Source organism: Clavelina lepadiformis, chromosome 8 (genome assembly GCF_947623445.1).
Source record: "Clavelina lepadiformis chromosome 8, kaClaLepa1.1, whole genome shotgun sequence".
Classification (NCBI taxonomy): Eukaryota; Metazoa; Chordata; class Ascidiacea; order Aplousobranchia; family Clavelinidae; genus Clavelina; species Clavelina lepadiformis.
Genome location: NC_135247.1, coordinates 17,020,764 through 17,142,659, shown reverse-complemented (window position 1 = coordinate 17,142,659; position 121,896 = coordinate 17,020,764). Strand labels below are relative to the sequence as shown.

General features: G+C 35.4%; 13 protein-coding genes and 1 pseudogene across 31 annotated transcripts in view; 10 read left to right on the top strand and 4 right to left on the bottom strand.

Moving 5' to 3' along the window:
• Nucleotides 1-1,714: 1,714 nt before the first annotated feature.
• On the top strand, nt 1,715-11,740 carry LOC143469123 (G-protein-signaling modulator 2-like). Of its 2 annotated transcripts, none has more exons than XM_076966694.1 (16): nt 1,715-4,499; nt 4,607-4,718; nt 4,900-5,035; nt 5,207-5,346; nt 5,421-5,544; nt 5,968-6,083; nt 6,248-6,403; nt 6,793-6,901; nt 7,427-7,576; nt 7,739-7,801; nt 8,747-8,863; nt 8,971-9,154; nt 9,357-9,503; nt 9,756-9,871; nt 10,484-10,617; nt 10,854-11,740. In XM_076966694.1, the coding sequence occupies exons 1-16, from the start codon at nt 4,379-4,381 to the stop codon at nt 10,873-10,875; spliced, it is 1,947 nt and encodes a 648-aa protein (XP_076822809.1). In that variant the 5' UTR covers nt 1,715-4,378; the 3' UTR covers nt 10,876-11,740. The 2 variants fall into 2 exon arrangements, with proteins under 2 accessions (XP_076822809.1, XP_076822808.1); XM_076966693.1 differs by having other exon boundaries at nt 1,719-4,499; nt 9,354-9,503.
• A 4,728-nt stretch (nt 11,741-16,468) lies between these two features.
• LOC143468156 (dynamin-1-like) lies at nt 16,469-34,904 on the top strand. 7 transcript variants are annotated; one of them, XM_076965169.1, is made up of 26 exons: nt 16,469-16,655; nt 16,858-16,948; nt 17,524-17,600; nt 17,734-17,883; nt 18,013-18,216; nt 18,315-18,413; nt 18,680-18,840; nt 19,248-19,390; nt 19,638-19,773; nt 20,512-20,646; nt 20,828-20,899; nt 21,342-21,428; nt 22,169-22,239; nt 23,304-23,358; nt 25,500-25,613; nt 26,141-26,271; nt 26,755-26,854; nt 27,433-27,444; nt 28,085-28,243; nt 28,492-28,548; nt 28,684-28,794; nt 28,907-29,022; nt 29,479-29,622; nt 30,601-30,636; nt 32,227-32,415; nt 33,506-34,904. In XM_076965169.1, exons 1-26 carry the CDS (start codon nt 16,583-16,585, stop codon nt 33,552-33,554), a joined length of 2,772 nt encoding a protein of 923 aa, XP_076821284.1. In that variant the 5' UTR covers nt 16,469-16,582; the 3' UTR covers nt 33,555-34,904. The 7 variants fall into 7 exon arrangements, with proteins under 7 accessions (XP_076821284.1, XP_076821286.1, XP_076821287.1 ...); XM_076965171.1 differs by lacking the exon at nt 22,169-22,239 and adding an exon at nt 21,679-21,749; XM_076965172.1 differs by lacking the exon at nt 27,433-27,444.
• A 1,213-nt stretch (nt 34,905-36,117) lies between these two features.
• LOC143469029 (uncharacterized) lies at nt 36,118-42,844 on the top strand. Its single transcript, XM_076966562.1, has 13 exons — nt 36,118-36,260; nt 36,431-36,510; nt 37,019-37,123; nt 37,347-37,512; nt 38,030-38,233; nt 38,357-38,557; nt 39,830-40,030; nt 40,942-41,124; nt 41,183-41,294; nt 41,519-41,667; nt 41,888-42,057; nt 42,215-42,313; nt 42,547-42,844. Exons 1-13 carry the CDS (start codon nt 36,200-36,202, stop codon nt 42,652-42,654), a joined length of 1,839 nt encoding a protein of 612 aa, XP_076822677.1. The 5' UTR covers nt 36,118-36,199; the 3' UTR covers nt 42,655-42,844.
• A 2,666-nt stretch (nt 42,845-45,510) lies between these two features.
• Nucleotides 45,511-46,218, top strand: LOC143468817 (cytochrome c oxidase assembly factor 3 homolog, mitochondrial-like). The gene has a single exon (XM_076966231.1). The coding sequence runs from the start codon at nt 45,587-45,589 to the stop codon at nt 45,881-45,883; it is 297 nt and encodes a 98-aa protein (XP_076822346.1). The 5' UTR covers nt 45,511-45,586; the 3' UTR covers nt 45,884-46,218.
• A 21-nt stretch (nt 46,219-46,239) lies between these two features.
• LOC143468816 (sulfhydryl oxidase 2-like) lies at nt 46,240-54,126 on the top strand. 3 transcript variants are annotated; one of them, XM_076966227.1, is made up of 15 exons: nt 46,240-46,396; nt 46,548-46,642; nt 47,265-47,386; nt 48,221-48,269; nt 48,484-48,595; nt 48,760-48,862; nt 49,114-49,271; nt 49,491-49,640; nt 49,793-49,922; nt 50,198-50,320; nt 50,541-50,676; nt 50,760-50,931; nt 51,230-51,461; nt 51,935-52,699; nt 52,972-54,126. In XM_076966227.1, the coding sequence occupies exons 1-15, from the start codon at nt 46,248-46,250 to the stop codon at nt 53,290-53,292; spliced, it is 2,817 nt and encodes a 938-aa protein (XP_076822342.1). In that variant the 5' UTR covers nt 46,240-46,247; the 3' UTR covers nt 53,293-54,126. The 3 variants fall into 3 exon arrangements, with proteins under 3 accessions (XP_076822342.1, XP_076822343.1, XP_076822344.1); XM_076966228.1 differs by lacking the exon at nt 47,265-47,386 and adding an exon at nt 46,848-46,948; XM_076966229.1 differs by having other exon boundaries at nt 51,935-52,749; nt 52,972-53,111.
• A 3,778-nt stretch (nt 54,127-57,904) lies between these two features.
• Nucleotides 57,905-61,134, bottom strand: LOC143469439 (telomerase-binding protein EST1A-like; annotated as a pseudogene). The gene is made up of 4 exons (XR_013119113.1): nt 61,023-61,134; nt 59,606-59,740; nt 59,404-59,537; nt 57,905-59,322 (listed from the first exon to the last, which is right to left on the bottom strand). The product of XR_013119113.1 is annotated as a telomerase-binding protein EST1A-like (transcript).
• Nucleotides 61,135-62,633: 1,499 nt separating this feature from the next.
• Nucleotides 62,634-69,446, bottom strand: LOC143469513 (uncharacterized). 2 transcript variants are annotated; one of them, XM_076967240.1, is made up of 17 exons: nt 69,257-69,442; nt 68,784-68,930; nt 68,021-68,236; nt 67,616-67,759; nt 67,296-67,493; nt 66,880-67,013; nt 66,595-66,736; nt 66,270-66,404; nt 66,082-66,152; nt 65,756-65,912; nt 65,534-65,679; nt 64,922-65,054; nt 64,686-64,810; nt 64,231-64,429; nt 63,915-64,071; nt 63,507-63,654; nt 62,634-63,352 (listed from the first exon to the last, which is right to left on the bottom strand). In XM_076967240.1, the coding sequence occupies exons 1-17, from the start codon at nt 69,318-69,320 to the stop codon at nt 63,185-63,187; spliced, it is 2,484 nt and encodes an 827-aa protein (XP_076823355.1). In that variant the 5' UTR covers nt 69,321-69,442; the 3' UTR covers nt 62,634-63,184. The 2 variants fall into 2 exon arrangements, 1 of the variants encoding a protein (XP_076823355.1); XR_013119134.1 differs by having other exon boundaries at nt 63,213-63,352; nt 63,989-64,071; nt 69,257-69,446.
• A 1,057-nt stretch (nt 69,447-70,503) lies between these two features.
• On the bottom strand, nt 70,504-71,798 carry LOC143469390 (uncharacterized). The gene is made up of 3 exons (XM_076967066.1): nt 71,364-71,798; nt 70,988-71,085; nt 70,504-70,677 (listed from the first exon to the last, which is right to left on the bottom strand). Exons 1-2 carry the CDS (start codon nt 71,730-71,732, stop codon nt 70,993-70,995), a joined length of 462 nt encoding a protein of 153 aa, XP_076823181.1. The 5' UTR covers nt 71,733-71,798; the 3' UTR covers nt 70,504-70,677; nt 70,988-70,992.
• Nucleotides 71,799-75,179: 3,381 nt separating this feature from the next.
• LOC143468843 (uncharacterized protein C7orf57-like) lies at nt 75,180-78,648 on the top strand. The gene is made up of 8 exons (XM_076966277.1): nt 75,180-75,429; nt 75,721-75,814; nt 75,886-75,965; nt 76,193-76,367; nt 76,522-76,571; nt 76,711-76,850; nt 77,089-77,230; nt 78,139-78,648. Exons 1-8 carry the CDS (start codon nt 75,281-75,283, stop codon nt 78,188-78,190), a joined length of 882 nt encoding a protein of 293 aa, XP_076822392.1. The 5' UTR covers nt 75,180-75,280; the 3' UTR covers nt 78,191-78,648.
• Nucleotides 78,649-78,844: 196 nt separating this feature from the next.
• On the bottom strand, nt 78,845-85,613 carry LOC143468842 (guanylate kinase-like). 3 transcript variants are annotated; one of them, XM_076966274.1, is made up of 6 exons: nt 85,468-85,613; nt 85,088-85,226; nt 84,857-84,989; nt 84,023-84,113; nt 83,789-83,874; nt 78,845-81,130 (listed from the first exon to the last, which is right to left on the bottom strand). In XM_076966274.1, the coding sequence occupies exons 1-6, from the start codon at nt 85,574-85,576 to the stop codon at nt 80,744-80,746; spliced, it is 945 nt and encodes a 314-aa protein (XP_076822389.1). In that variant the 5' UTR covers nt 85,577-85,613; the 3' UTR covers nt 78,845-80,743. The 3 variants fall into 3 exon arrangements, with proteins under 3 accessions (XP_076822389.1, XP_076822390.1, XP_076822391.1); XM_076966275.1 differs by having other exon boundaries at nt 80,903-81,114; XM_076966276.1 differs by lacking the exon at nt 78,845-81,130 and adding an exon at nt 81,608-82,555.
• A 7,200-nt stretch (nt 85,614-92,813) lies between these two features.
• LOC143468240 (protein lev-9-like) lies at nt 92,814-96,111 on the top strand. The gene is made up of 7 exons (XM_076965316.1): nt 92,814-92,912; nt 93,074-93,217; nt 94,296-94,511; nt 94,648-94,788; nt 95,020-95,196; nt 95,600-95,797; nt 95,935-96,111. Exons 1-7 carry the CDS (start codon nt 92,858-92,860, stop codon nt 96,099-96,101), a joined length of 1,098 nt encoding a protein of 365 aa, XP_076821431.1. The 5' UTR covers nt 92,814-92,857; the 3' UTR covers nt 96,102-96,111.
• A 246-nt stretch (nt 96,112-96,357) lies between these two features.
• On the top strand, nt 96,358-99,103 carry LOC143468241 (uncharacterized). The gene is made up of 8 exons (XM_076965317.1): nt 96,358-96,616; nt 96,739-96,868; nt 97,156-97,284; nt 97,359-97,435; nt 97,654-97,777; nt 98,071-98,231; nt 98,486-98,633; nt 98,960-99,103. Exons 1-8 carry the CDS (start codon nt 96,368-96,370, stop codon nt 98,980-98,982), a joined length of 1,041 nt encoding a protein of 346 aa, XP_076821432.1. The 5' UTR covers nt 96,358-96,367; the 3' UTR covers nt 98,983-99,103.
• A 1,051-nt stretch (nt 99,104-100,154) lies between these two features.
• On the top strand, nt 100,155-111,427 carry LOC143468238 (complement factor B-like). Of its 5 annotated transcripts, none has more exons than XR_013118977.1 (25): nt 100,155-100,298; nt 100,397-100,565; nt 100,649-100,789; nt 102,098-102,271; nt 102,371-102,550; nt 103,447-103,638; nt 103,752-103,885; nt 104,112-104,256; nt 104,377-104,511; nt 104,635-104,705; nt 104,827-104,992; nt 105,139-105,284; nt 105,534-105,666; nt 105,878-105,996; nt 106,576-106,774; nt 106,887-107,046; nt 107,200-107,347; nt 108,232-108,333; nt 108,500-108,679; nt 108,857-109,024; nt 109,109-109,212; nt 109,541-110,077; nt 110,210-110,377; nt 110,565-110,795; nt 111,026-111,427. XR_013118977.1 is itself a non-coding variant. In XM_076965315.1 (18 exons), the coding sequence occupies exons 1-18, from the start codon at nt 100,173-100,175 to the stop codon at nt 107,622-107,624; spliced, it is 2,721 nt and encodes a 906-aa protein (XP_076821430.1). In that variant the 5' UTR covers nt 100,155-100,172; the 3' UTR covers nt 107,625-107,935. The 5 variants fall into 5 exon arrangements, 1 of the variants encoding a protein (XP_076821430.1); XR_013118979.1 differs by having other exon boundaries at nt 110,546-110,795; XR_013118978.1 differs by having other exon boundaries at nt 108,844-109,024.
• A 2,888-nt stretch (nt 111,428-114,315) lies between these two features.
• Nucleotides 114,316-121,896, top strand: part of LOC143468237 (uncharacterized) — a 13,879-nt gene continuing 6,298 nt past the window's right edge. Inside the window, exons 1-18 of one of the 2 annotated variants that reach the window (XM_076965313.1) lie at nt 114,316-114,491; nt 114,692-114,835; nt 115,035-115,247; nt 115,384-115,524; nt 115,615-115,791; nt 116,601-116,798; nt 116,972-117,157; nt 117,479-117,699; nt 117,977-118,115; nt 118,803-118,931; nt 119,136-119,212; nt 119,934-120,072; nt 120,424-120,581; nt 120,685-120,832; nt 120,935-121,065; nt 121,197-121,392; nt 121,496-121,631; nt 121,838-121,896. The exon at nt 121,838-121,896 is cut by the window's right edge and continues 89 nt beyond it. In XM_076965313.1, the coding sequence (XP_076821428.1) occupies nt 114,425-114,491; nt 114,692-114,835; nt 115,035-115,247; nt 115,384-115,524; nt 115,615-115,791; nt 116,601-116,798; nt 116,972-117,157; nt 117,479-117,699; nt 117,977-118,115; nt 118,803-118,931; nt 119,136-119,212; nt 119,934-120,072; nt 120,424-120,581; nt 120,685-120,832; nt 120,935-121,065; nt 121,197-121,392; nt 121,496-121,631; nt 121,838-121,896 (2,659 nt within the window). In that variant the 5' untranslated portion in view covers nt 114,316-114,424. The remainder of the gene's footprint in view (nt 114,492-114,691; nt 114,836-115,034; nt 115,248-115,383; nt 115,525-115,614; nt 115,792-116,600; nt 116,799-116,971; nt 117,158-117,478; nt 117,700-117,976; nt 118,116-118,802; nt 118,932-119,135; nt 119,213-119,933; nt 120,073-120,423; nt 120,582-120,684; nt 120,833-120,934; nt 121,066-121,196; nt 121,393-121,495; nt 121,632-121,837) is intronic. The other variant, XM_076965314.1, reaches the window with a different exon arrangement.

Sequence of the window (121,896 nt, the reverse complement as noted above, 5' to 3'; positions counted from 1 at the left end):
ACATCTCTACGTCACGATGCCCGGAACAAATCTTGCAACCAGAACAAATTTGCCATGACACCGTCATAGCCAAAGAAATCGTTCAAAAGTGACATGTTTATCTTGAAACGAGCAAAAGTTCAATCGATTCTGCTGAAAAATCTAACTCGATGTTTTTACTTTTTTATTGGCCAAACCTGAGAAAAATTTACTCGGCTTTACGATGTTATCCTACTCCAGTTGAAAAAAAAACGTAGAAATTTTAAGTTAACCAAGGTAACAGGTAAGTTACACCAATGAATCGATTCAAGTAGGCTACGAGGCGAAATAAATGCAATGGTTGCACCAAAACTTCCAGTTCTATTTTGCAGAGAAATTTAAGCAGATGTTTTCACTTTTTTCAGCAAATTTGTTAATACTGTATTGACGGTCCGGGAACGGCTGCTCAAAACAGAACGAAATCGAAAACAGATTCGCTTAGAACAGTGGTTCCCAACCTTTTTTGCTGCTCGTACCCCTTTGTCAGGTCAAAGCATTCTTCGTACCCCCAAAAAAATTCTGATGGAATTTTTCATATATAGGCCTATATTGCTAAATTAAATTGCTTTTATAGCTCAATTAAACGTTAAGCCGGTATTTCACACAAAAATGCAAAAATCACAAAAAGAAATTAAATGTCAGTTATTTTGTTTGTCACTTCTCAGTTAGATATTTGTTGCTGCTTCATTGATAAAATTCGCTCTAACGATGGTTCGATTTTATTCCCGCCTTCCCCTACTTTCAGTAGTTGTTTTTTGTTTTACTGTTTTTTTTTTTAAAGCAAAGACCGTAATGGCATAATATCATTTACAATTCCAAAATAAAACTGTACTGCGAAATCTGTTTGAAAAGCTGCTCTGTGGCCCAAGGATCTTCGTACTCCTTAATGTTCAATCTCGTACCCCCAGTAGGGAACCCCTGGCTTAGAGTGTACCACTGCTAGCATCGAGCTTGGGCGGCTTAGATCGCTTTGGATTGTAGTCTATGATTGTAGGTGATGTCGATGATGATGATGGTGATGATGATGATGTCGTGAAACTGCTGTTTCAGTTTAAACTTTCAATTGTTTAATCTTAATGGGGCTAAAAAGCGGCATTTTTAGAGAAAGTTTGCATTCTTACAAGCATTAAGAATAAATCTTAGAATAGACTGCACAAGCGCAGATTGATTGTTTTATTTGAAGTGAGGAATTACAAAACTTCTTACTTCAACCTTCATGTCGCGTTAAGTTTTTCACTTAAAAGTCAACATATCATAAACTAGTGACTTACAAGCACAAAATAATTTTTACAAAAATGCTTTTCTTTCTTTCTATGAAAGAAGCTCTTTCATACCTTTTCATTGTTTTTTTTTTTACAAACTTCAATAAAACTAATAGAAAAAAACGTATTTGTAACGCAATCCATTTTTTATTTCAGTTTTAAACTTGCAAAAATAGGATGCCAATTTTTGATTGTATGCTAAGTTTTGCTGTTTAAATGCAAAATTAAGCTTTAAATAAATTAAATTATAAATAAAACTAAATACTACGAAGACTGAAGTCACGAATTAACTTGTCTTTAAGATATTCTGTAATTCGTTCCGTTCCGACACTCCGTAAATTATGCCGCTTTTGGCGTGCTCCGAAAATAAAAAGGAATTTCCAGGATAAAACCATTTTTGCATTTTGTTGGTTCAGTCTTCAGGCATAGCCTATAGGCCATACAACTGGCTAAATCACTCTCCTAAGTTAGCCGCCTATCTTCTGATTTTTAGCAAAGCCTGGAAAGCCAGTCTGCAGAGTTTGGCTCAAGCGCACTCAATTATGATTTTCATGAACTTCAGTGCCGCGCTTAAGGTGCGCTGTTGTATTGTTTATTTTTCGCCATTAACTGTGCGGAGCGAAAGTTACGACGTTAATCGTTATTTTTTAAACTTGTGTGCACTCAATGCTCAATTGATTTACAGAATGAATTAGTCAAACTGTGTAATTGTGAACATAAGTGTACAATGCGTTTCAGCATTTTTGCATACTGCACTTGTCATTTTTGGCTGTTTGGCGCACTCAAGATCTTCTTGAAAACGGCCATACTCTGCAGTCCGATAACAAAGGGCTGTGACGCTGCGTGACTGAGTTAGTTAGGTTTGAACGGCATAATAGGCACTTTTATTTGGGAGCATTTAGCGAAGTAACAAAGCAAAGTCAGATCTTTCTGACGTCTCAGGTCCCTTTTATTTTTAGACTCCCATGTCAGGGTGGAGGCCGGAGGGTTACCAGTGACATCGGTACGCTTTTTCAGTAGTTGTCTTGGTAAAAGACTATTTTGGGTCGAGTGCACAACCACAGTGCATTTGTATACTCGACCCCAGCTACTCAAATGTGACGTTGTTTAGTTGAGCACTTCTCCGCTATTTCCCATTTTTTTCTCATTTCTTTAAATTTTGTTTCTTTTTATGTATTTATTTTATTATTTATGTAATACACGGTATTAAAGAAAAACAACAGAAAATTAAAATAATTGGCAAAAATGTTTCTAAATTAACAAATGCTTCTAGCTTATTTTTAGTATCTCAGATATCAGTTCAGTAGCCCTATTTTATTTATTACTGATATAATTTATTGCCGGCTCATTTTTAACCATCATCTACAAATTATTAGCCTATGCAGGGTATGCTAAATGATTATATATTTGCAATAAGCTAATAGAACAAATTTTTGCATGCAAACAACATTAAATTAATTACTAGACCTATATTGGATATTTTGAAATTTAAAGTGTATTTGTTTATCCATCTCATTCTAGCTGGGAAAATTATAAAAATTGCCAGTAATTTTTTTCATCTCAAAGTATCGTTTTGACTTTGGTCACATGTAGGCCTATGCATGAGATTCTTCAACAAGCTTGCCAATTTTTTTCTCGCTTAAAAATTGTTCTCACTTGATACTTCTTCTCGCTGTTGCTGTGCCTTAAGTGCTTGCGGTCTGTATCTTGCTTAGAAGTATTTTAGCAAATTAATTTCCTTACAAAAACTGCTGTTTTGAAATGCTGTTTTCTTATTTTTATGTATTTTAGCAAAAAATTTCGTACTGGATGTGAATGAACGGAAACTACACAAATCTTACATTACATTCTTATAATTATATTCCATGCTGGTTTCACCCAGCTGGTTTGCAGTTACATTTTAGAGCTAGCCTATATGGCAAATTACAGACTGTTAAAAAGTTAGTGCACAACCATTGGCACAAGTGATAGCCTAACTACTACTCACACATTGCTTGGTGGAGCAGTTGATCCTTAATTGACTTCACAGACGTTCCAATGTGGTTCAGACTTCAAATTTTGTCGCATTTGAAAGATATTTCAGCTGCAAAAATATGTTGTTTTTGTTATGTATAAGCTACCTTATCTATAATGTTTAACTTTACACACAATGCAATCTGGACTTTAGACACGGGCACAGCATTTTCAAACAAAATTAACTTGTTTGCAGAACGTATGTGGGTGCGTGAAAGTATGTCAATTTTTGTACGCAAGCAAGCAAAGGCAAAATATTTGCGCTGCTGCTTGAATTTTTTGATTATTTATTGTAATTGATGTTCAATAAGCTAAGCACACCTTGTTTACTTATTGCAAATGGCTGCTTATATGTGTCAAAAATTCAAAGTGCGTATACACAAGCCTCATGCACGTGTGAGATGTTGACACCGCTATTGCCTCCTGTAACTTGGTCTATTAGTCTACTCTATGTATTAAAGCTGCCACTGTTTCACATTCATTTGTGAAATGCTGATTTTCACTGCAGATGGGAATCATACATTTTGACAACTTTTGTTTTGTTGTATATCCAAGGTGATTACAAAATGTGGAAGTTTATTAGGGCAAAATTAAAAATTACATTGATCACATAGAAAAATTCAAGTGCTCTTTAAGTTACATGTTTGATGCATCTAGTGATCCACAGTAGAAGCAAAACAGCCAAGATAGCAGGATAAAGCATGAATGTGGACATGTTGTTTAAGTCTGTAAACAATATTAATCAATATATTCATGCATATCTACTTGAATTTAATATCAGCCATTATAATCATGAAGAATGCATTTGACATCATAATCACCGCCTTTGGTTTTTGGATGTATTGTAAGGTTAACTTGCATTAGCACTGGCCTTTCACTTTGATTTAAGATATTTTTCAAACCATATTCTGCTGATATTTAATACATGCTTAGCCATTGCCAATGACCTTTAACCTAATGTGTGTTCTTTAATGAATTTATTTTTATATTTTACTTTTATGTCACCTTCATTTTCAGGCAAAATTAGAAACCAAAGTAATTACATTGCAATGATAATGAATGAAGTTGTATAGGGATTAAAGTGAATGGCTTCCAGGGAGAAATCTGGTTGTATTGGGCTTGCATTTGAAGGTGAGCGACTTTGTAGAAACGGCGATCATGCAGCTGGCGTGCAGTGCTTTGAGGAAGCTGTCAATTTGGGCACAGGTATTTATAACTTTCGTTCCCCGAGTTGTAGATTATAAATAAAACAGCAGAAGAAATGTATTTAGAAATGAAGGATAGACAGTATTATTGCACAACATTATTAATAGATGATTGCAACGTGTTGAGTGCAATCTATTGCCAGCTTGGCAATGCTTACATCTCTCTCGGTGATTTCGTAAAAGCAGTGCAGTATCATCGTCATGATCGCACGTTGGCCAGGTAAAGCGTTAAATGCATTTGATTTTTTGAAAAATGTGGTTCTTTGCCAATGTGGTAGTTGGTAAAATTGCTAAAGATATACGTATTACTTTGATATGTGCAATGCTAGTGTGCTACATATGATTATGAATATGTAACATATAATGGGAATATAAACCAGTATGTATATTTACCATTATAGAACCATCAACGATTTAGCTGGTGAAGCAAAAGCCAGTGGTAATTTATCAAGCACACTAAAGATGATGGAAAGATATGATGAAGCAATCGTTTGTTGTCAACGTCATCTCGACATATCACGAGAACTGTCAATTAAGGTAAAAAGCTATATAAAAGGAAGTTTATATTTCCTTGTTTTGACAGACCCCTCACACAAGTGTTTGTCGATTAATCGTTTGTAGTTTCTGACATACAGTACCCATTGCGTTGTGGCACAATTGAATGTTTCTGATATGAAATTACAGTATTGGCAAATTACATTTTTACAGTCTGAAGAAGCTCGTGCGCTTTATAACATGGCAAATATCTATCACTTGAAAGGAAAACAAAACTGTAAGAGAACTGACAGTCTCGGGAAACAGGATCCAAATGCCGTCTCTGATCTTACAATCGCTGTTAAATTTTACAAGTACATTTATTTCTTTTCAGTTTTATGTCAAATTAAGAAATAGACTGCGTTTTACGGCGTCTTTTTCTGTGCAGTGCAAATTTGGTTGTTGTTAAACAACTTGGGGACCGAGCAGCGGAAGGAAAAGTCAGTGGTAGTCTGGGTAACACCCATTACCTGCTTGGTAACTGCACAGAAGCAGTGAACTACCACACAGAGGTTTGCTAAATGAATATACTGTTCTTGTAGCGCTTCTGTTAAAATATTTATAATCAAACTAATGTTCTGACTATGCACTGAACTGTCAAAATTAGGCCTGCGTGCTTTGATTATTTTGTTTTTCTTGGTTAATGCTTCCCTAAAATTTGGACTGCTTTATAATTTGTAACATTACTAAGAGTAAATGACTTTTTCACAGTTTAACAATTAACATACAAGATGTACCTTACCCATATAGCTTCAGGCCACTACTATACTTTTGCTGTATATATATATACATTTAAATGAATGGAATGTAAAATACTTGTATCTTGTAATTTTATAAATTTACAAGTCACTGTTTGGCAGTTTATTCCGGGGGTTGAATTTTTCCTTGTAAGTGCTTCACTTTAGTTTTGTTTCAACTAAACTTTGAATAAACAGCGACTGGCAATTGCAAAAGAGTTCGGTGACAAAGCCGCGCAGCGCCGAGCATACACCAACCTTGGAAACACACACGTTCTACTTCACAATTTTCAACTTGCTATTGAATTATACTTGTAAGTTTGTATTAGATATTTTTACATCCATAATTGTTACATCTGGAATTGTTAGTAAAGCACCGGAATACTCTTGAAGGTTTTGAAAATCTTTCCATAATAATTTCATTATGCATTCATGTCTGAAGCAATTGTTGTTAAGTATTAAATTGTTCGACTTGCAGACAAACTCTTTCAATATCCCGACAACTGGGCGACCCAGCTTTTGAAGCGCAGGCTTGCTACAGTTTGGGATCAACTTACACTTTGCTTGGCGACTTCAAAAATGCCATAGAGTATCACATGAGGCATAAGCAGATAGCTGAAGAGTTGAATGACAGGTGAGTCACATGTGTATTTTCACCAAAATGAAACTTTTCTTGGTCAATGGTAACAGAATAAGCTTTTAACTAAAAAACAGGCAAACTATGGTTTATGCATACTTAATGTACTGCAATAATAGGCACTCCATATTTCAACAGCTCATTTCAACAAGATTGGGGATTGTTGTTCTGTGATTCTTAAACTTTTGGTGTGCCAAAAATTGTAATTTTTCATAGCTATTAACTCCCAGCATGTATATTCCTGATCACCAGAAAGGGCGTAATGTCATTTTACTGAATGCCTAAATTTAGTGTAATCCACACTCTACAGTATATTAATTCCTGCCATTGTCATCAGCTTAGAGAAAGCTTGACATATTTTAACCTTGCTTAAATGTGGTATTTAGAGTGGGTGTGGCAAGAGCTTGTTGGTTGCTCAGTAATTCTCATACGTCATTGGGAAACTACCACAAAGCAATGGATTTCACAAAACAGCAGCTTCAAATTTCAACCGAAGTAAGTCGTAAATACAACTGCTGTTGACCTCATGGAGCAAAATGTACTATATTCAGCCGAGCTTAATTTTCTGCCCAATGTTGCTTGTAGCTCTAATTAACGTTTGTTTTTGTTTTACTGGGTCTTTGGCTTGGTTTATTGCTTCATAAATAAGGCATTCACTTTTCTGCTGTGTGTTGCTTGGTGATCTCAGTTTCATATATGCTGTTGACATTTTGTATATAAATTAATTATCTAACATAAACACTCTTGACAGTTAAAATTGTCTGTATTTGTCCGTTTTTTTGACATTTTTCAGTCTTGTACACAAAGAAATGTTCATAGTTACTCGGTTTGTAAAACAAATTTAAACTGTATGATTTTACTCATTTTATCGTCTAATTAGACTGGTTAAAATTTTTCTCAGGTTGCGTTTAACCGACAAATACAATTGAGCAGATGGCGAAAATAAAATCACAATTTCAATTAACTTCTGGGTAGAAACTTAAACGCGTCACTTCAATATTAACTTAATGTTATTTGTAGATCGGAGATGAAGCAGGCAAAGCAACTGCCGAGAAACTTCTCAGTGATCTGATCAGTCGTGTTGGGGAAAGTACCCAAGATGTGCCGAGGGTTCGAAGAGCAAGCATGGAGAACATGCAGCTTCTTTCTTTCACACCAGAGCAAGACAAGGTACTGTAGGTTAATGCTCACTCTTAGTCACTTGCATTTAGTAACTCCCAGCTAAATGCATGACTGGTAAATTTATGCGTTTTCGTACTTGTTGTTCAGTTAACAGAGTTTTAATTACATGTCTGAGTGGTACTTCTGTTCAATGCAACGCTGTTAATTTAGAATACTAGAAAGACCAGTGTGGGATCTGACAAAGGGCGTAACATTTTCCCCACAAAAATTCAGGTTTGTTTTTTTTTGCTTCTTGTATATTTCTGTGTATTGTGCAAACTCCTGCAAAAATGTTTCTATAAAGCGCTGTATTTTTAAAAAAAAGTATTTTTGTTTTTACATTTGAAGCTCGAGAGCTCAGTTTATTATAAACTGAAATTTCCCATAACTTAACCGATCCCAGGAAAATACCTCTGTGCATTAGTTTTTTCAATTTTTTTAACTTCGTTTAAGTAGTTAAATGGGGCCCTTTAACTTCATGTTAAAAGGCTTCTGATGTATTTAATCATCCTATGAACCCATTAACTAGGGACCAAAATGCAGTATGTTTGGACGTGTGACTGTGTACTGCGTAAGCATAAAGCCCGCTGCACACATAACCGTTTGCGGCGGCTGTGCAACGTTATGCGGCTTGATCTGCGGTCAAGCGTCGGCCCTTAACATACACCGCTTGTGCGACACTTCCGTGGCGATGGTCATGTGACCAAGTGCGGCACATTTTCTCGTGAGTGCGCCTAAGTAGAAATTTTTATGTTTTGCCCCACAGCTATGCTCCACGTGGAAAGTCAGAAAGCATTCAGCACTTCGCAAGTGCAAGCAATTTTCTTGTATTTACTGTTTATCAGTCAACTTTAGAAGAAAAGAAGTCAAAGAGAACTTACGTTAGATGCCAAAAACAAACAAATTCACGTGTCAACTATTAATTAGCCCAGATAAAAAGCTGGTAAAAATGTGAGGTTTTGCAATTGATTGACATGGCTTCACCCAGTTTTCAATAAAATATCAAAGTATGAAAATCTTTGTTAATTTTTAAAGAAAAACAATTCCTTGCAGTGGACCTATAAAACACAAAAGCATAAAACTACAAGCATAGAAGCCAAGCATAAAACTAAACGTTACCATTTCGTTTTAAACTAAACGTTACCATTTCGCTTTAAACTAAGTAGGTTGCATTTCTAGGTGGGTCTAACAAATGGAAACAGGGCTGCTCATGTAAACGACTTGCAGCCAACAAGAAATGGTCGCGATAGAAAGCTCGATGTTGCTGATTCCAACGCCATACACAATCACAACGTTGTAAGTAAACAATCTAGCATTTGGGTCAAAGATAATGGACGTAGTTTTACGAGCCAGGCACGCGTCTTTTCACGTCGAATGGTTGCAACTAGCCGTGTTTGTTCCAGCCCGCAAACGGTATTCCTGACAACGATAAATTCTTCGATTTCCTGACGCGTCTGCAAGGACGGAGGATGGATGACCAGAGAGCGGAGATGCGAGGTGACGAGGAGCTGGACCTTCCAGAGTTTCTTCGTCAGGAGCAGGAGAATGGTAGAAGACCTGAAGAAGCCGCCAACGAACAAGAGCAAGGTGTATTTTATGATGTTAATGACAGTGATTGTTTTACTTCGCAAAACTCCAGTGTCATTTACTATATGTGACTATGTGACTCTGAACATATATGACCGTATTTTTGATCATGTTAGTGATAATATTAAGTCCGGCTCTATATGCGCTATTCTAAGCAATATTTGTACCCGAAGTCATATTTTCCTTATACTCTGAACAGAAGAACATCATGAAAAAATGAGCAATATGATCAATATGTTGGCTCGTTCCCAGTCGAAACGACTCAACGAACAACGAGTCAGCTTATCGTCGTTGCCGGGTTTTCGTATCACACAGGCGAGCCTGAACAGCCTTCCATCTGTTCCGCCTGGTAGGGGAAATATATTATTAGTGTGAAAGGTTGTTGCATTAGTAAGTCTTCTAAACACCCACTTCTGTTAACGACATTTCATTTTTATTATCGCGTTGACCTTTTTGTGAAGTTAACGGATTTAGCTGTTCAATTCCTTTTACGATTTTAGTAACTTTTCAAGTAAATTGTTGTTGTGTATAAACTGGTGGCACCACGACAACAAATGTTTTCACAAAGAATTAACAACTTTTAAAATTCCTTATGCATCAGATGAAGTTGTAGTCGACCGTGAAGAGCCTGATCGCAATAACAATGACGCTCACGGAGCCGAGAACGCCCACCGGTCTCTGAACGATAATTTCTTCGATAATCTTATAAGATGTCAGGTAATATTTTTTCAATGTTTTATTAAATTTATTGAATATGGCAACGCGTGCATTATTGCTTTTATTTACATTGCTTGAAAGTGCGAGTGGAAAGCTTGAACAATTTCTTTTTGAAATAAAACATTTGATATGAAAGCAGTGAGATATCCAATCATCCACGTTTGTCTCAATCTAAAACTAGGTGCTAGAATGAAATTATTAAACTGTGAAATTTCGCGTTATAATTGTTTTAAAAATTCGCCCACCCCTGTCCCAACGTAAATGCCCAAGTGGAAAATATCGGGATATAGCTAATATCAATATGTAGCTATATAGCTAACACTCTACCGACGCATTCAAATTTGCATACGTTGAACGTACATGACCGGATTTCCTTTGTTACTGCGAACTTCGAAACGGTAGTGTGTGAAAATTTCGAATCTAAACAATTTATTGACTGGGAATTTCCTGTTTTAGGGTGGGGCTACGCATTAAATTCTTTAGTTTAAAACAAGTTGCGCATCGAACGTTTTTAAACACTAACGTAGTAATATCCATACATTGACAAGTTATCGCAGTATTGTAAAATGGCATCGTCGAATACAAAGATTTAACACTTCTTCCATCTTCCAGGGAACCAGGTTAAATGATCAGAGAAGCGCCGCACCTTCGTCCAACTCCTTCCCGACACCAACCATTCCCGACGAGGATTTTTTCTCCTTAATTCTCAGGATGCAGTCGTCTCGATTCGAAGACCAACGTTGCGGGTTGGTGACCGGTTTCTATAAGATTTGCTGCTCTTCAATTATAACCACAGTTTGCTGTTGTGTAAATATGGTATCTTCCAGAAATAGATTTCTTCTAGCACTTTCCTTTCAAAGAATTGCCGGTTCTAATGATAAATTAAGTGATAAATGAATATTTCGTCCCTTTCACCCATGGCTTTGTTTCTATTATTCATCTAGTTGTTAACGTTATTAACTTCTTTGACATTTTATTCCAGATTTCAGCCTGACAATGCTTGATAATGATGTGCTGAGAACTGCAAACGCGTCTATTAAACGTTACTGTTATTGCGCTTTCAACTAATTTCCCGTCGATTTTTCGATTCCATCATGACTGCCGTACATTCAGTGCAAGCAACCTAAAGTAGTTGCTTGTACTCACCACACAAACTGTGCTCTCTTATCACTTTGCACGAAAAGGTTACAGCAGCAGGAAACATGGTCGATGAGATTCAGTATGTTTTTTTTTTTATCTTTGTGTCTTGTGCTACCAATCGTCAAGTACTGCCCGGTTTTACGAGGAGGGATTCTATTAAGGTGCGAGGGTAAATTTGAATTACAAGAAAACACTCACTTTTTCTTCTTCAGTCTAAATTTTTGCTCCTACCATTGTATGCATTGCTGAAAATCAATGTATTCTCTCTTTTCCAATTAATTATTTTTCAGTGTTAACAAATTTATGCGCGTGTAACCTACAAACAGATTAACGCTTTCGCGTCACCATGACATTGACGGTAGGAAACGTATCCTATTGATTTTTATTGACGCGTATTTGTGAAGTTACACCACAACCTTCATCTGGCGTAGTTGTAGATTTAGTGGATTCAATTTTTATCTGTCTTAGGGTTTGAGTAATTAGAGTCTACTTTTGTAATGTTTGAATCGTGTTTGCTAGTAGTACATGTCATAGGCTGCGTTATCGCCAAATAATCATTTTGCATAACATTGATTCTTCGCCATACGTAACCTTTCAAGTTGAGGAAAACTGGTGGATTCTTGAGCCCCATGGAGATCGCGTCTTTTATTTAACTGGATTTTATGTATTTGTTATCTCTGCTTTTATAATGCGCAAATTCTTAACAAATAAACGAGGTTTATTGTATAATTTTTCCAGTCGTCTGGAGACCTTAAGTTAGTTACGTTCGTAGCTATAGAGACAGTACCTGCACTTCAAAACTTTCAGAGATTCCAAGCTGCAATTTGAGATTTTCGGAATTTGCCCAGGTTATAACACAATACGATTATTTGAAAGGTACAAAATAAAAGAGAAAATGTATTCTACGCAAAAAAGTTGATTGATTGCAATAGCCAATACGTAATGTTTTACAACACTGTTGTGCGAGCACAACAAACAGGTAAATGCTCCAAGTATTGTCGTCAATATATTCGCAAAAGTTTTCAAAGAATTTAATGATTTTTGCAAATAAATTTTATCAATGCATCAACTCGATGAAATACTGTATATTCATATTGTTTACTTCTAATCCTTAACGAATTACAGTATTAAGATGTCTATCCACGTCAAAGTTCTGTAAGCAAGGCGTCGTCTTCTGACAGCAAAATTTTTTCTGTTATTCGATGTGAGTTTCAGTTTCATATTGCAACATTATGGCGCAAAGTTACTACCACTTCCCTTTCGTTTGTTGTTTTTTTTTGTGGTTCTTCCATGCACATCGCACTTCTTGTAATATGAGTAGCCTATTCAACTGCAATACTGTCCGCATATAGGCTATAACCAGGGTTGCCATCGATGTCGATTTAAAAAGAACGACAACCACAAAACAAGATAAGATGAAAAAGGATTAGAAGTCGTTTAAGTGAATGCATTCATGCGACACGTTTTATTGTGATATAACTACATTGGTTAGTATCCTAACTTTCGTTCCGCACTGTTGATGGTGTAAAATAAACAGTACAATAGTCAGAGGTGGACCAGTCGGTACTTTGAAAGTACCGTCGGTAACGGTACCGGTACTGGCCAAAAATGTTCCTACGGTTCCGATATTCTGTACTACTTCAAAAAACTAGTTCGGTACCGGTACATTTTTTGTAAAAGATGCTGCTGCAAATGCATTATTTGCGCTATTATGCCCCCGGTAAAGCTTACTCCAGGTCAAAACATATGTGATCTTAATCGCTTGCAACTTTACTTGACATTTCTAGATTAAAAAACAGCAACATACGCTAAAATTGGTATTAAGGATTAATTCACATGTACTTTTGAAAACATACTTGTTAAAATTTTGAAATAATCACGTGAAAGTACCGAATACCAGGACCGACTGAAATTTCTAGAAAAAAGTAACTCGGTACAAAGATTCGATACTTCAAAAGTACCGACGATACCGGTATCGGTACTGAAAAAGTACCGCGGTACAGTAATTCGGTACTATGGTACAGCTAGGCTTACCATACGTCCCGTTTTAGCCGGGACAGTCCCGGTTTTTACGGGTTTGTCCCGGTTTTCATTCACAAAAATATGGTATGCCTAGGTAGGCCTATAGCGGCACTGCCCACGGCTTTGACAATAGTCATAGACTCATAGCCTTTACATTTTTAATTTAGCAACCGACGACGGCAATGAAAATATAAACGACGATGAGTTTCAGTTCCTGACAGCTTTGTTTAGTGACCAGAGTTTTTTCCACTCGATCGTCTGAGATCACTATACCACCGTGCCAATTAATACTTGATAAAATTCACGTAACATAAACATCTGAAAAGACTATAGGCCTACAACTAGGCTGCCATAATTTCAATGCTGGAAACGTTGGAACAACAACTTACTTATTAATACCTAGCCGTAGTCCGTAAAGCCGTAAAGAATTCCGTAAAAAACTAGAACTTTTTGGCAATTTTTAGTTTTGGTTTTGGGTTAGTTTGGGAGATAGCCTACTAGGCTAGTTCCCTAACTAACCCAAATTCACCCGATTCGTCTGCATTCCGCCTATTGAAATGGGTGAAAGTGCGGTAATTTTTTCCCATTGGAATGGCAGGAAGTAGCCTATGCCTTTCTTACCCTAGAGTAAGATACATGCATTTGGAATGGGGAGATGTGTACTTCGGCAGAAATATGGTTTGTGGGAGACCCAATTGCTGAAAGCAGGTCCATTTTAATGGGTGGAAAAAATAGACGGATGGGGTTCACAAACCATACTTGTGCCGAAGTAAAACTCTCCCCATTCCAAAGGCTTATATCTTACTCTAGGGTAAGAAAGGCATTCTTCCTGCCATTCCAATGGGAAAAAATTCCCGTACTCTGGACCATTTGAATGGGCGGAAAGTAGACGAATGGGGTGCCAAATTACAAAAGTTGTCAAAAAAATTTCTGTTTTTAAGCCGTTGTCTTTTGTGCGGCACTCTGGAGAATTTATCCGGTGTATGTAAGCGCTTGTATTTATGTGCTCTCCTCGAAAAACTCTTGCTGAAATATTTGGCTCTTGACAAAATTTATAAGTGCCAGAACAAAGGATGCTAGTTCTCACAATTTTTTCTTACTAAACCGACTTTTTTGTTTTGGCGCAAGACGTAGGCTTGTAGTTTTCTTAAACAAATGGCATTGGGTTTTCGTGAACTGTTGGTGTCTGTTTTCTTGCAATGAATGTGAATTATTTTTGGAAAGTTTGTAATTTTGTATGCCAGCTGTTTGTAATTTGTTATGATTTATTAAATTATTTATCAGTATGTGGCCTACTAAGTTATTCAATTGGAAGTTTTTTCAGCAAATGGATGCGGCTCAAGTTACTGGTATACGGTTGGATTCATGCACCACAAAGTCGTGGATCATCACGCGCTTCGGTCATTTGATTGTCCGTCATCGTGTGGCGTCATATTTCGCTTGTTTGTTTTCTATTGGCGTAGACTATTTTAGTGAATACGTCATTTAGGTGCGAACTGACTCATCAAAGCTTTAGTTTGGTCAAACGTCATACAAAAAATGCTCGACAAAAGCTGTTAGGTTAGTTAGATCTCCTTTACTTTTGTACTCCTATATCAAGATTAATTAGGAATTATTACTTTATAATTTTCCTTGGTATTAACTTATTCCCATTCAGACCTTCCAAGTTGGAGTATAAAGTACACAGGAGACCCATAAAGTTTAATAAACTTCTTTATGCACCGTTATGGTTTCTGCTTGAGCTATTTGGTAGCCTAATTCGGAAATGATTGTTACAGTACGATTACAGGTTTGTATCTATTCTTTAAGCTTTCCAACCCGATTTTGTGGTTTATCGGCAGATGTGTGAAGCGTGTTTCGGGAATTTCAGAATTTTAAAGCTACCATGGATTAGGTAAATTATACAGCTGCTGTTGGCGGTTGTAATCGTGTGGAAACTGGAAAGCATGTGAAAACTTTTCGCTGCTTTTTGGTTAATTCAGAGTTAGTGAATTAGATTACGAATAGGAGTTTATATGGTAGCTAAGTAGCTGACTATTCAGATTGTAGATTTGGGTTAGCTTAGTTCTGGAATTTAATCTGGTAGGCCTATAATACTGCTGTAGTAGTTGTATGATTACAGGTGCAGTAACTCGAAGATATAATTAAAATGGCATGAAATCAGAACGTTTATTTTTATACGATGTTAACAAAATATAGCCACAGGCAAACAGATGTAAATGTCAGCTTTGACGTTTCTGGGTCACAAAATCATGTCACAAGAAACACGCATACAAACACTGCAAGTGCAGTGAAATTCTTTTGAGTTTCATTTTTTGACAGAAGTAACTTGACGGTGGCACAAATAAGCCGGACTGGAAAGTATGCAGTTTTCGGCGGCAATTCATGCGTGTAAAGATGCAAATTTTGGCATGGCGTGCTATGAAGCCTCAATTTTTTGTTTATTTATTATAAATTGGCATTCAACCAACCAGTGTTTCTTTGTTTATTTATCACAAATCGACGTAACATAAAAAATTGGGCAGGCACGTTGATGAACCTCATACATGTAACTGCCACACTTTTCACTATGGCGGATAAGAAAGGCAAAGCCAACGGTTTTTGAACCGTCTCCATTTATTGAAGCAGGAATTGACAGTGGCAGAAAATAATTAATTAGAGTTTTAATATTAGCTTGGTGTAAAATGTGGATTTTAATATTTTTGGGATAAATCTCCCTTTGCTAAAATACAAGCTTTCCATACCGGTAACTCGGCAACAATTCCATGTTTTTTGTTTTTATAAGTCGCTCTCACAGTTTGAAAGACATAGTATTGTGACATACATAATTGTTATCCTCAGTTTTGAAAACCTTTTTGCACATTTTAATCTTGACCCCAAATTTTTAAACTAGCATTAAATTTTTTTGTAGCTGTGTTTTCATTTTGTCTTGCGCAACTTTGAAAATTTCTTACAAAGAAAGACTGTTGAACAGCAGCAAGGATTGATTAACACATTGCAGATAAAGTGGTGATGGCCTGCAACTGATTATTGTACTCAAATGACACATTGGCGACTTCAGCACACTACCAGAACAACATTAAATCAAGTAGTGGCTGAAATCGAAATCAGTGTTTTCTGTAAAACGCTGACAACGGAAACATAACTGGATACCGAAGCTAGGGTTATAGAACTTTTACTTGTCCTTTCACAAGCCAATCAATGACATGCGGCTTAGAAAAATAGTGTAATTCATACAAGCAATGATTTAATGGCTAAGGCTTGATTTAAACGTTGTCACAGGGCTGTTTTGTTACCGCATTACATTATTAAACTGGTGTTCATGTGTTTCTTTTGGTGGGCTGAATGTTATTGACAGGATTTAAAGATTTTTGTGAACATGTGATGCTAAACACAGACATGTAAGCAATAATTTCTTAATTTTGTTACAGAAAACTACAGAGTTTTTGATATATATAAAAGTTATATACATCGACATTGTATTTAAATTACTTTTATTCATAAGTAAGACATTCTGTAGTGGAACAAGGTGGCCATTCCATATTCAAAATGACGACGAATATTGGAATGGAACAACTGATTCCTCTGGTTAATCATCTGCAAGATGCATTCTCTCATACAGGTAACTAAAAATATTTAAAGCTGCCTGTATTTCCTTGCTATTTTGTGCCTAGTTCGAATTCATATTTAACTGGTGTATGGTTTAAAATTGAATAATTTACGAGTTGGTGGTAAAGATATCTATTATATATAATGTCTTTAAACAATATGCCTTAAATGATACAAGAAGATATGTTATACATTTTATCATTGCTATCATTCAGGTCAACAACTGAACATTGATTTGCCGCAAATTGCTGTGGTCGGTGGTCAAAGTGCCGGGAAGAGTAGTGTACTGGAAAATTTTGTTGGAAAGTACGGCTTACATTACATTCACTACCTTAAGTTTTACTCAGTTTGTGTTCTGTTTCTTTACTCACAGTGGAATAGTAATATTACTCTATTTGTGTAGTTATGCTTATACAAAGGTCCCCATTCAGTTTGTTTTACTTGTCATATGCTTTGCACTTACGTCATATATTTTTTATGTATTACTTTAATATATAATTAAATTCAATGAAAGCGTTTCTGCAGATAAATTTGTTTTTGCCCATTTTCCTGTTTTGGCACTACTCGTTTTTGTTGAGTTGTTTGTTTTCATGTGAGTGAAATATTTTGTCCTTACAAGTAGACTTTGGTTAGCTTCGCAAGAGCACCCACTTGATAGTTTTAATTTATTGATTGGCTTCATTTCGCCCTCTTGGGCTTAATGTTATTTTGTAGTTTTTTTTGTCATGCTGCTCAGCTTTTAATATGTTCTTTGCTGATAGAAAGTAAATTTGCCTTTAGCCACCACATTTGTTACAGCACTTCTAAAAATTGGCTGGTTTTAGTTTGCGTGCCTAAGTCCTGTAAGAAATGTTCAACATCTTACACCCATTTATTTTCAGGGATTTCTTGCCACGAGGCTCCGGAATTGTGACAAGAAGACCCCTCGTGCTCCAACTTATGACTTCCAAAACTGGAGGTAAGTTTATGTGTTTTCTTTTTGTGTATATAAGCTTGTCAGCATAGTTGAAACTTGCGAGCGAAGATCATTATGTGATTTATTCGAGTGGGATTTTTTGACAGCCACGTTATCCATAATCTCTGATTTGCAGAATGGGGTGAATTCTTACACTGCAAAGGGAAAAAGTTTACAGACTTCAATGAAATTCGCAAAGAAATTGAAGAAGAAACAGATCGAATGACTGGATCAAACAAAGGAATAAGCCCGATTCCTATTAACTTAAGGGTACATTCCCCACATGGTAGGTCACATGTGACAATTGTGAATATCCAAGCTGTTGTTTTGTCTGAGAAATGTAATGGAAGATTTGCACAGAATCCTGCAACACGTAAACCCAGCCAGTGTCATCTCATGTTGTTTTTGTACACAGTGTTAAACCTGACCCTTGTCGATCTGCCTGGAATGACAAAAGTTGCTGTCGGAGATCAACCGGTGGACATTGAGGCACAAATTAGAGAAATGATTTTACAATTTGTGACCAAAGAAAACTGTTTGATTTTAGCTGTGTCACCTGCAAATGCCGATTTAGCAAATTCTGATGCATTGAAAATGGCAAAAGAAGTTGACCCACAAGGTAGAAGAGCATAAATGTGTAAAATTATATGTTTATAACATGAGCGTTGGTGGATTATTGCTTTTATTGCCCAAACATTACAAATATGCTTCCCATAGGTGTGCGTACTATCGGTGTTATTACAAAACTGGACTTAATGGACGAAGGAACCGATGCAAAACAAATTTTAGAGAACAAGCTGCTTCCACTGAGAAGAGGTTTAGTTACAATCCATTGCTATGAGATTTGCTATGCATTTTTATTTTATATTCACAGTGTTTTTGGAGTTTGAAGCGGTTTTTTTGGTTCTTCCAGTGCTCTCTTTAAATTCCTACTTCTGCAACTACAGCTAAAAACTTGCAGCTAAAAAAGTTGTTGTCTTTTGAAATTTCTTAGCGGTTGCCAAAGTCAAACCTTGTAAAGACCTGTGCGTGGTTGTATATGACTCCAAGTGCACAGCAAATGAGTCCTTTGCTTTTTTTAGGCTACATCGGTGTGGTGAACAGGAGTCAGAAAGACATTGATGGTCGCAAAGACATCAGAGCAGCACTAGGTGCAGAAAAGCGATTCTTTCTCAGCCACCCTTCATATCGGCACATGGCTGAAAAACTCGGCACTCCGCACCTTCAAAAAGTTCTTAATCAAGTAAGCATGAGATTATTGGAGTTGGTTTGTTACCACAAAAGTGGGGAGATTTTGTTCACAATTTTTCTGCTGTATACTTATTTGCTTAATGTATCAAGCCAGCTTCTTGGTTCTATTCATCCTTGATTTTTTGACTCTTTCTGTTTGTTATGTACTGTTATTATATTGGGTTTCTTGTTGTTGTAACTGAACAGCAGTTTTTACAACATAAAGTTTGACTGTGCATATTTGCAGCATGGCTCCAGCTAGACATAAACAACACATTTTTCTTCCTCATTTTGTACATTGTGTTATTTTATCCATAGAAAATTGCACCACAACCATAATTTGTCATGAATCTAAGTTATTTGTCAATTAACCTATATAAACTATAACTTAATTGGTGACGGCATGATTTTTGATTTCAGCAACTCACAAACCACATCAAAGACACTCTGCCCACACTTCAAAGCAAGCTGCAAAAGCAGATGATGGACATGGAAAAGGAAGTGGAAGAATACAAGAATTACAAACCTGATGATCCTGGCAGGAAAACAAAAGCCATGTTGCAGTACGTGCCTTAAATAATAATACATGTTATACCCGCTGTTGGGCAAGGATGTAGTTAGTAGTTATTACTCGTAAAAATCTACCAAGTCTTTGAAATGAGCACAAAATGGTAGCACTCTTGTAATTTTTTACGTTCGCTCCACCTACCTGCTGACTGTACCTTAGAAGATTGGAGAGATAATTAAAGTTACTTTGTTATACCTTGATACAACGCAAAATCTTGTTTTTAAGCGAAATCTAATTATTAGGATGATCCAAGCCTTTAACGTCTCATTTGAACAACTCATTGAGGGCACCGGTGCTTCTATTGACACTCTAGAACTATCAGGAGGGGCAAAAATCAATCGAATTTTCCACGAAAGATTCCCATATGAACTAGTAAAGGTAAATGACGTACCATACTGTTCTGTAAGCAGATTTATTTTTCGTGTACACTTTTGATGAAGCTAAATGTTAAGATCAATGGTTTACTTATTTGACAATTGTTTAGACAACACCGAGGTTTTTAGAAAGCATAGTCGGTGAGGGTGTGAGCTCATCAGAGAGGAAAGAGGTTTGTTTAAGTAAGAGAGAGTAAGACTCACTTTGAGCAAGAGAGTTTGGCATGTCAACCGGCTTACATGTTTTCATTTTGTCCAGTGTTTGCAGCGTGCATACGAGTTTGGCAGTTTCAGCATTCTCTTTTGATCATTACAGCATCCTGACATCTTTAAAACTTTTCAAAAATCTACACTGACCTTAACAATATCAACATTAGATACAAAAAGACTTAGATTGCTTGTCAAGTGACCAGTTTGCTTAATCACTGTCTCATTAGTACTTAGTAAAAGTGTTCAGAGAAACCAGAATCATTTCATAGCACATAGGCTTGTTGCGCTATGCGCATGCTCGAACATAAGTACAACTGCAGTCATAATGAGCTTATGGCACTTTCAATTGGCTTACTTTACTTCCTCAAATGACAGGTAGATTTTTTTGGTGCCTTTTGCTTTGTATGTGTCTGGCTGACTCCAGGTTAGAATTTATTCTTAATATCGTTTTAGCAAAACCATAATTTCTTTATTAGTGTTGTGCATCTTTTAATGAAAATGTGATTTAATGCGATGAATTATTATGTTTTAGATGGAATTCGATGAGCAAAGTCTCAGAAAAGAAATTTCTGTCGTCATTCAGAACATTCACGCCATTCGTACCGGCCTCTTTACACCTGACACTGCATTCGAGGAAATCGTAAAAAGCCAGATAAAAAAGTTAAAGGTACGGTCCAGTCTGAAAATTCTTGTTTATATTTATATTTGCTATGCATTTGGGATGTTTTAATTTAGGTTAATAGAATTATGTTTAACAATAGATTGGTTTGATTTTTGCGTAAGTATGTGGCAAACATATCAGTATTATGTAAGTAAACAATTTTGTGACAAAGTACTTTAATTATTAGGCACCTGCTATAAAATGTGTTGACATGGTAAGCACAGAACTGATGAACGTCCTGCGCAAGTGTAGTGAAAAAGTAAGCCATGCCTTGCAAAATAATCTTTTAGGTTACATGTCTTAAAAAGTTTTGTTTCTTATGTTTAGCAAATTAACTATTTTAATTTCGTGTGTTTCAGATGTATCGAGCATTTTTTCTTTTTTGTTGTTTTCTCATAATAGTATTAAGATTATTTTTGTAATTTTTTCACAATAATACCACCATGAAATTTACAGCAGCACTGGACCGATTAACTGTACGGTTCCAGGTTGATTTATCCTAAGATGGTTAAACCCAGAGTGACTAAGCTAAGAACTACTCAACCAATGTCAGTCGGTTGCGTAAACCTTGGGTTGAAATGTACTGGGTCAACCGTCTGTCGGTTGTATTTTTATGGATTTAATCGTCCTAGGTTAAATTGACCGACCACCTACCTGAGTACATACTAAATGTGATTTTTACACTTCCAATACATTTTCAGATGAGTCGCTACCCCATGCTTAGGGATGAAACAGACCGAGTGGTTAGCACTCATGTTCGTGAGAGAGAATCAAAGACCAAGCAGCAGGTTTGAAATGTTCTTCTAAAGTTATTTGATACTCGCCTGGAACTTTGCTTATTACCATAAAAAAATTTGCATATTCTGTGCTAGGATACAATATTCCTTCTTAACTTTGTATTCACAATCTCCGCTTAAACAATATATCAGTAAGTGAAGGCTCAATTACCCAATGTATAATTTGTGTGGTGTAACCTGACTCATTGTCAATCAGGTCTTAATGTTTACCAATTTTAAACCAAGCTGTTTGTCTCGATAGGTCAGTAGCCTGATCAGCTTTGAATTATCGTATATTAATACCAATCATGACGACTTCATAGGCTTTGCTAAGTAAGTTAGTAGAATGAAAACGAACAGAAGCTGCATTGCCGCTGACTACTGTTGCATATCGTCCAAAACAGAGACCAAAAGTAATTCACAGTGAAGCATCTTTGCTGTTGCACATAGCGTTGGCGTTCTATTGATCCGAACGTTTACTCCATACTTTTAATTAACTAATCTTGTTTTGCAACACAGCTGGTCTCTGGCAAAGCTCTTCTGTTCATCGTATATGAGCATGAGGATCAATTTCGAAATTGGCAAGTAATTTTTGTGCTATGTAAAGGCGCCCACGATGAAAAATTGCGTCATTTCTTGAGAAATTAATGAAACCAAAAAACTACCATGGTGGAACGTCAACCAATTGATTCTCATGTTGTTGTGATATGTATTTGTTGTGTTATTGTCATATATACCCCATTTCTTTCAAGGTCAATCTATTGATGGAATGTGAACTGGCATACATTAACACTAACCACGAGGACTTTATTGGTTTTGCAAAGTACAGTTTTTTTACTTGGTCTTAATTCAGTTTTGAAATGGGTTTGCATGCGCAACATTCTTTACTTTGAAGCTTATGGGTTGCTAAGCATCACTTTCAATAATGTCTGTTATCTCATTATATTGCTGATACTGCTTGAAATACCGAGCTAACCTCCAACCAGTTCGTCAAGTTTTCAAATAATTTGCCAGAATGTAACTATGTTCTGTATTTTTAATGTCTCTTCCACAAGGAAACAACTGAGCATGGTAATTTCGTAACATGGCATAATTTGTCATTCGAATTTCACATTTCATTTTTGCAAAAATAAATGCAATAATGTTATTTTTCATTCACCATCAGAATGTCATCGTTCTAAGCCACTGGTAATTAATCATGACGGTAAATGGAGTTTATAAAACACAAATACAATTCCACAACAAGATTACAATCGTTATAATGCCGTTGATGTAAAGTTATAATTTAAGAAGCGCCATAGTTTTGCCTTGTGATTTTTCATTGGTTGTGATATGTGAAGATTACCAACAGCCATACCCCTTGTGTAACATTTACTTGCTGTCTGACTCCACCTTATAAACCAGTTTTATTGCTCTTAAATCTTCTCTTTTTGCAGAAGCTTGTAAGTTTTGAAATGTTCCCTATGGTAAAATGCTTGTTTTTTACTTTGGTCTAGATAGTGTTGCACTGTAGTACTGTAACCCCTTTTTAGTGATACATGTATCATACAGACTATGCTTGTTTAAAATGGGTTTGATGAGAATTTTATACTGACAACAGTGATAAGAATGGTGTTTGCAGTGCTAGGTCACAATCATGTTAACAGCAAATATCTTCATGATTATTCTTTAAATGAAAATTGTTATGGTCTGTGATTAGTGACTGCCAAAAACTCGTCATATTTCCATCATTAGCGCTCAGTCCAAAAAATTTTAAAACTTCTTTGAAAATTTGTCGTTGCATGGTTTTTCATATATATTTGTTGCTTTGCGAAATGTAATCTGCATGTGCTCTATGGCAAGTCAATTTTGCATCAACACATGCAATAATAATTTTTTTCTTTACAGTGCATCACAGAAAGGTGTGGATAGAGGAACCAAGAAAAAATCTGTCGGAAATCAGGTAACTTTGCTTTATTGTCAAAAAGCAACAGACTAATAGTAGAAAATGAAAAATTTTTTCAATTTTCGTCATTATAGTTTCATTTAGTCACCTATATTATATCCTACCTGACAAGAAATCATTGCTGCAAAGTGCTTTCTCACCTTTAGGTTACTCATGTCTTTATATGCATATATTGGCTGGTTTCATGTGTGTTTTACGACACTGTATTTGCAATGAATTTTCCCAAGGTGGTCCTGCCCTTGTGTCCCAATACCATTTTTTTATTATTTCGTCATAGCATTATACTAACCTTAGAGCATATTTTTAATGTTGAACAAACATAAGAGAACCTCATTCCTGAAGTCATGTCGCATGTATTAACCAATACACATTCAATTAACGATTATGTAGGTATTAGTCTTATACAGTGTTTTGCCAATGCAACTGTTATGTTTATGCAATACAAACCGCATTACGGTACTTTTGTAAGACTTTTTGCATGAAAGATCTTACCTTTAGATACTGTCCAATGCATTCAGTGCTTGTCAGGGTTGTCCACTCTTTTTAATCGTGTATCTAATAATGGGTCATTGCTATATTGACACAACTCTATTCCCATCAATGAACTAATAGCAGGTAGTAAGGCAAGCAGCTGATAATAACAAACCTGTACCCTGTATACTAAGTGCAGTTTGTATGTTTCTGATAGCTAACTTTGGCCTCATATAGTAACTTCTTTTTATTTGTTTATACTGTCACCACGTTACACAGGACATGGTAAGAGCAGCTATGATGTGCTTGAGTTGCATAGCTCTAATAATTGTGCACTCACAATGCATGGTATTCGTGATTATTGTTCAAACAGAAGTTTTGTCATGACTAAATTTTGTGTATATTGTATCTGTAGTTTGCATTGCATGTTTCCTAAAATTAGTTTAGATCGTTGTTTTAGCTTTAACTTAGTATTATAGTTTTGTTTGTTAGCGCTTTTCTCATACAGTAAACGTTCCAGAATTTTGCTAAATTTGTAGGTTGTGGTTCAACCCATAGTGCTGTAGATTCTGAGTAAACTCCTAAAATTAGCGCAAATGCAATGGGTGTCAAATTATAAAGAATTTTATTGGCAAGAAGTAATTTACTGGGTCCGTTCAGCTTTGACTTAACAAACTCTCACTTGTCATTGTTGTCAATACAATTTCAAACTACCTACTTTCTGGATTGATCTGTTGAATTAAACTTTGTTGATTTAAATTATTAAGTAGTCATTTAAAGCCAAAATCAGGCCAAAGTTTACTAACCATAGAGTGGCAACATTGGCATGTGTATGTCTTTTAGTGTAGTTCCTTCAAATTGGTTTGAAACACAAAAGCTGTCCCAGTCTGATAATTAAGTTAACAGATTACCAAGCTATAATATTGCTTTGTTTATACTATTTTATTGAAGTATGTTAGTGCTCAAAGAGTTTGGGTTATAAACGCTTTTTGTTACTAGTTACTACAGTATATTATTATTAGCTATTAGTTGCAAACTTGCAATACATCCTATGAAACCTTTAACCAAATTAGTATCACATCTAACACTCACTCATTCTTTCACCATCAATGTGTACATCATGTAGTTCATTCTTCATAGTTCGTAGTTCTAATTTCTGCATCAAGGTTTAAGCCAAAGTGCATGTATTTTTGCATTCCTTTACCACTTTTTTTGCATCAGATGACATCCAAAATTAAGATACGTTCTTCAAAATTAGCAATTTTTCAATTGACTTTTAATGCCAACTGGTGTCTTTCACAAATTCTAATAGTGTTTTTTTTCTGCTTTTACCATTTAATTTCAGTACTGATAGCATTTAACTAAATAGACTGTAAGAGTTTAACCTACAACTTAACATCATTGTGTGAAGTTTGTTGATTGTAAATATAACTTACGTAGTAAAATAGTTACTTATACTATTCTTATTTTTTTATTTAATTCAAGTTCAAGGTCTAATTTTCTCACACAAGCCAATATCAAATATTGAAAGATAAAATCTTGCACTTCTGATGTAACTCGCGTCATTTAACCTTTCATATTGCTTGAATAAGTGAACAAGACAACCGATTTTGTGCCTAGAGTAAACTATATTTTGTTTCTTTCTGAAAGTTATTTTTCATGTGCAGGTGATCAGAAAAGGCTGGCTCAATCTGCACAATGTCAGTTTCATTAAAGGGAGCTCAAAGGAATTTTGGTTTGCACTGAGTGCAGAACAATTGACTTGGTTTAAGGACGATGAGGTGAAAATATGGTTTTTAATACAAACCTACTTAACTGCAATCTACAAATGCCGGTATCATTGTGAAACTCTTTCAATGTCAGCTTCTTGAAAACGTTTCTAATTGACTACACCATTAGTTTCAATTATAGTGAATAATGACAGGTATTCTTTGCAACATGAAAATATTGCCAGGTCTCTTTCTTAATCAATCCAGTATGTGAAACGCACACTAAGTGTTATAGACAATTTAAAAGTTAGTCGTTTGGGAACATGATTTCTGGGTTGAATTTCTGTTTTCATGAAAACTGGTGTATAGTATCACATGCACCGTCTTCAAAAAAAGAATTAAATTTATTGATTTGAAGTATATTGATGATTATTTTTGTTTATAAAATTTCAATAAATCACCCAACCTGTTGAACCTTATAACTCAATTCATTTTAAGGTTTTTGTTTGAAAATAAAACCTTTTCATTTGCTTTTGTTTTCTGCGCATTGAATAGATTCTTTGTCGTGTGTCTAATGATATAATAATTAAACTTTGCAGGAAAAAGACAAAAAGTTTATCTTGTCTTTGGAGAATATTCGGCTTCGCGACATGGAAAAAGGTTTCATGTCGAGCAAGTTTGGATTTGCACTTTACAGCACAGAACAAAGGAATGTTTATAAAGACTACCGGTAAGTTTTCCAATTGAAATGTAACACAGTTATAATAAGCTTATGACTAATGAGTTACATTCCCAGCTGTGTTGTTGGTGAATAATAATTTGTACAGGGTTGTACAGCAGTGTACATTTATGTAGTGAGCAGTACGGTATAATAACTACCGGAAAGTTTTACGTTACACACATAGCATTAGCACAATAGTTCAGTTTGAAAGATATAATGAAAATAAAAATGTTTACATCTAATTTTTAATCAATGATTGATGAATGTGATTAAAGTTGATGTTAAGCTAACATGTTTCATACTATTCAATGCCTTTCAACTACATACCTAAAAAGCATTCACTTATTTACAAAATGCAATGTATTTGCAAATGTGTACAAACGTAGAATATGGTTTTTGTATCAGCAAATGTTAGCATGTCAGACTTGTTAGCATACTGTGTCCCTTGCACAAGTAGTGATGCTATTCATGGCCAAATGAAACATTTTTAAGGCAACTAGAGTTGTCAGCGGAGACACAGGACGTTGTTGATAGCTGGAAAGCTTCATTCCTACGCGCTGGTGTCTATCCTGAGCGAACTTCCGAGATTAAGGTTTGTGAGAATTCTGTGGTTTCGTTTATCCTTAGTTTGTGCTGTGAATTGATTTAAAGTAATAAAAGCCCTAATAATAAAACTTTTGATTTTGTAAACATTGCAAAGGTTTTGAAAATAATTTATGGTTGACATTTGATTCCGTCCAAGTGCAACGGCATGTTTCATAACAGTGAAATTGTTCATGGAAGTTGTGGACTTGTAGTGTAGAATGACGTTGACCTGGAGTGCTATGAAGTGCTATTTAGTTTTCAATTAATAGGGTCTGCCGTTGATTGCTGCAAATTTTATTTGGTTTATTGTTCAAATTTATCAATTGATAAAATGAAGACACAATTAAATTTTTAAAATAAGTCAGAATAATGCTAATTTCAATATGCTAATTCGAGTTGCTATTGCTAGTGCTAATTGTCAATTCAAGTTTGTTTCAATCAATTTAAGTTGGTTGTTGAAATTTTCAACAATCAACTTAAAGAACAATAATTTTTGTGTAAAAGCAGTAACACAGTGACATTATATAAATACATTGATCTAAATGATTATGTTTTGTTGCATGACAATGATGTTGAATGTTGCAGAAAGAAAGACGGGTAATTTTGCTGCCATCTGCATGAATTTAACCCCTGCAATCACTTCGTGTTTATTTTGACTTATTTTATGTTTAAAATCAAATAGATTTTTGATTGTGTTTTATCATGTCAACTTTTGTTAAACTGTTTTTTTTTTTTAAATTTCAATTTTAGTACCTGGTGTATCTAATATTTTTTTAATATCAACCTTATAATAACGGAGGTGAAATGAGCGGTGGTTGGTGTTTCTTCTACTTTGTACTAATACACATTGACTTATGTGTTGTCATAGAACAGTTTTCTGTAACATAACACTCCTAGATTTTGTTACTTACTTTGTATGACTTTCCATTTGCCAAATGCTTGAAAACGAATATCTTACACCTTACATTGTATTATCATATATTTGTATTAGTGGCTGCTGGCTATGTTATATGAAAATACCTTTCATATTTTGTCGAAGACCAAACCCAATAGTGCATTTTAGGAGATGCAAAAGAAGAAAGATATTTTTGATAAGATTATTATTGGCATAGACCTTAACCACAAGAATCATACAAGTGGAGTCGTAATTAGCCATACTGTAAAGCCATGCCGGTGTAAATTTATACAAAAGACTAAATTAATTGATTGTAACAAACTTTGTTTGTTTATACAACAGGATGGAGAAAGCAGCGGCAGTCCAGCCGCATCCCTTGATCCTCAACTTGAGAGACAAGTTGAAACGATTCGAAACCTTGTTGACAGCTACATGGCTATCGTCAACAAAACCATTCGCGATCTCATTCCCAAGATAATCATGACTATCATGATAAACGAGGTACCAATGTGTCCTGCCTTGCTAAAAATATTGTTTTATTCTGATGTTCCAAGCTTTGTTCCAAGCTTAAAAAAGTTTGATTTTAGATTTTACGATGTTTGATGTAATTAGCAAAGTATTCAGTTGTTTCTTATTCTGAAAAATAGTTAGCTTAGATTAATCTGTACCTTAAAATTCTATTATTCTTTTTTTTTCAAAAGTATTATTCACATAAGTTTCAATCAATTAACTCCAGGACTTATTTGCAGACAAAAGAATTCATCAAAACAGAAGTTCTTGCTCATCTTTACTCAACTGGAAATGGAGTAAATAAATTTTTTATAGTTGCTCATACTGAAAAACTCTTAACGTTTCCACAAAATGAATCTAAATCACATCTAAAACATGGTCGAACGTGTGACATTTCTCGCAAATTATAATTGTATTTGATATTTTTTTAGACGGATTTGATGGAAGAATCTGCAGACGAGGCAGAACGTCGAAACACGATGTTGACCATGTACCACAGCCTCAAAGATGCTCTAAAAGCAATGTCTGAAATCAACACAAAGGTTATATTTTGCATGATACTGCAATACCGGATCTGTGAAGCCCCTTTTGAACAGACCAACACTTTCATTAATTCATCAAACTTTAGCTTAAAACATGCTTACAATTGTGCAGACTGTCCACGCGTCACTGCCACCACCGGTCGATAACTCGTGGATCCACGAGGAATCCTCGCCAACTCACGTACCTAACGGTACCTCTTCAAGTCTCTCTGCGAACAGACCTCCCAGGTAAGCATTTGGTTGTTGATGGATAGGTGGAGTGTTATGAGATGGTTGTTCGAAGGTCATACGTTTAACTGAATTATTACGTACTGCCTCGCATTCTGTAACATGCTGGCGAGGTATTACCGGATTAGGTCTTTCGTGACTAAATGACATCAGTGCTTCTCAAATTCTGTTATGTTATATTCTTACATTCTATCTTGACTGAAACGAGTTTCTTGTTGTCTTCTTTATCCCCTTATCCTTGTTTTATGCCATGTAGATCATAATAGTTTGATGGGAGTAGAGTGAATACTAAAGTTTTTAGTATTCTTTTTATTCGTTTTTCTATTTAAATATCAGTATGTCATTGTCCCACACAACTTCATTATAGAGGAATGGCTTGAGGCCTTACTCAGTGGACGAATATTTGTCCTGATTAAGAAAGTTTAAGAATTGCTTTAAAATTTTGATAAATGACAGGCACCTGCCAATGGTTCGTTCGTCAAGCGCCGAAAACCTTCTTGAAGAAAACGGTTTGACTGTGCCTGGCTCAAGACCTATGGCTTCATCCCATAGGGAGTCAGTTAAGCGGTGGAGTAGTATGAAAAACAATAACAAACCAAGGTTATATTACACACATATCCAACTAACTGCATGACGTGCGCCTGTTAAGTATAGGATTCCCACATTTTATAACCTGCCTTGCAAACTTAACCAAGTGCGGCTGAAACACGCAGCTGGTGGTTTTTCTATTGAACTCCATTGTAACAAGTGGCTTAGAAGCTGGTCTGGAGTTTCTATTCTGAACAACTATAAAAGTAACAATTCTATTGTTATGTCTTCGCCACCATTTAACGTTTAAGCAAGTTATGGATGATTAGTTGATTACTTTATCAATATTGGTCTTGTAATTACTAATTAACTTACAGTAACTATTAACTCGTTATACAGACTTGGTGTTGTTTTTATCAAGGCTAGGCAAATATTTTTTAACTAGTGATGGGTTGAATCAAACACGAATCTAAATATTACAAGACATCAACCGTTTTTGTTGTCTTCACGGATGCAAATCTTACTGACAGATTCCAGCAAATACCCTTTTTGCAATCGAAAAAAAAACATGACAAAATAGAAATTCAATTCTAAGAATAATTACAAGCTAGCCGAGAAACTACATTAAAAATCATTTTGTTTAGCAGACGTTTTGAGTTTATGGTTTACTTTTATCACGTTGAAAATCAGTTAAGTGAGTTATAAACTCAAAACCTTTTCTAAATAAAATTCTAATTTCTTGATTCTTGTATTAATTCTTTGAATAACTTGCAGTTCCCAACTCTCTGCTCCTAATAAATTCAATTATCCCATTCTTCCCATATAATTGAAAATTCTTGCAGTTTCTTGAATTTGTCAATAAATAGTATGACAGGTTTTGGTTCATCTTTCAACTCATCACTGGCTTGGCTCAAGCACAATAACTGAATTCACACAAACCTGAAGCCACAGTCTTTAAATTTTTACAAAAATCAAATTTTTGTTAATATGGTGCATCTCTAGTTTTAATGGGAAAATCAATGTTGTTCTACTTGTTTTATGACCTTACAGCGACAGGCATTATTACCAGGACCATTGGCAATCATCGTGAGTTCTTTGATCTGAGTTTGTTTTACTTTGCCAGTGGGCACTTTATGATTGTGATGTCACAATGGCCCAGATTAAGATGCATGGCCATCTTAATTGAATCTATTTAGTTTTATTTATTTTTTTAGTTTTATTACTTTTAAAGTTGTGTCTTGAACGAGTGGCCTGTGCATGGAAATGACAACAAATTTTTGAGAAGAATTAAAAAAAAAAAAACATGGTCATGTAGCACTTTCATGCACTCATTCTCATAAAAATATCAATAAAATATAAAAAATGAGGTTGGAGCTTCTAGTAGCTTGGCCTTAAGTTTAGTTGTGGATTTTGTAGTTAAAGGTTTTTACATTAGCATGGTTTTAGTTTATCAAGACGTAAACATGTTTTAAACAAGGTTCACTGATCAAACACCAACTTAACTGTTTTCAGTTAAAACATAATAGAATTAAAGTTTACAACGAGTTTTGATTATAATCATACATTTTGAAATATGACACATTTAAAACCACCACTACAAACAACAGACTCTGCAAATAACAAATGAAGAAAGTTTCTTAACACTGAATTTGGCTCAAAACAAGAATTTCTCAAGTTTTTGAAAAGTTTCTATACTCTTTTAAAGGGTCTCTAATAAAAAATAAGTGTCATGTGGACGTGGTCATATATTGGTCCGATTCTAATATCTTAACTAGTATAGACAGTTTGTATGGACGCCACATATCTCTGGCAATCCAACATCATAAAAATTGTGCGCTACTGGCATAAATTTTCAATAAATATGAATGAAATAATATGCTGTCCTTCGAGGTGATATTATTGAAGTTAAATTCTTTTTTTGCAATACTGAAATATGTGTGTGTCTGTGTTAGACTTGATAAATTAACTTTTGTACTAAAGACCTGCTCAGTTATTTGCAGTTAGATTTCGCTTTCCTGTAACTGAAGGAACTTATGAAATTCAACCAAACTCTTTTACCACAACCACAATATAAAATTTATTCAGTTAGATTTCTGGAACCAGTCACTCAGACAATAATATGGCACCCGTGTTGCACAGAAATAAAATTATCAAGGGAACCTCTTTGGGAACTTAAATTAAAGGAATCATTCAGACAACCCAACAGGGTGACATTAGGTCTCAATGAATATTTAAGATTTTTAAAAGCATCAAAAAAACCTATTAAATTTTGCTTTGATACCTTAAATTACTTAAATTTATGTTGTATACTTATTCAATATTTTGCTGTTGCTTCCCGTATATGGCTGACCAGGAATTGGCATGTGTGCGTTCAGATAGACTCAGCTTGAAAAACGCGGTTCAAGATTAATCACATTACTTACCGCTTGAAATATAAGCATTAATAATAATGCATCGTGCAGCTTTTTGTATTTTTATCAACTTGTTTTAGAGGCGACTGCTGTTGTACTGTGCTATCTTTTCTGTTTTGTGTACAGTATATATATATATACATAGTCATTTTATCATTTTATTGAATTAATTGGGTTTAAGTGTTTGAACAAAGTCAGGATTTTGGTAATCTTGATGTTGCCATGATCCAGCAATTTAGAATAACTTTACCTTTGTTATTCAAAGCTCTGTGCGTAGCAGCAGTCCTGCCAGGCGTCCACCTTCACGTCCGGCTGGAGCCTTCTCTCGGTCGAATGTCCCTGGACCCCCTCCTAGTCAAGCCCCCTCGCTCCCCCCTCCATTGATGCCCACTAGTGCGGCGCCACCAATCCCCAACCGACCCGGCTCCACCCGTTCCGCCCCTTCCATCCCAAGGTCAGTTGATGATTAATGATTTTAGGAGCTCCGTTAACTGGTTGTGATTGGTACCGGTGTCGTGACCTCCTGCTAAATATTGACCCCTTTGTGACGTAATAAATTTTGACCCTTTGTGACGTAATAAATTTATTCTTTCAAAACGCAATAAGCTCCATACACAAGTAGTCTGTAGAATTTACAGAGAGAAGTAGACCAACACCCGTGACCTGAACACGATATTTTGTTTGCTAGTATACACGCATTCGAAAAAATTATGGTAATATACTATTCAGCCACTGAATACCATTCACAGAACCTATTCACTTTCATTACCTTTGTCTTCTACAGTAATATGCTAAGAGAACCTAGGTCCTAGGGCAGGCCTGGCCAACCCGCGGCTCGCGAACCGCATGCGGCTCTTTGCCCGGTATTACGCGGCTCTTTGGTTCATATTGAACCTCCGAAAGAGAGCACATTTTACCCATTTTAGGCAGATAAATAATACAGAAAAGTAATCTCTACTGGCTAATGTCCAATTGATATTTGCTAAATAATGACTGATTACATCAGATTTCGACCCAGAATAAAGATGATGAAACTGAAACAATATAACTGAAACATAAATCATAATGTGTATGATGTGGCTCTTTGCGGTTAACACAGTAAGAAGTGAGGCTCTTAGTCTCTGACTGGTTGGCCACCCCTGTCCTAGGGCATGATAACCAAATCTACCGAAGCGCGCAGGTGCACCTTTTCTGTTGAGTGAAATCCTTTATCAGACAATGAATTTATTACATCACAAACGGGGGTTAATATTTTGCACTACACCGGTGATACCTAAGTTAATGATAGTTACTGCCCAGTGGTTGGTAAGGCTTGGTTAAACCCTGGTAGTCATGCCAACGCTTTGAACACATACGGAGGTGTAGAATATACTGGGTGAAGAATCCGAATTGATTTCCTGTTTTTGCAGTCTTATGAATTTTTGTCAGTATGACGTAATTATTCACAATAAATATAAATATTAAAATATTTCACGTGGTAATTTCAACTGACACAAATTATTTTTACCAACATATTTAAACAATTGTTGATTGTTGTGTCACAGGCGACCTGCTCCCGGCCAGAGACCTACAATCCCCCAAAGACCAACATAGAGCAGCAAATGCAACTTTCTTGACTTTTTTTATTCTGTTTCTGTGCTAACTCTGCGGCTAAGTTGTTAGTGGTTGGACATATGTGATTGTATCAATCAATCGTGTCCGACAAAAGCTTGAACATAATTTAGATAGTTTTCGACAGATAATGTAGTAGAGAAATTTTCATGCAATTTTACCGAAGTAAAGTTAACAGTTTTGAAAATAACGCCCCACCAAACTATGCATAGCAAAATAGTATTAATGGGTTTATTTACGGCTTACGTAAAAAGAAACTTGTTTGAATAGCTGCCGGTGTAACAAAAGCATTGCTTTTCATATTAGTTTTTGTTGCAGGAACACAAGTAGTATAATGTGTGTGCACTGTAATGGCATTTTCATAGTGGTGTAAAACGTAAAGTAAAAATTCATTATCGTTTTAGTAAATACTTAATTTATAATTTAATGTTCATGTGTGGAAATTTCAGTGCTACTCATAAGAAACAAAAAAAAATTTCAAAGGAAACTGTCACTATTTAGCCATTGTTGAGTGATTATAGTCAATTTTTACATTTGTTTTTTGTTATTATCCTGTGTATATCTGATATAAGTTAAGATTAATATGAAGTCGAATTTAGCAAATTTGGTCATGTTAAGACATTTTCCATTAGAAATTTTTGCCAAATCTGCTGATAAATCTTTACGAGATTACTTGTATATCATTGAATGCTGGATTTGTTGTACAAACTACAATATGTTCCATTTGGACTGACTGAAGTTTTGAAGTTTGTAACCAACACTTTCCCCAACTTCACAGTATTCGGTCTACAGTCGATATTTTGTCCTCGGCTAGTTACTGTCCATGCACTGACGTTCACATCGTGTGATTAAGTTGGATCCACAGTGGGATGCTTTTGCGGTCCCGGACGTTTTATCCTGCATTATGTACGTAACTTGTAAATAGTATAATAACATGTTTAATATTACGCGTAGTATTATAGCCTCATTACTTGTAGAATTTCACCGCTTTGGTGTAGATGACGATATTTGTAACTTAATTCTTTTCAATTTTGTAAACATTTTCCCATAGATTATATACCACTGGTGGAAGAGTTTCTTTGCTATGTCTAATTAACAAATTAAGTCTTTTTCTTAACAATCGTTTACCATGCTTTTGCTGGCTAGTACAAGTGTAAAGTTGAGATGAGTTTGTAGGCGAAATTAGGCGTTAATCTCACGTATTATTTTTCCTTACTCTTTGTGTTTATGTTGCGATGCTTTCTCGTCAGTAATGGATTTGTCACAATGATTCATGATGTCACAATCTCCCTTTGATTCACCACAAGCTGCAATAAACTCGCTACAACCGCATCACTGTGTTTTTGTTTCCTTGCAAAAGTGGTCATCTACGCAGAGCGATTTCAAACATCTCACAGTATAACTTGCACATATGGTCCAAACAAGCTTATGAGGCTGAAACGTTTCTTACCAATCAAGTGGTTAAAAGTTACTCATTGTCATTGGTGCCACCTTGCAGTCACAAAATGAAAATGAAATATTCACCAGATGGTGATAAGGAAGTTTTACCGTTATAGCTTTTATCCTGGTACTGAGGAAAGTCTTTGCACGACTTAAACTGGGCAACGACTGCTCGAACCTCGGATGTCAAGCCTTTATGCCAGTTCCGATAACGCTTGCATCTTACATTTTTCTTTAATTTTATGGTATATTACCCGAATCTGATAATATTTACTATTTAATTAATTATATATATTTTATAAAAAGCGATTACGCAAAAGAAATCCCACAAGGGACTTCTTGAATATTTGCCCATGGATTTAAAATGTCTTGGGCCACAATTCAATGTACCATGTTTGTAATCACACATCTACAACTTCTGCACCAAAACAAATATTTGGGCTAAGAAGTGCACATTTTACTTATTTTCGTAGACATCTCTAGTTTTTGTGCAAACCCTGAAACTTTCTTTAGACGCCAACCGACCTATAAGCTTGGACCAAAAGAGCAGCACAAGCCATGTCCTTTGTTAGGTCAAAACACATTTCTTAAACCCTTGCAGAAAGAAGCTAACGTTTTCATAGAAATCTCAATTTTGACGCGAACACATGTTTAACGGATGATGATGGCATAATTCACGCTTTTAACGTAACATCATAGTTTTCTACGTCACAAAGGTTATTATTAGTGTGTACGGCGATGACCTTAACATTGAACTTCTCAGGTCAATCATATATAAAGAAACTCGCAGTTCCTAGCCTTCATTTCAAGGCTTTGTAGTTGGCGAGACGGCTTTAGTTGGTTTATTGTATTTTTGGGTATTATTGTATGATTTATTACAAATAGAAGGTGTCATTAGCAGAGATTTGGATTATAAATGCGACTGCCTTTGAAATGGCGCATTCTCATGGTTTCAGTTTTCTATAGTGGAGTTTCTAATTACGCCTTTAGAAATATTTTTATTTGCTTCATATGAATCAACTAGCCTACAAATCAATTTATTGCAGCAAACTATGTGGTACACTACGCTACGCTTACCACGTGTACAAGCGGTAAATAAACCCTTTAAATAAATCTGTATTAACAATTATTTTGTCTCAGCAGTTGCTAGTTTCAAATTTGCAAGTCTTTCTAGAACTTGATAGAAAATGGGCTTTCAGTGGATTTTTTGCATTACAGTCCTGTTTGCCATGATTGCGCTTTCTGAAGGTACAATTATTTCATTTTTGAATTTGCTGAAAATATTTCTTAATGAACTTGTGAAAAAACGATTTATGTTGAAAAAAGGATTTTTTGATATAGAAAAATAAAGTATAAGAGAAACTTAGAGGAAAAAAACAACCATTCTTCTAAAAAATGATACAAGAAATTTTTTTCAGCAACGCTTTGCTATGAATGCTTCAACCAGTCGTCTTCGGCGGCTTGCATGAGAAATGGTCGTTTAACCAAGTGCTACCAGGTAAGTAGTAGACACTGTAATTGTTTGCAAACAGGAGTTAAATTCTTAAATGCATATTCCGTCGTGTTGACTGTATAGGCCAGTGGTTGTCAACCTTTCATGGTTCGTTCACTGGCGAGGCATCTGCTCGTTGTCCCCGTAGAACGGGCCATGGTCCCCGGTTGAGAAGCTCTGATATTTGCCATGAGAAATTGTATTTATCTGGCATTTTGTTTATAATTTTTTTCTAATATTTTGAGATATATTTGAAATTAGCAAAGTGCAAACAAACATTTTTGTTAAAAAAAGCTAAAACCCAAACCCTCTTTTAACTTATAAGAAAATAACCCAAGAAATTTTCATTAAATTACTTGACTTGGTTTGATAAAAATTTAATTTAATTATTAATAATAACAATTTTGTTTGATCGAAGTGAACGGTTGCTTACTGTTTCTACGGAATAAAAAAAACTTTTACGCTTGGCACTCCTAACTACTTTTTGTTACGACAAATTGTTTGCTTCTGACAGAAATCTTGCCTGACTGAGGTTCGTTTTCGGGATTCATGGCCGAATGGCATGCTCATTACGAAGAGGTGCAAACAAAAACTTGCTTGCGAGAACAACTTTCGACAGGTTTGTCAATGCCAAGGGCCGTTTATCAACAAATGTCAACTTAAGCTGCGTGCCGAATCTGTTTTAATATTTTGATTTATAAATAGTAATTAAACGTTCGGAAGCGTTAAATCAATTGAATTTCATGTTGCCTTTTGCAAACTTGCCGATATTCATAGAGTAGTTTATTACACTATTTCAGGTAATCTAAATGGCAAAAATTATTCTGCAAATTTTTGCTCAGAATCCAGGTGTGTGCAAGGGGTCTCAATCAGGGTCGACATGTTACTGCTGTTGCCATAGTAACAGATGCCATAGAAAAGTCGATGGATGTTGGAACGATGACAAGGCAACCTTTCCAACAGAGCCGGATAAATTAGTATCCCTATCCAGGAAAAGGAAGAGGAAAGGTTCTGTGTTTTTATGCGGAAATTTTGCTTTATCTTGCAAAACTTTTCAAATCTTTAGGCCTACTTACAAAAACGACATTTAAAATAAAATATAAAATATTGTTTTAGTTGCCTCCCATGTATGATCCCTAACCACTAAGCCTATATATGATACTTTACTGGAGCCGTCGCTTAAGATTAAGAACAAGCAATAAATTGAAGTCTGTTGTAAACTGAATCAACTATTAACATTGGGGCCAGCAATTAAACTCTCCACCGATCAAACGTCATGTTCTGACCTGAAGCATTCATGAGAAAACTTGAGCAAAGGGAATTGCAAAAAGCACGAAATGTCTCGGACAGCAACATATTGAAAAAGCCTCATTAACAAGTGTATAAATGCTCGCCAAGAAAAATAAAATACTGAACGTTGATACTTGTGACATATTGCAAATATAACGATACTAAACAATTGTTTTCTTGGTCATCATACTATCACTTCAATAAAAATTAATCAAAACACTTGTTACAATGTTAGGCAGTAAATGCAAGGGCATTAAGGAATTTTTTCCGGATGGAGAGTGGGTCTGCAGTAATGGAGCGTTTCTAGGTTCAACTTGTTCTTTCTACGACAACAATCCATTGGGTATAGCCATTATGAAACTGGAATGTGCGAAAGATGACAACGATGTCCTTACTTGGCTTCCAGTGAAGCGTGAAGGACCAGATGACATCGTTGAAGGCGAGCAGAAATGTTTTTCTCATGAAAAGTCTCTCTTAGACCCGAAAACATTCTAGTAATTGCAAACGCATCAACTAACACGGTATTCCATTCATAACTTGCATCTTAAATGTTCCTTTCCAGGTAAAACCTGTGGACTGGTGTTCGAACCTTCCCGAGGCCAAAGGGTTACGTGTTCGAACGGAAGCAATCTCGGCTCCAAATGCGAATATGAATGTCCGAAAGGTTACGTCATAAATCCGACAATGTCATCGGTTCTAGAATGCGTGCAGCAGCCAGACTCAAACGAGTTGTTTTGGGACAATTCGCCCCCAACTTGTGTCGGTAAGTACAATACCTTATATGGGCAAGAGGCGATTATGAAAGTGGACAGTGGCGCGTGGTCGTGTTTACTTATTGTCGTTTCGTCATAGTCGTTATAATCCTCTTAATGGCGAACACAAGAGCCAAACAAAACAAACTGTCAAACGGATTAGCACTGTTTGAAAAAATTGTTTAGCGGTATTGATGGCTGTTGTCTTTACGATTTATTTGTGTATGTGTATTGTTTTTGTTCATAGCCTTAGAATCATTATAAATCTTAAAATTCGTAGGGTTGCAAAAATGTTTTCAATAATGTTTTATTTTTACGATACGAAATTTATATAACAAGAATGCTGTGAATATAAATATTATAATCTTATCATAATGTTAATAACAATATTAGAATAAAATCATCGTCCAAATGAGTGTGACAATAAGGGTTGCCGAAACGTTAGCAAAAAAGATATAGCTCCTTACTTACCAGGACACCTTTTACATGGTTATGAATGACATAACATTAAGATCAACAGGACTTTAACTACATCTTTACAAGTAACTTATATAACTTGATTTTAGTACTTTCAGCAATAATTAAAAGCAAACGTAAGCTAACATAAAACAGTAGCTTTGAATTAGAACAATCCAACAAGAGCGAAGTTAATTGATTGATTATTTGTGTCATAACCATGACAAGTTATGGAAATTTTCAAAATCGTTCCATCTCGATCAAATTATTGCGTGCGCCCAGCCGATGTAAATCGGTCATTTGTGACCTTTGATTTGGGTCAAACGTCGTGACAACAAAAAGCGGCTTAACCAACTGTTGAGCGATTGACAAACATCATAGCTGATGCCGTGTGTTGATAAACTTTGACCCCTAAAACAAATTTTGCTACGAAAACAGCCGATTTAGTTTCTTCTCAATTCTTTACATAAACGCGAAAAGTTTAAATTTAATATGGGCGACGTTGTTTATTTAATCTACCAACATTAAGAACGGCCGCCACTCGTAACCATAGAGACGTAATTGCTGTTATTAGGCAAACATCCCGAACTCAATTGACCAAAATAAATGTGGCTTTGTCAAAGCGCAGTGGTAAGATTACGTCCAATAACTGTTCAAAATCAATTGGTTCAGTTTGCTCATGAAGTATTGACGAATATAGTTTATTGCAAAAAGACAAAAATCAAATAACTTCATTATAAGACGTTAAATCGATAATAATACCAAATATTTATTAGCGTTTAGAATAATAGTAAAAATTATTATTCACAACATAATAATTTTTGCAGAAAACATTTGTCCAGAACTTCCTGCAATTGGAGTCGAATTTGACGTTTGGTGCTCAGCCGGGCATAACTTCGGAAGTGAATGTTACTTCCTCTGTCTTCCCGGTTTCGAGGTGACACCTGTAGAAAGTTTCAGAATTGTCTGTGACGTACCTGATGACGGAAAAATGGCGAGATGGTCTGGTCCAATACCGTCTTGCCAACGTGAGCTCCTTAAACCGTGTTGTTAGACAGTCAATGTAACGATTCATGTTTATGACAATTATATAATTCATAGAAAAACATTTAAAACGAATATCTTTAAGAAGAACAGTTTTGGAGAAAAGAAAATCTCGAATAACCGATCATTTCAATGCGCTTAAACTTAGAAATAATTTTTTTTAATATAAGTTAACTTTTATTTTTTACACAAAAAAACATTTTCGTGAAAATATTTTAAGTATTCAATGAGCCTGTCTTGAAGCAATATATATGGTCATGTTTAGCATTTTACGTCCATAAAGCTTGCAAAATGTTTATCAATGTGCAGCAAAGTAATTACCGGTATAAACAGAGGAAAAAGCTAAAGCTGTACCATGCAGTGTGTGTAATTGATCGAGACGTTTTGATTGACAGGCATGCACTTTGGCTACTGCGTCGACACATATCATGTGAACTATTTTAAGTCACAATAATTGTATAGTTCTCGTTATAGTTATAGTACGGTATATTTTGTCTAGATAAACGTGAAACGTTAAAAATAACCGTTGTCGAGGGTAACAGCAACGTATGAAAGACATAAGTGACAATAATTTGTGTAGCATGTAATTCTTACGTTGTCCCTTATAGTTTCCGTGAGAAGCATGACAATTAGCCAGCACTTTTGCATAAACAATATTTCATGCTATCTACAAACTTGATATTGTTTTCGATAGCTTGTAGGCAATGCTTTATTTGGAATTGCTTCGAACGAAAATTTACAACAAGATGAAAACTATAAAGGAATTTTGGTCCGTTTAAATTTGAATCAGCTTTAAACCAAGCGTGCTAATGAATTTTCTTACAAGATATTCTCTTAGATCAATGTTCATTAATATTACAATAAGTCTATAACGCCAGATTTGCTTCAATTTCAGCCTTATCTTGTCCTGAATTTAAAGTTGCCAGCGCCAAAATCAAATGCACCAACGGAGCTCTCACTGATTCGACTTGTAACGTGACGTGCTTAAACACAAATCACGTGATCCACCCACATAATTTTACGTCATCAACATGCCTGCCGGATCAAACGTGGTCGGAAGGCATACCGTGTTGCATTCGTGAGTACTCTTTACGTAAACAACTTAAAGAAGACGTAACGTGACAATGACTTCGCAGGCGTTTGTCCTCCTAACGCCCCAATGGACATGGTGATTGCTCTCGACTCTTCCAGCAGCATCAAGGAAGAAAACTGGGAGAAGGTTATAAAATTTGTGAAAGTTTTGATCAGGTGAAATCAAAACTCTTGTGCGTTCTTCTAAGGTTACTTGAATGTAAATTGTATAAGCCCACGACTAAGAATTTAACATAAAAGAAAACCATGCTACAGGGCAGGCCGCTGTAGTTTAATAAACGTTCTTTTGGAGCTGGAAACTGGGCGAAGCATTGAATTTTTCACCTCGGGCAGGAAAGAATATTTTTCGTTTAACGAAAACTACTTGTAATTTGTCACAGCTATTTTGCCGTTGGACCAAACGCGACTAACTTCGCTATTTTTCGCTACACAACAGAGGTCGATAGAATTAACGAAATTTTGCTTAATGAATTTGATGACCAAGATGAACTTCTTGCTGCCTTAGACAAAATACCCTACTCTGGGATAGGTAATTACATTAGGTTACTTTATCTAGGCCCACCATTACTGTAGCCTGACATTGAACCAGCTACAAAGGGTGAATTTCATTGTCAGTGGTATGTAATGTACTGGAGGGTTGTGCGAGAATTGTTGTTACGACTACTTGAGAATTACTGTGATTAGCCATTAAAAGTTCTTACATTTCTACCAAAAACATTTCGGGTTCAGGAGCTATGTTTGGTGTTTAGGGACTCGGACTGGCGTAGCCTTGAGGCACGCCTATAACGTCTCACTGAGCCCATCTAACGGCAACCGTGCACATTATCGTGACCTAGTTCTCGTAATTACTGATGGACAGACAAATGCAAATGACGATGCTGTGACGCACGCCAAACGTTTGATGGAATTTGGAGCAATCGTAAGTTTTGAATAAACTTATGATTTGAAAGCTTTGTTATTCATTCAAATGCATACAACACACTGCTTTAAACAGTACAAAATAGGCTAATCTACAGGCTGGATTTTTAAAATGTTCGTTTCTTCAACATATTTTAATAGCGTTCCTTTTCTTGCAGGTTTTCGTAATAGGAGTTGAACCTGAAAAACTAGGCTCTAGGTTTACAAAAGCAGAATTAATATCACTTACAGGAGACGAAAAATACGGAAAAAGAAGGGTATATGACTAGCAGGCTTGTAACTAACAGGGGCATATGGAGGGCTCGGACCCTCTTAAGTAAACATTGTCCCTTGAAGAAATTGTTTAGCATAATTTATGAGTAGCATATTTGTAATAAGTTAGTTCTTGTTCATCCCTCTTGGGTTTTTCTGGTGTCCCAAGCTAGTTACCGGCCTGGCAACAAGTCATAAGCTCAACAATTTGCAATAATTGATGTGCGTGTATTTACAGGTATTTTTATCTCACAACGGCTTTAAAGAACTCAAAGAAATCCATCGCGCCGTCGTAGAACAAGTCTGTAGTGATCTCTGTAACGTATCACAAACTCTTGACAAATGAACCAGCATCCGCAATGTATATGTTTTCCTGTTTTGTTTCACAACTCAGCTTTGCGCGTAACGAAGTGTAACAGCGTGTAATTGTAACGCTCGTATAAGTAATAACTTATAACTACCTCAGTTTTATTGAAATACTTCTTACTTTAACGTTGCCGATTTAGCGCATCGTATACATAGAATATATCTCCCTCCCTGCAAAAATTGAGAGAAAGGTTATTTTTTTCCATGTCCCGAGCCCCGCTTAGAAGAGTAAGGTGTTAACTACAGCATACTGTTATAAAGATGTTAGGTTGGCAGGAAATACATTGCCTACGAACATGCAAACAGTTGAATATTGTTATAGGCCTAAACAGAGGTGGTCAGTGCCGTGGTAGTTTTTCTATACAGAGAGTACATTTGAAAAAGTACCGAATCCCTTTACCGAATTACTTTTTTCGAGAATGTCTAATCCGTTCCCATGTGGTGGCAAATTTGTTCTGGGAATTGTAAAGTTGAGATTTATTATGATTGAGCATAATTTTTCCGCAAGAAAATTTCGGAGATTGCCCTCGGGTTTAGGAAAAACTTATAAGGTTACCAACTTAACTTACAAACAACAAAGAATACATACAAACTCACCGTAAATACACCGTTTTCATCGAAAAACTTTCACTGAGTCATTGGACATTTTTAGATCACAATGCCCGGAACAAATTTCTCACAAAATAGTGACGCCCCTTTGCAACATAAATTTTTTATCTCGCTCGGAATCAGTGTATTTTTCAGAAGCAAATGTCCAGTAGCTTTTTCGCTAGCCGATACCATTTTGATCGAAAGCTTCCCATTAATATCCAGTTGATATTGATCCATTGTTAGTTGGAACAATATTAACTGGATATTAATTTGATCAAGGGGATCGAATCACCATGGGCACCAGCAGTCCATATTATTTTTTTTTAAATAAAAATCAAGACAAAAATATTAGCATGAGAAAATCACCATGAATGGAAAAAAACCAACGGCGTAGTTAGTTAAGTACGGAAAAGGCGCGATAACTTATCGCTACGATAGAACTATTCAGTCCATTTTCGACTTATTCGAAAATGAAATTTTCTTGTTATTGAGATAAAATGGTGAAAGTGATCCCATCGCCATCGTTTGAAACATTAAAGCTAACCGATCCCCATAAACCCTCCTGAGCCAAGCCGAACCTTTCGTGTGGCCAATTGATATTATTTCTCACTTGATTTAATGCTCTTGAGAAACCTTCAGCAAAACATTTTTACCTGGTTAATTCATTTATTTCTTTAAAAGTATAACTTAACGGGAAAACATTTATTCGTTCTTTGTTTAATGTACTGATTGACGCGTTTTAAAGCAGAATTTAGCAGCATATTATAAATTGTTAGTTGACAACACTGGAAATTTATTAATGATTGGGCAGGAAGCGGACGCGACCGATGACGCTGACTACAGGCTAATAGCTGCTTATTCATTCCGAAACGGTAACATGTATATAGTGCCTGCTCCTATAAGCACTAAGCAGTACACAAATTTGCGACCATGAACTCATGATACCTGGGACGTAAAATTGGGATAGGCGTTATCGTTCGCTGAAGGTTTAGCCTAACCAATAGCTGCCGTTTATGGCAGTATGGTTTAGGCTATATAGCCTGATATCGCTGACAACAAATAAACGAAAACAGATAAAGCTTCATTGTATGCCATTACTTCATCAAAATTTTTGTTTTTGCTTTTAGAAATGATTTATTATTAAAAACTGGCTTACTTTAAGTTCAAGCAGTAAACACAATTCTAAATTTTAATGCCAGTAAACTCCAATGAAAGCAAATTGACTTAGGTTATAAATGATAGCCAAGAGGTTAGGCCTATATAGTTGGTATGGTCTGACTGAGGAAAGTCTTAGCATGACTTAAACACGGCGATGATTCGTCATCGCTCGAGCTCCAGTTACCAAGCTAGCCTAGTCTTCGTGCAAGTTCAGATTGTTACTGCGTTACAAATTTTTTGTTTTCGTTTCTTGATTTTATAGTAGCCTATTGCCCGAATTTAGAATTGTCCACCAGGTCCAATGAACAGGAACAGTTTGAATCCTAGGCAGTGGGCTTGTTTAATACGATCTCTAGATATGTGGTCAGTGAAGAATGCAATATATTATAGTAATATGATATATTATATAATAGGCTATATTATAATATATTTATAATCTGATGCCTAAAACATGTTTAATTTACTAAAGAATCAAAGTAGATCAACAGTTTCCATTGTTAATTATAGGCCATCGAAAAAATCTTGTCACCCAAAAAAAGGCGGCTGTAACTCAGAAAGGGTCAATTATAAGTATTACTTTGTCGTGGCGCAAATTTTGGTATTACATTTATTGGCGCATTTATCTGGCGCACTAAAAACAAACTTTCCAGTAGGGTCAATAAAGATCTCATTTTATTGTAATTTCCGTCATTTTGTATATCGATAACCCCATTTTATTTGCAATGTTAGCAACCCTACTCAAGTTTCAATATTAATAGCTTTTCATAACGCCTTGATATTATCTTTTGTGCAAACACAAAGACATCATGTACTGGTAGTAATGTTGCCCTTTGCAGATGACAATGCATAATGTTTGTTGCACTATGCACAGACCTTTTTGTCTGCCAACATTTTAAACTAAGCTTAGCTTGTTTTATTTTGTTCGAGTAAATGGACTAGTTTTGCTACTACAGCATATATATATATATACTACTACTTTATCTCTCGCAATAGCTTGTACTGTTATTTATAGGGGTTCATGAATTTATAATAGGTTTTAAAATGATATTTTCTGGCAAATAATATTGTGTTCATAATTACAACAACAATATAATTCCATTGTTTCAAGTGCAGCTAGCATTGGTTGCTTTTAATACATGTTAGGTTATCAATAGACGTAAAAAATGTCGGCTCCCCGTGTGCCTAATCTTGACTCCGATTTTCCGAGGATGAAGAGGGTGGATTTAGCAGGAGATCATTTAACACAAGCTCAACGTCGGTTGATCGATAAATACAACCAAGATCAACTTCAAAGGTTTCGTCAAAAATTCACCTACAAAAATAACCTACTTGGATTAGGTATCATGGGGATTGTTGCGTCCGTGTATGGATATACCATCTATGCCATGTCAAAGGATAAAGACTTGATTCAAGAAATGGAAAAAGAAGTTGTTCAGTTTACTGAAAGCACGGAGAAATGAAAAAAGTGTAATAAACTCCTATTTGTTTTGTTCAATGATCTACTTATATTATGAACTATGTGTTGTGAATTAGTTTCATTTCCTTTGTTTCTGTAGACTTCTGAATATTTTTGTTCAATGAATATGCTGAATCATCTTGTCATAAGGATGGTTTTTGGTTTAAAAATACGTTAAAAAATGAGATGAGATGTCTGTCATTATTTTACACCAAATTTGTTGTTTATGCACGAATACTTTGCCAGTAATTGCATAATAAAGCTTCTGTGGTGTTTTGAGGAGATAAAGTTGCATAAATTTGTGTATGTATAAAATCATGCAATGTCAATTTTTAGAAAGGGCTTAGGTTAAGGGGTTTCGTGGAGCGATGTGTCATAAAACTTTATTACTTAACATTGTATCTTTTTCACTCTTTTTGGGCCAATTTTCCTACACAAGTGCTACTGGATTGTATAATTCCACTGATAATGTCACCATATTCAATGGAAACAGCCTCCTTCCAGTTTTGGCAAACAGGTACGTATATTGTGATCCACAATTGTAAGTGTTGCTTTAGGTATATGTCAATTATTAATCTTGTCTGCTTTGTCTTATCTATGTACAATACACTGAATATCGATATAAATATATGGAAATCGTTAATGATTTCTAAATGGTTTGTACTCAGCTCCAACTTGTGGTTAATTGAATACTACATAGACTGGTGTGGTCATTGCCAAGAATTTGCCCCAACTTTTAAAGCTCTTGCTAAGGATGTAGCAGGTTTGTTTAATAACAGTTAATGCATTTACACACCTAAAAAGTTTGTAAAAATTGAAAAAGAATTATTGGTTATGCTTGGATAATTAATAGTATAAATTTATATTGTATGCATATATGCCCATAGTTAGGTATGGTATCATTTTAATAGCTTTTATACACATAGTTAAGAAAATTCAACTAAAAATACCTATTCCATTGTCTGTAGAATGGTGCCCAGTTATTACACTGGGTGTGGTAAATTGTGCTGATGCTGAAAATAAGGGACTTTGTTCTCAAAGAAATGTTGATGCCGTCCCAGATCTGAGGGTAACATAAGCGTGCTTTTAAAAATGCATGTTTTTGTTACGTTGGCATGGGAGCTTAACAGTTGTGAAAAATACCTTCGATTCATTGTATAATTGCTTACTCATTTTGGATCTCTATTTTACTTTCTACGCAGATAATACTTGGTGCATGCAGCTTTGGTTAATTTTTATATCTATACGCTCATCACGTATTTGCATCTTTTGTTATGTAGAACATCCTAATTATGTTTTTGCACCATAATTTTCTGGCAATAATTGTTTGTGTGTTCAATTGTTGATTAATTATTTGTGTAATTCTTTTGAGTTTATCTCGGTAGGTTGGAGTTGGCTGATTAAGATCGGATCTTTGGACTGTGGGGCTGTTTCCCCGAATGGGGATGAAAATTTTTTAACCTGCCATCAGAAACCTATATGGGCTTTTGATTACCCCGAGTTTAGGGTATGAGTTAATTGTAGGGATTAGTAGGATAGCACTGAGGGTTGGGGAAAATATTACAGTGTGTGGTGATATTTTTCATTTAAAATTTATTAGCATTGAGATGGTAGTTTTATCTGGTTGTGGTCAATTCTTGTAAAACTGGAATGTGATTTTGGTAAAGTTCACATCATCGCTCATAATAAAGAAAAGCTAAAATATTCTTTTTGGTGATTTTCTCACTTCATCATCACCAATAACAATTCTTATTCTCTTCAACTTTGAACATGCATGTATGAAAATACTAATGGCATAAGAACTGCAATTACAACAAACAGAAAAATCGGATGACATTGTCAGTTGTATTAAACCAAGGCTAAATAAGCATGTGATCTACCACTTACTTTTAAATTGTACGTAGTAAGCTTTTAATTTATGTTAAATTGTGTTTAAAAATACAGTAAGAAATTACATAGAAAACAGATGTGTTTGCAGTTAATACATGCAGTGGTTCATGCTTATCAGACTAATTTAGAAGCTCAGCTTTTCATTAGTTTAATGCATTGTTTTAGAGAAACTAGTGCATAGCAGTAATTGCGTTGTATGTATACTCTACTTGTATATACAACTTTTTCATAACTGCATGCATGATTTGCTTCTGCCCTTTACCTCATACATAACTGTAGTTCCAGTAGCACACCTTGAGATTTTTAATTTGTTATCGCGGTTTATTTTTAAAAATTTTGTTTATAGATTTTCTGTGGAAATACTTTGTTGTCGCATGATTTGTATTATTTGAACAATTTTTATCGGACAAAATTTAAAGCAAGGTGATGCACTAACTATTTTTTAATTCAGTTTCATCCACCCTATTCCAATGCTTCAAATGTTGGTGAAATATTTCAAGGTATGAATTAAGTGTAGCACTTGGCTGTTCTGACAGAAGTATGGTCAAAACATGGCGTGCTATACCTCGTGAACAGAGTTAAAACATGCACATATCATTTGCGGCTCATGTGTAATCTAAGTTTTGTGCATAATTTTATTGCTAAATTGACTTCAGTTACGTACGGTTCATTTGAAAATGTTGCATTTATGACTTTAAAATTTGTTTTGTCCAGTAAAAGAAGAAATAAAATATCTTCGCAAGGGAATTGTGGAATTTGTTGAAAAACACATCACTTCAATAGATTGGGATTATGGCACTCCAAAACCTGACCTAAACCCGTTGTCGTATGTTGGCTACTAGACTTTAAAATCATTTAAAAATTATTGTATGTATAGATACACTACATGGTACCGGTATAATAGTACATACATATACATTATGCTCATACATGTGGTTTTTAATTCTTGTTGTAGTTTGTTATGAGCTCCAATAACTTTGAAATACTTAGATTTTCTGAAGCTATGGCTTTCACTGTGCCTGGTGGTTCACCTAAAAATGTTCAGCATGTTGCAATTGTTTTCGAAGAAAGTTTGTCACAAATGGGGAAAGAGGTATACATGTTAGAGTGCTGTAGTTGGTCTAAACATCTGTAACTATAAAACAGGTGATATATCACATGTTCAGACTCGGTCCAGATTGGAACTGAACTTCATGGATAGTGATATGTTATCTGAATATACGTCTGATGATGAAAAATGCAGTGTTTTACATTTCAATCGATAAATTTTAAGTTGTCATAAATCATGGTTAAAACCAAGCTATATTGTTGTTTCATGTCCTTTCTTTTTTGTGATATATGCAGATAATACTGGACATGTCATCATGTAGCAACATCATGGTAAGAAGGGTTCTGGTTGACAGTGATCAAGGAAAGGCGTTGGCAACCAAATTTTTGACCAAACCTGAAATCCCCAGTGTTGTTATCGTATCAAACAATGGCTCACTGTCCACAGTCAATGTGTAAGAAATGCAAAATTGTTCACACTCAAAACGCATGGGAAATGAATTGTATTGTAATACTGTTACCAGAAATGTCTCAATATTGAACCTTTTACACTAGCATGTTGTAACTCTGTAATTAATTGCCACGAAAGTACTTGTTTAAATGAAGATAAATCATTCCAGACTTAATGTAAATCGTAAATTTCATGAATGAAACAATTTTGTTTTTAATTTTAGCGAAATGAAAACCAGATACTTCTACGTGTATAAGCTTCAAAGATTGCCTGGTGTTGGTGAACCAATGGCTCGAAATCTTGTCATTTCTTCGAAAGAAAATGTTGAAACTGCTCCAGGGAACCCCGAGATAACTTACAAAGATATTGACATGTAAATTTTAACTTGATCAAGTGCCAAATATTTTACCAGTACTGGTAGCGGTGACCTTAAGTAAACCCCCGGAGTTAATTTAATGCATGAAATTCGAACAGTGACATGATCTTGTTTCCCTTGCATGTAACGCAGGAAATTGTTTTCTGCAGGAGTGTTGTTTATCTTGCTGACCTGGAGTCCGCTCTCAGATACATGTTGACAATGGAAGTGTCGGCTACAAAAGTTTTAGAAAAATCAAAACTTGGCGCTCTGAAAAAAATGATCAATTTATTTGCAACGGTGAGAGTTTGTCAGCTTTTTTATAGCTTCAGCGTATTTCTGAATTGCTAACACCAAAGGTTACAATATATGTTAAGATAAATCGATCTCTTACGTGAGTAAAAAAAAATCCAAATTATGCAAATGTACCCACAAAAATTACGAACAAACACTAGGAAGTTGATTAAATGTGTTTGATTTTTATGCACTTGCCAACGTATTCTACAACAATAACTTGAGTTGTCTTGCTAAGCTGGGCTGAAGGGTTCGTTAATTTGCAGTGTTTTGCGTTACAGGTGGGAGCTAATTTTCCATCAAGATCTTCAACCGTTAAATTCTTTACTTCGTTGAATGATTGGGTTCAGCCTCGTACAAATATATCATGTGATGACTGGCTTGACAAAGTTAACGAGAAAACGGTAAATGATTTAGCTAACGAATATTTATGAGCGATAGCATGTTAGCAAAGTAACCCCTTACAATATTTTTTCAACAATTCTAAATTAGACCGGATTTGAAAAACCAGTCTGTGATGGTATTATAAACAGTAGATTGCTTGCACAATTAAATTTATTTAGAGTTATTAGACCAAGGTCTTCCTGCTTTAAAAAAAATACGACAACGTTCAAAATTTTTCAGCCGGGCCAGTCCCTTCCAGCCACCAATAGATTGTGGGTCGGCTGCTATTCAAACAAATCCACCCTTCGCGGCTACCCATGCTCCCTTTGGATGTTGTTCCACACTCTTTCGGTGGCTGCGTACAAAGCGCAAATTGGCAAGTCCAACTTAACATCATTACAGAATAATTCTTGTGATGACCTGAAGTGAATATGGAAAACATGCTCATGTTTTATACAGATAAGCAAGTGTTGCCTGATGCGATGTATAGTTACATCACTAACTTCTTTGGCTGCCGTGAGTGCCGTAAAAACTTTGAAAAGGAAGTTCGAGATATGCCATTCAAGGAAACCGGAAGTGATTATGATGTAATATTGTGGTTATGGAGAATGCACAACAAAGTAAATAAAAGGTAAGATTTTTATGAAAATTAAGTTAAAACTATTAAACGTCTGACTTGATATTCTATGACTTTCTCAATTGAAGTTTTGCTGTGCTGGGTGTGATGCTGTGTTTTTATAATTTCGATTCCATTACGAAGGAGTGTGCAGTACTAAAGAGTCAATGTTATATGCGTGTGTTGCAGAGTAATCTGTTCTTTCATGTCTTGTAATGCTTAACATTCCTTAAACCGCTCTCTCTTGCAGTGTGTGCTGTGACCAATAACCACTGAACAGATCCAAGCTCTATCAATCTCTTGTATTACTCAGATTGCACGAGGAACCATCTAAAGAAGACCCAAATTTCCCCAAAGTTCAGTTTCCGTCAGAATCGTTGTGTGCGAGTTGTCATTTGCTCAACGATGAATGGAATGAACCTGAAGTGGCAAACTTCTTAATTCAGCGCTATTCGAAGGAGTTCATGAGCGTTGACTTTTTAGATGACATAAAAATTTGGCCCCCTCACAAACCTCAGAATGGGTGGATCAAGATTTTAGACGAGGTTATAAATATGATTGCTTCTATCGTTTCTAGTGTTTTTTGCTCACCTACAAGGTGGTGATTAGTTACAGTGGAGTGTTTTCTAATCTACTTAGCGGTAATTAGTTATAACTTTTAAAATATTTTTGCTTGACATTTTTGTCTGTTGACATCGGTTTTATTTTTTATCCATTATTATGCTCAATTTAAATTGTTAAGTAATGAAAGAAACAAACATCGTTAGGCATAAAAGAGAACTTTTGACAAACTTTTTGGTTGCTGCAATAGCAGCCTAGTTTGTCTGCGGGCTGCACATAAACTCATGCTTGAAATATCACATGAAGTGATTGGTCAATTTCAACTCACGGACGATTTAATTCAAGACAAATCAATCAATGAACGTTGGTCGGATTGTCCTGGGTAGAGTCGTCGTGGGTTAAATTTTCCTGGAACCATCACATGCATATGTTTTACGTGTGAATATTTTTTGAAAAGAATGCCGAAGAAAGCGACATGTACACCGATGAAAATAACACTGGAATACATTCCCAAAACTTAACTCTCATCACCACCCACCAAATTACAGCAGAAACTAAACTCAGGGGACACAACATAACCAAGAATGACCAAGCGGCTGAAGTTGATACAAAAACCATGCAGAATGGGTCCCAGTTCAACTTGAGTGAGAAAAGTCTCAACATCTCGACTGATTCCACTAAAGAAGAAGAAGGAGGAGGTTTATCCTTGTTGGAACCCGTCCCCATTCCGGCTCCAGATCTTGATAAGTCAGGTTCACAAGGCCAAGCTGAAGCGGAGAAAGATGTTACTGATCGCAACGGATTCATCGTAACTGCAGATACTTCTGTTCTTTTATCATCTTTTAAATCGGAATTGGAGCTCCAGGTTGACCAGCCATTGTACAGCAAACAAGCAGATTTAAGTGATGACTCCAAGTTGTCGACTTCACATTTGCAGTCTGACATTTTTGATCAAATCCCCGGACCTAAGTCAGATCTTTCATCCAAGGATGAAAAAGAACAGAATAAGAACGCAGAGGAAGTTGATGCAGGAAAACATACGGATGATACTCCTGGTGAAGTTGATTCAATTTTAACCCACCAACATCTTGATCTTAAAGATGAGGAGGATTTAAAAAACGTTGGCTCTCTTCAACTGAACCTGGTGTCAGTTATAGAGCAAGATGATGTTGATAACATCCTGATCGACGCTGTTGTCCTGTCAGATGATGTTTTCAGTGAGGTATAGCTTTGGACAAATAGCTGCTGGTGCTTCATGGATTGGGTTTCAGGGTTAGAAATTTGTAAAATGAAGTAGCATTTTATAGAACATTTCGTGTATTTCATTTTGTATCGTGTATCGTGTATCATCGTGTATTGCACTTCATTTTGCTTTGTGTAGCCACATTTATATTACTATGACTAACGCATTGCGGAAGCCAGCTTTTTGGAGAAAGTTGGTTAAATATTTAAAGTACGATTTGTATAATAGAGTAAAACGAAGGTTTTTTATAGGGTTCGAAATCAAAAGATGCAGAGAAAATTTGGCAGGACCGGCTCGATAACGCCCTGCTGCGGACGGACGAAGAAGAAAATTTTGATCATGTTTTGTCCGAGCGCGATTTTCACCCTCGAGCCTTGCGCCCACATTCACAGAAGCGTTCATTCATCAAAGGCAACTTCGTGCTTGGCCTTGGTTTCACTTCAACTGATTTTAGTTTGTGTTTGCTTTTATGGCTGTTTTCATTTGTGGCTGTTGTTCTTCTTTTTATCCTAGTACGATCAAAGCGTGCATGGTTTAATCGTAGGTTCAAACGTCATAAGCATTCACTGTAATGGAAAAAACTTTCGTGTAAGCCAGATATAAATAAGGACAGATATAAATCCCTTTATCAGTACCTTGCTGTTTAAAGTTCCCATAGTTGTTCGTTTGCAAACAAAACTTATTTGGTCGGTAAAAATTATTTCATTTCATTGCTTTTACTTGTTTGGGCTGATGGTGGTAGAAAGAAGCTTTAATTTCATGAAGTTACTGTGGAGTTTTTTTATTTATTTAGAGTTTTAGTGAATGTATGGGTTTCGCACTTTTTTAAAGAAAAACAAAGCAAGTTTCTTTAAATTTACCTAATGCATAAAAGCTTTATTGAGGTAGTTTCCTTTTTATATCGCTATTTTGCTACCTTTGTACATTTTTAACATGTTTTTTGAAAAAGTTTCCACATTTTTAGGTTTATTGAAGTAGCTGCAAGCGTCATGCCATTGTTGTTTCGTCGTCATCTCATTTCGTCATTCTGCAATGTTGTATTGTATTCTATATATAAGTTATTGTCATTTGGTGACACAAATTATCTAATTTTCACTTATTGTCGCTTTTGGTAACCAGAAGCTCGTACTAGTAGCGTATTTAGTGCAATAGCAAAATCAATTGGTGTAGGTTGAAGTGGTGTTTCATGTTTTAAACAAAATCCTAGGATTTGCCTCAAGGAGTGTTTGGTTCCTTTTTAAATACTCTACTTGCTTATTTTGGGTCACTTTATGGGACAAAATTCTGCTTGTTTCCGGCGCCAAGATAGTTCATTAAATTTTGATGACATCTTACGGTTTTGTGAAATATAAAGTGCAATCAATATAACCTGTGGTTTGTTAAGAGGAAATAAACATGGAAATGGATGTGGTTTGGAGGAAATAAACGAATCCGGTAACTTGCTACACATATTGAGGTTATTTATTAAGACATTTTTACAACAAATTGAACATGACAGGGCTGTTTAAAACGTCCAGGTCGCATAGTTGGGTTTGGCAAAAAGACAATTGAAATTTGACTTTTCTTGCCAAAAATCGCTGTCTTGACTTTAACGTTCTATTGCACCAGTTAGAGGTATGTGATTTTATTAGGATTTTATGAAATAGTAGCCTAAGGCATACTAAAGTGACGTGCAATATTTCAGAGATTTTTCGATTAATTGTATTATTAGTAATTTCAATTTAAAATAAAATAAACAAAGAAATTAAACATTTTGACAAGCATACACGGACCCTAAGACTGCCGGCGTGTTTCAGTCTATTGAGATTAATTAGTGCATTTTTATTAGTGAAAGGCATCATTTTAGCATTCTAACTTTGAAAGCTGCCAATTTCTTGATCTAAACAACAATTTTTGGAATTTTTACTTTATGTTGTAGCTTGGTTAGGGATTTTCCCCCGAGGCTGAGCTGGCCACCAGTGATGACACTTCAAGCTTCACACAAGGACAAGATACCTGTAGTACTTTGTGGTGGCCAGTAAGCGTTTCTAATGTACTGCTACAGCTGCATGAATAATTTTAGTTGAATTAAGTTAAATTAAATTAAAAGTTGCTATTAACCACGATGTACTGGTTATTGAGTCTTATAGTACCCGTGGCCCTTGTCGGCTTAAACTGTGATTCGAGTCGAGTCAAGTCAAGTCAATACATTTAACGTAAAACTATTCTGAAGGCACATTATGTGTTGCATTAAATTGGTTACTATAGGCCACAGGATATAACGTCACAAATATCTACAAATTATTCTGGTTGATAATTTTTACAGAGAGTTGTAATTTTTTTGAAAATTATCCAATTTTGTTACCTAAAGTTGTCTTTCTTACCGTCACGTTCATCATATGGAGACTCGAGTCTTTGAGTAGCTTTGAATCGAGTCATCAAAAAATGTGAGTCGAGTCAAATCAATGACTTGAGTAATTACAACACTGTTCATATATAGTTATTAAAAGTGCAGATAAAGATAAATTGTAAAATGATTTATTGACAACGTTAAAACACGACAGGATTTTTCATCCCTGAAGATAAAAATCACTTAAGGGAAGGAACAAATTGGTGTATTTTGCACTGTGCAGTAGCTATTGGTAGGCTACAGGCTTAGACAAGGTAAGTCTGGTTTGGCATGAAACTCTGCATGAGTTTGAGGAGCTTGTTGCTGGTATTGATGCCTGATTTGATTATAGGGATCTTGTATGCAATCATGTAATGTGCACATAGACGTTTGGTGCTTTATGCATTGAAGTTAAGCAGTTTTATTTTTACAACGCACAGGAGGATTTAAAGAAAGTTGTGTTGAAATGCTGTTTTTTTCATGCCTTTTTTTTAATTGGCAAGCATATTAGAGCTATGTGGTGTTTAGAGTTATGCGTATTAACCAGCTAAAGTCGTTTTGAATTTTTGGCCAAACTCCTCTAATAGGAGCCCTATATGCTAAAATTTTGTGATTTTTATGATTTTGTTGGACTTCTGCGTAACGGTTAAACAAAGTGTGTTAGACCAATCAAAGGCCAGTATGGCCGGTGTTGTTTTTCAGTAATGGGATTGCCTTAGTAAACGGGTGTTTAAAAACTTTCTGGTCACATTGTCGGCTTAGTTAAAAATATAATTGAAAATAATTGATAAAATTTGACTTTTTTGGCTAAAAATTGCTGTCTTGATTTTAACATTCTATTGCAAAAGTTACAGGTATGTGATTTTATTAAGATTTCACGAAATAATAGTCTAAGGTAGGGTGGTCCAAAACTGCCAGTATGAAGGGCCACATTAAGTTTGAGGAAAAATTTGCGGGCCGCAAATGGGAAAACTCTAGTCTAATGTAAGCAAAGGACTGAGTTTACTAATCTAATCGACCTAATGTTTTGCCGCAGGACTAATAACGCACTTCTTGATGCTTTCTACTTGTTTGCGTCTGCAACAAAGAACAAAAATCAGTGCATGTGTGTGACATTAACCGTAAAAAAGAATTTTTAATCTATAATAATACTGCTCTACACAGAATTTCTGGTAAATGTTTTGACTACTAATTTATTGTGCGCCTCTGTTATAAAAGTTTGTATCATGGTTTTTTGATGGTATTTTATGGAATGGTAGTCCAAAGCATACTAAATTGACATGCAAAACTTCAGAGAGCCCCATATAGGATTTTTCGAGTAATCGGTCTTTTAGTAAATTCACTGTATAATAAAACAAACAAAGATTTCATGGCATATTTTAGTGTTTGACGCCATCTTAAGCAAGACATGAATAAAGTTTTGGTCAAGATGAATAGACTCAGACTTGGGTGAAACTACAAATAAAAAAATTAAAATAAAGAAAACAACAATCCGATAACACCCACACACAAGCTCAGTAAGTGGAGCTTGAGTGGTTTCCGAGTTTAACTCATGCAAATACTTTTCCCAGTCCGAAGAATAACTGATCTGAAAAAAGACGTTATTTTTTGTTGATAGGTGCTACAAGATGTGATGAAGTGAGGACCTTAAAGCTGAGGACATGTTTTAAATACAGTAAAAGATATCATCTCTGCCCTCTTTCTATTGCTACTTGCAATTTTTTCTTTTTCCGTTTTTGCTGCTTGGAATTTATGCTGTAATGAATGGACAAGGACCAATATAACCTGGAATGTTCTTAATCTAATGGAACCAGAATAATGCACTTAAGCCTGTCTGTGTCATTTGTTCTTTACCATAAGTTATTAAAATGTATGAACTGGAGAAAATTTCACTAGAAAATTATTATTAACAAACTTGGAAAATTATTCCGTTATAGCTTATATTAAGTTCAGTTATAGCTAATACACAACGCTGTTTCAGTGTGTGACAAAGTTAAACAGACTTGAAGAATAATTTTGTACGTTATTCGTGTGAGAATATATTCTCAATATAGTAATATACCATACGCTTCTGCTACTATTTCAAAATTTTTTTTCTATTAGTTAATTATTTTGGTGCGCTTTAATTTTTTGGCAAAATCACCACAAACGAATTTCTTCTTATGTTCAGTGGACAGTTATAACTTCAGACAATTTTATATGAAAAATAAAATAAAAATTGTGTGACACTTGAAACCCGCACGAAGGTTATCTTATATAACCCTGCACCTGAACATGACATATAAGTACCTCTACACTTGAGCAAATTTCATGGTAGGCTGTTTCCAAAAGATCTTACTGCTGTCACTTGGCGTGTTGCATAATCAATAGGAATTCCCCACGAGAGTTTTCCTATTTCTTGGAATTATCAAAAAATTAGGTGCTTAATCTACTTTTAGAATTTGTTTAGAAATTAGGGGATTTCCCTATATTTAAAAATTCTCTAAACATTAGGTGATTTCCCTACTTTTACGAGTTGTTTAGAAATTAGGTGATTTCCCTATTTTCAGGATTTGTCTAGAAATTAGGGGATTACCCTATATTTAAATTTTTTTTAAACATTAGGTGATTTCCCTACTTTTACAAGTTGTTTAGAAATTAGGGGATTTCCCTATATTTAAAAATTTTTAAATATTAGGTGATTTCCCTACTTTTACGAATTGTTTAGAAATTAGGTGATTTCCCTATTTTCAGGATTTGTCTAGAAATTAGGGGATTTCCCTATATTTAAAATTTTCTAAACATTAGGTGATTTCCCTACTTTTAGGAGTTGTTTAGAAATTAGGTGATTTTCCTAATTTTTAAATTTTTTTAGACATTAGGTGCTTTCCCTTCATCACATGATCAATTGGAATTTCCCACGGAAATTTTCCTATTTTAAGAACTTGTCTAAAAGTAAAATGAATTCCTACTTTTAGGATTTGTCTAGAAATTAGAGCAGTGGTTCTCAAACTGTGGTACGCGTACCACTAGTGGTACGCGAGAGCTTTTTAAGTGGTACCGCGTACCGCTGAACATGATTTTCGATGTGCTGTGAGTAATGTGTTGCCCCGGATAGACAAGCTTGTGCAGAAGAAACAGTTGCTTCTATCAAATTAAATTGTGTTTTCTTGCTATTCATTGGTGTTATGGTATAGTAATAACGGTAATAACTAATAAATACCGGTACATTTGAGTAAAATAAGTCATTCAGGAGCCAGGTGGTACGCAGTGTAGCAAAAAAAAACGAATGAGTGGTACGCGATCGCAAAAAGTTTGAGAAACACTGAATTAGAGGATTTCCCTATATTTCAGACTTATCTAAATATTCGGTGTTTCTCTACTTTTACGAGTTGTTTAGAAATTAGGTGATTTCTCTATTTTTTTAGCTTTGTTTAGAAATTAAGTGCTTTCCGTTAGTCACGTTATCAATTAAAATTACCAATGGGATTTGCTCTATTTTCATGATCTGCCGAGAAATTAGACGCTTTTTTTTACAGTCACGCAATAAAATTACTATACATAATAGACAAAACAACGCAATTAGAAAATTTTTAGCTTCAATCAACCACTTCTGATGGTGACTGCGATTCTTAAGACAAGCAAACTAACCAGTGCACAGCGTGCATCTTATAACACACATGGTGCATCATCCGTTATGGGCTCGATTGGAAATCAAACCACCACTTCTACCAGCAAGATTTACTATTGGGGCCTTCAGTATTGGCTAAGCGATATATTAGTTAGATTAGTGTTGACCAGTGCATTTCTTGTTTTGAAATCGGTAACCCATGAAATCATTTTGGTAAGAAACTTTGAATTTCATTCCCAAAATCAAAATCGCAATAATAGGGCAATAAAATGAAAAACTAAAATAAAAATAAACATGCGCTTTGTAAGTAAGGTTGAAAATCAGTGAAAATAAAAGGCATTTGTAAAGAGTCAGGCCATAATGAAATAACTTTAAACAATATTAAGCATCAACACCATCCCATTTGCAAAAGTCTGATAACAATCGAGAGTAAGTTTTCTTAACAAGTGACTACACTCTCAAGTTTCGGTTGTCGGTTAAAAGTACAGTGAAATGAGTCTTTGGATTCTGACTATTGGTTTGCTCTTTATATGTTTCACAACACTGTAGTATCAAGCTGTAATTCGTCCTCAAAATGCAAACCACGTTTCGTGTTAATCTTTTATCAAAATTAAAAGTGCTAGGGGTTAGAATTTAGGAACCTTGACACCCATATCGAACTGGCTCTGGAACAGAAGCGTGTTCAACACTGATCCTCCATTAGTGAAGGTCTGGGTGGCGTTCTGTTAAAAATTTTTGCTGTAAAAATTCCACTGCCATTGAAGCATCCTCTTTCACCTTCATTGCTTGTTCAGTATTTCCCGTGCTGTCTCGGGCCAGGCCTTGTAATTCGGCCAACGCTAAACAACAAGCATCTGGTGATAAGCATTAAGTCATAGTAAACCCTGCAAATGTCGCTACAACTTACCAATAAGTGGGACTCCAATCATGAAGAGACCGGTCTGAAGCTGGGCTTTAATTGAAGCCAAATGGTTGATGAAACAGTTGGTATCAGGAAATAAGTTTTGTGGTTTAACATAGACAGTACCATTACCTGTGTCAGCTTACTCAAGAGATGCCTGAAGCAAAACGAAAAAGAAACGACGTATCAGCAAATTCTGTCACAGCCGAAAATTGGAAAACAAAGCTTTAGTGCTGTTATATCATTACAATATAAATATTTAAATCTAATGTTACAAGAAGCAGCATTTTTATTACTAAGCTCGAAAACCAATCATTCTAAATCGAATAATTAATCGGTGGCTAACGCTCATGCAAGTGGACTCAATATCAGAAAACGCCATTGTTTACTATAGGTACCTCAGTAACGTGAATCCTACGCACTGGACTCGATACGAAGTCACGGGGTTAACGTAGCATGCGCTGTAAAATGCGTAATTTTGCTTGACATGCCAAACAAAATTAGCCGGTGTAATGCGCCGCAGATTTCACGCAAACTCTTACAGAAAATGTAGCCCGAAGTCAAATGCGCAAAAGGCAAAAATGGTACCAGTGTCGATGCAACGAAGTTTAAACATCTTATTCAAAAACCACAGTGCGTAGGATTCAAAATTTCAAAGCGTTGTAAAATAAGAACTAAGTAACCTATTTTCAAATTTTTTTTATCGCACAAATGAATTCATATGCAACTCACCTGAGCAAAATGTCTGCAAGTCAATGACCAGATTGTTAATAACTTTGCGGCGCTCGGAAAGTTATGGCTTCGTGATTACGAGGAAGGTTGTGTTTATTTCCCAATGAGCGCGAGCTGTTGCAATCGTATAGCCTAGTTGAACAAACCAGAATCTTAAAACCCTACTTGTATTGTTGAATTCGTCTGCTCGAAGAACAAGTACGCACACATGTATATTTAAGAACGAGTGAATTCCACGCATACCACTTACAATGCAGACACGATTTAAAGAAATATGTCCAAACCATGACAATACGATCATCGCGTGGTGGCACCGTGGCCGCCTCCTCACTCCCCCGCCAGATGAGGGTTACGAAGAGCAGAGCAAAACGAAGTCCGAGATCGTAAAACTTCGGCGGTGAAGACACTCGTCGTTCCTATCTTTGCACTGATTGCGTCTGATGTATGAAACCCAAATTCCGTGTTCGCGAAACAGCGTCTGACGTCCGGAAAAGCATGTTCTCGTGGAGGTGTACTCCATCTTGCCTGGTCGAAGGCGGGACATATCTTTGAAATAAATGTGTCCAAAATGCTCTCGAAAAAACGGTTTCGTAGCTGTTGCACTTTCCTGAGGAAACGGTGACGAAAACGGTAAATTGAACGGTTTCGATCCATGTCTTCCGGACCTAGGCGTTGTAATTTTTCAACGAACCAGGAGTAAACACTGGTGAACTAGGTACAGTGGTCGTGTGCTTGCAGCCATGATGGTCTGGATCGTTGATGCAAGGCGAAGTTCGCGTGTTGGTGGTCGTCACCTCCAGCATTTGAAATTATTCTTCTAGTTGCTTGATTACACCTTGATTATTTCACATTGTCGTCGTAATGCTTGCGATTCCGCTGTTTGCTTTTTAACTTTGACGCGCAAACGCTCCAGCTTTGCGTTAAAGCACTCCTTTTTTTCTCAGAAGAGATCTGAGCTCATGTAGCTGTGACAAGTGGGCGGCATCTTCGACAGAAAGTTTGTTGCAGAAACCGTTGTTCACTGGGCTTAACGAGGTCACCAATACGGCGCTCGGAAAGTTATAACTCCATGATAACGGTTAAGGAAGGTTGCGTTTCTTCCCAATTAGCACGAGCTGCCACAAACGTAGTCTATTTGAACAATCCAGGCTCTTAAAACCCAACTTGTATTGTTAAACTCGTCTGCTCGAACGAGTACGTACACACACACATAGATAAGAACGAACGAATTCCACGCATACCACTAAAATCAGTGCAGACACGACTTAAAGCAATATGTCCAAACCGTGTCCGCACAATCACCGCGTGGTGGCACCGTGGCCGCCATAACTCAAAAAATAACACAAACCAACAAAAAAAATTTTTCCAGTGCCGGAAATGTTTCAACGGTTTTAAGGTATTTTTAGGGCACTGAATCTGAAAATGGCATTGGTTTTACCGAATTGACTCTACTTTATGAGATATTGATTTTTTAATATTTTCATCTAATACGTGTTAACCGCATGCATAGGCCCCTTACGGAGTTTAATAAATTGACAATACTGTGATAGAGTTTGTATAAAACTACTCCAGGAACAGGATAAACATCATTTAGGTAAGAAAACTATACACCTGATCGTATTTTATCACCTAGAAGAAATTATTATAACAACAACAGACACTTTCCAGACTGATTAATCTTTTACAGCATGATAATCCAAAGAAAGGTTGATAAACTCTCCATTCCAAAGTCTTATACTGTGGATCATACAGTTCTCAGTGGCAGAAATACTGTAGGTGAAATGCTTGACAAAGATTTAATTACTTGTGCTTAGCCAAGTCAGTTTACGAATCCTCATCTGCTATAGTGTAATATCAGCAAGAGCCCTGGGTCATTTTGTTACGTCTGTAGTGAACATACAACGCAAAAGAAAAGAGAAAACATCATAAAATTTGTCAAGTAAGTGTTCTTTCATACTGTTACGGATTTTCTTTTGCCAGGAACGTTTTTTACCGCTTTCACGGCCCACTCAAAGCCAATGGACGTTTTTCAATGCAGCTCGATTGTATTTTCATAAATGCTTTTTTCATGCTTTTTAGGGCAAAATATTTTTTCCGAAAAGGGAACTTTGGAAACAATATTTGAATCCAAAAATTTCGGATAGGTTTGCGAACTTATAGTTGGAGCTTTTCTAATGCTTCACCGACAGATGAAAAATCATTACAAAATTACCGGGGCATTTTTGATTGTAATAAAATCAGATTATAAAGCAACCCTGAACTTTGCCCCTCTTTTTTCCTATGGATCACTTATAAATGGGGCTTTATGTGACAAGTTAATTTAATGACGCGACTAAACCAACAATAAACCAGAAGCGATTACTTAAAACAATTCATTTTGAATTGAATCCATCACGAAAAACATATATAATATCTGTAAGTAAAATAAAGTTTCCAGAGAACTAGTTGTATTAAATTGAAAGAAATGTAATTAATTGTTTAACTGTGTGAAGTAATCAGATCCATAATTAACAACAATCTCAAAGAGTTCTGTTATAAATAAAATTCGAATGTACGATGAATATTACGAGAAAAGAGACAAGAATTGGTCAGAGTTAAAATCTCGTCGATATATGAAACAACAAGACCCTGACAATTTGCCGATAAACGGCTTCCAATTGCTGCATTAAAAAAGCGAATTGTTCATTTTCTAGAAACAGATATATTTGACACAGCAAATATTTAGCTGCCATTCTGAACAACGATAATAAAATGCAAACAATTAAAAATTGAATTGAATTTTTGTGGCAGTTGCAAGTCTGTTAGAAGTACATTACCGTTAGAAGTTAAACCTTGAAACGATCAACCCTGGTTTTAAGAATAACGTTTTTTAATCCATGACATCATTCGCAAAACGTTCGTGTAATAACCAGGAAACTGGTGAAGTATCCCGTCTTGACGATATTCCTGTCCACAACCCCAGCCCCAGCTAACGAGCCCAATCTGCATCCAGAAGCTCTTTCCTGTCTGCTCATGGTATATCTGCAAAATGTGGAATGTCTCGTCATAGTGAACAAAGATTAAAAAATTCCTACTTTTTGGCAGTTGAGATCTACAAAATTTATTCTATTGCTTTTTCAGTCAACAATCGTCAAATGGCGAGATAACATTCTACAGTAGCCTACGTTATTCCCACCTCTTTCACAAAAGGTCCTCCTGTATCGCCAATGCAAGCATCAATAGTTCTGTAGTAGAAGGCACTTACAGCACAAAGCATACGTTCCGTGTAAAGTTTCCCAGGTGGAACAGACCAGTCAATAATATCGTTTGCAACTATCCTGCATCTGAAACCGTAAACACCACTCTCTACAATTTGGCTAATAAGAAATTCAATAAACTTGACGTCGATTGTAGACTTTGAATTTTGAAGGGACTGCAATTATTCACAGAGGAAAGAAATAATTTGATTGTAATCTCAATAAGCAACTTTACTTTCAAAGTATATGTATTAAAATTTATTTTACAGCAGCAACATTTTACTCTGCTAAGCTTTGTTATTGACTATTAAGCTAGGACTCCTGTAGAAGCTGTGACTTGCATTTACCGCTCATCTGTTTCCAGTTTTAGCAATCCTTGTCTGAGGTAGAGAGAAGGTCTAGCTTCACTTGCATGACTTACCAAAAGTGGGGAAGTGTGACCGAATCCAGTGACCACAGCTAACGGTTTTTTCTTTCGTGGTTTACGTTCAAGCAAAATGTCACCTTAAAAAGAAGAAACTTCCCTTAAAAAGCTTCTTCTATATGGTTTAGTTTGTAAATACCATTTTGATTCACAATGATCAACTATATCACTACATACAGTATATATCTGAATATAATAACTTACATATATCTTATAGCTGAAAAATATAGTTATCCTACCTCTTATTCTACATTCTTCTTGAGTTAGATTTCCAATTGGTAACTCAGGTTGGAAATTCGTGAAGACTCTTTCCAGCCAGCTATCTCCCATGCAAGGCAGACACACTGGCCTGATGAAGGCCGTGTATGTGACCCAACCCTCGTTGGATGTTGTTTCCCAAACATCGCCGACTTGTTTTATCTCGTCTCCAAGCTCAATCTGTACCAACAGATGGCGTTGAAGTCGTGATGTCATTTCAAGTAACTATTTAGTAGGTTGGACAGATCATAGTTTTAATAGAAATCTATAAGAATTTATTAATGTCCAGAAAAGATTAGCCAATTAAAATTACATGAAGAAAGTACACGTTTAACTGGTGACCCCGAAACATCGACAGGGTGTAAGAATAAATCATCTGAAATCGACGGTAATAATTTAGAACAAATCTATTACAACTATAAGAACTTTTGCAAACCAGCGCCACATCGTAATCGTATCTTTCCATGGTGAATAATTCGTGCTCAATCACATTTCTAGCTCGAAAGACTTTGACGACCGATGGAAGCCGGTCTCCACCGTGCATCGGACGTTTGTGTAGACCTGGACGACATAATATAAGATGAAAACCCGGAAAGACATTCAGAAAAGCGAACGGTAATTTGTAAAACGATTTGTAAATTTGTAAAATTTGGTAAAACGTTCATAACAAACCTAACGTAACCACCACATCCTGTTGCCATCCGTCGTATGCGCCACTTAATGTTACAAATAAGTGGGCCGCAGTCAAAACAAAGCGATTACTGATCAGGGTTGCTCCACCAAAAAAGTTGGTGTCTGCGTAGGTCTTAAAAGCAAACAGCAGAGTTGTAAACAAGTAATCAAACTCAAGTCGAAACATTTGGAAAAAGTGACTTAAGTCAAGTCGAATCATTTGTCGAATCAATGGACTTGTGTGAAACCAATTAAACCAATTGATATCTGAAGCTAAGCCATGAAAAAAAAAGTCAAAATACCGTTACTGTCATCAAGAAACGTTTGGAATTTTTTTAAATTTGCTTTGTTTTGCTTCCTCGAACGCCTTTGTAGAGAAACAGACTTCTTTTTAAGTAACAAAAAATTCTTTTTGCCTTGATACCGAAAACATAATCAACAAGAACCGACTCGAGTCATGTCAAGTGATTTATGTAGTTTCGTGAAAAGTGACTCGAATCAAGTCAAGTCTTTGCAAAATAAAGTCTCTGACTCGTGTTGTAACAACTCCGGCAAACACTATAATATAATCGAGATTGCTTTGAAAGCTTTACGTGAGCAGAGGCAACGTACCTTTATAACATTCTCGTTGTACAAGGTAATGGCACCTTGCCAAGGCCAAGATCGTTCTGTGGCGTCTGAGCCACCAATGATTCTGTCCAGTCTGGTTTGCTCTCTGGCGCTACCTATATCGCCAGCTTGACCACAGACGGAGAAATCTGCAAAATAATTCAAGAATAATTTCCGAAGTTTAACAATTTCAAGAAAAATCCGCTTAGGACAGAACTTTTTTACCAATTCTTGCGTCCGTTATATTATCAATGACGTCGTCGATTTCGTAATGGTTGTCCAGAAAATAGATATTTTCTGGGTTATCTTGTGCCAGCATTAAAAATTCCTCATTGATGTCCGACGATTCCATGCAGTGAGTACAAGATGTTATCAAGAAAAACTGCAATAAAAGTTTCCCATTGTTTGTTTCTTTTCAACAATTACATCATTAGCTAGGTCGTTGGCGAATTGCAGCAAATAAAACGATTCATATACTTCCGATCAAGCGCAACGACAACAACAAGTTTGACGTTGAAACCGAATTGTTGCGATCGATTGCGAGTAATTACCTCCGGCTTATCCCGGCTCCTGCTTATCGAAACCACTTCGTGACCCGGTGGAGAGCCCATGCCGTGTTTTCCTTTGCAAATCAACACGAAATGTTGTGAACACAACGAGCTGATTATGTTGTTAGTAGTAACGTTTTGAAACCAAACAACTAATGCATGCATTTAAAGTTACCCCACGTTTTCTTTACCGTTTGTAAATAATAGGACATACGACCCGTGATTTTTGCTTGCACTTTGAGAGCTGGACAACATCATGAGTTCTTTAAGTAGGAGCAAAGAAGCACTTGTATACCTCTCCATCCCAAGTAAAGGCTGCGTGGAAGCTTTTGACAGAAGACAAAATACTAGGCAACTTACAGAACCAATGAAAAATATACCACCTCTTTCAATGCATGCAGACACTTATACGAAAGGTTCATTTCTATTTCCCTTACACGAGTAGGGTTCCGTCGATAAAAATCCTGCTGATTTATTTAGCAAAATGCTGCATAACAAGTATATTAGAAGATATACCTCTATTCTTTGGAATTGATTTGAGCAACTCAATTACGTCATCTGGTGTTTGTTGTGATCCAGATGGGTCTAGGATAATTTTCGCTCTTGATGCAAAAATAATAACACCACAGCTAAAACCACCTGTGCTGTTTTCAGCGAACTGCAAAAATGTACAAATTAAAGAAAAAGCTCACATAAATCACATTCAAGGAATTAGCCTACAGTGCTTTTAGCAGTTATCACCACGTTTAGGGTTAATTGTTTGCTTATTTATTATGCGTCATCATAGTAAAACCTGCTTACCCTTCGAACAAGATTTAAGGAAAACTCTACTGAATTTCTTAGTGACGTATCGTCTACGTCATACGCGAGATCAAAAAGAAAGTAAACCACGTGATTAATGTTGTCAAAAGCTTGTATGTAACTGCGTTCTAAATCTAAAAAAAATATAATTCAAGTTTTTTTCCTTTGTCGTGTAACTTTAAACTTATTCGCAATCGTAAGTGGCAGATATAAGTCATTCTACCAAATTCACAAAATATGTTGAACATCAATCTGTCCCATTTCCGCACATTGGTAAACAAAAACAAATTGTACAGAGGCATTCTCTTTTTACTTTTTATACCCTAACATGTATAGCTGACGTCACAGAACCTTGGATCTACTTTCGCAAATCTGGTATCTACTCTTTCTGTTATCAATTTTCGTCGTCATCTTACCAACGCAAGCCGGAGGTTGATCACTCCATCTTCCATCCATCAAGCACGTAACCGATTTTTCGCCCTCTGCCCCTCCCAGCAGTCTCTCTCTTCCACGACACCGGTACGTCATCGATTCCCCAACTGCTCTCGTTGCCGCATCTGGTGGTGACGTAATCAGCGATGCTCCGAGACCCGACGGGACAACACATGACGTCACTGTAGAAGTAAAACAAATTTTTTAAAAAAAATTTGCAAAGAATTTTTACAAATGCCAGCCTGATGTCAAGCGTACTATGCCCGTACAGCTTAATGCCAATACAGTACTGACATAACCGTACCTTCGCTTACACAGGTCCGACCACAGAGACCGTCACAGAAGCATCGTCTGCTTTCGTTGCAATCGTCATCAGTTTTGCACGACGTACCGCACTGAACGCTTGTCACAACATCTGTTGGAATGTTCTGCTCATTCGGACAGATCTCTGCAAGTATAACATCCTTCAACATGTTGAAAGGATCAAAGATCATGTGAAATTATTTGCAAAACCAATGTAATAGTTTTGGTGTCAAAACACTCTCCGCATATAGATAGGTCTATAACGTTTTTGCTATGCAACAGGTTTGGCAGTTGTCTCATGCTGCTTCGTCGACTACCCATTAATGGGTTTGATGTAATTGCCTATAATGCACGTAAACCCGTAGATATGATATTTCTAATCAAAATAAAAGATATTTTTACTTACGGACACAATTAGTGGTTCCAGTCCAACCTCGTCTTCCGTGGCAAAAATGCGGAATTGTGTTTTCCTTTGAATATCCCGGTGCGCACACGTATTCAGCCATATCGTCGTACCGAAATTCGTTAGTTGTCTTCGGTACGAGTGAAGGATTGGTGTTCCCACGATAGATGAAAACATTTTCCATATTTGGTATAGCCGGGGGGAGCGGGCAAAAGTTTTCTGATAAGATATTTTTATCTTCTTTATAATGGACGTACCACCATAACACAAACGCTATCACGATTTCCTACCAATAAAAACCGCTTAACTAAAACGTTATCCTCAAGGCGTTATTTTTCCTACAAGCTATGCTACTATTGCTGTGGAATGGCCTAAGTCAACCCTGTGCCAGAATACAATAAACACTGAATACAGACATAATAAACGTAGACAGCAGCTTGTGTCAATCGTTTGGAACAAGATGGAACCTGCTGTATTCGTATATAGTTATACGTAAAGTTCGAGTTGCCTTAATTGTCCGTTAACCACTGCATACAGCAGCCTACTGTAACACCAACTCAGAATATTGTCTACAAAGTTGATGTTGTCTGAACCGTGGCAACCGAATATTAAAGTAAAATAAAAAACTGGATATAGTTTGACACTATGAAGGTTATCTTTATTTATATTTTAGTACACGAGCTTTCGCAAGCATAAGCTTACTTCTCCAGGTGTACTGTGAAATGGTATACATAAATATACTCAGTCAGTATATGGTATTACTTACCAAATTTTATACAGGAGTAACCGCACTCATGGTCACAAGTGCACACCCTTGTCCCTTTGCATCTTGAGTCGCCTGGAGTGCAGGACTTCCGGCAAGGAAACCTTCCAACGTGGCGTGCTATTGTCTCGTTCCTTGTCGGACATTGGGCTAAATAACAAAAGTACTGTGCAATGTACATGCTTATGAACTGCAACGACTGCCTAATTCCCAATGATGGATCGAATCTTTGTTGGATTGGTACATTTAGTGAAGTACGTTCCGCTGTCTAAGCTTCGAATCACACTCTCTCTATATAGCTAGCACACAGACATTTGGAAAATCGAGAAATTATTAACACCACAGTAGTATAAAATGCCTACGTATGGAAATGGTCTAATTATATGTCTAGAGTATTCACCAGATCAGTTTCAGAAAGCAACAGTTGATTGACAAAGAGGAAAGAATTGTTTCTTGAAACTAACATGCCAACTTACCTTTAACTAGAAAGACTGCCACAGCAAAAAAGCAAGGAACAAAACTGCTGCTTCGTGCTAACATATTCCAAAGCTATCACAGTAGGCTACTCTGGCAGAAAACGTAACGAAATCGTTATATAAAACTAATTCAAGGCCGCCGTAAATAAAGCACAACCTTTCAGTCGATCATTAGCTTTAGGCTAATTCTGTCAGATATGATTCACTACTATGCGCTTTGTCAGCAATGCTAAAAATCTGAAGCTGTTGCCCTGTCTCGAATGACCACAGCGCTTCTCTCGTTTGTGGAGGTAAGTCACTATTACATATCAATGACGGGGTTCATTCAGATCAGAAAACATGTTTTTAAAACTTTCACCCACTTGATCGTTGTAGTGCTTTCAATGAGCTTGTCTTCAAAGCGTTCACTACCACTGCATATAATTGCGTAGGAAATTGCCACGATTAACTTGAATTGTGTGTAGAGGGTAGACATTTCTCAGCAATACTCGCTTGCTGTTGAAAGCAAGTTGTTTGTCGCTTGATAACACACGCTGAAAACTTCGATCCCACTTAATTGCATTCTCATAGAGGTCTAGTAATTGTCATAAGAAAAAACGATAAAATCTCCTCATACAACGTTTAATTTACAAAGGTAAAAGCTGGTTCGAAAGGTTCTGGGTAATAATTACCACAAAATTTGAAAATGGTACAGAAATCTTCTTAACAACTTGGAAAACATGGCAAACTGTCGCTTTTGTACTGTTTGGGTCTGCAACCAAACGGTTTACCAATTCACTCCACCAACTCACTTAGTCAAATCTATAAAACTTAGCACTATTTAACGCACTTAGCACTATAGAAACAAAAACTGTCTGGAAACGAAAACTTTTTCGGCAACTAAAAAAAATTCCTTTTATTAAAAAATTCCAGCGCATAGGCTACAAAAGCTAATAAAAATTGTCGAAATTTTAAAAAATAGTTTCGAATTTCCCGTTAGTAGGCTACGGATATAAACGTGACTGCTGTCATGCAAATCTCATCATAAGCTGTATGACTGATAACATTTGCTTACGCATTGAAATCTGATTAATGGAACTGTATAGTTTGAGGAGGGTTTAGTTAACTGACATATGACTAATCTATCACAGGGTTAAAATCATGTGTGTTTTCACAAAACCGTATACAAGTGCATGTTACAGTTTCTTACCAAACGTAAATTTTCGAAAAATAAGTTTCTCCTCCAGATTTACAGTACGGTATTTTTATTTTGCTATGCACACAGACGCAATGACATACAAGCAAAATTGAACACTAAACTGAAACCGAGTTGTCCAAATAGCATTTGAAGTGTCGTATTTACAAGGTGATCGAAATGGTGGTAGAACTCCGAAATCTTTTCAAGGGAACATTGTTATGAAGTCAGGCCGGACGGTTCTAACCTATTTACAGCAACAATCAAAGAACATTCATTGCATATCGCTTTATGACTATAGCATCAGAATAAAAAGAAAAATGTAAAACAAATGATAAATAAGCTAAGAAGCATAAATACCATTGGTACAAAATAACATAAAAATGCAGTCTGGTCACTCTATCTGTAAAATTATATATTGACTATTTGAAAAGATAAGAAGCAAGAAAAAGCAAAACGGCGCATTGAATATTAATTCATGCTGCAACCTGACTGCAAATAATCCTATACAACGAATGAAAAGATTTCAAGAAAAGAATTTCAATTGAATATCTTACTTGAGCTAGTAATGGGAAGATTTTTGCGGTTGGTTGTCGTAACTGAACCGTGAAAAATCCTCGGGATCGGTCTGAAGTTCACCGTAGTTTTTCGTTTCCTTCCATGAAAAAAATAAGTTAAATGTTACTCTTGTATTCGCTCACAATGGTGAAAAGTTTAAATTTCTTGTTTAAATTTTTTGACATTTTGCACGACTTTAACGCTGAACGCAAACCATCGAAAGAAAAATCTCATACTCTCGAAAACTTTGAATTTAGATTAAAATATCTATTCAAAAATTATAAAGATTTCAGTAAAAATAAATGACTGAAACTAGCTATTAGGCCTATTGCACAATCGAGGTTTGGGAAACTACAAATTGTTTCCTGCACTTACGTCAAGTATTTTCTGAAGAATTTGCAACATCATAGGATATTGATCTTGATCGCGAGCCTCCTCTTTCGTCTTCATTCTCTCTTCCAGAATTTCCACACCTGGGTTTCTTTCATGCTGCGTTTGAACAACATCCGTAAAGCCACTCCGTTTGCCTCCAGGAGAAAGCTTTACCGACCAATGTTGGCGTTTGTCTTGTGGCTTCAAAGCCACGTCGGACTCTTTCTGTTGCGATCCGAAAGGTGCCAGGTGACGGGATCGCCAGCCATTCCAATCTTGGTAATCACTCTCGCCAAAATGTTGTTTCAGGATGTAGCAATCAGCGAAGGCAGTAACTAGCAACAAAGTTTCGAGCAAGACGAGAGTTTTCATGATGCAGCAAAAATGAGTAGCAATAAGATAATTCTAGTAAACAAATGTATAACGTAAGCGTCAAGGTTCAAAATGTGGAATGATGTCTGCAAAACCAAAACGTCTTCTTTATAAAGGGTGTACATCATAAAAAATTTATTTTTCTGATCTGATATATCACCGACATCTTACTTCATTACTGTACAATAAAAATCTAAATGAAGCCTAATAAAAACAATTTCCTGTACGTCAGCGGATCAGACGCTTTTTCGTTTTCATTTATCCATGCTGTGGTTGCAGAAGAAATGAATCTAACATTTAAGAGCGAACCTATATCAGATTACTGCTGTGAGTTGCACGGTCGGTAATATAACACAAAACACGCTTTTCTTATACCGCTTTTGGAAACAGCTGCGATTTTGTTTCCAGTATTGCATTCAAGATTCTAAATAAAAGCTTATAATCTTCTAACAACAGTTTAATAGGCCGTAAACATTTTTCGTCATAAATGTTTAACTACCAAATATCCTGAACCTTTATGTACAAAATAAATGATTTTCTGTCACAGTTTAAGGTTGAAAATCTTTATAACTCTATAGCGAGATGTAAAGTACGGTATGGTTTATATACTTTATAAACGACAGAAAACTACACCTTACCTGATTACAAGGTTATAGTATGCGATATTTACAGTCATTTATGTTCGAGTGTTTAATAATTTGAGTACCTTTGTGAAAAGGAAACGTCAATCAAGTCTGCAATTAAGCTGGCGCTTTTTATGCTTGAGAGGTTTTATAGCAAAATATATAAAATAAATTTCCACTTTTAGATTTATATACTGTAGTCTAATTGAATCGAGATATGACAGCTTCATCTTAATTTGGTTCTAAATTGAACATTTTGACTTTTAAAACCGTCTGCTGTCGGCATATCGCGATATTGTGATTCACAATCAATATTTCGAAATCGTTTCTTTGCTAAAAATAAACTTACGTATATTTATCTGGATAATTCTGGCCAGTTCAGAAATATAATGCTTTTGATTGCACATGAATTAATATTTAATTTTTACTCGCACGTGTGCGAAAAACTCATCAATTCATTCCCAGTAAATTTATTGGTTGTAGAATTCCGAAACACCGCGATAGCTACGCATTTATTTTAAAGAACTTATCAATCATTAGCGAGTTAAAGTTTGTTAAAATTTGTTAACCTATATCTAGTCAAATTTTATAAAAATTTTAAAATTTGATTAATCGCGGTAAAGAATCACATATATAGGAGAATTATGTTTTTTCGTATTTCATCGACAAATAACTAGACGATAACCGAATGCACCACATTAATCCTATCAATTAATGGCAAAAATATTCTGTTTATGCAGAGCATATAAGTTATATACTCATTTTGGCAAGGCGTTTGGCCTTTTTCACATATGTGTGACTTTTTATCGAATTTCATTTATCAATTAAGGAATGTAAAAAGTATAAATAAGCTTATATGTCGACGATGGATTTATTTACAACTTCTTTATAAATTGATTTATTTGCTTGACTTGTTAACGTAAATAACTGGAAAAAATAAAAAGTATATTTTGCTTATCTGGGTTAACTTTTACGCATTAAAATACCAGACCGTTCAACACGCAACTTACCACCAAGTTAGTAGCTATTATTTGCTTTGTATTCAATCACTTTGAAAACCTAAGACATAGTACTCAATTCGCAAATGCTAGAATGTTTTTAAACAATTTATTTATAATTAGAACTACTTAGCTTAAATGTTTCTTCCAAAATTTTAGAAATTATTTCTCATGCTCTGCATAATATGTTGAACTGGTTTATATTTACGCCTACTTATCTTGGCCTACATCTGACGAAACCGAAAGTTTGTGGATTAACATAGAAAATTGGATTGCAATAATATTGTTTTATATAATCTCATAATACATTATCTATGGCATTAAAGAAAACTACTAATTTACCTTGGAAGTGTTATCTGCTTAGTTTAATACTTACAGCTTATAAATCGATTTCTATGTTAAAGAAAAACTTAGTGGGTATTTCCCTACTACATTTATAGTTTAATTTACTTAGATCCTATTCTTTAGATTTGAAAAATTAATACAACAGCAAACATAGAATTACGTTTTTTAAAATCAATTGACTTTAAATAAGCAAAGCAGATGCAAGTAACAGTTTCATATGAAATTTTAATTTAATCTGGTATCCACTAGCACATAGACATCAAATCGGTTGTTATGACAATCACAATATAATCAAGACTGCAGATTCTGATGAAAATTTGTTTTGAAAGCGAGCCAGATTCCCGAACGAACAGCCTTAAGTAGATCACGCAGTCCGTTTTTAACGATAGGCTATTAAATTAAGAGAAATTTTTTGCAAAAAAGTTGTGCTCAGTTTTATACCTTAGGCACCTAGTCTTATACCTCTAGAAAGTAGGCTACTGCACTTTTCGACGAGAACTCGTGCATGAAAAGACGCAAATTTTGGCGTGATGGCAATCACTGAACCCTTAATTCTTTTTTTATTTATTATAAATTTGCGTAAAGGCAACCAGTTTTTCTTTGTTTATCTATTATAAATCGAAGTGAAAATAAAAAAGTTAGGGGTCCATGTTGATCAACCTGGTGCATTCATGTGCCACATTTTTCACTATGGACCGTAACGGTAGTCAAGTAGCTAGAGCATCGGGTTCAAGATAACCAGTAATGTGGCCCGTGTTCCATACCCACTGGCGATACTGTTGTAATGCCCTTAGGGAAGGCATTGATGGCGCTTGTTCCAGCTCAGTGGCCTGATGACCAGTTCTGAATTCGCGCAAAATGATACCTAAGTAGCCGAGTAGCACTGGCCACACAATACCCAGTGGTCTTCGACATCCAGTAATGCTATACCGTTGTAATGCTCTTGGGCAAGGCATTAACAACGCTTCCTATCATTGGACCTGGTGGACAGTTCTAAATACTATAAAAAATAGAAAAAACAAAAATTGTGTGACAATTGAAACTTGCACTAAGGCTAGCTCTGTAACTGGGGCTTGAGCTAAGAGGAACCATCGTCAGGTTTAAGTTGTGCTAAGATTTTCATAAGTCTGAAGATAAAGATTATCATACCATACCAAACTGAAGTACCAGTACCTTGTGCGTTATATTATATACTTGTGCTGTGTGTTTTCAATGTGAAATATACCAAGTGTTGTAATGACCCATTACTCGAGTCAAAGTCCTAATGACTCAAATCACGTTATAACATTTGCGCAAAATAGATCTGTAGTTAACAATTTGAAAGGTTTTAAGTTAAAGCATTGACATTGAATTGATTCGAGTCACAGTTTAAACTGACTTGAGTCACAACTCAAATTGACTCAAGTCCAAGAAGAAAATGACTTGGTTACAACCCTGAATATACCTACATTTGATTCAGAATTTTATTTATATTTTATAAGTAGTACATGTTTATTTCAGTTACACCCCAAGGGTTTGTCTACTGCAATCCCACTAGCACTGTTATGATATAACGTAGCCAATTTAGTAACGCTTAAGAGTAATGCTGTCAAAAGGAGGTGGTCAGGACTGGTTTTACCATGCTCCAATTTCAAAAGCAAAGAAAGAGAAGCAGTTTGCTCCAGTTGCTTCTCAGATTCCCGGCTTAACACCTGATGACATTGAAGCAATGGAAAGAGAGACTGGTTCAAAGTATGCACACGTTTAATTTACCAACTACACTAACTTCTACAGGCACCTTTCTAATGTCAGGACATGTACCTTCTTTCATATATATTCTAATCACCTTTAAACCTTTTTGGTTAAAAATCTTATGTTGTTGAATATGTCGGACCTGGTTTAACAAGTTAATTTTCCAGCTTTGATTTTAGCTCCCAAAATGTTGTACAAATTAACAATTTTTCAATATAAAACTAGATGCACCTCAATCATTTGGTTGGCTATCTTGTAAAAGCAGGTATAAATTTTTATTGTTTTTTTTAGTAAACGCAATTGGATTCGTGACACAGACACAAAATATATACAGCTTGCTAAGCTCGGAGGAAGGAAAAATCTTCTCACATTTAACGCAGTCAAGGTAGTCGGATTCTGGGTCATGTTTTATAACATTTTTTTAATGGTTTTATGAAATTATTTTGTGTTTTATAGAAACCGAAAGGTCCAAAATCATATCCAAGAGTGGATTGGTTTGACCATGAGCCAATGTCAACAGAAGAAGAAAAGAAAATGTCAGTATTTCTTTTGTTTTAATTTTTGTAATTGATTCTTGGAAAATTTATTGCATGGACTGGTTAGAGTAAAAACCAAGCTTTTAATTAGAATGCATGTCAAAATGCATAACTAACTGTGTTTACTTGTTTACATCAAACCAAGTGCTTTAAACCTACAGTATTTCAAGCGATTGTTACATTAAGAAGGCAAGAGCTTATTGCATAAAAAGTAATGTCTTGCTTAGTCTTGCGGAAAGAAAATGGTTCCCACCAGAATACATGATTCACGAAAGTTGCCTGAAGCCAGCTACTCCAGAGAAAGGAACGGTGGAAGTGGATTTGGGTCAAGCTCGTAGAGAACGACTTGACATTCAGGAAAAATATGAAAGGCGGGGAGCTCCTTTTTACATGGACGGGCAGGTCCTAGACTACTGCACAGTGCAGTTGATTACCCACTTAAATTTTACTTTGTGTTTTTTTAACGAACTAATAATAATAATACAGGCTACCGTATGTATATACATATGATATTTGTTTCCATTGCATTGATCTTGGATTATTGTTACTTGAACAGGAAGGTTCTTTTCCATCCGAAACCACAAAATTGCCAAAAATATCCAAACAGTGAGTGATGACATTCAAAAAACTTACCATATACATTGAATGGCTTATGGAGTAATACTTAACAGTTAAACTATTTTCACCTGCCGTGGTGTCAATTGAAAGAGAAATGCATCGGCATCTCGTGCTATTTGTATAACAGAGATTCACAAAAGCCAAAAGAGGTTGAATTCAGTAAACTTATGAGTGGTGGTTATGGCGAAGACTGGTACCAAACACGATCTCGACAGCAGAAAAAGAAAATGAAGAAATGGGAAAATCAGAACAATGCTCTCGACTCTGGTGAGCATAACAAAGGGTGAACGCATACAGAGAACCATGATGAAGTTAATTAATAGCAGGATCTACTTATTTGAAGTAGTTTTGTAAATAACATTGCATGGCAGTTGACGTAGACATGCCATGTCCATGTAAAATGATATGAGCTTAAAGGTATGCTCTCTTTTCGCTGCCATTCTGTGGTCGTTGGTCTTCAAAAGGAAAAAATGGAAATTTAACATTTTGTATTTGCTTTTGACAGGCATGTACAACTTGACAGAATATCAGCAAAACATATCAAAACGAGAATTGCCAAGGCGTAAGCTTAAACCGATTGCATATACACAGCGGCTTATGAAAAAAGAGGAACTTGTAATCGAGAAAGAGCCATTTAAACTAAGCAAGTAAGTCTTATACAAAACTTCTTCACTTTTAAATTTGATCAATATCTGAATTTTTTTTATTAGCAAATCAGTTATGATATAAATCAAATCTTATGACCCATACCGGGGGATTTCCGGTGTTTTAGATGATCCCTTTTCAAGATACTCTCACATTTTCAAACTTAGCCAAGTAATTGTACAAAACGTCTCTTTTTAGCTAGATATCAAGCAGTTTATTTGCCTTTTTCACATGATAATGAGTGGCACATTAAAGTGTTGTATGATCATTAGAACATTTTTTTGTCATAGAAATTATGTTTAAGTATGGTGGCTAGTAGACGAATTTGAAATGATATGAAATGCCTAAATAAAAATTTAAAAATGTTATAGGGTTTTTAGTATCTGAGTTATAAAGTGATAAAATTTATTGTTGGTGATAAAATTCGCAACAGAAAATTGTGTCACATAATGTAACTTTGAGGTTCAAAAAAGTTCATTCTTTCGCAGTAGTTAAAATGTAAAGAGCATAAGAAGAACTTCAAATATGGTGGCTAGTAGGCAACCTTGCACTGTTGTGTTTATGTGACGTCACATTTTTAACAAATTTGAAGATCATTATTTATTTCATACAATTTGTTAATAAGACGATGAGTTTTTTACTTGGTTACAATGTTGAATCATTCTAAGTAAAGTGATTCCAACCCAGCTATGCACTGTTTGCAAAAGAACCAGACACAAAATATAAGGTTATATTTCAGCAATTTTTAGGTCATAAAAAATCGCCACAATGATCATATATGTGTTTTAAGGTATAAATTACAAAACAGATCGGGGCAAGAAGTTCTGTGACAATAAATTCGTGCATGCCAATCTGTGGTATTTTTATGTATGACTTGATATCTCATATTTCTCTTTTTTGGCAACTGCAGGTTTACCAATGTCAGACCAAGATTAGCTACAAGAGAAGTGGTGAAGTCTTGAGAAGGTTCGGCTGCACTGAATGCACCTTAACATTTCAATTCTTTTTGTGTGTTTTTGTTCCATTGCAATTTTGTTACATTGAAGTTGTTTATCATTACTCACACAAATGTCTGTATTGCCCTTTTGTAATTTACCAATATGCACTTGGCAGTGTTTATTTTGTTTAAAAAAAATTAGTCATGGTAATGAAGTGAATAAGTATTCATTTTACACATTACGTTCTTTCAAAGTATGTTTTCTATGTTTTAACGTCGAAGATAGTACCAAATCTGCTGCTTTCACCAGATAAGAGATGGTTTTGCATTGCAGTGTTTTTCTGAGCAATTTCATTTTTATTACTTGGTATTTCACTTTGCCTGAGTACTACTGATAGAAACAAAATCTCTGAATTTGCATCTGTCATATGAAGCAGTTTAATTAAAATGATTACCTGAATGTGATATGAACATTTCAAGAAAGATTGTGCTGAGTAACTGACCCACAGTGTTATCCTCCATAGTTCACATTAAGTAACAACAACAACAAACTAACCTCAGAGATTAAATTGTATGCACCGAGTAAAGTGTTGAGTGTAGTACCAGCTTATTCAAATAAACTTGTGATAGATTTATCTCTGCCTTTTTCAACTTCCTATTTAGCTACGAGCACCAAGTATTCTTTGCAAAATTGCACCGTGTTTGTTTAACTAAAATAACATGTTACACATTTAAAGAAAACGTGTCTAAAATGAAATAAAAGAATCTCCCCACACTTGTGCACGTAAGTGTAAAAGCAAAAACTATTTGCACAACGTACAACTGCTTCACCAGGTATCCGTAGACAATTTCCACTTACCCAAAGCAAATTCTAGCAAGAAAAATACCTTGTACTTGCAAGGAAAATACTTGTAAGTTTTATAGCAAGCACCAAACGCAACATGAAAATGAAACACTGGGCCCACAAGCTATTAACGTTGTGGTCTTCTTAATTCCACATTTAAGCATAAAGCTAAAAACACATCTGTGAATTATAAGATGTTGTCTTAAACTACTCCTGAAATGACTGCAAGAGATATAATACTCATCATAGGCACTTTGCATTTCTAGTAAAAAAAAAGTGTAAAAAGAGCATCACATACATTTACGTAATCAGGCATAATCAAATTTACTCGTGACAAACAGAAGCTTTGGTACTTACTTAGCATACCACACCAGTTCAACTTTTAACAAACTCTAACAATATGCATACTGCTTTGTAAACAGGAAAAGAGAGACGTGTAGCAAGCCTTTCAAAACTTCACTTTCAGGATGATTCAAAATAAAGTATAAATGATGCAGCATGTCAGTACCTTCATAATGTTAATCACAAGTAGGCTACGGTATAAATATACAGGTCACGTATAATTTCAAAGCGTTTCTTGCAACAAATAAATAAATGATAAAATCTCTTAAAAATAAAATCCTCTACATGATCATTTAAAACTTTATACACTAATAGGAGGCCCAGGTTGGTATGGCTTTACAAAACAATAAACATTACTTTTTGAACAGGTTTAAAACAAAACAGTTCTTTGAAAAAACAGTTTATCCAGTATCAATAACATAAACAGTGTCAAACAGTCTAAGGTAACTTTTGAGAACGGCTTATAAAGATACAGATGGCAGAGAAAGTTAAAATCATGTTAATATAAATTGGAATATATATTTGAGTATATACAGCTGTGAATTACTCTGCTATTTACATTATTTCATGGCAAAATAACGCTGAAAAAGGCAAGTTGTGTCAAAACACATTAACAACAGTATCACAATATTTAGTTTGAAATTGATATGTGACATGTTTCGCAAATTGCAGATATTTTTACATTCGGCTGCAGAGTGAAAAATTTTAAAGTGCTTTGACATATGAGCAAATCGTACAATTTTTGAAAGAAACAAATATAAAAATTTTACAGAGCAGTAGAGCATAAATACTACATATAATGGATTAGCATTTTGCAGGAAATAACGCACAATTATGCACTTTTAGGTCACACTTAACCAATTATTTTCAACAGTAGCTGTAGAAAGCTCAGATTCTTCCCACATATCAATTGTCATACTGTTATGAATGAGGTTAATTGTTTTGTCATTACTTACGTAATTACATTTAATTAACGTGCTCTTCAAAATTTCACCTGCAGGTGTAACAAACAGGAAACCACTGCATTGAAAAACAACTTTCTACGGATACTTCTAAAGTTGATACACACGTCATTTATGAAAACATCTTTCTCCATCATCACAACTGTTCTTTAAAATCTCATTACAGAAACAGTGATAAGATGAACTTAAATGCATATGAAATACAGAAGGGTTTCCGTAATGTAATACTCATATTGCATTTTAACATGGCAGGTGCAAAATAAATGTGGAATGTTGTTAATGTTCCAAAAGTTTTGAAGAACTTAAGAACATGTGCACAACACAGTAGCAAAAATCGAACAATATTTTATGGAATGTGGCAACTTGCAGAGCATTAAAGGAACTTAAATCTGGGGAGAATCATGTCGAATTACAAACTCAATTTAACAGTTTAAAATAAAATGCAATTCCCACCTTTCCCACAAAATAAAGCACGATCGCTTGTTTCGTCTTGCATATTTATAAGAGAAGAAGATCTGTCTGTGACAATAAGTTTGCTGTTTTTCTCCAAGTTCTCAGTTGTTACAACCGGTGCGTCTGTCATGTCATCCAATGAAGTGGCATCAATGGCTACGACAGCCGGAGCATCATCATCAATACTTGATTTCAATCTGACAGGGCTTAAAGATATCTCATTAATACTATGGCGGCCATTAGAAGGCTGCAGTAGGTGGCTATCGGCCGATGGTTTTGGGTCCGCTTCTACATCATCATCATTTTCTTCTTGATGAAGTTGTTGCTCTTCGTTGCAGGAATCTGCTTCTACATGTGGGAAGTGCTGTATTAGGAAATATTGTCATTGAAAATGAGGTATTTTGTGGCATATTATAAAAACGTAGCCACTCAGTCATTTTGGTTACAACAAAATCTATTAAACAATATGCATGTCCAGATTTTTCCAATGTAGCAAAATTAAAGAGACATGAAAAGATTTGAAAAACACCGTTGGTGCGCAAGTGAAAAAGGTGTGAATTAATGGAATATTAATGTTCAGTACAAGACACATCAGCAAATCTGGACTTTAAGTTTAGATGACAAAACATTGATTGCTAAAAGCTCGAATAAACAAACATGCACAATACAACACATGACAGTTAATCAAAAATAGGCTTAAAAAGTTAAAGTTTCATTACTTAACTGTCATTGCTAGCATACACATTATCTTGCTCTTTTCAAACATGTGCCACTACCGCACCAAACTGTTCATGCAACACTCAATCTCACTTTGATTGCTTTTTACAATCAAGACAAGTGATTTCACACCTAAGTAACCTTCTTTTATTTATCAAAAGGGGTAAATATATCACTGCCAATTCAAGTGGTGTTAAATTATTTCAATTGATTTAAAACTGCAGTTCTAATAGGGAATTTAAACAACAATGAGATATTGAATCATGACTGACAAAAGAACATACAGAAATGGCATATTGAATACAAAGCAAAAATGCATGCTGATTACATGGGATTAGGGAGAGATTTGCCAATCCTATATCATAATTAAAAGCACAAAATCAATAAAAAACATTGCTTCAAACGTGGAATCATTGATTAAATATATATTCACTTCAATTACATATTTGGAATAACCACTCCAAATCTCTTCAATTTTAAGTCAACATAATATGGTTAAACAGGAAGTACCAAAGTCCAAACAATTAATCTGAAATCTGAATATCTCCAAAAAATACAAAAATCAAATTCTTTAAGATGATTACACTAGTAAACCCAAGCGCAGATTTTGTTTAAGAAAATATTGCGACATACAAACTGGAAACTTAAGTGAAAGACAATAGGTGGCTGCAATGAAGGAACTATTAGCCAATACATGAGTGAAAAAGACTAGGAAATTCAAATGGTGACAATTCTGTTTTGCATAATCTTTTAAAATATACAACGATATAAATATGGAGTAAAAACCTATTAAACCAGAATGTGATAAAGAAATTGAAATCTTCTCACTGAGATAAATACAATATCATGATTACAACATATTAAGTACAACCGATTAATCATTATATACATATACGTTAACAGTACACTTGATCTATGTTGATGACAATTTGATATTAAAACATCGGAAAATTGAGCAAGACCAGCTCAAATGTCAAACCAAATAGCACCGACAAAAATACATCGCTTCTTGCAACGACAATTATCACGCTGATTGGATTCAATGGGTGTGCATAACTGAAGGGTCCAATTCCTGAACAAGCGTGAAGAAAATATGAATTGGCAATCACGTGTATGACAGATGCTCATTACCGACTTGCACACAATTTGTACTGATTTTTATATAATTTTAATGCTTTTGCAGGCTAGAAGCTGTGTTTGATTTTACTTAACTGTGAAAACAATATTAGTGTGTATTAACCATTATATATGTATATATATACATACATAATGTAATTGAGATGGAAAATATGTTTTTATTATCAATAATTATTAATATATAATATATATATGTTATTTACACAACCATGCATTGTTATCAAAAATCAAGTATCAACACCCAGTAGAAAATACTATGCTTAGTTATGCATTTATATATATAATACATATCAAAAGATCAAATCCATAAGGTAAATGTAACACTGATTTCACAACTAAATGAAGGCAAAAGCAGCTTAGACCAATCGTGTGAAACGCTAATCACATAGGCTACGTACCATGTGCCTCATGTACATACATGCATTTAATAGCATAGACCTATGTTCTATGCATCACCACCACCACCACCACAAATGCTAAATCACTTTTGCAAATACCCTTGCTTTCAATTGCGTGACTGGCATTTACAATCGAAAGTAAACAAGTGCCTACTAATAATGCTGAACGTATTAGAAAAATAAACACAACTAACCAATGACTGCAAACACGTGGATATGAAATGTCTAATTCTTGATGAGCAGGCAACTAACAATGACACCAAAGAGACACAATTTCATAAAAATTTCTTAAACAAAAATTAATTGTCTGTTCAGGGTGACCATTCGTGTTCACTACAGCAATAAACCTTAGATGGATACGAAGGTGCCTTTCAACCAAGTCAAAACAACAGCACGTTGTCAAATACTGCCAATGATTGGATGTAGTCTATGTGTATATGGTACATTATATATACATTTACAATCCAGTTTTCAACATTTTGTATCGACTGAGAAGACAAGAAGTATACATAGCAAGATTTAAGACTCATTTAAACAGATATGCATGCTACATACATAATGATGATTTTTCAAACTTTTAAAAATGAATAAAGAATTCATGAAAACGAATTCATACCCTACACAGATCACATATTGAAAATGTTAACAAGGCTAATCCCCTGCATTGGCATGCTGTCATGCAGCACAATAATCTTAAGTGTTAAGCACGCTTGTGATACTACACAGTATTACCAATCAAAAAAACAAGGATCATTAATCACCAAACTTACTTTTAATAGAAATGTTCTAAGCTGTGAGTAGGCTGTTTTCAAAACATCATTCACTACTATAAGATCGTATACGCCATTTTCTTTGCCTGTACAATACAGTGTTATTATATACATAGTTAGCTGCAAAATACATACCTATATGTTTAAAATAATATATATGTTTACATGCGTGATAAAGTAGTGGGTCTTCCCCGAAATGATAAGTCTTAAAGCTTTGCCACTAAATGAACTCACTATAATCCAAAGCTGATGTTGCGGTCTGCATTCTTCGTTCAATACTTTCTGCAGTTTCAGTTCCACGTGAAGTTAAGCGCTGCTGCAATATCTATTTTCAAAAGTAAAACATATCTTAATGTTTAAATTGATTTGTACAAATTTTGTATATATGTATACGTCGTATATACAAGGTAATGCTTTTAATATATATACAAACAGCTATATATATATAAATATATACATAATTTTAAAGTATCATCTATTATATCAGTTCATGAATCCTGACCATTAAGCAAAGCGATGTAGCTACAATGTATATATATATATAACATGCAGTTACCGATATATTTATAATTATGGAAGTTTAATAGGGTACAAAGGTGTGATAATTTGTCCATTATAACACCCATATTTGCTACCAATTTACCCATTCGCATATTAACTATTGTCATATGCACTGCATTATGCGGTATGTAATTGCATATATAAATATGCTGGACAGATAAATGAACCATAAATCCCATGCACTGTAAGTATGAATGACACACCAACACCGTAACTATACACCATTTAAAGTGTGTATGCTCAATAGTCTATACGCATAAGTACATGCACATAGAAACAATTGGGCATGATGAGCCTGTTTAACCAGTTTAAAACCGGTTCACCAGTCAAAGGAAATGACACACAATTGTCTATTAAATATCATGCATACATTGGCTCGATAATTACATTAAACATATCCATGAAAAAGAATACAGTTGAAATGCACAAGAAATTAAATCTAGTGGACTTACGTATATAATAGACGCCACAACAACATTTTATACAAAATTTGTAAAAATGACCAACCTTTAATGATGGAGGGCTGATAAATATGTACAACGGCTTAATATCAGATGCCTTGAGGCTTTTTACGCCTTGCTCATCAATGTCCAGCAAACAAACCCGTTTGCTATCCAGAACATCTTGTACAGCCATTTTGCTATAATGGAAACAACATAAATTGCAAACGGAGTGAGATGCATGGAAATCAGTCAAATAAAGCTGCTTGTTAGACCCTTCTTTAGTTTGTACTCCCACCTTGTTCCATACAAGTTTCCGGAAAACCTTGCATATTCTATGAATTTTCCTTCTTTAATTTCAGTTTCCATTTGGTCAACCGTAGTAAAGTGATAATGCTTTCCATTCACTTCTCCAGGCCGAGGTTGTCGGGTTGTATCTACATTGGAATAGTATGTATATATAGATTATAATTTTATCACATATTATTCATAAAAATTGTACTAAGTATATCGAGAGAAGTATGTATATATACTAAAACTATGTTTAAAATAGCAATACCGTTTTATTGTATTGCAAAAATATTCAAACTTGACAATGAATGCAAATTCCTTAACAGGTACTTACAGAGTACAAGCAAATCTATGCTGCTAATAATGATAAAATAGAAAACCACTTACGTGAAACGCTAAATCCAAAGGAATTTGGAAAATCTTTAAACAACAAATTCAACAAAGTGCTTTTACCTGAGCCTGATGGCCCACTGAATACTACTGGTCGCAAAGACATTATTTCTAGAAAATCTTAAGAACCAACAAAACAAAATTAGATTTGTCAAGTGCTAAGTAACTAGTCTCAGTAACTAGTAAAACTTTAACAGAGAAAACCATCTGGCTTGTATTGCAAGTTGATCTATTTGAAATATGTGGTAGAAGTCAGTTATTATACTGGCATAAAAAAAAACTAAAATTTAATGCAATTATTGATTTCAGCATTAAAATGCAAACATTGGTGCGGAAGGTATGACAAGAAATATATAAACTTCTGACCAAGACCTGTTTTTTTTTTATAAGAATATTGTAATACGCACAACATGGGCAAGGTGAAATGTAAAGCAGTCAACAAAAAACATACTGCGAGCGGATGGTGATAGCCTATAGAACTTTTTCAAGTTCCAAACGCATTTTTTGAGAGTGAGTATTATTTAAATGTCTATACTTAACAATTGAAATTTTCATCCCATTTTGATTCTTCTTTTAAATTGCATTCGTTTTAGACAATGGATTGTAAAGATTACACACAGGTGGGTAGCATATGATTTTCATTACACCAGCAAAATATACTGAAAAAATTTTGCCTAGTCCTGTATGGGTTTGTATGATACACACCAGGTTAAAAAGCAAATACTTGTACACTACTGGCGTAAATACCAGTTTCAACCTTTTTGGCTTGGCATCACAAAATACAAGCATACAAAATTACAAATGCAGGCCAACAGCTTTCAAATCAGCTCCATATATTAAACTAAGAAAGAATAAATTTTTGGCATAAATTTATATGTGATAAACTGCAAACTAGCTTTTATTCTACAAAGCTTTGAATCTTAAAATCCATAAAATGTATTTTATTGACTTGACATCAGAATCTGTGGTCAGCAAAGCATGCAATCTAAAATGCGTAAGATTTTGCCTAGTTTTAACTGCATGTACGGTACTGGAAGCTTATTTTTCCGTAGAGCTAAGTTTAAAATACATAAGCTAGGTTAGCAGTAAATACAAAAATATATAATTACAACTTACAACTGTAACAACCTTTGTTTTATTTCTTAATTTTAAGTCAAAATCATTGAATATTTCATGTCCAAAACAAACAAAAATTTGGTGTGCACTGAAAATTCTTTGTTTATTTTAAATGTTTGTTAAAACTTGGCGTTTAAAAAAGTAAACAACCAACTTTCTTCATTACAAGACACCATAAATGTGTAAAAGTTAGATGTGCACGTTACTGAACCACGTGCATTACCTACAAGCAGATATGGGCCACGTACCACCCACTAGACTATATGGGTGACCACTGCCCAATAAGCCTGCAGGCTATCACCATAAGTTAAGATCAATTGAGTATCATCAGCAAAATTTAGGCTTTACGTTTGATCATAAAAACATCGTGCCAATAAACCAAACAATATTTTTCGCCGATATCACGTGCTGGTCCTAGTATTGTCATTGTACTCGCACCATACCATAGGCCTACCTAGAAGCTAGCCTACTATAGTCATACTGTTTAGTACTTTAGTGCAGGGGTGTGCAACCCGCGGGCCAAATGCGGCCCGCAAAGGAAAAATATGCGGCCCGCGGAGAAGTGACAATTTTGAACGGTGTGCGACCCGCGAAACGAGTTTTAATTTAGTTTAGTCTGCTATGTGCAATCAATTCCAATCCCCTTGCAGTGCTGAATCAAACCTTGGCTGAATGTGTGTGACGCAACAATACCCTAACCGTTATAGGGTATTGTTGCGTCACAGACAGACGATTAGGGCCTAACGGCTAGCTTGTGCAAAGCAAGAACGCAATTCACAAAGATGTCAATTGCTGAACAGTTAGCATTTCAAGGAAAATGTAGACGCTTAATTTAAATTGCAGTTTTCTTTAGAAATTCCTGCGTCTTAACTTATATTTCTGCAAGGAGATAACCCCTAATAAAGTCACAAGACCAATAACGAAAGAAACTGTTATTGATTTTGTGCTTTTAACTACGTGTATGTTAATTAAAGGTGTGGCCCGCGGTTTCAACCAGTTGTTGGGATCTGGCCCTCTTGTACAAAAGGTTGCACACCCCTGCTTTAGTGGATGGCTGGATGCGCAAACCCTCAATCAAATGACGTCCACCTAGCATAGCCTAGCCCACGTTGGGAAGATGGGGATTTTAGCGGACTTGCGGAAAAACATTATTGAACCACAAAATAAAATCGCCGTGATGCCCCACCATAATGCTAGGCTTACCATAATTTTGTGGCTTCAAAGCGGGACGCTTTCGATATATGACGTCACAATAACATTTTTATCGAATAAAATGAAATAAATAACAAACAAGATCACGAATTTTTCTTCAAGAAGTACCGGTACGCTACACAGCAAAAACAATAATAGGAACATGCTAATGTTCGTGTATGGCTTCTATGCGGTATGCCTATGCTGGCTGACTAAATGCCAAACTGGGACGTTTGGCTGACCAATCGGGACGCCGGGACAAGACGTTAAAAAGGGGGACTGTCCCGGCTAAAACGGGACGTATGGTAAGCCTACATAATGCCAAATGTTGCAAGTGTTGAAATTAATTAGCAAATGGCAACGCTTTAATGGCATGTTAAAGCACAATACAACAATATGCTCACGAACAGTTAAGGAGCAGGAAAAGTGGCAAAGCCCAAAGACATAAAACATGCAATATAGCAATAATGCAATATATCTACTTACATCTAACCTAACTTTTTAACTCGAGAACAGACGCCGCAAGAATATAATTTCAGAAAAAAGAACACATTGTAGCTTATTTGCAATTACGATATGCTGTATGGCTCCGTTCCATGACCATTTTCATGTCTAGTACTGAACCTGAAATCGCCAAACGAACATTACGTCACGAGTTTTGTTCAAGATCTTCAGTGAAATTTAAGCCTTGTTTTTAATATTTATGCTTTTTATCTTTCTCTAAAAGTTTACCGATAGGCCTACTGCATTTTGGGCATGGCCCAATGCCCCCTCCTAAATAGTTTGTCCTAAGAAAAATATCGAGCCGTGTTAAAATTAAAGCTGAAAAACTTCTAATAAATCCGGTCAAATTTTTCGGAGATGGTGAAATGCCAAATAGTGACCTCTTGCCAAATATTGAACTCTTGTGTGACGTAATAAATACATTGTCTGATACCGTATTTACTTGTTTGTAAGCCGCACTTGATTGTAAGCCGCCCTTGAATGTAAGCCGCATGTGATAGTGTTAAAAATTTAATGTAAGCCGCATATACCAACTGTTTACACGCAAAGCTGAAACAAATCCCACACAAGCATACGTTTGGCAAAGGAAAAATTGTAAAAAAAAAAAATGTAAGCCGCCTTTGATTGTAAGCCGCCCTTGAATTTAAGCCGCAAACATGATGAAAAAAAAACTTTGTAAGCCGCGGCTTACAATCAAGTAAATACGGGTAATGATTTTTACTCAGCAGAAAATATTTTACTATGTAATGAAATGGTTGTTGTCGTACCTTAACCTGTAAGGTTGACCACTTCACTACAATGTTTGTTAATAGAATTGTCTATAGCGCTCGATGTTATATGAGTCTTCGAAGGTCGTTGTCTGCTTTTCTCTATCTTGGAATTAATTGTTCACCTTGACAACTGCATATTCTGATTATATTGAAGCTTCTTTAAATAGAATACAGTTTGATAAAACATTGGTACAGCAACGGCATTAAGACGCGCATGTTGCGGCGTTGATCGTAATAACGAGACTGAATAACTCAAAGTGCACACACAGTAAGCAGGAAGCAATCGATTACGTCACGCAGTGTTATGCTTCGCTGATTCGACACTTAAAAACCTAAATTTCCAAATGATATTTAATTTCGTATGTCACATTAGTCATCATATTATCACAAATTAATTAGGATATTTGACTATTATAACAACCGGGAAATAATCATGTTTGCTTCTTAAATAATATAAACAATATTTTCCGACATGTTTCACTTAGTACCATAAATATGTAAACACCCATTGTTTTAACAGGCCTTCATAAAAACCTCCCTACATATTCCGCCAGGAGATTGTTACCGAGTGCAAGAGCATACATCGCCGACAGAATTGTCATACACGAAAGTTATGATTATTGGTTCAACTTTGACGTTTCTCTCGTAAGTATTTTCTCGTAATAAATTATAGAAATAATGCTTGATAGAGTTGTTTGTGTAGTTCATGCATTTTGTTTGTGTCTGTTGGTTGTCGGATACGCCTAAATTTTAATCATCTTCTTTTTCCATTAACATTTTTATTCATCATTGGATATGCCTTATATCCTAGGTTTGTATATTGTATGAATCAATCACAGAAGCTTTTTCTGTTATACCCATTGCACTTCGCTCTACTTTTAACATTACTGGTAACTTGTTAGCACAGTTGCTTACAGGAATCGACAAAAGCACTGCGTCTCACTTAACCTTCACTTAAACCAAGGGGACAACTTTGTTACAACTTTTTGTGCTATTTTTGAATGCATGAGAAGTAGAACGATGAGTTTCTTATAGACTGAATACACATAAGCACGCTATTGCTGTAGTTTTGCATTTTGGTGCTGGTCCAGTTTCAAATGTTTTTTTTTGTGCGATTCTAAGTTTGGGCCTTGATCTATTGCCTCGCAGAACGACATAAAACCATATAGAATTTATGCTTTACGGTTGTTGTTACTAAAATTAGTGTGAAAATCCAGGCTCTACGTACTGCAATGAAGAAAACCATTTTCATGTATGACCTGCAATCGATGTGTTGTTTCGCAGATTAAAATAGGCCACCAACTAATTCCACATCATACTAAATGGGAACATCCGATCCGGGACTTCGGATGGGTAAACTACACAGAATACATTCGCCCGGTTTGCATGCCTTGTATCGAAAACAACTGCTTGAAAAGTTACCTTCAAAAAGAAAGCATTCTAAATGGAACTGAAACCGAAGAAGAAAGTTGCAGAAAGCAAAGTAATGTCATTTTAGTCAAGTTTAAGAAGATTGAGTGAACTGACTGAGTGTTAATAGAATGGCCTGTACAGCTGTATCGCTTTCTATAGCGTCATCTTTTTTACTACTTAAGCCGACTTCATTCTTCAAGCAAACCTTGCTCAAGAAAAACTGCTGGCCACTATGCTGAGGACAACTATGTTGAAAACTATTATAAAAATATTTTTGTTGCTGTTTTGGATGGAACCGAAACTGACAAAAGGGCTGCAGATGCAGAATACAAAGTACAGAAGTGGTTTTGCAAAGAAATCGTACAATGTTTATATTTATTTACATATAGCCATTGAGTATTCACAAATTGTTCACATTTTCTCAGTTGACCTTTCTTGATGAAGACAGAAAAATTATTAAAACTGTTGACGAACGTTTTTGTAACAAAACATCACAATGACTCAAACTTTGCGGCTAAGTGTGTACGTACTTTGTTTACCCTTAATTGCTTGCGCACAAATATCCGATTGATTTAAGCGTGTATAAATACAGATATAATTAACTCGCAAGTCAAAAGATTAGAGAAACATGCTGGTAAAATTGCACACTTACATACAAGTTGATATTAATATTAGTATGATATTACTAGTATATTAGCCTAAAAACCATTAGGCCGCCCGATTTTGTCTATGAAACATGTGGGCTATAGTACTGTAGATTTCCTCAAAATTAAGAATTACTTAAAAGGTGAATTCGAGTGTCTTTTCTTCATATCATTTACACGTTGCGTTTTTGAAGTATGTAAGTTTTGTCTTTTTGAGAGTTAAGATTTTGACTTTGTTTAATAGGTTTTAAATACTCTTTGTTGTTCATGTTAGGGCGTGCGTTCATGATGTTTTAATCCAGGTTTGAGCATTCAAGTAATACAAGAAAATATTGTAAGTAAACCTAGAGTTAGCTTGTTAATTGTAAACCGACATAATTTCGCTCACAGTGGGCATAAATCAAAGGAAAAGCATAAACACAATCGCTCTACTACTCTTGCCAGTGCAATTTAGCCGATCCAGTGATCGCTTGCTACTAGCCGACGCTATGAAGTTTTCAAGTCCAGGTTTAGACAAACTTTTATTCAAATAGTACAAATGTCATTTTGTGTATATGCTCTTGGCTTAAGGTTTATTAAGAGTGCCTATCATGTGGAGTAGCAATTTAAATTTTAAAATATCTTTATAAGTAAATAAGAACCTTTAGCCAAGAGATATGGTTAGTATTTTAGAGAAGGTCTTGTCGCATTTGTTGACTCTAGAATATGCCAACAACATCGTTCTGTAATCAGTGTTCATTGTATTCAAAAGATTTCGTGTTGAACTACAGTGGAAAACATGGCACTGGTATTTCAGCAAGTCACGAAGTGGTTTCGATTAGAATGAACGGGAACAGGCCTAAAATAATTATCTGCAAGCCGACGTCAAACTTGTTGTTGGGTTTGCAAGGTTTAAAGCATCTAACCAACGTCTTGTTTCCAACAGTATTTTGATTATTATTTCATTATCAATTATGTTGCTGCTTACAACTTTTGCATTGAAATTAAGACTTATACTTCACACAAACTGTTCTCAAATTGACTATCATTACTGTATAAACGCAATGTATTTATACCACAAAGTCTTACCAGTATAGGATGATGCATACTGTGTCATGTTTACGCACATTTTACCCGTGAATAAAATAAACGCTTTAATTACTGAAAGAAACAAAATTTTCAAAGCGAAGCTTCTTATTTTTCGAAGCTTTCGAAGAAAGCTGATTTGAACTTGTTTATGCGCAATTAATGCAGCCATGAGGTCACGGCAGACGTCAAGTCGGATGAACTACTTCCGGAGTTGGAACAAATTGCTGTCTTTGTCAGAACTTATGACAAAACTGAGACGAGCAAGACGCAGTGTTGCTTTGAGAGGTGGCTACTTTATTTCGTTGTTCATCGGTGAGATTTGAGCAATCTGGTACAACGCATATACAGTCAAGGCGAAGACCTAGCTAAAACCGATAACTTTGAAAGATTAACATCTCAATGACTATATGAACTGACAAGCGTAAATTTTTTTATGCATTGTCTTGAAAGTTGGTGTTTCTTAGAATTATGAGTTTGTTTGATTTATTAAATCTTGGTTTACAAAAAAACATTTCGTATATAGCGTTGGATAATGGCCCGCTTTAAATTAAATTGAACAAATAAAGTGTTCGACAGTTTGTAAAAAGTGTTGCAACTTTTAATCAATAAATTTTGTTTATTTATTTATTTAAATTATAGATCTGAAAAATCAAGCAAATATTAACTTGTGATAAGTTTAAAATGTTTAAAAAATATTATTATATACATTTTGTCCTCTGGATGACATATGCTACCGGTATGTTTCCATTTGAAGTTTGTTAAGTACTTTGTCTTCTAATAGTAACTGGTTTGTGTTTAGTTTGAGTTGGTCTATAACTCTAGATTATTTGTTTAAGAAACTCGAAAAACAATCAGGATAATTTGTAAACCATCCATTACCATCTTGATGTCTTACAGCGCAATGCCCTCCAAGAGATTTGAACGCTGCAGCTGCTGTGGGTAGACCTTGTCGTAAAGATTGTTCATCAGACAGCAGCAAGTGCAAAAATGGAAAAGTTTGTTTATGTGATCATGAGTGCGGGTATTCGTGCATAAATTTAGGTGAGCAATTAACTGATTGCTATATTTTACTAAAATCTGTGCATAAGTACAGTATTTATGTGCACGAATTTGCACAATGATAATCTAAAGTAACGGGTCCTACCGATAAACGCTTATAATTGTACCTTAAAAATTGTACTGTACAGGTTCCAGCAATGTACTGGGACTAGTTTTGCGTTCCATATACTGTATTCTAAATGGATCGAGCACTTTCTACCAGCAAATTATGGACGCGACCTGTATATGTTTCTAGTTTTAACTATGGCACACGACTTTGCATTATACTATAGTTACCGTCAATTTATAAAATACATGATTATAAATTGTGTATAGGCCTACACTTAAAAATGCATCCAAAGAGTTGTTTTCAGTTGATTTAGTATATTTTTATATTGTTTGTAACAAGAGAGCGCTCATAGAATACTGCTTTCGATACATTTTCCAAAGTAAAGTAGCCTGTCCAGATTTGTTTCGGTACACTTACTGCAAACCATCCTTTGAACTTATTTTTGCACCTGCTTCTCACTTCAAGTGCAGAAAGCAACTTCGATATCAATATTAACGATATCGATATCAAATACCAATATTAACAAGTTGCAACTTCGAATTTGCGCAAATGAACAGATGGTAAACCGCCGATGTAACGCCTGATATTTAAATATAATCTCACAATCTCTATAAAAGTTGGTAAAGTCATAGAGTAGAATCAATGCAAACCAAGCATTTATGCGACTCGTTAAAAATACAGGCTATAAAAACTAAGAAATCATAATTCCATATCTCTATTATTACTCAATCAATTCCTTAAAGGTTGACATTTTTTGTTTTTACTTGGAAAAACAATTTCAAATTAAAGCAAATTCTTTAATGTTGTCACACTTTAGTTGTAAAACATTCCCATTTAATCAAAATTTGCCGAAAAAATGTTTAATTTGTTTTAAAGGATGCCTTTTCACATTGCAAATGTGGTAAGAACACCAACGATTGGTAGTTTTGCATTTTTCTGCACAGGTTTTATCACTTATGCATTTATTTTATTCCTGTTTTGTTGGTATAAAAATCGGTTTCATGATTTCAGGTAAGTTTTGTAGTCAACTTCCAGCAATCCCTAACGCTGAGGAATTTCAAGTTCATCGAGGAACAAATCGTTTGTCAGTCCCATCGACAAGCACCCAGTTTCTTTACGATGACGTCGCCGAATATATTTGCTCTCCCGGTTACGTTAAGCAGGTTCCAACAATTCCACATTATTGCCATGGAAGAAGTGGTTGGACAGGATCAACTGTTTGCATATGTTAGTTGGTTGTATGTGTAGTTATGACCTACAGTTATCAAAAATGCAAATATTAACTATAGACAAAACACTTTGGAGAAAATGAATCGTTGCTATCTGTTTGTAGTTGGTAATATTTACGATATTTACTTTTCAGTATCATGCCGACGTTACAACTTCAGAAAGGCGAGAGCATACAATTTGGTTTGCGGTAGAGGTTGCCAAACTGACCAGCACTGCGATGAAGGACTTCGTTGTTTATGCGATGGATATTGCGGTCGATCGTGCGTCAATCCTGGTATAGAAACTCAAGACTATCTTACATTGTCACAAGAAAATTGTCGTAATGTAGAAAATTTCTTACTCGATATGGTATTTTTCCCCTTTTTGCTATTAAGCCCGTAGACCCGTGTGTAGAAACTTAAAATTTCTTGTTTGAAGTTTGTCTTTATAAGGCACGTAACTTACTCGACGTCATGCACGTTTTTGCCGCATCAGCAAGACAAGTTATGCGAAGTTTTTTGGCCAGATATCAGTTGCGGCCGAGCACCGCCAGCAGAGAATACTCGCATCACATACACAGGAGAAGGATTTCAGAGAAGAGCTTATTACACTTGTACACCTGGTTTCTATTTAAGAACTGGCGACTACGAAAGAAAATGCACTGGAGGTGGCACATGGGATGGAATTAGAGTATCATGCCGGAGTAAGACCCATGGCTTTTATTCATTCTACTGTATACGCAATAGAGTAAATACATTGGAATTTAGTCATTTTGATGTTTGTTCCTTTAAAGTTAAACGCTCCCCTTCTGGTAGTTAGGCCCATATTATAACTTATGCCAAGCATAGAATATACACTTTTAGACTATTACACTTCTTTCGGACTATAAAGACTAATTTATAACATCATTTCAGAGTAGGCTATAGGACATAGGCTATCATATTTTCAAAACACTTTAATCCGTCTATAGCGCTCCTAAAATCATTCTGAATCGCATAAATTTCATCTTTCAGGAAATGTTTGAACAATGAAATCTTTTAAAATTAATTGACTAGTTTTTTAAACAAACGTCAACTTCATTGCGGGTTAATTTTTATTTTTCAAAGGAATAACATGCGGGAATCCTTTAACTTCTGTTCAACTGATGGGAGGCAGGGTTATCAATGGTTTACCTGGACCATTCTATGTTGGTCACGAAATCACTCTTTGGTGTTCCTCTGGAAGAAGGATCCTTGGAAGTGGGAAGAGGACTTGTCTTGAGAGTGGCCTATGGAGCGGAGAGGACACTGTTTGTGACATCATAGGTTGTATAGTTTTTCATTAATGAAGGCCTATGCCAAAAATCAGTCACATACCACCTTCATTCCTTACAAGATTTATACCAAAGCAGTGTTACTGCAATACAACATTTTGATGAGAGTACTTTGCACGTTTTTATTAGACGATGAAATTCGTTGTCCTCACCCTGGCATTCCTATCAATGGTCGCCTTACACAAGGAGAAAATTTCAGTGTTGGCAACTTCGTCGAGTTTGAATGTGATCCTGGTTATGTAATGATCGGTGAAGCTCGCCAGGAGTGCTATTACTTTCTAGAATGGAGTGATTGAGGAAGTCCAAAGTGCATAAGTATGATAAAAAACAATGGTTTCTGGAACATTGAATATCTTATTTTCGAAAGCCCAACGTTTATTTTTTTATGCTGCTCAAAATTTAATATATTTGATGGTGAAAAACATGCCATCGCGTAGTCTATTTCTTGCTCTCAAATAAAAGTTTTACATTTGAGCTGATGCCAATGCTGGTATACCACTTTGGCCTTCATAACTGAGACTGAAAAACAAATCCTTACCTAAGTTAAAGATCGTTAACTAGCATGTTTTTCCAAACTCTTAGTGCATTTGCAACAGATCCTTTTCATCCACAAAGCAATGAACAAGTGATTGACAAATTACAAAGAGCAACTGTGCACTCAACACAACTAGTTAAGAGTGTTAGCATTCAACGTATATTTGCTGGACAGCCAAGAATTCCTGAAATTTATATTATCTTTGACATATCTGAAGATGTTAGGGATGACTTAGTTCGAAGTTCTATAAAATTTGCACAGGACCGTATGTTACAAGTAAGTGAGACGTGTATGTGACCTTATAGTGTACTGCGTGCTATGTTTCCTTTCAGTTTCTGCTCAGACTGTTAATGTACCAATACTATGCGTTATAATAACGTATTCTTCCATGAAAATAGCTTTCTGGTACACAGCCATTGAAATGTGCTATACTTGTTTTTTCATCAAATGTTCAAGTCACATATGACCTGGCCACAAGCTCTGCTTCAAACCTCAACCGTGTTTTAGAGAATGTAATAAAAAATCGACGTAAGTAGGCTATAGCATGCATGCTGTAAAAATTATGAGGTTGTTACCATAAGCTATAATTTACTTGCCAAAGATGAGTGTTCATGTATACAACAAGTTTCTTTCCTTTCATAAAGCGTAGAGCATATTTCTTTCCTCATATAAAGCGTAGAGTTTTTTGTAACTGAAAGAAATTATACCTAAAAATGTGTTCAGTTTTTAAGTTGTTAATAACAAACAGTTTCTTGCCGCTCGTTTATTTTGTTAAACTATACTTGCAAGTTCATCCAAGAATTCTATTTTTGTAGAAAATCTGCTTCAAGATATTGGGTATGGCAGAAATACTCACTTGGCATTATCTAGACTGGTTGAAATTCTTGAGCAATCAATTAATGCCAACAGAGATAACCAGCGCTATGTATTTCTCTTTGTTCATGGTAATTATGTGTTTTCCATAATGGTTTTATGTTAGATATGAGCACACAATAACAAAATATTAATTTTTATATAGGGCGTCATGATGAGGGACTTTATCCTGTCCCAGTTATGGAAGCACTCAAAAGAAACCATAACCAAAATTTGCGTGAGGTCAATTATGATTTTTATAAAAATTAAAATGTTCTATTAATCTCTTTATAATTATTCTACACATTTTTGACGTCATTAACATAACTTTAATAAACAAAGTAGAAGAAAAAATTTAAAATAAAGTAAGTAACAATAATAAGAAAGCAATACCAATAGAAAGCGAACATTAGTAAGCTACAATTAGAAATTTACAATACCGTATTAGTTAACACTTTTAGGTGTACGTGGTATCTTTCGGTTTTGGTTTTCGTGGTAAACGCTCCTATAATGAATTTCAAAGGCTTTCCGCACCATTCGACAGATTTTTACAAAACCCAAATGTTAACAATGTGCTGGTGTCAGGTCAGCAAAAAACAAGTTAATATTTTTGTACATGTATATATAACACAGTTATAATCTCAATATTCTATGTATACTATTTACAACTACTTTTTTAGTTCTGCAGTGGATGCATTAAAACCAGTTTATGGTGGTACAGGATTCACCGTTTACAGTTATAGGCTATATTGCTCATTTGTACATGGTACACATTGTAATAGATTTTTATAGTATAATAATAATTATTATATATTGATTCAACTTTACGTTAATATATATTCAACTCTACTTCGTTCAACTTTACATTTTAATTACAGGCGGTCTTCTCAACAATAGCAGTAAATGTGGTGAAGCTGGTGATATTGGTAATATAAGAAACTTTGCAGGTATTGGTAGAATTATCAACGGGAATGATGCAAATACCGCCGCTTGGCTCTGGCATGTTGTGATAACCATACAACGTTCTTCTGTTTCCCATGTAAGTTTTTTTTATTGTGCATATGATGATAAAGCATTCACATGGAAATTATAAGCAATACTGTACTAGACCTGTGTTTTGACGATTAACTTGAGTATTATTTTATTCAAATAATTATTTACGACTTGTCAAAGATAAAAATATAATTAAACACTTTGATACGAGAGCTCTTATTTACGTATTCAATGAATAGTGAATTCAACTTTGAAATCCATCGCTATTGTTGGATATGTAGATTGTTTGTCAATTTTTAGACGTACGCTGCTAGTCATGGTGGAGGATTTCGTGGCGGTGGATCAATGATAAATAATAAGTGGGTCCTGACTGCCGCTCATTTGTTTAATGATGACAGAACGTTTCGAAAAATTGGTGAATGGGAACAACGCATCCTGCTTACTTTTGGTGAGAATGTTAATGGTTCATTGCATTGTCATTGCTGATTTAGTATAAAATTTCTGCTATAGCATAAAACATATTCGTATTCACTCTGTTATCTGTCAAGTATATATTCTACCTTGCATTTAAAGTTGTATGTTATAAAATAAGAGCGGTTGAAATAATAATAATAATTATAATGCATTGCTCTCATAAGTGGTATAATGTAATAGTGTATTCTGACTTTAGTCATTGTATGATGTACAATTGTAGATGTACAGTATCCACCTAATGTATTTGAACGGATTTTACGTGCTGTGCCGACATATACTGCACTATGTTTTCAAATATAGACATTTCATTAAGGCTTGCATAGAATCCCAACCCTGTCAAACCACCTACTACCAGCACATGTGAAGGTTTTCGGTGCAACTCAAATAATCAGACATCCCAACTACAGGGAAGAACTGGTTAACTATGATTATGATATTGCCTTGGTGAGTAATATACAGACTTCTGTAAAAATAAAACAAAGTAGATGGTGTTGTGATAAATATTATCTCTATGTTATTGTGACGTTTAATGTTATTTAAAAGTTAGATAAATTGCTTTATTTTTGTTTAAAAGAAAACTTTTAAATAAAATCGAGCAACAATTAAAAAATTATTTAGGGTAATATTGTTTTTGCTGTAATAGTTACAGCATCGCATATACTTTGCCTATATTCAGCATTATTGGCATAAACTAGAACAATAAAAAACAATTACTTTTAGATAAAAATTGGCAGACAATATGATCAAAATGGCAACCAATGGCAGCAAACAAACGAAGGTGGTTGGTTGAATTACACAACTTACATTAAACCAGTTTGCCTGCCATGCATGGAGAACAATTGTGCTGGGGATCATCTGAGAGGTTTAGGAATAATAAATGAAAGGGAGAATGAAGCTGCAAGATGCAGGAAAGAAGGTTAATTTCTATCCTGACTTGCAATGCGTATGATTTTGAATCGAATTTTATTTAGATATTCTACACTTTCAATATTTTTTTGTTTCAGGTGCTTGGGTATACCAAGAGGATGACAGGGATGACAAAAATATTTTGGCTGTTGTAACTGGGTTTGGCGTCACTGAACAGTATTCTCCCGCAAAAACGCTATAACAAGCAGCAATAAGATTGAAGTTGCGTGTAAGGTATAAACGTTATGCTGCTTCAGCACACATTTGTAATGAAATGAAAGGATTTTAAGGAAACCGAAACTACTTCTTTGGTATCTCTCACTATGAATTAAACCATTAAATCCTCTATATTTTTCAAGGAGCTAATCTAGGTTTGGAAATATATTAGTTTTGTTTCAAATGATAGGGAATATCAAATTTGAATTTTCCAACGATAAATTAAATAACAGAGTAATAAGAAAAATCATCTAGGATTTAGGCAAATGAAAATGTAGCACACAAGATCGTTCAATGTGTTTTACTTGTTTTTATACAAGATATCTAATTCAAAACTTTTATAATTCATGCTCTAGTTTTAAAATTTAGATGCAATGAGACAATTCCCCCCATGATAAACGATGGATTTTCAGATTCAATGGCATTCACAGATAGGATGATGTGTGGTATTGGTGGTAATGTTGGTCGCCCAGTTGGTACCTGTTCCGGTGATAGCGGTGGAGCATTAGTTAGACGGGTATCAAAACTTGTTTAATTGTTGAGACGTTTTTCGAGATATACCACAAAATTTTGAGATGGAAATAATCTAAATTTTTGTCACTATTTTTTGCAAAGATTAAAAGGGGAACCGGTGAAAGCGCTTGCTGGGTTCAACTGGGTATAGTTAGTTGGGGTTTGGGTTGTGCCACTTTATATGATGCAAATGGCCGAACCCAGATTTACCCAGGATTTTATACCAAACTTTTGCCTTTAATGCTTTGGGTTAAGGCCACCTTAAATGAAGGTATATTATTTATACTAACTTTTTAGTATAAGTATTTCGAATGAAGTATTTGTGGATATCAATTTAATGATTTCCGCTTTTAGAGGAGAATTGCCCCAGAAATTTGTCACTTGTTGAAGAAGGAAGACAATGTAGGAAATCATGTTTGACGGATGCAGATTGCCGGGGAGCATCAAAAAGATGCCAATGCGACGATGTTTGTGGAATGTCTTGTTTTAATCCAGGTATGTACAACGCAAAAAGCAAAAATATCGTATGTTATTTACTTCAATTGGAATCGGTTACGGTATACATTAAAATATTAAAATGATTCAAGTAAAACCATTGGCTTGTTTTAATCGTTTGAGACAAGTGTACTGTTGGCCACTCACAAATTAGATTTGAGATAAGAGCTACTGGGTCGTGTTGTCATCCAGAATGCGCCGGATGTGTTCTCTACGTGGAGTATTGCAGACAGTGTTGTTGGATATGTCATATCCGTCGGGGTTGATGACGAGAAGTTGTTTGCTTTTCGCATCCGTCAACTAATTTACTTTTATTGCCATTACTACACTTATCCTATCTGTATATTCTCTCATCACTTGCCCATTCCACTCACGCTCTAACAACAGGTCGAACACACCATCAAGTCATAAAGTTGCAGCACGTAGTTGATTGTAACTTCTGGTCTATCGATTATTATGAGTGTCCAAGGTCGTGCGAACTTTTCACAACCAGAAAGTTCGATTGTTTGTGCTGAATATTCTTGTCCGTTTACAGACATTTTCTTAGCAGTGATTTCAGTTTATACTATTTGTAATTTCGCTGCCTATGTAAGCTCGACTGCTAACACGATCAGATAAGCGTTAAATCCTATACAACTGTCGCTAGTTGCTGTCCAATTGTCGTGGCGTCAACAAGAACAATTTGTCACTTCGAGTTATCTTGATTGTATTATTCTTTGTTGGTTAACATGGTAAACATAACATTGAGTCGAGACAACCAAAATATTAACGTCTTCTCAACTGGGTCATTTTCGAACAATAATGAAAATTCTGGCCGCTAGCTAATAGGGCTATAAAAAATCTTTTTTTTTGCTTAGCAGGAAAACACTTCACAACGAAACATACGCACGAGCGAGCAGAGCCGCAGCTGTTGAAAACGTTGAACAGGAAATTGTTTGCAGATCACTGAAAAATTATGACATATGTCTTGATAAAATTATGTCTTGCGACTAATACAAACATAGTTACCAAAGTCACATAATTTTATCTGACATTTATTTCACTGTTGATTTGCAATTCTTCATATCTACATACGTCAAATGATAACTGTTTTAAGTAACGGCTTTTTTTTTATAGGGGAAGGCATTTGTGAGCTGTTCGCTACAACCTAAAATTAGTTTTGTTATATAAAAACGAATTCGTTTATATCCATATAATTTATGTTTTACGGTCAAATGGTATCTGGTATACATTAGGTTAAAAAGATTCTTATTCATATGTTCTTCAGTCATCTTTACTCCGATCGGAAAGATGTGAACTTATTTGCAGATGCAGAATGTGTCCCACTCCCAGACCTCAGATTTGGAAGGGTCGTCGGCAACCAAAGAACATACAAGAAAAACATTTTCTACCACTGCAGAGAAGGTTACATGCTTTATGGGAACGAAAGCAGGACTTGCCGTTCTGACAAGAAATGGTCTGGTTCAAGGCCGGAATGCAGACGTAAGACATTATACAATTTTACTTGCTGTAGGTTATATGCAGACGATTTAGGCTGCAAAAGTTATGATTTAAAAAATGTTTTTGACTTTTTGTTGACAGTTATTAGATGTCAGACGCCCGTTTCGCCTGAAAATGGCGCAATCGAAATCAGAAGCTTTGGTTTTCTTTATGGAACTGAGATTGCTTACAATTGTGACCAAGGCTACATATTAGAAGGAAATACTATCGGTAGATGCAATCAAAATAAAAGCTGGGGTCAAATACCGACCTGTGTAAAAGGTAACTTTATAGTAAGTTGGTAAGTTACACGATAGGTTACGATAAGTTAAACGTTACAAGTTTCTTTGTGTTAAGTAGATCATTTGATCGTTGGTAATATATTTATCTTATTCAACGAAATAGAATAGGTTTATATAAAGCCTGTATGCAATAGCTGGGTCTCTTCTACTTTTGCACTTCCATATATACCTGGATCGAGTATTGAAGAATTATTACGTCATGTTTTTTTCTATTACCTCATAGCTCCTTCCTATTCAGACCTTGAAGTCGAAGTGCAAAAGTATAAGAGACCCCAATAACCCTACTCTATAAGTCACTCGAAAAAAGTCGATTGATGTTGAAAATAAGATTTTCTTAAAATCGTTTTGAAAATTGTCCACAAAAATTGATGAGACAAAGTTGTCTGTTGACTAAAAGGTATATATGACTTGAGTTTCACTGAAGTCATAATTTTAGTTATGAGTCTTGTAACTAAAAAGCGACGTCTCCACGAGCACTCTTCAGATCTAACCTCGCATTTGTTCATTTCGTGTTTAAGGACGAAAACACTTGCTTTGCCGATCATTTTTGATATTTCTCACTTCTTAACTGATCCTAGTCTGGAACCCTCTTTCTGAACTATTATCCGTTCTCTGTTAGTCTAACTGTAGAAAGTTTTAAAAAGTTTTCAAATTTTTCTCGTTTGCTAGTCTTGTATTTCCCCTCAGTCCAAACGCCACCCAGTTAAATCCGATTGGCAAACCATGATGTGTCATAGAGGTGGACTTTGTCACCTAAGCCGGATACTTTGCTCAAATATAGCTCCCGTAACCGCTGTTTCACCAAAGGTTTTTATTTCTATAATTTTTCTCCGAAGTGAAACATTTCAAAATATTTTCGCTGCTAATTTATTGCAGAGAAATATTGCACTGTTCCTAAACTAAACTCCAAGATCGTAGTGAAGCCTGGTCAATTTCAACGATTCGAAAGAGGTCAGAGAATAAAATACACCTGTAAAGATGGATACCACATGTTGGATAATTCGTATGGAATTGTTGCAGCCACATGCTTGGGAAGAGATTGGAGCCACCAACCACCTACTTGTTTTCGTAAGTTTAACGTTTTATTTTGTGTTTTTTTTTTTAAATTAAATTAAAATAATATTTTTGTATACAGGAATATTTAAAAATTTAATCTACCAATTAAATTAATGATTGTTTAGACACAAAACCCAGTTTCATCTCTGCTTCTTTTGAACCTGGACATGAGATTTATTTTCTGTTTGACCTTTCCCGTCATATGTCGGATCCAGCTTTGAACATTTCACTTACATTTGCTGTGAAGCTTGTGCAAAGGGTAAGGACGTTAACTAAAAACTGGTTTCTGTATATGTTTTACACATACTTTTCAATTGGGTTTGGTGAGATGTTATCGTGTTTACATAACAGATTATTTTCTACTTCTTTGTTTACGATGGCAACGGAGAACCTGATAACTTATTAAACACTTGATTGAAAGAACTAATAAAGTTTCAATCAAGTTGATTCGCAATGAACAAAAATTACATGATTATTCATTCTAGCTCGAAGAAAATTCAACTTCCCCCGTTGAATATAGCATTTTTGTATTTGCTTCACAAACAAATGTGATGTTGAATTTTACGGATGTTTTAACTTCTTCTTCAAAGTATGTGACAGAAACGCTACATAGTATTTACAGAGACAGAGGTAATTTAATGTCCAAATTAGAAATAGAATAATGCTACACATTTAGCAATTTTGTTGCTTTAATAAAATTCCATGTGCTGTATCAATACTATGATTTATCGGTTTTTATCTGGTCTTCAGAATCCCTCCAAAGAGAAATTCGCACGGGAAGAAATATTTATGAAGTTTTAAATTCTGTAGAAAGCATTTTGACATTGTCCAGGTCACAACGTCGAAAAACCAGTTGGAAACGTCATATTTTGTTGTTTGTATCAAGTAAATATTTTACACTTGTTCTGTCACAACAGTTATTGAAAACCACAGGAGTACCAGGAGTTTAAATCACGTTTGATTGATTAAAATGTGCATTAAGAATTAAAACAAATTTAACTTTCAAAGGGAATCACAATTTGGGACCTTCTCCACAGTCATTGGTGACAAAATTGAGTGCATTAGCGAATTCACCCATGGTAAGGTTTTACTTAACAGCTATTAAAAGCGGCAGTTCTTGCTGCATTGAATAGGTACGATTGATTAAATAAGTTACATGTGGATTAATACGGTTTCTGTTTTTGTTTGTGTTTGAAACAGTTCTACGTGATCACGACTTGTGTTGATTGTCTTGATCCTCGTGTTGATGAAACAAGATATACCGAGTTACTCACTCTTTCTCAGAAAAATGTCAAAAATGTGTATTTTGTGGAAAGCTTTTATCAAATCAATGATTTGCTGGATTTAATGACAGATGCCAGAATAGGTTAAATTGAAACTTACGTTCTTTTTAGGTTGATAAATTTAATTAAGTATGAGAAGTGAATTATTTTCCAAAATAAAATGAAAGTGATGAAAAGCATGAAACCAACACCACATGGACATTTTTTCAATTCTTATAAATCTGTTTAGACTACAGTGTATGTGGGAGAGCTGGTGACGTAGGAAGCATTAAACAACAAGCGCGATTAGACAGGATCGTGAATGGTGATGAAGCGGCTGATAGATCATGGCCCTGGCAAGTTGTCATAACCAAGTTTCACGGCAAAGTGGTGGACGTAAGCATATCAGTATACAAATATATAAACGTATACACTTACGCTTTGTACACGGCTTTATTTCTCGTGTGTATTGCTACTTACTTGCAACTTGTGACCGTTGTTTATGCTTAAACTACGTAGAGCAAGAATGACATAAAGACTTGAAAAGTGACGTTTGACAACGAGCTACACATTGATCAATATATTAATTATCATCATTTTCGCTGACACGGTTTAAATGCCCATAGAATATTCAATTTAATGCAGACTTACAAAAATGGAAACTTTTACGGCGGCGGAAGCGTCATCAATAATCGCTGGGTTTTGACCGCCGCTCACTTGTTTGAATATGAAGACACGGATATTTCAGATTGGGCAAACGATTTTGTTGTCACATTTGGTAAGTCATAAAAATGAAGTAACATTGATTAAATCGGCGATATGTTTTCCGTTACAAAAGCTTTAAGAAATATATCAATACAACATTTACAGTATCTATAACTAATTAGCTGATACTGGTCTGGTAGAATTGCATTAAGATATTCACATTATTGGTAACCAGGATATAGCATGTATCCCTTTCACGTGTAAATACAAATTGTATCAAACAGGTCTTCATAAACGCCCAACGAACTTCGCGAGGAAACTGTTACCAATTGTCAGAGCATATTTTGCCGAGAAGATTGTCATACATGAAAATTTTAAGCTGTATAACTTTAACGTTGCACTTGTAAGTAGGCTATATTGTGATAATCCATTACAGAAATAGTGTCTGAAGAAGTTGTTTAGCCTATATACTTTGTGTATATTTGTTTGTAATCGTATTTTATTACAGTAGGCTATATACTCATTTTATGGTCATCATGTTGTTAACGAGTGTTTGTATCCGCATATTTTCATTTCGTTTTGCCCAATCATGATGTTTCCTGGTAATCACATCACGGCACTTAACTTTCTTTGTAACAGCGCCCTCATGCGCGTTTGCTTCACAATGAACTAGTCAAGTCGGAAGGTTAGCTGCAGTTAACATGTTCTATGACCTGCCTATGTCCTTACTGATGCGTTTTGGGTCCTTATTTGCTCCTTATATGTTTATTTGAAATCCTAAGAAATAGGATTGTATTTTAGCCTGGGCACCAAACAAAGAACCTGCAACCGTAATCCATTACGACGTGGGTTTCTAAACAATCGATTGCGTTCATTGGCAAGTTTTAAATGAATGTTCTTTTGCCCCTTTCCGTAAGACTGAGACTGTTCTGAGAAAATTTTTTCGATATATCACCTGTACAATCGACTCTTTATTTTCCAGGTCAAAATCGGCCATCAGCTAATTCCAGGTAAAACTAAATGGGAAGAGCCCATCTTGAACGTTGGTTGGGTGAATTACACTGATTACATTCGTCCTGTCTGCTTGCCTTGTATGGAGAACAACTGCCTTGGAAGTTATCTTAGAAACCAAAATGTTTTAGATGGGAATGAAACCGAAGAAAAAAGTTGTACAAAGCAAAGTAACATCGATTTCATTATAGAAAGTCGTGTATTTGTCATAAAATGGATTCACGAGCGCATTATTTGTGAAGATATTGAAGTTATCTATTTCATCATTTCCAACAACTTTAGGCGACTTCCTACTTGAAGCTAACCGAGCACATAAAACTATCCTGTCGGTCGCCACAGGTTTCGGACACACAACACCGGGAACACCGAAGCGCATACAGCGAACAGCTCGGGCTTCCAATGTGCTCAGGCAAGGTCTTCTGAGAATTCAAGATCACAATCTGTAAGTGCTTCAAGTGGTTTGAATTTATTTCAACATAAGGCGATTATGCTCATACTCGGCAGTTAAACGACTATACAGTATACAGTACCGATTTGTTAATACGATCCTGTATGTTGCTTAAAGCGTAATAAGAATATTTTGTCCTAAAAACAGATGCAGAGATGTTGCTGAAAACATTGACTGGGGGCGCGATGACTTCCAAGTTATTTACACAGAGAATATGCTCTGTGGTGTCTCTGGAATCGCTAACGAAGGCGTCGATACATGTAAAGGCGATAGCGGCGGTCCACTGGTCCGAGAGGTGAGAATTTACAATTAATTTCTTACGTGATGCTTTCGCCCTGAAGGAAACTAAAATATGATTTTAAGCAACTTGAATCGACTTTCAAACATAGGTCCATGACTCAAACACAGGCCACTCGTGTTGGCTGCAAATAGGCATTGTGAGTTGGGGCTGGGGATGCGGTCAAACCTACAGGGATGGAGGGATTGACAGACCAATACCAGGATACTACACAAACCTAATGAGAATGATGCGATGGGTCAAAGAAAATATCGCGGAAAACCCTGAAGAATAAATTTTTGCTTCTTTTTCGTTGTTTTTTTGTGACAGACTGCGTTTGATGATAAGTGTCTTTTGGAAACGGAATGAAACTTTGCTGTTTTGAGCAATCTTTAATCAAAGTTAATTTGCAAATTCTATATAGTAAATGTTTTTTTACACCTGAGGCGCTTTTAAAGTTGTGATTAGGACCTTGGGATGTGTCTCTACTCTCTACCAGAGATTATCACGTTTCACGTTTTCGACTTTGCGCTGATATATTGAGCGCACGTAACATGAACGTATTTTTTCACTTTTACTTCTGCGGAAATAAATTATGACTAACGATGTTTGTGGGCCGGTTTGGGTTTGGCCAATTTTGAATTCGGATCGAGATCGAGGGAACGAGAATAGAACTTGTCGTTCTGACAAGAAATGGTCTGGTTCAATGCCAGAATGTAGACGTAAGCCGCCTTTAAAGCAATAATTTAACCTTTAAAAATTCGTTTCAGCATGCGATTGAGTAGAATATTTGTAAATGGGTTTGCGAACAAAGAAGGTTTTAATGTTGTTGCAGTTATTAAATGCCAAGCACCGTTGTCAACTGCACATGGCTCTATTCAACTGAGAAGCTTTTATTTCAGTCATGGAAACATTGTGACAAAGGATACGTATTAAACGGAAGTGCAGTACTGTGGGAAGATGCAACAAAAACGATTCTTGGGAAAATTTACCGACTTGCTTAGGTGAGTGGATTACGGTTGAATACTTTCTATTTTACTGCCATGCATGTGTTTGCAGGATTGTCCGCCAACTCGCATATATAACTTAGTTTGTTTTGGTTTGCTTACTACATAACATCGACAAGAATTGCGTAACATTCTCCATGTATTCTTTGCCAATTTTGTTTAGAAATATCTTGTCCAAGTCGATCGCCACCTGCAAACGCGAGACCAATTTTATTCAAGTCGCGATGGTTGATAGGTGAAGTCCTTAATTATGCTTGCAACGAAGGATATAACTTGACAGGATACTCTTCATCAACCTGTCTCAGGTCTGGACGCTGGTCCTATGACCTTCCGCATTGTCAAAGTAAGCAAATGTTTTTATGTGTGTGTGGTTGTGTTTTGGAGCTCGCTTTACAATTGCATCAAACTATCATGGTCATTTCTGCAAATGGATATTTTCCTTTTTGTGTTAAAAAATTGAAAATTTCGTCAAAACTTTGTCGACCTACGGCAATAAAATTTCTGTAGTGTTTGTTTTTAGTAAAATCTTGCGGAGCATCAAATCATCTTTCAACTGTTCAATACGCTAGCATAGCGGATTTCAACAATAAACTATTTACTTACGGGGAAGAGCTGGTTGTTGAATGCGATGAATGGTCACTTGATAAAGCCATTGAACTAAATATAGATTTTTCAAAATTCTTATCGGGTATTTCTTACAAGAGCGTTGAACCATGTTTATAGGCAAGAATATATATATATAAGCAAGGCAAGAATTGTTGATTGCTTTTAGGTACGAATTGGAGTCCGGTACTTTGCGTTGGATTTGTGACGCTGACGCCGAGTGGGTACCCATGGCAGAATCAGAACATAACAACATACCTGTTTGCAAACCAGGTCAGTTGAAAATGTAATTTCAAAAACAATGTATCTCAGTATGAAAACGCTCTTAGCAGTTATCTGCATAAATTTGATACTGAGATAAATGAATTTTTTTCAATAATTAATCAACGTTTGTTAGTTGTTGCTGGTGGATTTTAACATGGTACGAAATATCGTCATACACACTTATGATGTTTGGGATTTTAAAGTATATTTTGTATGCTTCGTAGGCTACTTTTTGGCATTCCACGTTTTAAAGAAACATACGATTCTAATCAAGAAACTTTAAATGGTTAACAAAGTGTTTTAATTTATCCTAAATAAACAAATGCTTATTGTTTAGTTTGCGGCCAGAAAAATAGCGGCTATCGAAGACTTCTGGGACAACATATATCCGGTGGCATTCCAGCTTCGCCAAACGAGTGGCCATGGGTTACTTTTATTCATTTTGGCCAAGATCCGAATGTTTCAACAAGCTTCTTCACATACGGTGGTTTCCTGATAAGTCCTCCGTAAACTCCTCTCAAGCGTCACAGATACTAACAAACAATTTTCATGCTTTTATGTGATATAGAACGCATAGTATATACTTGCAGTAATTTTAAATTTTTATTTCGTTTGCAGTATTTTGAAATTTAGGTCGGGCTTTTTACTGTAGATACGTTGTAACTGCCGCCCATTGCGTAACGCGAAATAAATATGAATACCCACCGGAAAGTCTACTCTGGAGCCATTTAACTCAGGTCTGGTTGAGTGTTCATGACCGCCGAATGGACCAAGAAGAAGAAGAAGAAGAAGAACGCGAACCAGAATACGTTACAAGAACTCCTGCCAGATAAATGTTTGACCACTAATTTGTTCGATGCGTTTAAAGCTGAAGGTTGGTTTGTGTTTATTCAAAATTTCGATACAACTATAAATTCTTTTTGTTTTCATTTGCTTTTTTTTGTCGGACTTTTGTCAGTTCAAACGTTTTCACTTAATGAAATTTTTATTCGTTTTCTGCTTATAGTACGCAGACCATTTGCAGTAAGTAAAATCCTTCGTCATCCTTCTTATGACCGTAGGGCGTAGAGCAAGGGCTTGCGATATTGCTCTAGTAAAACTTGCTGATACAGTTGTCATGAATGATTACATCAGACCGATATGTCTCCCAGTCCTTGCAGAAGACTTTGAGCTGGTAATTTCAAGCTAAGATTTAGTTATAGTTGATCTTTTCTATGATTTATTTCTGGTTTGTTCTCACTTGTTTGACTAATACTGTACAGTGATTTACGTCCTGTGCTGTCTTAAAAAAGTGGTGCTTATTAACGCCGCAATGCATATGCAAGAAGGTTTTTTATTACAGAAAAAAGCTTTTTCTTCAGCTAAATCTTGGCGTATCAACCGGTATAGTGGCCGGCTGGGGTGTGCATGATGCTCGTGGAAGACCATCACCAGTTCTTCGTCAAACTGATATGCCGACCATCACAAACAAGGAATGCCTTTCAAGTTACCAACGAAAAGCTGAGCTCATGGGTGTTTCATCCGCAAGTTTCCAGATGACAGATAACATGTTTTGCGTTGGATTCGAGGATGTGCTGAATGACGGGCAGATTGTAGGCCTACTATTAATTTAGTTTATGCGTTATTTATGCAACGTAAAGCATTTTAATTCATAAATAGGGTGAAATGCATAATAACATGTTGCGGACGCTGTGCACCAAGATTGTCAGTATTTGTTCCGCTTAATTGTTTTTTATTATTATAAATTGTACTTGAGCTTTAATTATTACGATATGTATGAAGCAATGAATTACTTTTGAGACTGCAGTAATTTCTCTCGCAGATCTGGATCCAGAAGTTCCACATGTCAAGGAGATAGTGAGCAGGCAAAGCCTACATGTCACGGAAAGCACGTACCAGGAAATATTATGTGCTGGGCCTTAGTTCATTTGAAATTGCAAGAAGAAAAAATTGTGGGTTGTCAGTATCATACCCCGGCTTCTTCCGACTCACGCCGACAATTTTAAAATGGATTCAAAATAAATTGCGACATTGAACAACGACTTTTTTGTGTAAATTTGCTGCTGTTGCCATGATGCTTCTGATGGTAATATTCACTATTACTGATGTGTCGTATGTTGAGCTGATAAATATCCAATTCTATACGTGTTTGTACTTGCTTGTATAAAGACTCTTTTCATCAAACAAACAGACATCAAACCCCTCATTTTTGTCTCTTTTTCATGTCGTGAAATAATAGGAAAGAAAATCGCTTAAAACTCATGTTAATAGGACTTGCTGAAAATGGTGCGTTAGATAAGTTTGAAATTTGTATTGTGGTTATAAAAAAGGTTTAAAAACTGCATGTTGGATTAAGCCCGTTGTAGTCTATATCCTGGATGGATTGAACAGGTATCGATTGCGATAAGTAGTTGTGCGAAATGTGTGCGGTAACAATAGCCTACATTGTAAGTATTATGTGTGTGACAGCTTCATAAAATTGTTTTCTTGTTTCTTTGCTGAACTTCGCTTGCACCTGATAATTCTATGAGGTTAATTTTCGAATGGTACGAAGTCAACTTTGCGGCCGGTTGAGAAATGTTCTACGTCATACTCATTGTTTACGGCGGTTGTGACATCATCTTGGTTGGGAGCGTGAGGTGTATGCGTGTAAACTTTTTCTCTCCTTGAACAGATCAGAATAACAGGTAAGAGACGCACCAGACGAGCGCAGGCCACAGAGTTTGAAGGTTTGTAGAATGAGACGTTATCATTGCACAGAGTTGGTGTAAAGACTTTGCGACATTCAGCGCGTACGAAATCTGTTTTCCATAAATTTGCGCACGTGCATATTAGCATACGCAATACGCCTGCGTAATTAGAAAGCAATTAATTTGATCAGGACGTTGATAAAACCGCATGTTTATATACAATTTTAATTGATATTTATTTTACATCTAGATATACGCCATGGATATTGTTATTTTTTTTTTACAAACCAGCGAAGCTATTGGTCGGCAGAAGTTGCTCGATTTTGTCTAAAGGTCTGAAAGTGTACAGCATGCAAGGTGGAGCTTTGGGGAATGTGAATTAAACATTTTGCACCATGTAGTTCACAAGGGTCTTTTTAGTACAAGGTGTTGGGTCGTTGAAACTAAGAACTAGGTTTTTTTGCCAGGTTAAGAAGCGAGACAAATGTTTCCAGAAGATCACCTTAAAGTGAGATGTTACTTGCTTTGCATTGCAAAAAATTTACCAAGTGACTATTTCACCGAAAGTAAGTCATGCAGCCTGTTGTTAAAGATAGGCGGTTATGTTAGAAGAAAGACCGTGCAAAAAGTTGATTTTAGCTATTTAAGGTTTTATTGGAGACAGATTTAGATTATAAGATAAATTTAGGGTAGGTTTAAGTTACTCTATTTAACATGTAAGTCAGGTTAACAAAAAACCGTGAATAGCTTTGAACGCACATTTTTTCCGGTGAAATAGCGACAGCCCAAATTTTAATCTCGTTGTTTAGCTCAAGGTTGCGCGTGATCGTAACAGCTAGATCTACCGAACAGATTATTGAAAATTATCCTTTGCTTTGCCTGGAGCGCTGGTAGTTCCCATCAAAAAATGTTAAAAGAGTATTACAACAATTTAAAAGCCTAAATATAGCAAGGTATTTGAAATGCGTATAAATCAGTAAGATATTTTACCAAAAAATGTGGTCAATAGCTACGGAACTTTTTTTCACTTCACTGGATGAACCACAAGTCCTTTTTTTGTAGCTCACTTTATCTTTTAGAAAATATAAGTACAATGTAACAAAGGTGTAAAACGAACCTTCGCGCATGCACATTTGTGTAAAGAAAGCGAAATAACGTCGCATGTGTGGTATAGACTGATGACGAATCCGGGCTGAATCGGACTCGAATTTTTTTTATCAAATTTTAGCCCGAACCCAAACTGAAAATCCCGGTCCGACTTCCAGCTCTGGTTCAGTGGCGTAAAAACGGGGATTTTCACCGTCAAGTATTACGCATGAGCACTGATTTATCAACAAAATCATTGAAAGTTGTTTTTTCAAACAGTGGTCCAAAATCTCATAGGTTTGTTGTCATCAGAAGACTTATAAAACGTAAAACAACAAAATACGCCACAGCGAGCAACTTACAAAACAGGAAGCATTTGAACTTCTAAACCTACTGAACCGTTCCACGAATGAACGACCACAACAGGCTGACGGCAATCGAAGCGACTATGTAGTTTCAATTCTCATTAACTTTCTTCTGTACCTTTTCTTTACTACCTATTTACGCGAGTACCTTAATTACTTAGTGCTCATGCACATAAGCGCGACGTTATAGAATCTATAACGACACATTAGGCTATATCTATAAAATATAGTATATATAGTATCATACATAATCTATAATATAGATTCTTCTTCTATTGTTTCATTATATAGTGTTATTGTGTTCATGTTTCATTGTTTTAATTTACTGGTTACATTTAAACTTTGTACTAAGCATCAACTTTGTTGTTGCTTTTTTTTGAAACAGCTGATTCAGTCTTTGCTTTTTGACCTTTGGTTCATTAAGAACAAGTTCGTATTATAAAAGTATCTCCGTAACAAGCTTTTGAAATAAAATGTTTGCCCAAACTTAGGAATCTAAACCCAGGCCAAAATACTAAAACCTAGAACCCAAAGTTTCTTACAAGAAGTCGGTGTATAGCTATCGTCCTAGTTCAAAACATGATTGACTCCAGAATCAGTGAAAACGACAATACAGTAAAAAGTCCCTTGTTGTAACCATGGGCAACTTCACGCACAACTTTGTTTGCCAAATACACCGAGGCAAGTGCATAAGTTGAGCGCTGCATCATGAAGAAATAACAATTTTACTGTTGAAGTAAAGATCGCTTTACACAATTTCTCACCATTATGTAGTCATCAGTAGAAATTGGTCGCTTTTTTGCATGGCCACCCGGTGCGCAGGGTACAAAGCTCACCAGTTGTTACATGGTTTCGTTTCATTTAATGTTTCACTTTTTCGAAAAATATTTACGTTAATAATTGTAATTCACGAAAATATGTCTATATTGAAGATTACCATTTAGAAATATTATTACGTCATGTTATAGACTCTATTGTATGTTTTTGTTGACCACAATAGAACTATTATTTACAAAGTTTTTCCGCTTCGTTTAAATTTCAAAAGTGAAACTAACATTGTGTAAATATAGCCGTCGTGTGATGAACCCATCGTCGGGAAAATGTGTTTTTCTGCTATATTTTTCTCTCTGGATGATTTGTGCCTCAGGTAATTTCCAGTGGATTTTTGTTTTTCATATTCTCCATGTTTTGCTCTGTATGTTCGACTGAACTAACAACTGTCACCTATTTTGCTGCCCGCGTAAATTTTTCATTTCCTGAACGTTACTGTTACCCAGTTACGCGTAACCATGCTTATTGTTAATTCATTGTGACGTTCTGTAATTCTTGGTTTCTTGAACGTTACAGCGCAATGCCCAACGAGAGATTTGAACGCTGCAGCTGCTGTGGGTAGGCCTTGCCGCAAAGATTGCTCGTCAGACAGCAGCCAGTGCAAAGATGGAAAAGTTTGTTTATGTGATCATGAGTGCGGGTATTCGTGTATAAATTTAGGTAGGTGATCATGTTAAAAGATGAATGTACTGTAAGAGACGTTTTCAAGTTACATTAACACCTATTCAGAATGCTTTTGGAATTTATTTTAGTCTTGCCACACCTCAGGGTAATGTAACAGCTCGTACAAAAATATGTGCATAGTTAGTCTTTATACGTGTTTTATTAATTATGCGGATTTAATTTTCTGTATATTTAGACAATTTTTGCGGAATACCTCCAACAATATCTAATGCTGAAAGCTTTCGTGTATTTCGGGGAAATCGTAATCCGGTTCCGGCGACAAGCACCCAGTTCAATTACGATGACGTCGCTGAATATATCTGCTCTCCCGGTTATGTTAAGCAAGCTCCAGCAATTCCACATTATTGTCATGGAAGAAAAGGATGGACAGGATCAACTGTTTGCATATGTTCGTCAGACCATTCCTAAATACGATATCTACAGTACCGTATATTGTTAAAATATGTTTCGAAACAGTTTTTTTTTAACCATTTTTCGTATATTCATTTTTCGCTTATCCTTACTAAAATAACGAAACTTTGCAGTATCGTGCCGACGTTACAACTTCAGAAAGGCGAGAGAATACAATTTGGTTTGCGGTAGAGGTTGCCAAACTGACCGGGATTGCGTTGGAAATCTTCGCTGTTTATGCGATGGGTATTGCGGTCGGTCGTGCGTCAACCCTGGTAAAACAATTACAATCAGTAACTTAGAATTGTGGACAATAGAGTCAAAAACGAACCTTTTTCGAATCTTTTTCTATTTTTTTCCATCAGACATTGATTGCGGCCAAGTAACGCCAGCAAGCAATTCTCGTATTAGCTACACAGGAAATGGATTTGAAAGAAGAGTTCGCTATACTTGCAATCCCGGTTTCTATGTAAGCTCAGGCGATTTCGAAAGAAAGTGCACTGGAGGTGGTACTTGGGATGGAGATATTCCATCATGCCAACGTAAGATTGTTTTGAATATGTTTTGGTAAATTTTTGTAAACTATTTCGGTTTATATTTCTCCAGCACTTATGACGTTGATTTACGAAATTATTGAAAACTTTGTTCCTGTAGCCTGTTAACTTTTGAAAATATTTTGAAATAGAAATACCATTGTTGGGGTATATTAAACTTTGAAACATTCAAAAACAATTAACAATGATTAAAGTTTTGCATGTTACCCGTATTTACAATAGGTAAATAACACAAGTGTTTAAGGCAGTTTTTAAAAAGTGGCATATGTCATTTTGTAGTCCTGAATACAATAAAATAAATGCCAAAAAATTTCAGTTACGTTTGTCATTATGTTGTTTGTCTTTTTCGAGAACTAAGGTTAAAGTAGGGCCCATTTCAGATATTATTATTGTTATTTTTTAAGCATTACTTAACAGTAATTGTATTAAACAACTGCTAACTTTGAAGTTGGACACTAAATCGGGAAAATATTTTTTAACTTTAGTTTTTAGCACGGTATTGTTGTCTTGTAAACTGAACGTAATTTCTTATTAACTTTAATCTTTTTAAGTTGGAAAGTGAAAACTTTTGTTAAATGTCTATACAATACCAAATACTGTACCAGTTTGACAAAGGAATAGCTTGTAGAAATCTTTCAAATTTTGTTGGAATGATAGTATGGAGCAAATAGTTCGTGTGTTATTGTGATATTTTATTCTGACGTTGTTGATTGAAAACGTTTTCTTTTTATAATGAAAGACTTAATCTCTGAAATAAAACTGATTTTTGTTGTTATTTGACTATTGATTTTGTAAAGGAATAACATGTGGGAATCCTTTAACTTCTATTCAACTGATGGGAGGTGGAGTTGCCAGTGGGTTACCTGGACCATTCTATGTTGGTCACGAAATCACCATTCAGTGTTCCTCTGGAAGAAGGATTCTTGGAAGTGGGAAGATGACTTGTCTTGAGAGTGGTCTATGGAGCGGAGAGGACACTGTTTGTGACATTATAGGTAAAATATAATTCTATACCAAGGTAAACACATTTCCAGTAATCTACATGAACAGCCAAACAATGCGTTTGGAACTTTGGATACAGCTAAGCTTTTTTGTTATACATAACCAATCAACTGGCCACGTTCTGAGTCATAGTAAAGTTTAGAATTGTTTATTGATTATGAAATAGATAACGAAATCCGTTGTCCTCATCCTTGTATTCCTATCAATGGTCGCCTTACACAAGGAGGAAATTTCAGTGTTGGCAACTTCGTCGAGTTTGAATGTGATCCTGGTTACGTAATGGTCGGTGAAGCTCGCCAGGAGTGCTATTATTTTCTAGAATGGAGTGGTGGAGGAAGCCCAAAGTGCATAAGTATGATTAAAAGATAACAACGTTTGGGATTATATCAAGTTATGAGATTCTGTAATGGCTACTTTATAGCTGCGTACCTATTAAACAGCTGTTTTGATGTAGACTTAGGTGTAATGAAGTAGATGCTTCTGAGAAATTAGTTAAACACAGTTTAGTGAAAAATGTTTTTGTAACATAAAATTTATTACCTTTCACGTATTAATTCACTGTCAAAAGAAATATGATATAAAACGTTTACGTTCAAGTAATTAGTTAAGTACTTAATTAATGAATCTATTAATTTTTACTTTTCAAAATTAAATATAATGATAATCTTAACAGACCCCAAAATCCCACAAAGCAATGATTATGTGATTGCAAAGCTACAAAGAGCAACTGAACATTCAAGAGAGCTATTACAAGGTGCTGGTGCTGGACGTGGTTCTTCATTGTCTGAACAATCGAGTAATCTAGAAATCTACGTCATCATTGACATATCTGAAGATGTTAGAGATGATTCAGTTCAGAGTTCTGTAAAATTTGCAGAAGATCGTATATTAACTGTATGTACAAATGTTGTTTATTCATAGATGCTTAATATCCAAACTCTTAATCTATTGTTAATTATTTTTAATTGTTTTGGGGTGTTTAACTTTGATGATTACAAGTTCTTTGGCCTATCCCATCTCATAATGATTAGTTAGATATAAGATGTAGTGCTTGAAATATATATAAGCTATATATATATGCGGTATGTAATTACGTGATCGTATATGCACTATACTATACCTATTAATTATTATGCGATGTCATGCTTAACCTGAACTTTTTTAAATACAGCTTTCTGCTGGTGGACAACAAGTGAAATGTGCAATACTGGTGTATTCATCAAACGTCCATATCTCTTTAGATCTGACGAAAAGTTCTACTTCAAACATCATCAGTGTTTTGCGTGGTGTATCAAGAAACCGACGTAAACGTTTGTACTTCTGTTACCTTATTAAGTTAAGAAGACGTCACAAATTAACATTTACTGCAAAGGACCCAATGCAAAATCCACTAGCACATTCTAAGCGACCTTTCGGGTATACTGTAGATTACTCTTTTGGAATCTTTTATCCTGTTCTCTACTACCGCAAAGCAATACACAATCCCTTCGATTGTGTTAAATAGATCCTTTTCGATTAGCGTTGCCATGCTGTCTGAGAGAGTAAGCATTTATCAATCGCCTTCACTTGACCACTAAGAAATTATCGCAAAACTTTGAATGTTTCATTATGCATTCAGTCATGTTACATTTTGTGCATCATGTTGTAAAACGTATATGCAGGCGATTAGTACAAGGCTTTCTATACTCATAGAAGTAAACATTTCAGAACAGTATTTCCTAATCGATTTCTTAGTTGATTTTACAAGATATATAACTGGCCGTATTCGAGTTGCCGATATAAAGATACATGACGTAGGCTACACCGTAAACGTAAACGGTTAAGGTTTTATTGTTTTATTTTATATAACTATTGCAATGATTCCCATATAGTTAAATAGCTAACCGAAAAAAATTGCCTCTTTTAAGGGATGGCGTCGTAACTAAAAAGGGTCTATTGAAAGTTTTTTTTGTAAATTTAGATTGTAACAGTTAAATACAACGCTTATTTTTCTCCAGAAAAGCTGCTTCAAAATATTGGTTATCGCAGAAATACTCACTTGGCGTTATCCAGACTGATTGAAATGCTGCAAAAATCATTTAAATCCAGCGCAAATATCGATCGCTATGTTTTCTTTCTTGTTCACGGTGAGTATTAATTTTCTGGAATGTATGAATGTGATCTTAATCGACTATTTAAAATCAAGGCTTGCAAATATTGCAATGCCACTGATCTTCCGTACGTAGTGTGACGATAATGTTAAAGTTGATGGCGAGAGAACCATGTTTACCTCAATGAGCATTACCTGAGCAATTAAGCATGTAGTAAAATCAACAAAAATACGTCAATAGGGCGACACGATGAAGGGGAAATCCCTGTGTCAGGAATGGAAGCACTCAAGAGAAATCATCAGGAAAATTTACAGGAGGTGACGTGCAAAAAACTGCAAAGTATTTTGTCTCCATATAATTTATATTCACATTTTAGATTGTCTGATTCAGCTGATGCTAAAGTGAAAGGTTATGGAATTGTTTTGCTGATCTTTCAGCTACCTTTCGATACTCTACCTTTATTTATTCATTTCACCTATCAGCGGAATGTTATAAATCTCGTGGAGAATCTTTTTGATTTATATACGATTTTATTATATGGCCCACAAAAATTTTTCTCATTTTCAAGGTTAGGGGTACAGTCTAACTACGACTGCAGAAAGTTCAATTTGGTAGATTAGATTTCAGTGCGAAGTGTTAGTGTTTCCTGATCTTGCTTTGGTCTTTTTTTAATTTATGAATTTAGTCAATTAATTCATCAAACAATTTATCTTAACAATCAACATCAAAACCATGACACAGTATAGATTTATATGGCTCTAAAGTACATCTATTCTTTTCCACTTTGGTAATAATTGTAAGTATATATATTTTGTGAATATGCATTGAATTGTACATTGCAACAAAAACTATTTGGATTTTGAAGTATCATAGCAAATAGTAGCAAATAGTCCATACATCATAAATGAGATATAAATTCGGTTTTGGATTAGCATGTGAAAATCCAAAGAAGTTCTCACAATGCTTGTTACGACTATTTTACAATGACAACTCTTGTTCTCTCTAGGTACTAGGAAGTAAATAGTTATATTATTGCAGGTTTATGTGATATCATTTGGAAATGGTTTTCAAGATGCACGCTCGTATAATGAACTTCAATCACTTGCCGCACCATTTGGAAGATTTCTGCCAAATCCCAATATTAACAACCTCAAGATTTTAAGCCAACAAAACACAGGTTGGTATGCAAACGATGGTGCACAAATAATTTCTATGTGCAAGCCTAAATCGTCATTTTGGTTTGTTTTCTTTAAACTATCTCAAAATATTTTGTAAATCCCATTGTATGTATTTTATATTTGATAACAATTTTGTTTAAACTAATAGTTTTGGTAATAGTCAACATATAGTCAATAATATAATAACATATAGTCAACCATAGTCAATAATTTTCAACACAAAATGATAATAAAAAGGAATAAACTTCTCAGTATTCAGAATCTATCATTGTAGTTAAAAACAAGATTCAGGTTTTGGTGTCGTCATTATATCTTTTAAGATAAAACAAGAAACTCTTTTACTTTGTCAGGAACTCTTTTAAATGCAACTACATGTGGTGAAGCAGGTGATATAGGAGAAATAAGAAAACTTGCTGGAATTGGAAGAATTATCCATGGGAATGAGGCAAATGCTGGTGCCTGGCCCTGGCATGTTGTCGTTACCATACAACGTTCCAGTGTATTCCAGGTCATTTGTGCGAAGACGCGAAGCAATCTAAAACATGAATTACTAGTTGTTGTAATATTCAACGAAAAATCAATAATTTAAATTGTTTTACTTTATTCATTAGACGTACGCTGGGGGTCGCGGTGGAGGATTTCGTGGCGGTGGATCTTTGATAAATAATAAGTGGGTCCTCACTGCTGCTCATTTGTTTAATAATGACGCAGCTTTTCAAAAAACTGGTAACTGGGAACAAAGTATTTTGGTGACATTTGGTGAGTACATTTTAGGTTTAACTACTCGTGCTATTGCGAGTGTTTGATATTAATGCTAGTAAAAATTATTGAATTTTTTTGAACTCACTCCTATATACGAAGGTATGCATCAAATGCCAAGCACTGCAAGTTACCCGCTACCACGTTATGTAAAGGTGTTCAAGGCAGATCGAGTTATCATTCATCCTAGCTACATGGAACAATTAGAGAGCTTCGATTACGATATTGCTTTAGTGAGTAATTTTTTCGTTTAATTATGTATTTCCATGATAAGAGAAGGAAGGTTTTTTTAAAACAACTTATTTTACTGTGTGTTTGCTGTAAGTTTAATTTCTGTTCTAATCCCACTGTGTTTGGGTTTCAGATAAAAGTTGGCAGACAATATAATCAAAACGGTAACCAATGGCAGCAGACAAACGAAGGTGGTTGGTTGAATTACACAACTTACATAAAACCAGTTTGTCTGCCATGCATGGAGAACAATTGTGCTGGGGATCATCTGAGAAGTTTAGGAATAATAAATGGAGGAGAGAATGAAGATATAAGATGTAGAAAACAAGGTAGTTTTAAAAATTACGATTTCTGCTTATTGTTTACGTTGCGTTTTTAAATCTGTATCTTTCTAAGTAAAATCGCAATATTCGATACGGATTTCTCATTAAGGTGCTTGGATATATCAGGAGGATGACAGAGATGATAAGAATATCTTGGCTGCTCTAACTGGATTTGGCATAACTGAACAATGGTCAAAGTCAGAATCTTTAAAACAAGCAGCAATAAAATTAAGAGCACAATCACGGTACATGTAATTTAGGAAAAATCTTTAAACCCTACTTTTATACAAGAATATAGTATTCTATATTAAATATATTTTGTTTGTGGTATCAAAAGCCCTGAAAATCATAGTTACTACACTCTGTCAGCTACATTTGGATTTATGTTTACTTGCTTGTCTTTTTTATAAGGTTTCAACACTATAAGCGTGATTGCACTGTTTATGTTTAGATGTGGAGAAATAATTCCAGCCATGATTGAGGATGGCCTTAAGAGTTCAATTCAATTCA

Excerpts from the sequence above, each read along its gene's own strand:
- LOC143468240 (XM_076965316.1), top strand. The coding sequence starts at position 92,858 with ATGTTTAAAAAATATTATTATATACATTTTGTCCTCTGGATGACATAT. Across the intron at positions 95,197-95,599 it reads AATTAGAGTATCATGCCGGA|GAATAACATGCGGGAATCCT; the intron begins GTAAGACCCATG and ends TATTTTTCAAAG. Across the intron at positions 95,798-95,934 it reads CACTGTTTGTGACATCATAG|ACGATGAAATTCGTTGTCCT; the intron begins GTTGTATAGTTT and ends CGTTTTTATTAG.
- LOC143468156 (XM_076965169.1), top strand. The coding sequence starts at position 16,583 with ATGACGACGAATATTGGAATGGAACAACTGATTCCTCTGGTTAATCAT. Across the intron at positions 20,647-20,827 it reads GCCAGATAAAAAAGTTAAAG|GCACCTGCTATAAAATGTGT; the intron begins GTACGGTCCAGT and ends TTTAATTATTAG. Across the intron at positions 28,795-28,906 it reads TGTCTGAAATCAACACAAAG|ACTGTCCACGCGTCACTGCC; the intron begins GTTATATTTTGC and ends ACAATTGTGCAG.
- LOC143468843 (XM_076966277.1), top strand. The coding sequence starts at position 75,281 with ATGCTGTCAAAAGGAGGTGGTCAGGACTGGTTTTACCATGCTCCAATT. Across the intron at positions 75,430-75,720 it reads GAAAGAGAGACTGGTTCAAA|TAAACGCAATTGGATTCGTG; the intron begins GTATGCACACGT and ends TGTTTTTTTTAG. Across the intron at positions 75,966-76,192 it reads ACAGAAGAAGAAAAGAAAAT|TCTTGCGGAAAGAAAATGGT; the intron begins GTCAGTATTTCT and ends TGTCTTGCTTAG.
- LOC143469513 (XM_076967240.1), bottom strand. The coding sequence starts at position 69,320 with ATGTTAGCACGAAGCAGCAGTTTTGTTCCTTGCTTTTTTGCTGTGGCA. Across the intron at positions 68,237-68,783 it reads TTACTCCTGTATAAAATTTG|AAAACTTTTGCCCGCTCCCC; the intron begins GTAAGTAATACC and ends ATATCTTATCAG. Across the intron at positions 67,494-67,615 it reads TCGGACCTGTGTAAGCGAAG|TGACGTCATGTGTTGTCCCG; the intron begins GTACGGTTATGT and ends TTACTTCTACAG.
- LOC143469029 (XM_076966562.1), top strand. The coding sequence starts at position 36,200 with ATGGGCTTTCAGTGGATTTTTTGCATTACAGTCCTGTTTGCCATGATT. Across the intron at positions 36,261-36,430 it reads CATGATTGCGCTTTCTGAAG|CAACGCTTTGCTATGAATGC; the intron begins GTACAATTATTT and ends AATTTTTTTCAG. Across the intron at positions 38,234-38,356 it reads ACCAGATGACATCGTTGAAG|GTAAAACCTGTGGACTGGTG; the intron begins GCGAGCAGAAAT and ends GTTCCTTTCCAG.
- LOC143469123 (XM_076966693.1), top strand. The coding sequence starts at position 4,379 with ATGGCTTCCAGGGAGAAATCTGGTTGTATTGGGCTTGCATTTGAAGGT. Across the intron at positions 6,084-6,247 it reads CTTGCTATTGAATTATACTT|ACAAACTCTTTCAATATCCC; the intron begins GTAAGTTTGTAT and ends TTCGACTTGCAG. Across the intron at positions 6,404-6,792 it reads GCTGAAGAGTTGAATGACAG|AGTGGGTGTGGCAAGAGCTT; the intron begins GTGAGTCACATG and ends TGTGGTATTTAG.
- LOC143468238 (XM_076965315.1), top strand. The coding sequence starts at position 100,173 with ATGATAAACGATGGATTTTCAGATTCAATGGCATTCACAGATAGGATG. Across the intron at positions 106,775-106,886 it reads AAAAAGTTGTACAAAGCAAA|GCGACTTCCTACTTGAAGCT; the intron begins GTAACATCGATT and ends CAACAACTTTAG. Across the intron at positions 107,047-107,199 it reads AGAATTCAAGATCACAATCT|ATGCAGAGATGTTGCTGAAA; the intron begins GTAAGTGCTTCA and ends TCCTAAAAACAG.
- LOC143468817 (XM_076966231.1), top strand. The coding sequence starts at position 45,587 with ATGTCGGCTCCCCGTGTGCCTAATCTTGACTCCGATTTTCCGAGGATG.
- LOC143468816 (XM_076966227.1), top strand. The coding sequence starts at position 46,248 with ATGTGTCATAAAACTTTATTACTTAACATTGTATCTTTTTCACTCTTT. Across the intron at positions 46,397-46,547 it reads CTTCCAGTTTTGGCAAACAG|CTCCAACTTGTGGTTAATTG; the intron begins GTACGTATATTG and ends GTTTGTACTCAG. Across the intron at positions 50,321-50,540 it reads ACAAAGTTAACGAGAAAACG|CCGGGCCAGTCCCTTCCAGC; the intron begins GTAAATGATTTA and ends AAAATTTTTCAG.
- LOC143469390 (XM_076967066.1), bottom strand. The coding sequence starts at position 71,732 with ATGAAAACTCTCGTCTTGCTCGAAACTTTGTTGCTAGTTACTGCCTTC. Across the intron at positions 71,086-71,363 it reads TTCTTCAGAAAATACTTGAC|GAAACGAAAAACTACGGTGA; the intron begins GTAAGTGCAGGA and ends TTTTCATGGAAG.
- LOC143468842 (XM_076966274.1), bottom strand. The coding sequence starts at position 85,576 with ATGTCTTTGCGACCAGTAGTATTCAGTGGGCCATCAGGCTCAGGTAAA. Across the intron at positions 84,990-85,087 it reads GGAAACTTGTATGGAACAAG|CAAAATGGCTGTACAAGATG; the intron begins GTGGGAGTACAA and ends TTTCCATTATAG. Across the intron at positions 83,875-84,022 it reads AACATCAGCTTTGGATTATA|GCAAAGAAAATGGCGTATAC; the intron begins GTGAGTTCATTT and ends TGTATTGTACAG.
- LOC143468241 (XM_076965317.1), top strand. The coding sequence starts at position 96,368 with ATGTTTTTCCAAACTCTTAGTGCATTTGCAACAGATCCTTTTCATCCA. Across the intron at positions 96,869-97,155 it reads GAATGTAATAAAAAATCGAC|AAAATCTGCTTCAAGATATT; the intron begins GTAAGTAGGCTA and ends CTATTTTTGTAG. Across the intron at positions 97,436-97,653 it reads ATAACCAAAATTTGCGTGAG|GTGTACGTGGTATCTTTCGG; the intron begins GTCAATTATGAT and ends TAACACTTTTAG.